Source organism: Gobio gobio (genome assembly GCF_949357685.1).
Source record: "Gobio gobio genome assembly, chromosome: 23".
NCBI classification, from domain to species: Eukaryota; Metazoa; Chordata; class Actinopteri; order Cypriniformes; family Gobionidae; genus Gobio; species Gobio gobio.
Window position 1 is genome coordinate 32556746 of NC_137119.1, and position 142417 is coordinate 32699162.

The window sequence follows — 142417 nt, forward strand, 5'->3', positions numbered from 1 at the left end:
GTTTGGTTGAGGGTTAGTTGCATGTAATTATGCATAATTTACTGTTATTACTAAGGTAAGTACATGTAACATATATAACAAGGACACTAACATTTTTTTTTTTTTTTGTCAAACATAACTACATAGTACATATTAATTAATATTACTTGGTTATTATTTGAGTAATAACAATGTAATCACCTTAAAATAAAGTGTAACCCAATGTTGTTTGCTGCTGATGTTCTTGTTTGTGTTCCATGGTTTGGCTTAATATAGTATTTCAATTAGCTAAAAATCTATACTTAGATTTAAACATGGTCATAAAAGAATGACTTTTGAACTTTTGAAGGTTGACTTTTCTCCAACTTTCGCTGTAAAGTCTTTTATAGGTCACCATAAATCAAAGTGTAAGCATCTTATTGGTGAATCAGAAGTGTTATTGTCTATTTAAAGGTTGAACCACCTGTGGAAACATCTCGCTTCATAGTGATCTCTCTTCATATTTCCTACTATGTGACAGATATGTGCTGGACGGAGCAGATGAAACTCAATAGATGGGAGAGACAGTGATGAGCCACATGAGAGGCAGTCATCAATTCTCAGATAACTGAAAGCTATGACAGCACTGAAGGAAACACGGGCTGCATCTCCTACTGGCTGATGCAGTCATGTGATTGCCTGTCCAAGTCAATTGCAGCACCAGTGAGCTATTGAACTTTATGATAGATTTTAAGATGCTTGGCTGTGCGGAATATCAAATGGTAAACACATACAGCGGATGTGCGCTGTCTGTGAAGGAAGGATATCAAATGGAGGATATCATTTTTAAAGCATGTTTAGGAGGCGCACGACAATTGGTGATATACATTATCTGCTTGTATATATCACCTTGTGTGTGATATTTTTTGCTTGTTTGTTTGTTGTTGACTTGCATGATGATGGTAAGCTGAAGTGATTTTTCGTCACCCTGAAGGCTGTTTAGAATATTTTTTTTACATGAATTACTCTATTCAGTAGTCCATGCAGTCACCTTCAATTTTCTTTTATGCAGACAAGCAGCATTTAGGTTTTCAAATCAGAGACTTGACCTTCCGGTCTGAACTAAGGACTGGACACTTTGAGGTTAAATGGTCAGTGACAGAAAGTTTATCTTCTTTCTCCATCACTGATTTAGATGTGCAGGTGTGAATCAGAGACAAGTCATGGGAATAATATCCACATGCTAATTTCACACATGCAATAAAACATTTGAATCAAGAATTCATTCACTCTAAATAATGCTGGGTTGTTTCAACCCAAATATGGGTCAAATATGGACAAAACCAACCATTGGGTTAAAAATGTAATGTAACCCAATTGCTGGGTTTGTCCGTACTTGACCCAAATTTGGGTTGAAACAACCCGCATTATTTAGTGTGTTGTTTTGTCATCAATTTAGTTTGAGGACAACTAATTGAAAGGACATACAACCTTCTTCCATTTCTGAAATGCAGTTATGCAAAAAAAATCTGTAGACAAATGACTTGACAATAGCAGTGGTCTAATCAACCTGATGTTATAACCACACACACACACACACACACACACACACACACACACACACACACACGCGCATATAGCCTACATATAGCCTAAACAGAGCAACACATAGCCTATATATGTGAGTGATTTAGTACTATCACAATAGTGATGATATTCTGATAATATTACTATTGTAATGATTTACGTTTAATAGGCTATGTGTAGTCCATTTTTTTTCAAGTCGCACCTACGACCATACGCCACATGTTGAATATAATCCCACCTTCCCAAGGCATCTCAACTGTCACGTCCACCTCAGAGAAATAAGGCTTCACCAAAACCTAACACTAAGCCGGAAAAGTGTTTCCCCGCCGTCGCATTTGTTTGCTGAGTTGTTTGACTCGCTGAAGTGCCATTTGTGCCTTCGATTAGACCTCCATTCTCCCGGAGCCGAGGACAGGAGTGGTCGCTTCTGAGTTCAGCTCCGCACCTGCGCGTCTCCAAGATGTCCCGATTGAAAGCCGTCAAATATCGGTGTGCAACATGAGATCTCACCGCACTGTTTGGATTGAAGCTTTTGAGTGAAGGTGAGATCAATGAGGAGTTTTTATCTCAATGCATGCATGGGTAATGGGTGCGTCTCGCCCAAACTTTTGATGAGCGTTAGGTGGTGTTATATATGGGAATATCAGGGCTTGTCGGTGTTCTTAAAACACCATTTAAATGTAACACGCTAATATAATACGAGTCTAATTGTCTACGAAAATGCTTTTTTTCTAAATGGATGGTTTTATTCTGCTTTGCCTGCAGTGCGTAAAATCTACCACGCGCTTTTGCGCACTTGTGTCTCATTTTGTGTATGGCTATAGTGGACCTTGCTTGTGTGAAACTCTTTTTTTTTTGTAAGTTGCTAAATTGCTGTTACCATTCTTTAGATATAAGCCATAGGTTGTAAAGAAAAGCACAACCAATTAGTGTGTAGGATGTCACGCACTGGCAATCATCTAGTTTAGTGGTTCTCCATAAAGGGCTTTCTGACAGCAACTACATAAATGAGCAGAGCTTGAACCCATTGCCTTTTTATGAGATGAATGATTACTAGCTGTTTCTTTTTATCTATAGTCCTCAATGCTCAGTGACCAGTTGACTTGCAACAGTAGTGTATGGAGTATTTTACACACTTTATAAGTTTTAAATGTCATTAGTTAATTGCAAATTGATAGGGTGCTTGAACTTAGCTACTGGCGGAAATTAAGTTGTTGCTTTGAGAGAGAAAAAAAGGCCACTGGCTTTTTACAGCAGTTTGGAGATTGGGACATCATACTGAAAATAATTATATTTTGCAATGCATCGTAGTTCCTTTATCTTCTCCAAATAGTACAAACTTAGCTTTATTGTCTTAATAACTAGGCTAATTAATTTGATTCCTTTTTGGACTTTATTTCTACTTTGCAGACGTTACCCCTGCCTCTTTAACTAAAATACACAACATTTCCAAATCGTTCTCCACTCAGTATAGCCATATGAGTGATTTTTCGTCACATTTATTTCTTGCCTGTCTTAGTTAAAGCAAATTCGTTCATTTGACCCTTTGATTTTTTTTTTTTACTTTTATTTAAAATGTTCAACTTTTCTCTGTAAAGTGAATAGGCTAATGATGTATGAGTAAATTAATTCTATATTAGCCTATATTAGGCCTATTAGTTATATATTAACTAAGTCATTTAATTGAACAATTAATATATTTTAAAAAAGACTATGTGTGAAATTCTGCATCAGTTTTTTTTTTTTTTTTAAATAGAAAAGGTGTCAGTATCATATTTTTGATGAATCTATATTTACTGTGGGCTACTCAATCACCATAAATAGAAGCTCTGGCATAATGTCTTAAATGCTACCTTTAGGACCCTGTGGATGGCATATCCTACTTAGTATTTACAGTGAAGAGATCCTCACATCAGACAAAAATATATAACTATGTGCCACCCATCTCCCTCGCCATTTGTTCGAATAAAACATGGACACTGTTTTCTGTCCCGTTTGTGTCTTTTCTGAAGTCCCATCTGAGTTTTAAACTGCTGTGAGAGAGAGGGAGAGGATGAGCAGAAAACACTGAGGGCTGAGTGGATGTGTTAAAGCAGAGTGTGTGTGGAGTGTCCAAGTGCGTAATCTTCCCCAGCCATCATTTCCCGCCGAACACTCGCGGTATATGCGCGTAAGGGAATGCGCGTGAGGATATTCTCGGCGCGCGCGGGTCTAATTGGTGCGATTCGTGTCTCGTTCACGATTAAAACGTCGAGGAGATAGTGAAAATATCACAAAAAGAACAGTTTTTCGTTATCCCCTCAAACAAGAAGGGAATCTCTCTCTTTTTTTGGGATATAGGGCGGTTAAAAAAAGCCGCAGGAGGAACGGACACTTGGCTATTCAAAGTTTAGTGAGGACGGTGATTGTCATGACGCTCACAACAGAAAACACGACGAAGAAGGAGATATTGTGGGATTTATGAGTTTATATTGTTTGGGAAACACGCAGAGGTTGAATTTATGCTCATTTTGTTGGCACTGAAAACATTTCCTTTGAAGTTTACCTCAGAAATTGATGCTCCACTAACGTCTCGCGCTAGAAAGATGTGGCACGCGACTTAAGGGAAGATTGACGTGCCGCGAGACACCTTTCAGTCGCTGTGTGTTTAGTCAGCCCGTTTAGATAGGGTGGAGGTGGGGGGAGATTCCGTTTTCCCCCGAACTCATCACATTAAGATTAACAAGCCGTCTTTAAGAGGATCCTCTATGGTCTTTCATGAACTTGTTGAACACCCAGAGCCCTCCGCGGGACGCTTCATATCTAGAGTGAACCTCGATGACGTGAGTACTCCCCTTCCTTTTTAAGTTTAGGTTGGTTTTTGTGCGATACGTTAGTTAATAGTTTACTTATGGGATCTAGTAATGTGTGTTCGCGGCAGCTTTAACTTTCCACAGCCTTTATTCAAATTCACTCGGAATAGTTTTTGGTTTATTGTCTACTTTAACCGGATACCCTCTTACAAGCTGTACTGTAACCTTGAAAGCTTTATATTTGTGATATACAAGTAAATGTATGCGAACCGAATATGATTTCAGGACCTTGAACAGCGGACTTTCCATTGAGAGAATGCGAATGGAAGCGCCCCCTTGCGGCCTAAATGCGTTTTATTGACTATGTTTAGGTTGCTTTTACACACGGTTAACTCTTACCTGCTATGCCCTAATTTGTGTTAATTCGTCAAACTAGACCACTTTGTTGAATAGTAAACTTGATCAAAGTCTCTAAAGAAATAATTTACACAGTACTTTTTCGATAGTGGTTAGCAAATTCTGCTGGAGTGCGACTAGTATAATGTCCATTTCTGGTTTATTTTACATGTACTGTATATCTAAACATCACACTGAATTAATCATTATAAACGTCAGTTTTTATTGGTGTTTCCCTCTTTACCAATCCATGTTTGTTCGGTTTTTTATGTTAGTTTCAGTGAACTAGATTTGTTCTGAAGTAGTTGAAATGGAATACTTCACATAATTTGACTGATGTGACATTTAAACAGCATTTTTGTAAACTTGTTATGCATGCGTGCTGCATTTACAGCCTTTATACATTCATTTACATTAAAAACTAAAGTGTTATTGCTATATATATGATAGATAGATGACTAGGTAGATTGTGACATAACACATAATTGATTTTTAAAATAATAGTGCATGTTGTCATTACTATCTACTTTCATTCAGCCTCCATTTAAGTGAAAAGGCATAGGGTAGAGGTTGCGTTTAAGTCATGCTTTGTCGCTAAATATTTGTATGGTGAGTGGGGGAATTGTATCAATCACCATCATCATCATCATCATCATCATCAGACGTTTATGACATATCTCAGATTTAGCAGTATCGCTCATGTACGTATACGGAATGAAGAAATAACAGCACTTGAGCTGTGAGCTTTAGTTCAGTGCAAAATTATTCCCAACATCCCAATATAATGATTTCAAGCTTCGTTCTCCAGTGGGATATTTTGAGCAGTCTGACATATCGTGCCGAAAACTGAATGCCACAGCAGCCTTTTAGGAAAAGTATATTTAATAATGCATAACATGTTCCGATGTCGCAGCAAAGTGTCTGCCTGGCAGTGGAGGGTGATGTTTTGAGCGGAGGGGGGATTTTAGGGGAGAAGGTCTGTGACAACACAAGCCTTATAGGGGCTTTTGTGCGCGGAGATGGAGAAACAAACCCCTGAAGCTAAGCTGCACAACACAAATGGCATTGCAAGAGTCGAGAGTCGCCCTGTCAAGCGTCCTGCGCCTTCACACATGAACAGAAAGTGACAGAACATGCCGAGGAGAGCGAAAGAAAAAGAGAAAATGAAGAGCAAGAGTGGGAGAAGTCAAGCCAGGTTTAGCAGCTGTGCTAAGGGAGATCCCTTTCTTCCGAGGCCAGGGACCTGTCTGCTGCAGACAATCAGATTGCATTATGGGATAGGACGTCTGCCAGGTCCAGTGGCTCTCGTGAAGTGTAGACAAACCTGTGCTTTGATTTTGCCTTCTACTGACAGGCTGAGTCACATGCGGCCATCATCATGCCTTCTGCTTGCGATTGCCACACATTACGATGAAAGAAATATCTCGCACCTGAATATTCGAGGAGGTGACATGGCGGAGTGGATGGTTGTGCCGTGGTTAAGTCTGGATTAGAGTAGAGATCATCAGACTCTGTGGGTGTACGTGTTGGGCTGTCATGTTTAGGGAAAACATACTCACTCCCTGCTGCACCGAATGTTTATTTATGAGACCTGTCATATTGGCAGGCTGTTTATGGCAGAAGCACTGATCCCGTGCAGACGGGCGCAGAAATCCCGAGAGCGCAGATCTCATCGAGCGCTGCACCTCCCTCTCTATCACAGGCTGAGACATGAATGGCAGAGAGAGAAAAGTGGCGGCAAGAGAAAAGGATTTTGGGATGGAAGATGGAGGCTGCCTAATAGAATTTGATGTATAATGAAATTAAAAGCAGACATGAATGTGTTCTGGCAAGACTAGTTTAGCAGGCCGTAGTTTATGAGCACCTCTGAGGTTTAGACATGCAGGCATGCTTCAATAGCCCAGGGAACAAGATCGAAGTGAACACCGAGAAAAGGAGGGGTGTGCTTCACGGCATTACATGGATGAGGAAATCTGAGCCTCTAGTTCTAGTCCTGTCAAGGTCATATGAAATCTGTGAATGATTTATTGGTTTAAATATAATAATAACATGTGGCTTACTGGTGAAACACTCATTCTTAAATACACATTCACCTGCGTAAAGGGATGCGTGTTTGTCATGTGGCTTTTGTTTTTTTTGACTGCACAGAGGTCTTGTCTACCTGTGTGTGTGTGTGTGTGTGTTAATTTATATAGGCGATATAAAGATATATTTTATTTAGCTATTTTTTTAAAGGTCTTTCAAGCCTTGTTGAAAGTTTGGCTAAAGTTTTTTTGCTTTTTTTTACTGTAGACAAAGCAAAAATGCAGACCATTTTTTTTTGCCAACGGAGTGAAGGAAGAAAAAAAAGGGAAGCAATTCAGTGACAAAAGTCTGCATATTTTTAAATAAATAAACCGTAAAGAAATGTGTCTGAAAAAATGTCTGAAAATGACAGTGGAATGCTACATGCACTTAGACTATTTCAAGGTTTGCTAAATAATATGCAATTATTTTATCAACATAAGTGTCACATTCATCCTGTTGGAGCAGCTAAAATCACCAGTAATGTTTAATATTTCTTGCAAAACAACTTTTTCAAATTATAAAATCACTTCTATATTGAATATTGCAATATACTACTATATTGTTGCTGAAATTTTAGCTTCTTTCATTCATTTCACTGGCTGAAAAATCATCCCCCTGCCCCAATCCCCATAAAAATTCACATGTATCTATGGTCACCAGGATTGCCCCCCCCCCCCCCCCATGCTAAACCAGGCCCCCAGCAGATGACGAATATGTCTGCCCTATAATGGTGGGATAAAACGATGAGATTGTTTGTGAATCTCCCCACCAGGGTCCCATGTTAAATACGATAGATGCTAGATGAGGTGACCTGCCTCAAATCACCCCGCTCTGTGTCATAATGCATCCTGCTCTCAGCGCCAGCCACATCACCGGAGGCAGCGCGGAATAATTAAGAGGACTCGTATATGGATCATGGAAAGTGATAACAAGCGGGCTTGTGTGATCTTTAATGTGCCCTAGACACTTATCCTCCCTGTATCTCTAATGGCTCATTACACTGTCCTCTTTTCCTCCCTCGTCTTTCTCCCGCCGTGCCTCGTTCCTGCACGTTTGGATTTTGTGCCTGTCGAGAGCTGCATGCCAGAATGTATTTTTTCCTACATTTTTTGCTCCCCGTCCCCAACATTACAGCTGTTAAAAAGTCTGTCCCACCTACTCTTTCTCACTCTTTGCTGTCTGCTTCTCTCCCCCACTGTCTCCTCGCTCTGTCCTTATTAAATCGGGAGAAATCTAATCACGCCCTCCATCCATAGTTCTGGATAATGGTCATTGTGATGGATGTGATGAGTTTTAATAAGACATGCCCATACTTTAACGGAGCATTTCCAATTCTGTTTGTATTCATTTTGATTAATCCATAGGTTAAATGATGCTCTTTTATTCAGTTATGTTTTTTTTTCTTTTTTCCTCCCTAATGCATATTGGAAGGCATGGTTTTGGTCTGGCTTTCAGAAAAGCTAATCTGTGCTTTTCAAGGTGTAAGTAGATCTCTGATCCCAAAATATTTGTGCAAGTTCAGTTATGATGAACTCTTTGATCCAATGGCACCAAACACCCTTTTATTTAGGCAGCTTTGGTCAACAGTCAGATTGTGTTGTGATTTCATGCTCCATGTTTTTCTAATTGGAGATTAGGCTTTATTACCGACGCCCCACTCAACTCTCTGTTCTGTGATTTTACAGAGACAGCGATTGTGCAAATGATCCGTTCTGCACTAGAATGAGCACGAGCTCTGCTCTGGTGAGAAAAGAGCCCCTGTCTGAGGGTGGTCCACTGCGAGACTGCGCTGTGATCTGACTCACCGCCCCCAACTCGTTTGGGGCTCACAAGGTTAATTGATCACTGTGGGACTGGTGACGGGATGAGTGTGGGGTCAGCATCTGTATTGACTGGACAGACTGATTAACAAGCACTAAAATGCTCCTGGCCCCTGCTTTTAGAACGTTTGGTAAGTCGTCGTCAATTATCCCCCTGCCAGCCTCCATCAGGGGGAACTGGCAACCTTTGCTCTCTTTTCATTTTGTAGCTGTGCTGTGCAGAAACCGCGCTTTTGCGAAACGCACACGGGCGACTCTAACTGCTCCGTATTGATTGCTCTTAGCAAGGGTTCCGAACTGATTGAATCTAACAAACATTTCATATTGGGGGAATGGTTACACACTGCGTGACAGGTATATTGATTGTCTGAAAAATGGACAGTGAGCACATTTACATGCGCATACAACAAAACACTGATAACTAAGGGATTAGATGCAAATCAATAAATAATACATATATTTTTTTCATCAGCACACATATTCTGATTAAATAACTTTCTATGTTTATATATGCTAAGCAAAATCGTATAACAAAATATCTAGGCATCTATTTGGCTGTTTAAATTACCTTAAATTTGGTTAGCTTATTAATCGTAATCAAGATTGTGCATGCATGTAAACATATGCAATGTAATGTAGTACAGTGTTGGGAAGTAGCAGTGGGTTTCAGAACAAAGTACACTCATGATTCGTGTCTCAGAGCAGCTCCATTCACAGTAGGGATGCACCAAATCCAGGATTGGGGTTCGGATTCGGTTGAATATTGGGCTTTTTGACGAGGTTCGGTTTCTGCCAAACCTTAGAATTTTTTTCCACCGACCCTAAGCTTGCACTACGCGCGCTACGCTGGTCAACGTAATGATGCCGCCGTTGATTATGGGAATGTGTTTACTAGGTGGACCGTTCGAATCCAGTCGGCTGTGAGAAAGTGAAAATAGAACTCGTGAAAAAATAGTACTCGCAGTACTTTCAGTCAAAAGAAGGGTATTCAAGTCGAGCTACATGTTCAATTTGCTATGCCGATTTGTCTCGTGGTGGCAAGGACCCTAAACAATAGTCGCTGTTAAAACATTTGCGTATGAAACATCCGAAAGAATATGAATTGAGCATGAGGGAATCTACAGACAGCAGCCAAAAGGCAGCAACTTCAGGTACGGCAAAGGAATGACAGTCATCCTGGAATAATGTTGCATATTCCTAATTAAAATTAAATGAAATTAAAAATACACTGCTCTGCTGTGGACGTTGTTTACTTCATTAATGTGTTTACTGTGATAATGGACTGAGGATAGGAGTAGGATTCGGTATTCGGTTTCGGCAGAATGTTAACCAGTGGATTCGGTATTCAGCCGAACCCCAAAAATCTGGTTTCGGTGCATCCCTAATTCACAGTAAATGCAGCATGTGCTGTGAGGTTAACATGCATTTTTGACTACTCCTTTTAGCCTACATAAAACATTCTTCATTAACAATTATTCAGTTATTTGTAATGTTGTAAACAACAACAACAAATCAAATCAAAGTAGTTTCAATGTAGCTTGCTGGATCTCATGCTAGATCTCATGCAACTAACCGTTGGCATGGCTCATTTTTTTGCTTTGTTTTTCATCCTTCTAGTATTTTGGTTTTATTTCAGTACATTGTTTTACTGTTCTAAAGCACTACAGATAAAAGCTGAATTTTTCTGGAAGTTCCACTACTTGTTGCAGCGTTGTATTTTCAGACTTAACTTTCAAAGGCCCCACACATGCCTGGGAGAATAAGACACTGAATGATTCTGGATGAATAGAGAACTTTGATGAAATATATTCGATGAAATCATTACAGTAGGATCATGAATGAAGATGACAAGAAGATGAGGCAATGTGGGACCATAACCATCCATCTCCACGCTTCTCCGCTAAAAGCTAAATAGTGTACTTTTGTAAAGTTAGAAAGGTACAACTCCCTTGCTGTTGTAAAAATCTTTGGTTCAAACTAATAGGGCTATTTTCATGTTCAGATCAACCCTGCTTCTTCAGCTATTTGAGCAAACAGTCAGTCAAGAATGCATTGGATTCTTCAGGTCCTGGTTTCTATTTGCAATGCATGCTGTTAAATATTTAGATGTTGAGCTTCTTTTCATAATGTCAGGGGAAAGCATTTAATGTTGTGCGATAGAGGTGTTATACATTTGTATCTCCCTAAACAAGCAGTTTACATGCCCCATTTAGGCCCTCCGAAGTGACTTCAGCTTGCTGTTGAGCAGAAGACAACATGTGTTTCTATAGTAACTTTTGTCAGACTAACCTCGTGAGTTTGCCTCCTTTTCACAATTTCATCAATTCCCATACAAAAGGCATCCAAGCAATCAGCAGCTTTGCACTTAGTCTCTGAATTCTGACCTGAACCCTCTACATCCTGTATTTTCATGTAGTGTCACATGTAGCTGTTGGACTATACTCAGTATTATAAGTATAGGCATGGAGGAAGAGAATAGGCCTGCATGGGATTATGACTAATGACGGGAGTGGATGCAAAGCTCTGAAGATCACGTTTTCTTTGATGGCCTTTTAGATATCTGATATTTCTCTGTGATGCACACCAGACACCTGACTGGCACCACCTCAGAGGAGTCAGAGCGCTAATTTCCTCTTGCTGTCAAACTCTATCCCCTAACTGATATTCACCATCACCTCTCTCATTTTTCTTTGCAGAGTGCAGATGCCAAGCTGCAATAGAGGATGATTGACAGAAGGCAAAGCTGAGACGGCTGTCAGTCAACATCTAGCCAGAGAGTCGATTCATCAGAGTGTCAGAAGCCTTGCTCTCCCTCCAACCCTAACCGATCATTTCGTCTTCTCTGCCTCCACTTCTCTTATCTCTGCTGGCACCCCGACCCTGCCTGCCATCCTGCCCCTTCCCAGTGGACACAATAAAGACCAGAGGTGGAGATTGAAGCGTCAGACTTGACGACCTTACAGTGACTGGCATGCTGCTGCAGTTCTTCTGGCCTACGCTCAGCAAAAGTTGGATTATTTTCTAAACCAGATCTAGACCTTTCTCTCCATCCCCTCTCTCTCTCATGCGTCTTTGAGAGGAGGGAGCAGACGGATACTTTACATCACATTGAAGAGTCTATTAGAGGGGCGGCCCGAATAAAGGAAGCAGCCATGCGTTTCCCGCTGCTCTTGACACTGCAGGCATTATGGCTGACTGTGTGTCAGGCCACGCAACACTATCCCACAACCTGGGGACACTATGACTTGTGCAAGTCACATGGCTACACGGACGAAGGCCCGACCTGGTATTACATGGCCTGTCAGCCCGAAGCCGCGGACATGACCAAGTACCTAAAAGTCACTCTTGACCCACCCAACATCACCTGTGGAGACCCACCAGAGACCTACTGCACCCTGGTGAGTGAATGAATCATGATTTCACCTACAGTTTATTTACTACTTATTGTGGCTTCATCTCATTTTATTTCACTTATTTATGTGCTTCACATTTGATATGCATGGTGCCACATGCCGACTGTAATGGAAGTTAAATCGGTTTGAGGATGTGGAATGGATCTGCGTATTCTACAACCATTAGGAACTGAGATGCTCAAAAGTCTTTAGAACTGCTAATAAGAAGTACTGCAGCTGAAATCTCAGTTAACGTCAAATTTGTGTCAATGCTGGTGTCCACTTCCTGTGCCGGGTCATTGACTGTTTCGACTTATATGGTTAATTATCGAGTTTCAGCTTCGGTGGAAGCCTTCATTAGGTGTTTGTGAACAAAATGCTGTCTGTCATTAGCATTGGAAATGAGAATAAGAAAATAATTAGAGATAGGAGAGGAGAGAGACGGCTGAAAGAGGCACTTACAAAATCTGGCTTTCTTTGAGGAGGTGAGCTGTATGCCTTTTAATGGACAGGACTAAGTGTTTAATTAGAAAAATATCATTTTTATATTTACTCATGGTTCTTTGTAACCCACAGCTGGCCGGCACTATTAGAAATGAGTTAATTATTATCAGATTTACTTGAGCTAGTGTCTGCATGTGTGCGTGTGTTTTCAAAGACTCTTTTTAGTTTTACTACAGGTTCAGAGAGAGCGAGCGAGAGGCTGTTTACAGTATTTAAGAGGTGAAAATAACGAGTGGAGTGGGACAGTCCAATGAGAGTCTGCTGAGTGACAGAGGACCTAATATCTGGCGTGCAGGGAATGAAAAGTGAATTATTCAGTATGTTTTGTCGCTAATGTGTTTTATTCATAGGATACATTATTCAGAGCCATATCTGGGAGGCACTTTTGAAAATGCTGACTCCCTCTGATAGATTCCCAAGGTTAGAGCAAGGGCTGTTATCCATTTTGGAGGGTCACTGTCACAATATAGCTCCGCTCTTTGGTTTCCCAAGGGCCCAGAGTAAAAAAAATTGACACAAAATTTCACCCTAGTACACCAGTCAGTTATTATTGCAATAACAGATAACTGACAAACAGCATGCACTGTGGCCATACCTGCCTTCATTCCTGGCCTCGGTATTACTCTCTACTTATAACATGTCTGTGGTGTTTATAATAGAAATATAGTTCCTAGTTGCGACAAACCTAATTTTACAGTTGAGTACACTCATAGGTCATGTTTACATAAAATATTATTGTAAAACTTGGCCATCATGTTGTCAAGCAACATAAATTGCTATTGTCCAGCCTTGAAACCCACTCGGTTTTCTGCCAGTGCATCGAGACAGATCAATTTCTGAGCTGTTAGCCATAAATTGGCAGCAGACATTACATAGATATACTGATTATGCCAATAACAGTTTTTATGATGTCTGTAATCATTCTTTTATTTCCGGCTATTGCCATTAGTGTTCTTTATACAAGAGCTCAATCCTCTGTAATTGATTTCTACTCAGGCTGGCCATGGGCTTCTCTCTCTTCCTCTCTGAGGCTGCTGGGCTGATTAGACCCGTAACAGCCATCAGAGGCAGACAGCAAACCCGCTGCGGGCTGGAGAGAACCAAGCACTGGAGAGACCGCTGCTTTACCCTGAAATCTGAAGTGCAGGAAGCCGGACAGATCCATTTGTGAAAAGCTTTTATACTGCCATGGGTGATGACCTTCTCTATGGCAAAAACTTGACCCTCTGTGGCCTACACCACATAACAACGCCTCTTCAGCCGATCTTTAAGCTGAAGACTGTGCTGTAGAGAGTGCTATTTGTCTCTGAATGGTTTGTGCCTTTGTCGTCCAAAGTTGGGGAATTAATGGCAAACACTTCTACATAACACTTGCACATCATGCCAAGTCAGTTGAAGACATCTACTTTTTCACCCTTTGTGCACTCACTAGTGTGGTGGTAGATGGCCCCTCTTCTCTATTTACACCAAAACACACCGTACTGCTCACAATCTCTATGTATCATTCTCTGTCTCAACATCTGAAATTTTAAAGGAAATCTCTCCTTCTTGGTCCCTTGAGCATATCAAAAAAGTTGCCCTTGTGTTTAGCCTCTGGTAATTCTCTCATATTACACTTCTGCTCTGGTCTCTGCGCTGGCTTCCAGTAATTTCTAGAATTTAGAGCTGCACGATTCTAGATAAATTGAGAATCACAATTTTTTTGTGTGTAAAATGGAGATTGTGATTCTCTAATGATTCTGAAGGCGGAAAAAAGCATTATACTTTTACTTATACTTTTTATTTTTATACTTTTTTTAAAACTAAATAAAATAGCTTGCAAACTAGAGTTTCTGACAAAATGTTCATTGCTTTAGGCTGTTTAAATATATATATATATATATATATATATATATATATATATATATATATATATATATATATATATATATATATATATATATATATATATATATATATATATATATAAAATTACGATTAAACAATTTGAATGGAGTCAACAGCCCCTTTCACACACAGTCTTTAATGGTAAATGACCAGGGCTGGATTTCCCGAAACCTTCTTAACACTACGTCGTTCTTAAGTTATACCTTTAGAGTCTTCATAGCGCGACAAGAGACAACGTTATCGGGAAATGCAGCCCAGTAAGAGATCATGTGTGAACAGGACCTTTTTAAAATACAGGTAAATCAGTTCCGGCAATTTACCAGTAAAGGAAGTTGTAACATTACCAGTAGCTAAATTATCGTTAATGTGCGCTGTGTGAACGCAGAATGAAGATTACTGGTATAATCACGTATGAAATCAGAACGGGCTGACGTAAGACGTCTGCTTTGGGTCAATCATAAGTTCTTATGGAGATGACGTGTTTACGGAAAGCTTTTGAATAGCTTTTCTATTTAAATATGCACAAAATTATCAACTTTGTCCCTTGCGCCACGTCTCGCAGGTTTTTCAACGTGTCGCGTTTGAGACCCAAGCATCAGTATTACGTGTATCTCGTGTTTTTTTAAGTGCAAACGCGCGTTCTGTCTGATCAACCGTTATGCCTGTCACTCAGACGTCGAAATATGTTGTCAAATTGAACAGATAGTGAAACTAAAATGCTTTATACCCATGAGGGTGAATGAAGACAACAGCGCCGCATTTAAAGATAACTTCCAATGACTGACATCACATAATTTACCAGGGTTTTGGTGCTCATGTGTGAACGGGCTCTCACCGGTAAAAAGCCAGAACGCCGTTGCTTGTGTGAACAGCATATTTGTGTATTTACCGGTAAAGTCATTCTGGTATATTTCCGGCAATTTACCGGTGTGAAATGGGCTAATGTCTCATTCATTAAGACTGAATCAGCATTTGTGAATAAATCGTTAAAATTAATAATTCAATGGCGTTTTAAACACGCCACCTCCTGGTGTAATGATAAGCAATACAATAAATACAAATGTCAAAATACTCGACATTTTTTAAAAGATGTTGATCCCCTGTAATTTAAATGTTTGTTTAAATGTTTGTAACATATACATAACGATAATGTGTGCTTGAAAAAAAAGAAATAAAGCTGCTTCATACTGTACATTTACTGTACATGCCAGCTGCTCTCTCTCTGGATCAGCGGCAACGCGACACAGATTTGAATGCTGCAGTGTGATGATCGTACTTTAAAAGCACGATGTGAAACAGGTGTAATAGACATATAGCGGAATCGTTGTCTTTAAGAAAAAGATTGCATGGGTGTTTGAATTGAGATCGCAATCTTTTAGTGATTAACCGTGCAGCTCTACTAGAACAAATTTAAGACAGGCCTAAAACGCTGCTTTGGTCTGTGCCGCCTCTACCTTTAGACTTTAATCAAACGGCTGGTCACTGCTATCAGCCATTTCTGTCACCTGGCTTCTCAATTTCTCCATGTTCACACTCATTATGGTCTGAATTTTTTTTTCTCACACTTGCCCCTCGGTATTGGATTGGATTTAGCTTTCAGTTCGGCCAGTTTTTGTAATAAAATAAAATAAAAAAAAGGCTTACATTTGTAAGATTGACCTCATGCATCTCACAAAAAGATTACTGAAGTGAAATTAGTTTTAATACAGTTAGAAATGATACAATTCAAATGGCTTGTTTGATGTGGCATGACACTAATTCAGAGAGATGCCCTCACTAATCCCACAGCCGTAGAAGACCTTTCCTTTCATCATGTGATATTATGCATCTTAAAAAGAAGAACTGAATGACAAAGAGCTGTTTCTAATAAGGAAAATTGAACAATTACACAGTTGCAGAAAGAAAACTAGATTGTGGTTTAAAAATCACAATGGTTTTTATCTGAAGATTGTCCCATTGCAGCATTACTCAAGCTTTCATTATTCTATAAAGTGACAGCGCTTTATTTTTGTTTTGATATATAATTCTGACCTTTTCCTGCATATTTCTGCGTGATATTACAGAACTCAGGAAGTGATGGAAGACATTTTGGTTCATCAGCCTTCTCTCAGAGCGGTGCCATTCCTCAAGTGGCTTAGCATTGACATTTCAGTGAGATTTGAGTGTGCTGTCAGCTACAATATGCCTCCTCTCATATTTAAATGTGCATCTCGATGAAAGCCGAGGGGAAAAGGCTCCTGCCAATACAGTGTTGTCTCAGACAAATGGTGACATTCGACTTTAATCAAATAGTTTATTCATGCCGAATTCATGCTGAGAGATTGCACAAAACCAGCCACAAAGCAGCTTTTCAAAAGTGCTGACTTTCATGAATGGACTGAGGCAAATATTTGCATTTTAACACTATCGAAAAACTAATTACTTTTCCATAGAGCTGTTAAACATCTGAGGAGTTATATTTATATATTTATTTGTTTTCTTTTTAGCCGAGTCGTAGAGCTGATAGAAATCAAAGGCTACTGTAGCAACTAACTAAAGTGGCTGCTCTGTATCAGAGCCTATAGGTGATGATACACAGGCAACTTTTTTAAGCAATGTTGCCGAGCGGTGTTTCCCAAAAAGTTGTCCGTGTATCATCACCTAAACACACTAAAAATAAACAAATCAGCGTTAGTACAACCCTCTAGAACAAAGGTATAAGACTTAGAGCATGTCTGAAATTTCAAATTCTCAGAGAGAATTCTTCGACAGTTCATCTCTTTGAAAGTCTAGCGGAAACATTTTTCATATTCTTGATTTTAGACTTTTGTTTTGGTTTAGGAGTTTGCTCGCTTCTATCACTACCTATCACATGTGTTAAATCACAGCACCCTATCCACATCTGTACATTGTCAGCTGTTTGGTGGCTTGGCATCATGAATGAAAACAGCTTGGTTCAAATAGTGCTGAAGGGTCACTTAGGTGCCCCGAGTGAGGGGCAGCGGGCAGGGCATTTAACCTCTGCTTGCTCCGGCAGCTTTGCAGAATGACTGTGTGCCTGTGTGTTTTGACCCATCCCTTTGCCTATTGCAGAAAAGAGAAGTCCATAAAAATTCTAGGGTTTTATATTAGAAAATGGATCACAGGGAAACCCACGATCAAGGGTGCTGAAGTGTGGAAATTGCACTTTTGGTCTTGAAACAACTGTTGCAACAAGAAAGATATACTTTCAGAAGGGCATAGTAAATGGCATTATGTTTTATCAGTTGCTCTGCTTTTTGTATGACACTGGCTGTGCTGATGAATAAGGTTTGACAACTGTCTTCTGAATGCAAATTGACTAGCCCCTTTCACACATACAGTCTTTACTGGTAAATTACCCGTAACAGATCATGTGTGAACAGGACCTTTTCAAAAGTACCAGTTAATTTGGTTCCGGCAATTTACCAGTAAGGGAAGTTGTAACATTAACAAGTAAATTACCGGTAATGTGCGTTTTGTGAACATGGAATGAAGATTACCGGTATATTCATGTATGAAATCAGAACGCGCTGTAAGAAGTCTGCTTTGGGTCAATCATAAAGACTTATGAAGATGATGTGATTACTCTGCGCTGTTTACAGAAAGGTATTTAAATATGCACTAAATTAGGGCCCTAGGATTTCCTTGATGCAGAAATTGCGGACGGAATCGTGGAATCAGTCATAAAAACTACATTTATTGTATAATGCGGAATTTCACAGAATTTGTCAAAGTTTTGATGAATAAATAAAAAGCAGGTCAGAACACTTAAATCAAATCGCGATATAGACGTGTCTGTGAATATTAAACCGCAAAAAGACTATTTAAATACGAATCCTGCATGCTCTGCGTGTCAATCACACACACACACACACACTGAAGCAGACGCGCAGTTTCACACACACACACACACACACACACACACACACACACACACACACACACACACACACTGAAGCAGACGCGCAGTTACACACACACACACACACACACACACACACACACACACACACACACACACACACACACACACACACACACACACACACACACACACACACACACACACACACACACACACACACACACACACTAGCACTCGTTGTGTATTCAGTTGCCTTACTATATGAGGACATGAACTTCATCTCCAAAGCCGCTCACTTCATGAGCATTTTGCCGTTTCATTTGAGACAAAAAAACGTATCGTCATATCATAAACACACAAAGACTCAAAGGTGTTCACGGCAACACGTCAAAATAAAAGTTTGGTTTAACTAAATATATTGCTGTGGTACAGTAGAATTTAGATACGAACATTAGAATAGAACATTAGAAACATTAGATATGTTTTTAATTTTAACAGTAAAGTTCATTATGCAGCACGTGACAAAAAAAAGTTTGTTTAATTTCATATGATTAAAAGTTAAATTAAATTAATGTTTTATGTCTTCAGTCTTCATTTGATTACCAGAAAATACACAAAACAGAAACATTTTTTTGAATTATATATATTAAAATAGTTTTTATGAATTGTATGTATTATTTAGGCATGATTTTTGATTATTAAACTTAAACAGAAAACACAGTAGGCTATTTGGTAAAAATAAAACGGAATTGAATGGGGAAAAACGTATTTCATAGGGCCCTAAACATGTCATTTTTTGTTAAAATGTTAATAAATTGTTGTTAAATTGCAAAAGTTTCATAATTTCAATTAATTAGACATGCAATTTACCGGTATTGCTGTGTGAAATGAGCTACTGATCTGTCTAGCTATCATTTATCTACAGTGACACCTGCTAACATTTGTCATGTTATAGGTGTATGTGGCTTTGCACATCAAATTAAAATTTGCTATATCAGCGCAGTCTTTCACATGAAAATGCCATGTCTAAAAACACACTCAAACATGTAATCTATTTACCTTTTTTAATTCATTCAACTCTGTGATATCGTTCCTGCAGTAACAGGAAGTAGTATTTCCTGCAGTAGCTTCTTATTCTATCTTAACTCTATCAGGACATGGATTAAGGCATACTGGCTGCTACAACAAGATAAGAATGTATTTCCCCATTGCTGCTATCCCATAATACACGCTGACAACTTTTCATCACTTTTTTTACCTGCCGAAAAATGAGTAGAATGGAGAGTATAACAGAGAACCAGCCAGTGGAAATTTCCCATTATATTATACAATAAAGTGTTACACATTGCACATACTATTGTTGGGCGATATCCATAGTCATATTGTCAGCTTGGTCGGTGATGCACAATATTCAATATCTGTTAACTCTTTCCCCGCCAAACACAGCATTTTCTGGGTTTCCATCTTCTGAATGAGTACAGTATCTCCTCAAAAAACAAGCGATCGTATGGATCGTATATCGGCATTAAACATCACATAAATCAAAACTGCCTAATGTTACTGAATGAAATGTCTACCCAGAACGAGCTATAGCAGGGGTTTTCAAACTGGGGTCCGGGGACCCCCAGGGGTCCTCCAGAAGGTTCTAGAAGGTCCCCAGAAAATTTCAGAGAATACAAAGACAAAGCAAAAATGGATAAAGTCTACTGAATATTCTAACGGTTTCATTTCTAAACGTAGCTCTCCTTTCTTGCCGTATACATTCCAGAATTGTACATGTTTGCTTTGTATCTTTAGTGAGTTTCTCACTATAGTCCCCTTTATCTTGCTCACTGGGGTTGTAAGGCCGTTTTCTTAACACAGTACATACGCTGCTTACATACATTTATTGTAAAAGTTGCTTATACAAATCATTTTTAATTGAAAATGTTCTTCTTCAGGTTTATACATCCGAAATTAATAGCCAATTTAAGTTGGGAAACAATATGTTGTAGTTATAATGTCACACTATTTTTTCGTACATAAAGATAGATGGATTTTAGGAAGGGGGTCCCTCATAAAGTTTCATCATATTTCGGGGTCCTTGGCATTATAAAGTTTGAAAACCCCTGAGCTATAGGACTGTGAAGCTTTGGGGGTGTTGATGCAGTGGCGTAGGCAGAAAGTGGATGATGGGTGGGCCTCTAAAAGTGTGGGTGGGCCGGAATAATTCGCATTACCCCTTAATTTGGAAGAAAAATAAAAAAATCTGATTGAAACATAGCAACACAGCTAAAAGTATTCTTTATATGTTGGACCTTTTATTGTATATTGTCTTTTAATATAGTCTACTTCTACATTTTGATGCCTTCTCAAGCGCCCGTACGAGCTGTATTTGTGATGTTTGAGCGCGACACGCGGAAGGACCGTTTGCAAGGTTGCTTTATTTTTAAAATTCCGCTAGGTGCTACTAGTGTTGCAGAAACACAATCCTTCACCTGTAAGCACTAAGCTCCGTGCGCTCAGGTGTGAGCGGCTGCAATATCATCATATTCTGTTAGTTCACTTTCAAACGACAAAAGTGTAATGTCGTCCTGACATCTTTCTCAAGATGTTTCTTTCTTAAATGTGTCATAAATGGCAGTTTAGACATTTTTTTATAACAAAAAAGGCGCTACTAGTTGAAATCGAATCCGGATATTGCTGCGACGAAGAACATAACATTACTACTGGACAAATTAGCATATTTTTATTAATATTAGAATAGAGTTCTAATGCATGGCAAAATAAATCACATTTAAAATAATTATTGAAGAATTGTTAAACATTAGAAAATAGTATTATTAAAAAAATGTATTTCCCTGGATCTGACATGATGGGCAAGCTGTCAATGTGGGTGGGCCGCAGCTACGCTAGTGTGTTGATGGTTTTTTATTAAACTTACCCATATTTAAGTGTTGATAAAAAAGGAATGCATAAAGCTAGAATAAAACGTTTATTTTTTTTATTTTATTTAAAGCAGAGGGTCTGCTCTTTCTTTTGTTTTATTGAATGCTTTTGTTATATATGAAAAATATTGGGCCATTACATTTTTGTGAAAATGATCAAAAACCTTGGCGGTGGCTGGCAACTTTTTTTTTTAAAAATGCTAGAGTTAACATTAGGTAATGCACTGTGAACTAACATGAACACACAAATTGTATTAACATTAACAAAGGAGATTGCTCTCTGTTTCTTCATGTTAGTTAATGCATTAACAAATGAGACCTCATAGTATTACCAGAAATTCTATTGCCTAACAAAAAATGTAAATAAAATACCGAAATAATGCAAACGAGTCATTGGACAACATTACTTGGACTACATATAAAGAAACAAAATGCATGTGCCATGCAAGAAATAGCCTCCCCGCGCACAATGTTAGTTCATGTTAGTTCACAATGCATTACCTAATGTTGTATAATTTTAATCAAACAATATCGTTGATGAAAATAATACAAGAACAATAAAAGTGCTAGTAATTAATAATAACGTTTCAGTTTTTTTTCATTAAATATGTTTAATATTACAGTAATAGTAATCATCTTTAATATTAGGCTGTTTCAAATTACATCACTACTTGTACAGACTACTTGTATTTATACTACTGAAAGTGTATGCTGGGGTGCGCTCGGCGGATGTGTTCCACATGTGCGCAGTAGATCGGCGTGTACACTTCCACACTTCCAATTTCCCTCCATATATTATTGCTATATACTGTTTTAATGACGGATTGTAGTGGTGCGGGAAGCGACGGACTTCTTCACACAGCCTCTCTTCAAATTCGACGTCCATGCTGTTTAGAATTAGAAGAATCAATATTTCTTATTAAACAAGTTTTTTGTTTGAAGCATGCCTATGACTGATTTGTGCTGTGTTTTGACCTAAAGACTTATTAAGTCTATATAATTTTAGTGATATATTATTATTATTAATTTGTAATTGTTTTGTTTTTAGTGTTATTAGTGTCATTAAATGTTTTGTTAATGTGCTATGGAAACAAAACAATGCTGACGAACAACAATGCCGTTTTCATCTTAAACAAAAACTTGAAGAATGATGCAGCTTTTTTACAACAGGTAAACAGGTTTGACTCTTGACAATTTGTTAATAGTTCACCTTGCAATTCAATTTTGATGTGGGATGTAGTCGGTTTTAAAAACATTTTCATTGAGGAGTCCTCAATCCTTATGCACGTGTCTGTGTTGCAAGTGTGGTCGTAATGAAATTAGGGAAGGCAAATGAACATTAGGTCCTAATATTAATGTAATAGTAACACTAGCCTTATGCTTATGATAATAATAATAATAATAATCATTTAATACATTAATAGGAAAACGAGCCAATTATCGTCTTGATATTGTTAAAGGCATCAGCCATTGGCAATATCTCTGACTATCGTCGATACACGATACTATCATCTATCGGCAAAACCCTAGCACCTACACTCTCACGCAGTGTCCCATCTTATCTTTCTCTTGTAAAGGTTGGAGGAAGTACAGGTGGCTTGAGCTAAAATGATTTTCATGAACATTTATCCTGACATTTACGCTCACAGAATGCTGCTCAACTTAAAATTATAACCTTAAATTAACGCAAACATTTCTGAGTCACTGTCAAACTGTGCATTAGAATATATTGGAAAATCATTTTGTCTGGTCTGTAATTTGCTCTGTGAATATGTCCCACTGGAGCTCTTGGTTTGCAGATAATGAGAGCGCCGTCATTTGGCTTCTAGTTTTTATTTCTATGACACAGGGAATTTTTTTTAATGTATTCCATTTGACTAAGGGCTTCTTTTCTCTCTCCCTCTCTTAATACAAGACGAGGCTAAATCCCTCTCCTGGTAATGGGGCTTTTGTTGGTTTCCACAGTTCATCACGCATGGAAAATTCTCAGCTCAAACCTTCTCTGAGGACAGCTTCTAAGAATAGGCAGAATTCTGTAGTAGCCTATCTGAAACAGGGCCCTGGGATCCATTTACTTTTAATTGCTGTCTCTGCCTTTAGGCTACAGATCTTTCCTTCCCTTCCTTCCTTCCTTCCTTCCTTCCTCCCTCTCTTTCTTTCGTTCTTTCTTTCTTTCTTTCTCAAATTCTATTTTTTTGTTTGTCTCATTCTCTGTTTTACTAGAATGCTTGTGTTGGCTGAGCAGACATGGTGACTTTCACAATCTGTTTGGCATTCAAAAACGGAAATAAACTACTATCTAAACCCATTAAACATAGACACATGCATCACACACTAACTGCTAAGACACCTACAATATTTTACCCAATTGAATGAATCATCCTGTGTACAGTACGAGGACACGGATTGCTTTTGGCATCGCTGAATTAGATCCATGAAGGCCGTCACAGTGTTGCACTGGGTCACAGGGGTCTACAGGACCTGATCCGCTATTCCGACCACATTAACTGTGTGTGTGTGTGTGTGTGTGTGTGTGTGTGTGTGTGTGTGTGTGTGTGTGTGTGTGTGTGTGTGTGTGTGTGTGTGTGTGTGTGTGTGTGTGTGTGTGTGTGTGTGTGTGTGTGTGTGTGTGTGTGTGTGTGTGTGTGTTTTTTGAAGGGGCAGAGAGATTATCAAAGAATGTGCGGTTTCTAGATGTCAAAGCCAAGCCATTTACTAATTGGAGACTGATAGAAACAGCTGAGTAAAGGAAGGACCTTATCGATAAAAACATTGATCACCTTAAATGGGCAATGGACCACGAACAGCAACGTTTCTTGACCGAGGTGAAGGGGATTGATTAAAAAAAGAAGACGAAAAAAAAAAAGAAACTTCACAAACACACAATTCAAGCCGTCTCTCTCATTTTCTATCTTTTTCAGGATGGTCAGTGGAGGACGGATTAATAGGGCTATTCATTTTCAAGGAGAGGAAAGAAAAGGAAAAAGCTGTCTTTTCAAGGGATAGCGGGCAATGAGAAAAGGGCTGAGGAGGCTCTTTGCAGGCCTCAAGGGCTGGATCTCTCTTTCTGAGAGCCGTGTAAAGACAGAAAGAAAGAGAGAGAGACTGGCTGTCTTCACTGGCCCCCAGACAGAGCACCTCAACTGACTGACAGTTCAAAAATGCAATGATCTGTTATGTCTGTCCCAGGCAGTGCCGAGAAAATTCAAAATCAATGACAATGCAATCAGAAACGAGAATCAAATGCTTAATATTTCCCTAGACATTTACTGCAGAATGACATTTGCTTTTTTGATGAATTGCTAATGTGCTCCTGAGCTTATTGCTAGTAGCCCACAGTCAGGTGTGACACTACTGCTGCAGGAGAGCACAAAATTGCATACGAATATTTATGACACTTGCTTAATTTCATTCACATTTAATGGATGGGTTCTGTCTGTAAGTAAAAACTTCCTGGAGAATGGTTCAGACTCTTTTTGATTTCTGATTGAATTAGCTATATTGATAAATTCTGATTATCATTATTAATAAATTAGTTCTGAACATCACTTATCGTATATAGTCCTGTTACTGTCGATTTTCAAGAGCATTCAGTTCAAGTAAAATCACCCTTTCTTTAATTAAAGAGACAAAACCTTCAGCTCTCATACACGCTTTTTTGATATAATCAGTATTTACAGGGCAAATGAGACTGTCCCAGGACCAAATTAGGAGAGGCCCGAGAGCTTTTATTTAATTAGTGAGACCCTGATTAAAAAACAGGAGCAAATTACAGTTTCTTGGGAGGGCGAGGAGAAGAAGAGAAATGGACGTGCCACTGAGCGGTTACAGAAGTGCTGTCTGTAGTGAGATTGTTAGCTCTTTATTGCTGCTCTTCAATCTGTAAATTGAGTCTGTTGGTGGATGGACTGCAGTGTCTGCAAGTCTGGGTCCCGCAGGCAGTAGCCAGCATATGCCTGGCATTTAAACCTCTCCCTTTCCACTCCCTTCTATTTAGACATATTTTATATCTTAAACTCCTCCCATCTGCCCTATCTACTCTTCTCTTAAAAAAAACATTTGAATGGTTTCTATGGTTTCATGTATGAAAAAAAGTCAACTTAGTTTTTGTATTCATGGCCATTTTTCAAACAGGCTACTGTACCAATATGTAAATTGCCTCTGTTATGACTGGCTAACCTGTGTGTACTGGTGTTTATCAGGGCGGACCAAGATGCTAGGTGTTTCTCAATGTCAAGGATCCTTCCTCTGCAGGACTGGTCCTTCCAAGTCACTTCCTTCAGAGGCTAGGCGAGGCTCCTCTTAAGCATTCGGAGAACACGTAAATGGAATAGGCTAGCAAGTGCACGTCATTGCCTCATTACGTCAGTGAAAAGGTCCGTTAGCCATCAATAACGTAATTTGTATAATATCAATTACGGTTGTAATTTGTACTGGCATTTAAAAGTTAAACCTTACTTATATTTACTACGGTTATAACAAATGTTTGGTAACGTAAATACTTACACTTTAAAGCATATTGCCCCGTTAACCTTCCGACTCCGCCAACGTCCGATATTTTGTATTTTTGGAACAAGATAGCAAAGCTGCGCGCATAGGATTGTGGGTGATTTGAGAACGCTAAGTGCGCGAAGGCTGCTCGTATGCATCCTTTCCTGTATATGGTATATTTTTCGAACGAAGGACTCAGACCTTGGTTGAAATTCTGAGGATCCTCGACATTGGAACAGCCCTTCGACGGACGTCGATGACGTAGCATCCTCGGAATTCTGGCTTCCGAGGATCCTTCCTTGACATTGAGAAACGCCTGCTGAATAGGTGCTGATATGTAAATGTGGTCATATTGTTAATATGCTTGTGGTTGTCATAACCATGTCAGTTTCCCAATTACCCATTTCTGCGGTTTAGTTATCATAAATAGCCTGGATGTACTGGAGAGGGACCCCTCCTCTCCCTGACCTCCATTTCTCTTTTCTTGTCTTAACTGCAAACCACACAGCTTGTCTAACGCAACATTGCTTTTTATTATATGCTTTTCTTTCATTTTAATTATCTCACAGAGTAAAATGAAGCCTTTATTCATCGTTTTCAGTGGCTACCCAAGTTTATATTCTACAGGGAGATGTATCTTTGTCCCTAGTTAGAGAAGACAACGTAATGAGAAACTCTAGTAACTTCAGCGGGTCGCCGTTTTCAAAAGCCTTGGCTTAAAATGTATTGTATCCTCTCGCTGCACATTAGAGAATAGAAATGAAGTGATTTAGTGACACATATTGAGCCTCAGATGTTGCTCTGGGAGTAACGGCTCATCTCGGGGCGTGTTAAGGGGCTCTTTAATGGTGTTTAATGTGTTCGTTCTCTCCCACCCCACCAAACTTCATAGCTCAAAACGACAGCCGCCATACTACGGGCTATTTTCTCTGATGTATGCTGGAATTTGTAGAAATCTCATTAGAGCCTTTTCTTATAGCTCCTATCGTTTCAAGCTGCTCTTTCACAGTGAAGCTGCCTAAAGAGAGAAGAATAAAACCTTGAGAATGTAAATCTGTATTGAGGACTGACTTGCTTAGGAAAAAAACTTCCTTCATTGAGTTTCCCTTATCCAGAAAAGATTATAACAAATGACAGATTTTTTTATTCTGTTTGAATTTATTTGTATTATTATTTATTTTTTGTCTGACATTTAACCCCATGCATGCAAGTAATGATGACTCATGACTCCAATGAATAATACCTCAGAGAATATGAACAGAAATGATGGCTGCATGCAAACCACAGGTCAGCATTTACTGTAAATGTAAATGCTGACCTGTGGTTTGCATGCAGACATCATTTCTGACACAATTAGGGTTGGGTACCATTCACATTTTAATTGGTACTGGTACCGGTACCTTTTTTTCGGTACTTTAGGGGCTGTTTACATCAATAACTGTAAAGAAACTGTAAGTCATTTATAGAAGTGTTATTGACATTATACCACAGCTATCTTGGTCGCTGTCCGCCATTGTCTGTGATGTTTGTATACTGTAATATTTACCAGTAAATTGTAGGCTACTAGCTACTTAATTAATTGAATTAATAAAAACAACCATATTCATTTTTTTTTTTTTTTTATTTCATTTCAATGAAAATATTTGCCACAAATTTTGTGTTGTGTATCTTCTGGTAATCAAATGAAGACATAAAACATTAATTTAATGCATATCTTCATTTAATTAAACAAAGTGCTGCATAAAGCTTTATATTGTTCAAATTTAAACATGAGAGAAAAATTTTGATTTATTACTTAGAAAATAAAGTTTTGATAATGTATTATTATTACATTAGTTTTAGCATTATTATTACAATGAGACGTATCTAAATCTAAAAATATAAATTAAACCAAACTTTTATTTTGACAGGTTGCCGTGAAGACCTTTGAGTTTCTTTTAATGTTCACAGACACTAATCTATATCACCAGATGCGTTCTCAGGTACCGAAATTTGGTACCAATTGATTTAATGTGAATCGGTACTCGGTAGTACCGACGTAATTTGTAAGTCGGTGCCCTTAAAAGTACAGAGTTCGGCACCCAACCGTAGACACAATATCCCTGGACCCTGGTGCATTATCCACTCATTAGGCGGTTTGGTGGTGACACCAGGGCCCTTCATGTCAACAGTTGTAAAATCCCTCTATTCATCATGCCATTAATTTTGTATTCATTTTCGATTTAGCTTAGAAACGCCTCAGCAATTTGTTTTATTCCCTCTTGAGCAAATTACACCCTGCTAATAATCCTAATTACTCCTCCTAATGTATTTCCCCTCAAACATTTCCTCTAGAGTGAGCCATGAGTGCATGGCCCATTATGGTTGCTTAAAGCTGCTGGTGTGGTTTACACTTAACTAAGATCAGCTCTATTAAAAAACTTTACGGCACATATTCTTGCGAAATGTGGCACATATTGTTGGCAAACAAGGTTATGGTAGAAAAACAGGCTTAAATGGTTCTCTGTGCGAACTTTGTAATAGCCTTCTGCCAATTAACAGCACTTTAGCTTGGACGTCAATGTTATCAGAGCATGTTTTTTCCTGCTGCTGAGAGCAAACCTATTTAGAATGTCATAGTATGTGAGAACTAAAGATCTCTAGCGGTGCTTTACACTGGCACTGAATTCTTCTAATGCTTTTGAACTCTGTTCTGCTTTCAGAGAATGGATGAAAGTAGAGGTGTGTGCCAGCGTGCCATGTGTCACGGCGTCGGGGTTTATTCTGCTCGTAGATAAGAACACAACATAAGCCGCTCTTCTCCCCAGTCGACAGGCCTTTCCACGGAATTATCTCTGTCCAAAGTTGCTTCTGCTGTCTATTTTTAAACAGGCAATTTGGAAGGCTAGGCATGTCTTCTGCCATAATCGTTTCATGTCAACTCTTTTCAATAAAGATATTGCTTCTAGGTTATGTGCGGCATAGCTGTCAGTTTGATCTCTACATTAATGAAATCTTAATTTTGGTTCATTTAATTTTATAGTGCTTTTAATGCACTGTTATTATATGAAAATGTGCATTTAGTGGGTTATTTATTTGCTATGAAATAATCCATTCTGTTCTCACCCGTTTTGGAGTTAATGGCTGCTGTGTTTTTAGGATCGGGTTTGAGGGTTTAAAGCCAAAATGTTGAGAATATTATCTCTGTAGGACTGTTTGCTAGAGTTGCTTAACTTGGCTTAAAGTGGAACAGGAATAGCTTTGCTGTTGACACTGGGCATCAGGTCATTTCACTGAGGGTTTCACCTCTCCATTCACCATTCCTCAAGTGTGACCGATTCAGATGTGGGCAGAGGAAACATAAAGGCTGTGATTTCAGGATCTGGATTAAGGTGTGTGACAGCATTTAGGTTGAAGTGGTCTTCTTAGCATGCAGTGGTGATTGCAGTCTGGCTGCTGTCTGGGTGACTGGCTTTGCTCTGCATTTTGTAAGTCCATGTTAGGTTAGATGGTGTACACTAAAGAAAGCACAAGCAAAGCCTTTACCGTCCCATTCCAATCTTGCTTGAAACAGTGTTCTGTCTGCCTTATTTCTTGAAGTCTGTGGCAATTTTACCACTGTTCCTCAAGCCTGTTTTTCAGTGAAATGGAAATGAGCTGTTTAATGCTCAAGTTATTAGAAAGAAATCAACAGATGCAACCTTGTGTAACATGCTCTGATCAATAATTTTATATTTTGGATTTGTACACAAAACCACTGATTGTATAAAGGAGGCGCAGAGTTGATGTATTAATAAATACTGAATATCACAGGGCATGATGTAATGCAGCACTTAGTCAGTTCACGCGCCTTAACTATTTCTGGAACTATTTCTGATATTATATATTTGAATTTATGTATATAATTTAATATGTATAAATAAATATAATTTATTTGTATATATTAAATATACTTTATATAGCTAACTCATTTTCATTTCACTCTCATTTTAGACTCATTTTCACAAATTGGTACTTTTGAACTGTGTATTTAATTTGTGTTCCATGAAATGATATGTGGCAATCATGTTTTTAAAAATATGTAATTGAATAGCACTGCTTATTTTTCAATTAAAATGTTCAATACATTTCATTATGGGCGTCGGAATTGTGGGTGGGTCCTCTCTCAATTTTACTGGAGTAGATGCTATTTACATGAAGTGCAAATATACTGCCTTGTTTGCTAAACGTCTGGTTGGGCGAGACAAAATTACGGAAATCACTATATCATTGAGAGCGGCAATAGTGTAGGGGTAAGACCATAGACTGTAAAAAAATACGGACGTGACGTCACCAATAGGATTCTGATGAGCCGTTCTGAAGCGCAAAGTATGGACGAGATGGCCACGCATCACTCCCGGATAACAGAAAATGGGCAAAGAGGCGGGACATGGGCGGAGCTGAAGTGACGCGATGACTAACAGACAGCAGATAAATGGCTATCCACCTGTCACTCGAAGTGGCCACACCCTTAATTATTTAAAACTTTAATGCTTTATATAATGTGAGCGAATGAGTTGTAAAAAAAATCACCCCCCTCACAGTTGTCGTGGGGCAAAATTAGCTGTATAGACCAAAACCACAATTTGTACCAGGCTGTAAAAATGTTTTAATCTGCTGTAAAGTTGGACATTTTAACATAGGGCTCAATGAGATTCTGCTCCCTTCTGGAGCCTGTCCCTAGTGGCCAGTCGATTGCAGTATATGTCACTTCCGTATTGGCTTCAAGAGATGCCGCTTGGGTAAGACGCATGGCATCAAGTTTTAACGCAAATCGACAAGAGGTTTGAATCCGCCTTTTGCCGAACACACTTTACTCCCTTTCCCATCACATATCAAATCGGAACGGCATTTATTTTCAATAAAAATGAAGAAAATATTATAAAAGTGAAAATAAAGCGTCTTACATGTTTAATAATAAGTGTTTATCGGTTAGGGGTAGGTAAACAGACGTGCTGAATTAGAGACGATAAAAGTGAGTGGGTCCAATATCATTGATCGTAAAAAGTGATCAATGATCACATACAATGGCTCCGACGCCCATACATTTCATATGACTCCATACACGAAAAAACTTTCTGAAACTTGTGAAAAACCGGAAGGAGTATTTTTGGCACAGAAATACGTCATATGTCCAACTAATTTTTTTAAACTTTGGCCATGTTTAGCATGGGAATCCAACTCTTTAACAGTGTAAAAAAAAACTCAGAATACATGAAATAGTACCTTTTAGTAAATGTCTGTGTGTTTGCTCAGAATATCAGAATTTGCCTTTTGTATTTCTGCTGGCATTCATATAACTGTCTGTAATGAAAATGCATAGACATGTTACCAGTATCAAATGAGGTCAGAAAAAGAAGACACACGCTCATTAACTTCCACACATCTAATGTTTCTGCAGCTTTTATTATGAAGCAACCCCAGACATACCTCTTTTTTCATTGAGCTAAACCTAATGAATATTCAGTGGATCATTTTGGAAGGCTGATATGTCTCTGACTGGCAGCACCAAAACATCTTCAATCGTTCCCTTTCGGCCGTGAACCATCCGCTGCATGACAATTACAAACTCACTCAATACTACTGCTGACAGCTGTCACAAACACTGGCAAATTTAGTTTATTTATTTCGGGGGGGGGGGGGGGGGTTTCACAATTAGTGCATTTGAATGTTATGCTTTTTTTTCTTCTCTGTGACCTTTAGGAGTCATCAAAATGTCTTGCTTTCGGTTTCAAGAGCAGATGGGTTTGGGTCCACTGGATTCAAAACTATATATTATGTGCCCCCTGTGGATGCATCGGCCTGAGCAAACCTCTGACATACCCATAATCTGTTGATGTTAAATATTAGTCAGTGCTGTGTTGAATTGTAAACAATTACACATTATCTCAGCAGGGCCATTACCATCATGACATTGCACACAGTTTATAGACAAATATGTCCATGTGCTTGACAGCAATATACTATAATCAGGTGCAATCTGAAAATAAGACTCAATATCCTCAGCCAGGCCAGTGTATCCCAGGGGGTGTGCAGGAGCAGACAGGAGGCTGACTCATGGTGTCAGCGCGTGCCATCCCGGGGTGGGCGAAAAGGACAGCCAGTTAACCACGGTCACAACCTTAGAACATTGGTCCCTCAGAGCTGACAGAGAGCTGAGAGGAGTCTGGCCCACACCTCGACAGCTAAGGGGATAAATGACATCCAACCTGGGAAGTAATCAGCCCTGGGAGACGAGAGAAAGAGAGTGAGAAGGTAAAGGTGTGGGGCTTCATTTAGATAAGGTAGTGGCAGGAACAGGAAGTTGAAATCCAGTTTGAATGATAAGAAGATAAAATGCAGCTCTATATCCGTCTCTCATTTTCTTGCAATTAGTAATTCTGTTTCTTTGTAGTATTTGTAGGCGCTCCCTCTTTTTCCTCAATTGATCTATCTCTTCTAAGCCTTGTTTGTGTTCTACGTAAAAAGGATTTAAAAAGCGGCCAATACAGTGAGCTCTAATACATATCATCTCATTCTATTCGGTTTGATGCTCTTCACTTTTGCGCATTAGGACTATTGATTTCTGTAGATACATTTAGATGATGACAAAGCCGCAACTAGTGCTATTCCATGCAGAATAGTTTTATGTGCTCAGTCACTCAGAACTGTTACAAAACATCAGTAAAAGAAGCAGTAACATGGAAACCAATAAGTGACACAGTTTGAGCTCCTTTTCTGTCTGTGTACTTTGTTTTCTTATACCCCCCCCACACACACACACACACACACATCTTATTAGGATTGATAGTTGCTTCTGTATCAGTGCAAATTTGGAAACAAATATGATCTCCATTCACAAATGTGAAAAGAAATATCTCGCTTGAAACCCTCGAGAGCTAAGGAGCCATGCGTTTACTGGGATGATTTATCTCACATTTACTAACGAACACTCAGGAGATGAACTGAAGTAGCCCAGTGCTGCCTTATCTTGCGGAACCATTCAGTTAAGTGCAACAATTAAAAATTAATAAGCAAACAAACGCTCTTTCCTTTGACTATCACAGTGGCCACATTGCCTTTTAATTTAGCGTGGTTTTGTTTGATAGCTTGATAAAAGGCGGCAGAGTTTCCCAGGGGTGTTTCACTTAACCAGATTATGTAGTTGAATATGTTGCATTTTCTTGCTGTAATTTAAGGAGATGATTGTCACTCTTCAGGGTAGTTGGAGAGGTTATATTTTGACAGGTTGTAAAAATGAATGCGTTACTGCATTTAACATATGCAATTAATTAATGTTGAACAGCATTATTTTTTTAACGCAGTGAAGATATTGGTAACACTTTACATTAAGGTTCCCTTTGTAAAGGGTTCATAAAGTTCATAAAGACTAATAATTAATTTACAACTGCATTATAAATCGTTGATAAGCAGTTATAACTGCGTGAATAAAAAGGGTGACTTTATCGCAATACCTGCCAAATAGTGAGCATTTTAACTTTTAACATTTTAACATGTTATAAATGCTTAATAAATGTATTTATTCACACTTATCTTAGTGAGACTGAAGGGTGTTGTATTTGTGGTTTTCTCATTAATATATCTAATATTGTAATGACTGCCACTTTTCTTAAAATGTTCCTTACCAAAAGTTACTCCCATGATATTCCACAAAAAAAGCTCATTATGCCTATCAACTTCTTGTTTATCAAAATGAAATTATCAAACGTTATTTTGGAGAAAACAAACGAGCACAATAACTTGACAAGATATTAATAATGAATATTTGAATTCCAATATTAGTTACTTGTGAACATTTGTGTAAACATGTGAACCATTTATTAGTGAGTATAACCTGTGAAAGTGAACCTTAATGTAAAGTGAACACGTGAATCATGTAACTCATTAATAAACGGTTCACATGTGTTCACTTTACATTAAGGTTCACTTTCACGTGTTATTAATGTTTGTTACTCATTAATAAATGGTTGAGTTAAATAAGTGTGAATAAATAACATGCGAGTTAAAATGGCTCACTATTTGGCAGGTATTGCGTTAAAGTCACCCTTTTTAGTCATGCAGTTATAACTGCTTATTAACGATTTATAAAGCATTTGTAAATGAGTTATTAGTCATTTAAAAACACCTTTATGAACCCTTTACGAAGGGAACCTTGTTACCAAGATATTTATGTAATTTGATTTGCAATTAGTTTGTGTGCAATTGCTTGTTCACACAATAAATCTTTCTATGCAAATGATCATTTTCCTCTGTTCAGTGTTAGTTTGACAAGACAAACTTAGAATTAGATCGCTCCCATTATGATCAGCACAGCTGTCTAGACTGGAAGCACACAATGTTGCACTTAATATTCAGTTGACAGACAGCCTAATCCTATTTTGGTCATACTGCAAAGCTACTCTTTTTTATTCACAAATACAATAGATTTACATGCATCAAAGGTCAAAAAACATTTGAATTGTCTCATAATATACAGAATAATAGTCAGAAAACGGTTTGTTTGAAGATTCAGTCTCTCTAAACCCATCTTTCCACGTGCATACTCTGCTCTGATTGTTCAGACGGCCCAGTCTGTTGTGCCCAGTTGTGATTGGTCTACTGAATGAAATGTCCATTACTATATCTGAATCTCAGCTCCAGAGGCTTCCTACGCACTTGTATATACAGTGGGTGAGTTTACATGGATCACTGTAATCGGTGTAAAAGTCCAATCTGAATGAAAATGCCCCATATAAACGCCTCAATCGGAATAAAAATGCCCAAACCGAATTATATTGTTATCGGTTTGAGAGGGGTGGGAATAAACCTATTCATGAACAGATCAAACGAAAAATTCCACCATGTAAACGACCTGATCCGATTACTTTGAGTGTCTTTCTGTGACGTGATATACAGCGCGCGCCTCCACAACTGAAGAGCACGCGCCACGCTCACACCAGGCTCATTTTGACAAGAGAGGAAAGTAAATGTATTTCTTTATTTCGTAACAAGTTATGAACATAATGTTGGAATAATGACACAGACATAGCCTGGCTACACCATCTCATCTTGACAGCGTTTGTCCTAGGCTTCAAATGCGCCTGACAGAATAATTTATTTTTCTAAGGTGATTCTTACACTTTACAACAAATAATAGATAGCTTTCAAAACTGTGCCATGGCAACGGGGAACATTCAAGCTGCTGGAGAGGACGTGTCGACATTTCTCTCTGTTTCTCGTAAGTTATATATAAAAAAAGTCAAACAACTGCTTCAAATCGGTTAAGCAACATTACCCACGGTCTACTTTAATTACTTTTGTTAATATTTATACCTCTGTGATTATGGTAATCATCTGAATCATCTGAAATATCTATGCGTTAATGTACTAGTAATAATGCGGAGCACGTCTTTCACCGTATATCCTATGTTTTTATTAATAATTTGGGTGCATTTTATTGTTAATTTTGTGTTTTTCAAAATAAATTAATAGAATCCATTTTGAGTCCGCATCCGTCATTCACAGCTGTTGAAATAGCCATTGTATTTGACATAAATTAGGTTAAACTACTGCATGTCCGCCCACAGAAAAATAAATAAATATAAAAATTACCAACACAGAACTATTGATCCACGAACGTTGCACGAACTGCGGCAGACAAACTGTGTGCACATGTCACAAAATTATTCCGATTCAAAGCATCAGCACATGTAAACACCAAATCGGTTTAGATAACGTATCATGTAAACAGTCCACCGAATCTTTCAATCGGAATGGTTTTAATCGGAATGACAAAAAAGTGCACATGTAAACGTGACTAGTGATACGGACAGTAATAATGCGGTCGTTTTTTCTTTATCAATTCCAGCACGAGTCGCATCCTTTTGAAGTGCATGAAAAATGGGTTTGCAGCGCTGAAAACAGTCGACAACACAAACCAAACTCAATCTGGCATCAGCTACAACTGCAGTGTTTGGGGGCGGGTCAAAATTAGACGCTGTTCACAGGCAGCCAATGAAGACCATAGGCTGCCATAATGCAAATGTGGTACATTGTTACGTAGGTATGTAACAGGAAGTCACACTGGAATTGCTGACAACTGACAACTTTTTTTTTTTTTTTTTGTAGAATGAGTGTGTACTGTAGTAATATAGTTACAGTATTGTCTCCCAAGGCATTGGAAACACAGGCTGGTTTTCACAGACGACCACAGATCCCACCACTAAACACCGACTCCAGCACCAGCACTGTATAAGTGATATGTGTGTACATGCTATCTGCATACATTCTTCCCCTGGATCTGTTTTTGCTTCTTGATAAATATGATATGTAGTGTTGTCTGACAGGGGACAGTTAAAACCACTCTCCAGTCTACATTCAGCCCAAGTGTTCTCACTTCCTCTCTGTCTGCCAGCATCAAATTAAGGATCGCTTTCACAGCATGCCTCAGCTAAACACAGTTTGAGTAAAGAGAACCCTTATGCATGTCCAGACTGCATGATAGAGCCAGATCTCTTGCGTTGAATTGTTGTGCCATTCTATGGCACCAGATATCTTTAAATAATCTTTTATGTTGCAAAATTACTAATGGTCTGTAGATAATGCCGGAAGGTATTCGTTACAAATACGTCAGTAGAACGCCAAATTAAATCCAAACTAATTACAGATCCACAATGTGATTCTTTTGATGTTTCCTTTTCACTGTCATTCTTGTAATTTAGGCAGTTATGCAGCTGAATGGCGCCTGATTTAATTACTTGTAGCGAGCTCCATATTCCCATCAGAGGGCGGAGGGATGGAGGGGGATTGGCAGGGATATCACACCTCTCTGCCAACAGCCAACCTCCCTCTGCCGCTGGCTAGAGCCCCACACACGCTCCGCTGGAGGGAAGTGTTAATATCTCAGTGAAGAAACCTTGATAGACGCTCACATATGCTCTCATCTATCTATCTATCTATCTATCTATCTATCTATCTATCTATCTATCTATCTATCTATCTATCTATCTATCTATCTATCTATCTATCTATCTATCTATCTATCTATCTATCTATCTATCTATCTATCTATCTATCTATCTATCTATCTATCTATCTATCTATCTATCTATCTATCTATCTATCTATCTATCTATCTATCTATCTATCTATCTATCTATCTATCTATCTATCTATCTATCTATCTATCTATCCCATCCATCCATCCACATCCACATCCACATCCCATCCCATCCCATCCCATCCATCCATCCATCCATATCCCATCCCATCCCACCCCACCCCACCCCATCCCATCCCATCCCATCCCATCCCATCCCATCCAAATTATTTAATCGAAAGAACAAATTGAATCCGTTTAATGTAACATGTTATTTGCTAAATTTTACTATTAAAGGGGTCTTATTAAGCTTTTTCAAGTTTCAAGATCTGCGAGGTTACAAAGCTAAAAGTCCACTCTAAAGGGAGTTATTCTCTTTAACAAATCAAGAACAACAATCGGCTTGTCGGGACTACAACACACTTTTTCCTTGGGAATTCACAATGTCACTCATTTAAATAATGCCCGCCCACGGATTACGCAAAAAAAAAGGGGTGGGCGAGACCTGGTTGAGCTATGCTAGAAAAGACGAAGAAGAAGACCTGCTTTAGTACCGTGTTGTTGCCATGTCGAAGAAAGTGTTTTTTCCACCCCGGGTCCACCCCTTTGTTTGGCATTCCTTAGGCGGACAAACTTAGAAAACAGATGTTAAAATTTATTTTTAACACTGTTCCTGAACATTCTAACCCCAACGTTTATCTTTGTGCTGCATATTTTACGGAATACAGCTTACAGAACCTAAGAGAGTACAATGACGGCTACGAACAAAAGCCTCTCCTGAAAGACCCACTTTGTCGGGACAATCAGTTGTTTATGGATCGCAACATGGAAGTATGTTTTATTATTTGTTGCTCTGCTAGCATAGCTAACATTACAGTGTTGATGAAGTGTTTAGCTACGGAGCTCTCGCTCTTAGCTGCGTAAGTTCTCACTCTTGAAAGACTGTTCCCCGATATTTAGGAACTTACCACTCTAAAACGTCCTGTAAAATCAGGCCTGCAATGGTTCTGCACGATCGTCTTGTTCGCCAACATTCTCAGGGTCTGAATCGGGCTCGAATTTGTATGGCAAAATTGACAGCATCATTAATATTTACACCTGAGCAGATGAAACTATTCTAGTACACACCAAAAACTCTCTGCTCTTTACAGAGAGTCATGGGATTGTTTTAAGGATTTTTTGCTAAATGTTTTGTGCTTGTACCTGTCTGAATCTGTCTTTTCCGAGTAAGCTGTTGTTTAGAAAAACCCTCAAATTGATGGCTGATGACGTTTCCACACAAGGGCTTTGTGTGGGGTGTTTAAAACTCTTTCGGACCTCTCCCTGAGTCATGCAAGATGCTGCTGGGTCTGACCTTTTACCTCAGAGAGATGTAATGTCAAGGCTAGCCAGGAGTGATTTTCTAGATTCTTCTATTCCTTGACTTGACTTCCTGGCTTGCTGACAGCACAGGTGTTGAACATAGCATCTAAGTTTTTTGTCTTTAGATATTGTTGTGGGGTCAAAATCAAAAACAGCAGATATTTCTCACATCTCAAAGTTATTATATTGTAAATGGTCACTGCTGGTTTGAAATATTAGCTTTATTGCCCTATTGAAAAGACCAATTTAGATCAGCGTCAATCTGGTGGACCAGCATAAGCTAGCATACTTCTCTGAAGAAATGTTGGCTGCAGTGCTTTTTTCTGTGATTTCTTTCCAGACATTAGGCATTTCTCAATACCAAGTACACCAAGTTCGAATTTGTTTCCTTGGTACACTCTAAAAAATGCTGGGTTAAAAATAACCCAAGTTGGGTTGAAAATGGACTAACCCAGCAATTGGGTTGTTTTAACCCAGCGTTTGGGTTAAATGTTTACGTTTACGCATTTGGCAGGCGCTTTTATCCAAAGCGACTTACATTGGATTCCAGGTACATTTTTTACATTTTTGTCAGTTCTTGCTTTCCCTGGGAATCAAACCCATGACCTTGGCGTTGCTAGTACCATTGCTCTATTGTTTGAGCTACAGGAAAGCTGTTTGCTTAAAACAACCCAATTGCTGGGTTAAAACAACCCAATCACTGGGTTAAAACAACCCAATTGCTGGGTTAGTCCATTTTCAACCCAACTTGGGTTATTTTTAACCCAGCATTTTTTAGAGTGTACCAAGGAAACTAATTCGAACTTGGTGTACTTGGTATTGAGAAATGCCTAATGTCTGGAAAAAAAGAAAAGAAAAAAGCACTGCAGCCAACATTTCTCCAACTTGGGTTATTTTTAATCCAGCATTTTTTAGAGTATAGTTTGTATTTAACATGTTTGACTCAGTAGTAAAAACTCCCGGGGATGCAGTCCGGTCATACTACATTACGTGACACAACAATAGTAGTATTTTAAAAAAGATGTGGGTTTTCTCCTCCTCTATTGCCGCTCGCCAGTTGGTGCGAGATGCATTCGGGGATACTTGGCTGTCTCAAGTCCGCATAAATCACCTCTCAATGCATCCTTGATAAAAAGGCCGGAGTAAGAGCACATCTGGGGAATTGAACTCTACCTGGCTTAATGTGAACTTTGAATTGGAACAGTACTGGGCAGCGAATGATGACGTTTCACAAGAACACAAGTACTGACAAGAATGCGCATTGAGAAATGTCTATTATCTGCATCCTAAATCCAAATCTAAATCGCAAATCTTTGCGGCAACAAACAAAAAATAGAATGTAGTTCTATTAAGTGTTTATTTTTTTTATTTTTGTCAGTTACCAAAAGTCTGCAGTAGAATCTGGGGCAGCTTTGAGATATAAAATACACAGTGGCAGATACTACAGACAGGTGCTACTGTGGTGTACTGAGTGTGGGAAGGAAAGATCGTTCCTCTGCGTATGTGTAAGCATGGGCTTGTGAATAGCTGCATCAGAGCAGTTCTAGCTCACTCACTGCCAGGCCAGCACTATACAAGACACATGTGCATCACTTCTACCTCTGGCCTTATACACTCTGACTCATATCTAATGAAATAATTCAGAAATATATTATTTTCTCTCTCTCTCTTAGAGAAAGTGACATAAAGAGAGAGCCAGAGAGAAAAATACAAGAAAGATGTTTTAGCAGAGGATAGGGAGAGTTTTTTGTGCCGCTCCGCATCTAAAAATCACAAGCCCCCGCGCAGAACTTCAGTCGGAGCTGTCAGCTGCATCGATCTCAAGGAGAGATGTGTCAGACAGAGCCGAGAGAAGTGGCTGAGAGTCGGAGCTAAGGGGCCTGTTGGAGAAACAGATGGAATAGCAGAAAAGGAGATAGGAATAGTTTGACAATAAACATCAATAATGAAAAAAAGTTTGACAATAAACATCAGAGAAAGGAAAGAAGGGTTGAGATAGAAGGAGGAGGATATGGTGGAACGTTCAGCCTGTAACAGAGTTTTTAAACATGGAAATAAATAATTTAATATAAATGTGGGGTGGGTGTGCTTGCAAGGTTACACAGGCTCATACTGTTTTATTTTTTATATATTATAGTTCACAAATAAAAACACAAGTTCTTTCAGGGCTTTAGATTAGCATATGGTACACACCTAACTCGACTCGTTAACTTTAATGGCATAGTTCACCCAAAAGTTGAAATTTACTCACAGAACGCGCAGAAACGAATTTCTTCTTGTGATTGCAAAGCTGAATTTTCAGCAGCTATTACTCCATTTTTTAGTGTCACATGATTGTTCAGAAATCATTATAATATGCTGATTTCAAGAAACATTTAACAGTTCAAAAGAACAGCTTTTATTAAAAAAAAAAAAATTGTAATCATGTAAAAATGTACTCTCGCAATTGATCAATTTAATACAAACATAATCTTACTGAACCCAAATTTTCAACAGTAGTGTGTATTATTTATTGATGCGTGTACGTGTGTTGCGCTTAATCAAGTGTGGTCTCGTATCAGCAGTCACATGTTAATGTCTGTTGCGTATGCTTAAATCTTGTGCGAGTCAGAGTGCACAAGTGGCTATTAACAAAATGTGTGCCTTATCATAGTTCCTTGAGACAGTTGTTTACGAGGTAGTTTTGTTAGTATGCTATCCAAAGTATGACACATATGTTTGTTGTGAACTCACTGTTCCAGAGGTGAGAGAATCGCTTTGCTCTTTTATTTATTTATTTATTGATAAAAAACTATTTTTTTGTTTGTTTGTTTTGTTTCAAACTGAGGAATTCTAGGCTTGTTTTCACACAGAACTTTCATGAATTTCACGGAACTCTTTCATTGTGTTGTGCTATTCAAAACCTGCAAGGATCCACTTTATGTAGAGAAAAACAACATATTTAAAGATATCTGAATTCATCCTTATTGTTTTATGTGAAAAAGTGCTATTTCTGTAAAGTTATAAGATGCTGACTATGACACTTCGAACTCTCCATACTTGATTCCACACACACACACACACACATACACTTGTGGACCCCCACGCTGAGCCCTGCCAAGTGTAGTTTGAGAATTTAGGGCTTTTCAGGCTATTTTCTAGGTTATCTCATTAGATTATTCTCAAGGCTTAATTAGTCACTTTAAGAAAGCTTAGAGTTAATCAGCCAAGTTGGTTACATTTAAAGTTTTTAATAGCAGTTTGTCAGGAAGCAAATGAGTCCGTCTGGACTGAAAAACATCCTGGTTTCATTACACGCGGGAAAGTTTAAAAAAAGCATCTTCATGCTTATAATGCATATTCACCTTCATTCAAAATGTGGTGTTATGTCCTCAGTGGCTGTCTCTCTCACCCCGTCTTTCTTTCTCTGTAAATACAAAAGCTGCTTGTGCTTGTGTGCACACATGAATAAGTCTAGAAGAGTACAGAGGATTGTTCTCTGGTCCCTAGAATCATCTGTCAATCATATTTCACATTCAGCGGTGAAAAAGAGTAAAAGAATCCCCGGCGGATGGTCCAAAGAGGCTTCAATGATCGGCAGGGGTGGTAGGAGCAGAATTTAAAGAGCACTAAAGCAGTCTGCCACACACAGACGACATTCAAAGCCATATTGAATTTAATCATCCCATAGTGCTCCAGTAGCCAGAAATAAAATGAGCAAAATACAGCCTCAAAAAGATGTTACATCCAAGAATGGTGAAATTATCAAATAGGGACATTTGGTTGAATTCTTTTGACACCTTTAGCAGCCAAACACCTTTCGCTTTTCTGAGATTGTCAGAATTGCAATATACCCAGATTAAACACAAAGGGAGATCTCTGAGCCAACAGTAATTAATGTCTGCACAGCGACTCTTAATTAAGCAGACACAAAATATTAAAACTATATTATGGCTGTTCTAAGGGCCTGAGATTTCAAAGGAAGTTTTCTCGTATCAAGGGACAATTTCCCTGTCAAAAAGAAAATCCCAGAAGAGTTGTTATGAAATTATTCTGAATGAAACCCTCAGGCTGCTATTTACAGAGATTCACCAATGACATGGCTGAGAAATTACTTTTAGAATGCAAGTTGTAGCTGGCAGGAACAATATGGGTCCATATCGCAGATCTTTATAAGACATTATGAATTGCAGCAATGTTATTTGCAGATCTCTACAACCAACGCTTGTCTCCTCGCATCCAGCACATTACTATTATCATAAAAATATTAGTCTTTTGGAAATGCTGCAAAATTGAACACCTTTCTTGGTGAAATGAGTTTTCTATCCTGGGCGCCCTCAGAGGAGAGTGCGGTCAGCACTGAAACGCTTGTTCATTCAGCCATAGCGGCGAAGCAAACACGCACAATATGTATGTCAGACTGAAGGTAGAAAACACTGAGGAAGAAGGATTGAAGAAAGAGGAAATATGATCTGTCAGTCAGTTCAAGACTAAGGCGGGATTATCAGGTCTACGACAGCGTGGACAGCCTTATCCTCTGTAAGTTCTGCTGCCATAGTAACCCATACCATGGTGTCCCGGTCATGCACCATGAATGATGATTTGTTAACTGCCGAGAGACTCGTGATGTGGATGAACACAGTGGGTGGCACGATGAAAGAGTGTGTAAATAATTATATAAAAGCCAATGAATTCGCTTTAATAAGTTCTCAACTGTTCCAGTCCATTTGCTTTATTACTGTGTATTTTAGCGTGTTTTTCTCAAACCATCTTATAGTGTTTATAATCAGTGCTGTAAACTATTTGAGTAAATTAGTTACTGCACTTAAGTATCTTTTTGGCTACTTTGTACTTTAACTGAATATCAAAGATATAAGCAACTTGCGCCAATTCTGAATTCTGTATCAAAAACTCTATAAAGCTATAAAACAGGCAATTTTTTGCTATTACACTTCTATGTTTAAATCATCTGCTAACATCTGCTATGACTGGCTAAATGTTTTGAATGTGAATGAGTAATGCATTTTTATGTTTCAAAGATGCTGTTATGTCTAAGGAATTCAATAACAGCCTCTTTGCAAAGCCTACATTGTGAAAGCTTCTCAAAGCAATCCATGCTGAAACATGCAGCACAAACTGTTAGGTCAGAGAGAAATTATCAGGGATGATGGTCAAAAATAAACTTGGGAGAATGTGCAGAGTGGCATACGCTATACAAAGCTAGGAATAGAAGAATGTTTGGCAAACGTCCCGCACAACTAGCTACTAATTGGAAAAGTATTTGTTCTGGTGTTTTTCTGGTGTGTTGGGTACTAATATCTACTTCCTACCTTTTTCTTATTACCTCACCAAGAGTATCATGATTTCGCAGTGTATGAGCCCCTATATTCTAAGTAAAATATTTTGGTAACGCTTTAGATTACAGCCTGGAAAGTACTGCATAAGTAAAACGAATTCACAACGTAACTTTTTTGTAATTATTGTGTAACTAAATAGTACATACGTGTAGGTATAAGGGAACAATATGTCAAATTTGGGGAATAAAGGGGGAACTACCAGGAAAATAAATAAATAATTTATATTGTAAGTGTTTTTTAATTAAGGGGTTATTATTCGTGTTGTTACAGGGTAAGTGGTACTTGTTCCGCTCTTGTTTTATGTAGTTACAGGGTAAGTATGAATCTACGGGCTGTAAATTAAAGTGGTGTTTGTTCCCCTCTTGTTTCATGTAGTTACAGGGTAAGTACAATAAAAACACGTACACAATCTAATATCACTCGAAAATTTGAAAAACAACTTTCAAAACAGATTTACGACACTTCATATTTGTTTCTCTTGCTTGGCTTCATCCTCCTCTTGTTCCTCTTCTTTTTCGTTCTTGCCACAGATGAATCTTGAGCAGGAATAAGCACCACTTTAATTTACAGCCTGTAGATTCATACTTACCCTGTAACTACATGAAACAAGAGGGGAACAAGCACCACTTTAATTTACAGCCTGTAGATTCATACTTACCCTGTAACTACATGAAACAAGAGGGGAACAAGCACCACTTTAGTTTACAGCCCTGTAACTACATGGAATTACAAGCACCACTTACCCTGTAACTACACACTAACCCCTTTAATAAAAAAAAAAACAGTTTAAATAATTTGTTAAATTTCCTGGTAGTTCCCCCTTTATTCCCCAAATATTACATATTGTTCCCTTATACCTACACAAACATACTTTATAATTACACTATAATTACAGAAAGTTACGCTGTAAATTTGTTTTACTTATGCAGTACTTTCCGGGCTGTAATCTAAAGCGTTACCGATATTTTTTGTTTATGTGTAAGACTTCCATTTCATTAGCTGCAGCGTACTTCTCGTCTGGTGTATGAACTTTTGCAAATAACTGTTTGTGCTGTCACTCTTTTTATCATTACAATAAAAAATTTAAATAATGCAGTTCACATTTATTACCACTTTTCACAATACACGTCGATTCAAAGCTGCTTTAAAGAAAATGCATGTGTCTAATTTTCTCATTACAATTTAGAGTGACCTGTTATCAGAGGTGACTGTGTCCAAGTAATGTATTTCAGAAATGTACATATGCACATCGTGCAGTTAGCTAACAATGTATTAATTTCCAACAAAAACAATGACCTCATTGAAGTAATTATTATAGGTTGTGATCACAATAGGTAATGATTACAATATATAGAAAATATGTTGGTAAAAATAATATGATAACAAATACCATTTTGCAACAGAGTTTAAAAAAAAAATGTGTGGGTCTAGTCTTCGCATCTGTTTGTTTCAGGTTTGAAGAGTTCTCCTCTGATTGAGTAAGAGTTGGCAAGGTGGCACTGTCACGATAAAACTAGGGTCCTAGAAATTAGGCTCTGGGACTGTTGTCCTGAATTTATCTTTCTTGTCCATTTATGTAAACATGTCTACACATTCAGCAGCTTGCCTTGTCCAGAATAGGCAATTGTATAATACTATTGCCATGACTGAACAGGGCAATCTGATGAATACTGAATAGGTGTAGTATGGTTTGTAGGGATGTAACGATTCTCTCAACTCGCGATGCGATTCACGATACAAATTTCACAATACGATTTTCTCACAATTTTTTTAAAGGGGTCATAGAATGCCATTTTTCTACAAGTTAATATGATTCTTTAGTGTCTAAATGAAAAGTTTGTAATATACTTTAATTAAAAATTCTCATTAGTATTGTAAGAAAACACTCATTTTACCTGGTCAAAACCAGCTCTGTTTTCAGCAAGTCATTTCAGTGTATGTGACTTTAAATGATAATGAGCTCTGCTCACCCCGCCCTTCTGCTCTGTGGGCGTTCGGTTCGACCCGACACAACAACACAACACACGTGGAGTGTTGCCTTGAAAACAGTTGAGGGTATATTTTCGAGAAATAATGGCAACGGGAGTCTCTGAGGACACATCTGAGCAACCTTATCAATTTGAACCGGACCAGGAACAAGATGACGAACCCAACGAAGTTCGAACAGGACGTTTCTGAATGGTTGTTTAACGTCATGTCTTTGATCTATCTTTGTACTGGCAGAGTAGCATAGTTGCTATGTGTTTACTGATGTATATGTTAGTTCATTGACAGATTGATGTTATGTTATAAGATTTTTTTTTGACATTACTTCTTAATCAGTAACAGACACCGTTATAAACCATGTACAAAAGTAAGCTTAGTGTAGTGTTACCACGTTAACTTTATTACCCGAGTACATAGTTTGTAATAACAACCATAACGCGTTGTTCATTATAAACGTGGGATTATGAATTATATTGAGAACGTCATACACAGAAAGCATGCCGTAATGCAACTTACCCTGTAAACTTTAGCCTCATTCATCGTGAAGCGTGCAAGCGATTTGCAAAGATTAATATAAAGGTTAATAAAACGTTACACTCACTTCTTCCTGAGGTGCAGCAGGAACACGATCCTTTTTTTCAAGAGCAGCTTATTAGCAAAACCTGCTTTATGACGCTCGTTTATAAAGTAGTCTGCTGAGAAATGATTCGCGCAAACATTGACGTTGATCGGGGGGAATATTCCCTTCTAAAACAAAACTCAGCAGCCACTGGGTCTTCAGCGGTTCGGATTTAGGAACATCAAAATGACTGCTGTGTTCGTTATTACACCCAACAACACAACACCACAATCGCTTAGACGCCATTCTGCTCCAGAGTTTCAACAATGGCGGACTGATGACAGCTCGCTCAGGGCGGGTCTGTTTTGAAACGCTGCTGTCAATTAACAATCGTAGGAGGGGCGTACACCGTGTAACGTCACACGGTCAGACGGCTTGATTTGAGACAGGGGAAAACATATAAGGAGATTAAAAAAAAACACTGGATGTATTTTTATCATTATAGGATGGTTGTGTACAGGCACTGCCAACACACATTTCCGTATAATCAACTTGTAAAAGTGCATGTACCATTATATGACCTCTTTAACAAAATGGGATTTGAGACAAATTATAAAATGAAAGTGTCCAAAATTCTGCATATTCCTTTGTACAATTTTAATATTTATTTTTCGAATAATTAACAAAATTGAAATAAATAAAAAAATCCTCAGAAAGGATTTTTCCTTTAAGGAGATCTTTCAATTGGGTTTTCTTGGGAGGAGGTTGTTTCTGCTTGTTCACCCTCATCCTGCAAATATAAAGACATAAAAAGTAAAAAAATAACAATAAAAAGACTAGGTCAAATTTAAGTACAACAGTGACAGGGGTTTCACATTGTTATAAAGGCAAGATTTTAATTATTTGTATCATTACACTTGCAAGAGTTAGAAAAACAGAACACATTTAGATAAATATGCCATAATAATCAACAAATTATTGAAAAAAAATCCATGTACACATTTAGAGAAAAAGATAGTAAAATAAATACAACACCTGCTTCTGCAACAGCACAGCGTTCCCCTTCAGTCTGTGGAATACATCCTCGCGTTGGTCTTTTTCTTGATGAGGAAGAGCCTGAAATCCATTTACTACGGCAGAAAACAGCCTTTTATCTTTCACTGTGTAAACACTGATGCACCTTGTGATCTCCGTGGTAATCGCCCTCGACGCCGCGAGTGGGGCTGCAAATCCGCCGGTCAGTGTGGTTTGGCCTATTATCTTTTTACATGCAGACGGAGGTGACTGGAGGCTCTCACTGTGGTGATTATTAGTCTTCGGAAAGTCAAAATGCCGCCACACCTCCGATTTGAATGAGTCAACGTAAACTGCGCGCTTGCCGTCGCCATGCTTCTGTTTGATGGTGTGTGCACACAGGTGCGCTCGCGCTCAACATCCATGTAAATCAACTGGAACCATTCACTGATTTCACTCTTTTTCGCACCAGTCCGGTGACACTAGCTTCAAGTTGCTCGTTGTTATCATGCCTGTAAAGCAAAGTCACAGTATATGGTTTCAGTGTACCTGCTGTTTAAAACGTGTATCACGATTCGTTTAACATCTCAACCGACTTGAATCGTCACACATTTGTATCGATTTTCGACTGGCTCCAAGTAAATCGTTAAATCCCTAATAGTTTGCATAAATGGATTGGTCAGGGAGTATATCTATGATATATTCTTTCAAAAGAGCTTGAAAATGCTGTTTTTCATGATACTGTATGGTCCCATGATACTGTATGTGTGTGTTTTAGGGATGCACGATATTGGATTTTTGCCGATATCCGATATGCCGATATTTTTCAATTCATTTTGCCGATGCCAATATCGATACCGATTTACGTTTATTTTTTTTCCCATTTTGAGCAAAACTATTTATTTTTCTTTCTGGTTTCAGATTTCTGAGGTCTCCTTACTTAAAGGATACTTGTTAAAGATAAATAAATGTTTATACAGTTCTTTTTATAATAAGATTATATTAAAAGCTCTGAAAATAACAATAATAAAGTCTGTGATTTTTCACCCCAGACAGTTGCAATTGTAACCTAAATATTGTATTTTTGGATTTAATGTTTGTGCACATGAAGTGGGGGTGGCATGACATTAGTTGATGCTGTCTTTAGCTTCAAATAAAAAAATATACAATTATTTTAGAGCTCCTTGGATTATTTTTCATCATCCATTTCATAAAATGTTATTACAGATTAATAAACTGTATATAAAAGTATTTGATTTACAAGTGTCATGCTTGTGATTTATGACATCATTACGGCTTTATTTATTCAGAAAAATAAGTAACTTGAATTTATTTGTGTATTCTACTTTTCACTTAATTACTGTAACAACAGCGCCCCCACTACACACACACATATATATATATATATATATTGTGCTTGTTTTGGGCTAGTTTTGTTGTGAAAACCTGGCAACCCTGCGTTAAACTGTCACGTCCTTCTGTACGTGCACACACAAATTCAAGGCAGCATTTAAAAACTGTCAATATAAATCACCATACATGCAATGTATTTGCTTGTTTTCACTTCAAGAATGAGCACATGAAATTTTTTCATATTTGATGTCGTGCCGATAATATCGTGCATCCCTAGTGTGTTTGGTATGCAAACTACTACTTTTGTTTAGAGTTGAGTATTTTTCCTTTTATGTGTAAGTGCAATGTGTGTGTGTGGTGAGTCTGTGCTCTGTGGTAATATGGCTGATTAGTTCTGGCAGATCAAAAGAAGGAATAACTGAGCGAGACAGGTCATCAGACAACTTTATGTGGTATTTTTGATCTTTTGTGATTTTCTAATGAGATCAGCTATGGGTGCTTCCCTGCATGTAATGGCTGCTTCTTTTATGGAGAAAAGAAATGGACGCTCTTTATGGCATTGAAAAGAAGAAATAATTACTACCACTTGAAGTTCTCTGTACTACTTAGAACATTAGGGGTGGAGCATCTAACTTTGTCCTGACTTTAGTTCATTTGTACTCTCATTTTCGAACAATCAAAGGGGGCTTGAACCGCTGGCCCTGCTAATGCTGACCCAGCACAACAAACAGATAACTGCAGGCTGGAGAGAGTTCTGCTGTCACAACACATCAGCTTGAGATCTGGCATGTAATCTCTCTAAACACTAAATGGCAGAAGAAAGCCATCAGTAGTTAGTGGTGATAAACAATTATAAGAATGAGGCTTCTCATATAAATGCTCTGCTCTAATGCAGTTTTTGCACATGCTTTAACAAGTCCATTTTGTGAAAATGCAGGCAGCTGTTCACTTTTGATCCCTCAAGAAATCACCTTGACATATTGGAAGTCAGGTGTGATCTGCATCTGTGAATACAGCCCCTTAAGTGGTGTCTTTTGAATCGTGATGGTTTTTTTCCCCCTTCTCACCTTGTGTCCATAGGGAAGTCTCCTAGGCCATCTAAAATGATAAGCTGTAGATTTTATATGAAACAGAGGGGAGAGTCTGCAACAGATTGTGCTAAGCCTCCTGTCAAAGACATGATGCTTTGGTGTTGCTAAGGTATTCAGAGCGTTGTTTGATATGGCATTATCTATCTATCTATCTATCTATCTATCTATCTATCTATCTATCTATCTATCTATCTATCTATCTATCTATCTATCTATCTATCTATCTATCTATCTATCTATCTATCTATCTATCTGTCTGTCTGTCTGTCTATCTATCTATCTATCTATCTGTCTGTCTGTCTGTCTGTCTGTCTGTCTGTCTGTCTGTCTGTCTGTCTGTCTGTCTGTCTGTCTGTCTGTCTGTCTGTCTGTCTGTCTGTCTGTCTGTCTGTCTGTCTGTCTGTCTGTCTGTCTGTCTGTCTGTCTGTCTGTCTGTCTGTCTGTCTGTCTGTCTGTCTGTCTATCTATCTATCTATCTATCTATCTATCTATCTATAGATCTATAGGTTTTTATTTGGGGGGGGGGGGGTTGACTGCATGGTTAAAGAAAAATATGCTATATTTGTTAACTCACAACCACTCGTGACTTGCCTACACACAGACATATTTTGCAAAATGAAGCGAGCGAAAAGAAGTAGGCCTACTGTGTGGGACCATTTAGACAGATAGGCCGACGAAGTTACTTGCAATATTTGCTACGCGGTATTAAAATACAGCAGTAGTAAAAGTTTATGACAGGTGGAAAGCAAATGAAAGGCGCTTATTCCCGGGACGTCAGTGCCATCTGAGAAGGTGTTTTCTGCCGCGGGTCTAACAGGCTGCGCTCCAGACTAACCCCATATCACATAGACATGTTACTTAAAAAAAAAATACAAGGTGTGGATTGAGGTAGGCCTGCTATTTTTATTTGACAAAAAACAAAAAGTGTCTTATAGAAAAAACGAAGCTTCTTCAAAGCTTCAAACGGATTCAGTGTATTTTCGTTTTGTCATCTTAAGCCGCGTTTCCACCGAAATTACCCGGAACTATTTGTACCAGGAAATTTTTTCCCAGGAACTTTTTCTCCCCCAGACCTGCTACTTTCTGCGTTTCCACCGCGGTCTAAAGTACCGGGAAGATTAGGCAAATTAGCCCGGTGACGTGAGAATGCGCGCGGCTGCTCCTCCCAGTCACCGACGGACATGAATCACTTTTGCGCGATACTGTCTGCAACAATAACAAGTGGAGAAGATGCAAGCAGCGCTGCTTTTGCTGGTTATGTATACACATTACCAACACTGCTTATTTAAACGTGCACTTTCACCTGGTTTGACCATTTTAATGCAAAATGGGATGATGGGCAATCCAAAATCTGAATGTGTTTTAATAGCTCAATTCCAAAATATTTTCTATAAAAGGATAATGAGGTCAGTCATTCATGACAGATGTGTGAAAAGTTAATTGAATGAAAACAATAGACTGAATTAAGCGGTTGAAAGATTAGGTACTAGACTGCAAGTATTTATTTATCACAATAACATCTCTTAGCATTCACTAAAAAAAAAAAAATCACATGACTAGTATTACAATATGCTTCATTAAATGCATAATTTTAGAGACTTCTTCCTCAAATTTGAAATGAAGCAGGACCACACGTATGGCTTCACTTAAGTTGTGGTTATAAGTTATTATACTACATTCACATAGTTATACATTTAAAAATATAATATTTGGGTTTTCTAGATATGTTTATGTGCATATTCAGAAAGACTTGCGAGCAGCAGCCCTTTTATTTGCTTCCAACACTACAATTAGAAAGTGGTTATACAGTTAGAATGTGGAAATTAAAAAGACACAGTGACATTTTACACATTTGACTTTATTTTAGACAGATTAGTTCTTACAAAATTAAAATAAGTGTGCAAAGACAAATAAATTACTAGAACAATAAAATGAAATTATAAAATGTGAAAACAACAATATAAAAAAGTGTATTTTTCAGTAACCTGTCAAAGAGCTGTGCCAACACGTACAATATATAAAGTACAAATGTGGTAGAGCAAATGCTTCATTCAAGCGGCTGGTCATTGTGGCTACTTCTTGAACGACTGGACAAACTGTCCAAGAACAGACAGAAACCCAGTCTGAAAGTCCCTCTGCTGCCGTCTGCTTTCTTCCGCTTCTGACTGGTGGAATGCCAGCTCTTGCCTCCTCATCTCTCCTTGGCCTGGCTCTCCAGTATCAGCTGAATATATTGGTCTCGCTGTTCTTGTCCATGCTGCAGGACGGCCCGGTTAGCATCCTCCATGTCCCTCAGTGCATCAAGAAAAGTCAGTCCATTTTCCTTTTCCCTAAGTAGAAAAATTGCACAGAAACACATGGAAATTAATACACAAGGCAACCATGAAACAATAGAAACCATCAATTAATTATTTAGTGTTTTCACTACAAATAATGAACAATTGCTTGCCCAGCTTGAACAATGCCCAGTGTGCAATTTCTATCATTGGCAATTTAAGTTTACAATTAAAAACAACAAAACTACTCAAAACCATTATGGATTACACATCAGTTTTTAAATATTTACACATTTTGTCAGCTTTATACCTCTGGCATGTGTGTGTTTCGGCAGGAGACACGGGACGAGGGCTAACGTACTGGTGACCGCGGGGGAAAACACGCTGGTCTCCGTTGCCTGCAATTCATCAGGGCCACCCGTTACGTCTGGAAAAGCACGTTGAAAAAAGTTACTGCAACGTTACACTGCAACGAGTTTAATAGATGATACCACGATGAGATTTACCTTCAACCCACTCGGATTCCGGGATGGTTTCCAACAACGCACTAGCCGAGTCTTTCGTTACCGCTGCCCTAGAAAAGGACGGTCTGTCCCAACAACGCGTCCAGGCGGTCATGCCACTTGTTGATACGCCGGTCGGAACCGCTCCGGTTGTTATGATCCTTTAATTTCTTGTAATCTTGTCTTAATTTCTTTAACTTCTCTCTGCACTGTTTTCCAGTGTGACTGGAACCGAGTCGATATCTTCAGGTAACGTTATACCTTTTTTTTTGCGGGTCGCCGTTTCCAGTTCCCGCTGGATGTCCTCCTCCGCATATATGCTCAAAGCCTGAACCTAGTCGTCGGTCGAATTTTTTTGTTGAACTCCATTGTTGCAAAGAAAATATTTACTGAACGCAGAACCCACCTCGCAAAAAACTTGTAAAAATGGCGGTGGGGAAAAAAAATGCTGCGAGAGCTCAACCAATCAGCATGTTGAGCGCCCAAGTCCCACCCCCGAAAGTTCCCGACTTTTTCAAAAGTCCCACCTCGCAAGCAGGGCCGTTTGGAGGGGGAAATATTTACCCGGAACTTCATTTAGACCCTAGTTCCTGCGGTCGAAACACACCGAGTTCCCCCCCAAAGTTCCTGGTTCCGGGAGAAAGTTCCTGCGGTGGAAACGCGGCTTTTATTTGTTAATTATTTAAGTGAAAATATTTAGAGTAGGCCTATTTGTTTTATGCTATATTATTTTATTCTGCTTTTTTCTGTTGTCAGAAACGCTGCAGGTGCGTGAAAATTTTATAATGTGAATCCAGGTTCTGTTGTTGATCTGTTCTGTATGCTGTTGTTTGCACGGTAAAACAAACCCCTGAAAACCCCTCTTTTTAACGGGTCACAGATACTCGTCAATTGTATTTTTATTTTATGCCAATTCAGGATTATAATCTTATCAGTTAACGGTTAATATTCAGATAATGAGTGGCGGCTGTCGGTCGGGAAAATTAACCCGAAATGAGCATCCAAACTATCCATCATCCATCCATCCAGTCATATGACACATATTCTCTCTTCTGCCGATTCACATCGATTCACAAATTTCAGAAAGTGTTACATTTCTTAAACTTCTATGCATACCCTCTATAGTAAACATAATGAGTGCTATTGTTGTTTTCATTAATGTTCAACTTGTACATTACCATCTCAAAAAATGTGTTTTAGGGTTTCATGACCCTTTAAATCCTCTATTTTAAATTCAGGCAGCATGTTTTTCTGTCAATGCATTTGGCAGGTAGGGATTGAACTGGCTTCACTTTTTGTCTGCTATCTCGTCCCGCTGACCTCTAGTTCAAAAATGCGACTGTAATTCTTGGTGGGATTTATCCTGGGGTCTATTACACACAGTAATCTGTGTTTCCTGTATTCAAGCAGCGTGGCGGTGAAGCCCAAGTGCGTTTGTGGCTATTCTGCAGGACGAGCTCAAAGGTGCTTGCAAGAGCACAGAGGCAGATTGAAAAGGAGTCGGAGCTTCAATCAAACCGAAGGCCTTGGAGAAATCTATTCCTCCACCAAGGTCTCATTTATGCACAAGTGATGGATTTAACCGCAGTCTGGGGGGAGAGAGAGAGAGAGAGAGACAGAAAGAAAAAAAGAGACGAAATTACATGCCCAGACCCTCATGTTTATTTGTAACACCTGCAAGCCGTGCTCATGAAATCAAATTTGCTCCTTTGTAATTTAGTGGCTAATGTTGTGTCATATGAACAACTTTGATTTAAATCATTTCATGTTAGCACCAGAAAAAGAGAAATGCAAACGGACTGACCTGAGCCTTTAGTACGGTCTGGCAAAACGGCCTCTGGCAGATTAGACATTAACATTTGAAACGATTGAGGAGAAATCGCTCTTCACACTGGTCTCCTTTAGCTGAGACAATTACACAGTAGATTTCACAACGTGAGCACTGATCTCAGTGTGGCCGCTGCATAGTAATTTCATTTCCAATGAAACAATATTGATCTATTTGTCATTTCTGAAGAGCTCAAAACAGCCACAATCAAATACGTGAAAAGCATGGCAAGAGAGCGATGGAACAGACAATGCGCTTGCTGATTTAGATGCATGTTGGTGTGTGGGCATGCGTGAGTCTGCTTGTGTGTACGCATATTTGCATATAGGCTATGTGTTTGTTAAAGGACCATAGAGTGGGAAAAGAGAGGGGAATGGACACAGAGAGAGCAAACTTTGATCGGGATTGCATGTCACAAACATCTGTCACACAAAAGGATTTGTTTGATTGGTTGGTCCTATATATCTCAGTCTGCTGTCAGCCACAGTAAATTTATACTCGGTCACATTGGTGATCTGGTCATCTGAAGCCTTGCCTGCCAGTGGGACAGTCGTATCTCATTCACTTCTGCCCTCGACAAGAAATTCCCACCCGAATAATAATTTTTCATGTAGCTTGGTCAGAATAGGTCCTAAACTACTAATATTTGTCTTTACAGTTCATGTTTTTGAGGCTCTTTCAAAGCACCTCTTGTTTTCATACATTCAAGCTTTATACACCACTTTGACCTCCACATGAAAAGTAATGCAGACAATATATTTCTTGTTTTGCTTTAATTCTACGTCCTACATTCAATTTAGAATCGCAGTTCAGGAATTTAAAAGGCATTCTCAATTAAATTCTGAGTGCTGCGCAGCTCTGTTACACCAGCCATGAATTGATACATCATGCAAATTCCCTTGTCATCTCTGGCTGTGGTTCAAACGGTCAGCGGCAAACAAGGTCATAGTTAATACTGTCTGATCTCTGAGAGTCATGCTACAATGCCCTGCATGCTAGGCAGTGGTAATGTTGTTGCTTGACACTCCATAGAGTTCAGCGCACATGACTCATGGGAAAGAGCCTTCAGTTTTGCAGAGCGCTGCAATTTGTGAGATTATCAGCAGGGAAATAATAGGAGTCATTACTGAGTGTAAGCATGCACTGTTTATTGTGGCTATGAAAAGGCAGGCGTTTGACATGTCTTTCATTTGCACTCTTCTGAGACACATTATTTGATTGATAATACGTCTTCATTCCATTGAGATGTGTGATCAGCCATGAGAAAAACACTCAGCCATGCACTGAACAGACAAACGGCGTTTGTAGGACGGGTGGGTTTCTTTAAGGCTGTGTTTGTTAAGCAAGTGAGAGGTGATTCATGACGACTGTGCGTGTTTGTTGGTGTGAAATTACCCAGAACACATTTAATGGGGACAACGGGCTCGGATTAGAACCAGGCAGCTGAGTGTATGTGCAGTACATCTCTCTCTCTATTTTTCTTTTTCTCGTCTTGCTTTCTCTCTATCTCTGGCCCTCTTTCTTGTTCATCAAACTTTATCAAGCTCTTTGTGGATGGGATTAACCTTACACGGTTTGGAGCCTTACACTGTCATTAAGACCAATTCACAAAAAGCTGTCTGCTTTTCCAACTGAGCCCAGCCATCAAAGTCCCCAGCCCTGGTCCAAGTATCCTGGGTGTCCTGATCAGTTTAGGATTAATAGAAATGTTTTTAGTAACTACTAATTTATCCGTATCCGTTTTTCTAATGCGACTCAGTGGCATGAAAGAACTTTTTATGTTTGCTTTTCAGTGGTTCCTTTTAAAGGTGATGTCTCTCTCTCGATAAATGTGAGATTTGCAGTGACTGGGGAAAAACAATTAATCTTTATAAGGCATTACTGTGTGGCCTATTTCCTCACATCAGCTTCTAGTTTTGCAGCTGCAACACTACAGATGTCCTACACTACTACACTACTGTACTGTGGACTAAAAACATAATAACAACACAAGCTCGTAGGGAAGTTAGGGCCCTATGAAATCCGTTTTATTTTTTCCCAAATTCCTTTTGTTTGTTTTTTTATTCCGTTTTTTTTTTTTTTTCGTTTAAATTTTTCTGGATTCTGTATTTTTCTGTTTACATTTTTTTGGACTCCAACATTTTTAGTATTCAAAAAGCATGTCTAATTACTTGAAATAATGCAACGTATACAATTGAACAACAATTTATTAAAAGTTTAACAAAAATTACATGTTTAGGGCCCTAGGAAATTTTTTTTTCTGTTTTATATTTACCATATTCTGTGTTTTCTGTTGTAAGTTTTCTAGATTCCATTTTAATCATTTAATTACATTTTAATAATCAAAAATCATGTTTAATTAATACAATTCTTAAACCACCACTGATAGGTAGGGTTGGGTATCGTTTGGGTTTTTTCCGATACCGGTGCCAAACCGATACTTTTAAAACGGTACCGGTGCCTAAACGGTGCCTGAACCGATACTTTAAAAAAAGAGCCACAAAACGAGGTGGATGAGATTAAAGAATGGCTTTTTATTGATTTTTTTTTTATTATTATTTAAATTGAACAATTTATTACAAGTTTAAAGTATACTTAAATATGTAAATATAAATAAATACAAAACACAATTTACATAACAAATTCACAGTAAAACTAAAGCCACCTAACCCAACTACAATAGGCCTAATTTAACTCTAAATACAGTAATAACAGCAGTAGTCTGTATTCTTGGTATGCTACAAACCAGCTTCAAGCTTTAGCTTTATTTTGCAGAAATATGACCATATTCTCTGGCTAAATATTTTAGAGCGCATCACCTTATTGTTTCCATGGAGACGCGTCATTTTTCTCACATGACACACAGCTGCTACAATAGCGCTGTATGACAGCTCACTCAGCTGTATCGGGTTTATTTCGCTTTTTCTTTTTTAATCAAAATATTCACAAACTTTCTAACTATGTCATGAACTATCTGATATTCTGATTTTCAAATATGTGTGTGAGTAAATGTGTGTTAGTTGATCTATACTGCGCGATGGGCGGCGCCACGTTAGTTTGCGCCTCAGAGAATCGGATCTGTCGGATTTACATCACATACATGTATCTTCATCTTACGAAATACATGAAAGTAAGTGACGTGCTGAACTGGGAGAAGAATAGAGTAAACTGTATAGTCACTATATAATGTGTATCTGATGTGAATAAAACACTTAGTCAAGTTATCTTAACTGTCTGAAAGGATTGTTTTTGCCGCTTCCATAGACATCATTGTGTATTTTTTGCTAGTACTTATGAGCATTTAAATGTCTGAAACCTAAAATAAACATGATGTGGATGAAAACACTGAATAGTTGTGATATGTGACGAGCGCTGAGCGTGTCTGTCTCTGGCTCAGCGCCGGCCAAAGCGCGAAAGCACGTTTGATTTTAAGTGGCACCGAAATGAGGCACCGAAATCTGCGTTCTGATTCGGTCTGGTACATACCGGTCATAAAGGTACCGGTGCCATATGACACCATATGACATAGGGTTTCGGTACCCAACCCTACTGATAGGTGAAGTGATTACACTGATTATCTCTTCGTCATGGCACTTGATAGTGGGCGGGATATATTAGGCAGCAAGTGAACATTTTGTCATCAAAGTTGATGTGTTAGAAGCAGGAAAAATGGGCAAGCGTGAGGATTTGAGCGAGTTTGACAAGGGCCAAATTGTGATGGCTAGATGACTGGGTCAGAGCATCTCCAAAACTGCAGCTCTTGTGGGGTGTTCCCGGTCTACAGTGGTCAGTATCTATCAAAAGTGGTCCAAGGAAGGAACAGTGGTGAACGGGTGACAGGGTCATGGGTGGCCAAGGCTCATTGATGCACAAGGGGAGCGAAGGCTGGCCCGTGTGGTCCGATCAAACAGACGAGCTACTGTAGCTCAAATTTCTCAAGAAGTTAATGCTGGTTCTGATTCTGGTTTGTTGCATATGGGGCTGCATAGACCAGTCAGGGTGCCCATGCTGACCCCTGTCCACCGCTGAAAGCGCCAACAGTGGGCACGTGAGCATCAGAACTGGACCATGGTTCAATGGAAGAAGGTGGCCTGGTCTGATGAAATTTCTTTTTTTTATATCACGTGAATGGCCGGATGTGTGTGCGTCGCTTACCTGGGGAACACATGGCACCAGGATCCACTATGGGAAAAAGGCAAGCCGGCGGAGGAAGTGTGATGCTTTGAGCAATGTTCTGCTGGGAAAACTTGGGTCCTGCCATCCATGTGGATGTTACTTTGACACGTAGCACCTACCTAAGCAATGTTGCAGACCATGTATACCTTTTCATGGAACCTATATTCCCTGGTGGCTGTGGCCTCTTTCAGCAGGATAATGCGCAAAAGCAATTCAGGAATGGTTTGAGGAGCAGAACAACAAGTTTAAGGTGTTGACTTGGCCTCCAAATTCCCCAGATCTTAATCCAATCGAGCATCTGTGGGATGTGCTGAACAAACAAGTCCCCACCTCACAACTTACAGGACTCAAAGGATCTGCTGCTAACATCTTGGTGGCAGATACCATAGCAAACCTTCAGGGGTCTAGTGGAATCCATGCCTTGACGGGTCAGGGCTGTTTTGGCAGCAAAAAGGGGACCAACACAATATTAGGATCATAATGTTATGCCTGATCTGTGTGTTTGTGTGTGTGTGTGTGTGTGTGTGTGTGTGTGTGTATAAAAATCATCATCGATGAAAGGCTATACAATTTGTTTGCCTGTTTTATTGTTTGCCAGGAGTAATTGCATTCCTCCGCTTAACAAGCTGTGCAATATGTGGTATCATTCATGTTCAAAAACTGAACATAATTTGCAGGACAAATAATGCACTAAAGCGTAATTCTTAGGGGGTAGGGGTTTGTTTAAATCACTTAATCGCACATTCCAAGTATAAGCAATAGTAGTTTTGATGCTTGCTAGCTAAACATAGAGTGCTATAGACACCAATTAGTTGTTCTCTTCATAGGAGGGCTCGTGCCTAAAGCACATGCTGAGATTGAACAGCAGGAACAGCTCTGCCTCTTGACGGGATGGTCTAGTGAGAGGCATGTGGACTCCAATGGTGGGTCTGATCATTCTCCAAGCCTACATGCACAGCTGTAGAGGACTGGCTGGAGAGCACATTAATGCCACTTTGTCAAAATTAAGAGGTTAAATGGTTGTCAGGGCTTTGTTGTCACATTGCCTTGGAGGACAAGGCAAGAGGAAAAGCCTATTAACAGAAGCGCTCCTTTTTTTCCCCCTGTGTACCTTTCTGCCACTGTGTCGCTCATTCTCCGCAGTCCCTTTCTCCTCCTATCCTTTATCACTGTGCTCTTCCCTGGTGTCCAGGCCTGCGGATTCCCGCAGAGAGACAGACATCTCCCACTTAATCAGCTGCTGTGTTTCTTGTTCAGATAAATTGGAGCTTGTTCCTCTTGAGAGGTATTTCCTGGAGGACGCCACGGCCACCCGACAGTATCACAGCCCCACGAGCCCCTGCTTAGCACACGGCAGCTTGTGGTGCAGTGGAACATACCAGTATGCTGATTAGTCTGACTGTTTGAGAGGGGGATGATGCAGGGTGAAGAAGGCCAGTTGACATGAGGGCACAAACAGTCTTCACACAAGCCAGCAGCACACTTATTTCAATGCCTTTTTCCTGAATTTTAGATCCGTGGAATATTTTTCAACTGCCAGCTGTGGCTGTGACAAAAGTGCACCTCTGGGTGTCCTTACCTCAAGGTTCAGAACAAGGTAGTCTTTATGCAAAAAGAATGACTTGAGGAGAGTGTATTATTCACAATTTGTCTGTCTGACCTTCATATTTTTCTCTTTTTAATGAGCATTTAAACATGAATCCATGTCCATTTTTAGCTCTTTAGAGACTCCATTCTCTTGTTCTTTATTATCATGGATAGATGGAACTTAAAACAGGGAATAATCTTCTCATAAATTATGTGCTAAACAAGACTGGTTTTACTGGTTGTCTGCACATGAGGGAACTCGACTTTAAATGGCTCTATAAAAGATCTATGAGTCTTTGGGCGTTTAATGGCCAGTCCTTATCTAGATTCAGCCAACAGCTGGAGAATAGATTCGACCACTACTTCATATCCATAATAACGCTGATGTTCAACCCCCAAGGCCAGTGCCTTTGAAATATGAGTACTCTTCATCTCATTTACCTACACCAACCTATACCCCATATCTGCACACATGTGATAAAGCTTATAAGAAAACACTTTTGTCTGGATTCTTGTTTAACTGTTGTCTTCTTTGTTTGCTTTATCTTGTAGGAAAACCCCTATATGTGCAACAACGAGTGCGATGCAGCCACAGACGAGTTGGCCCACCCTCCTGAGCTCATGTTCGACTTTGAGGGCCGCAACCCCACCACCTTCTGGCAGTCCACCTCCTGGAAGAAATACCCTAAACCTCTGGCGGTCAACATAACCCTGTCGTGGAACAAGACCATTGAGCTGACCGATGACATTGTCATCACTTTTGAGTCAGGTCGGCCTGAGCAGATGGTTTTGGAGAAGTCTCTGGACTATGGACGTAGCTGGCAGCCCTACCAGTTCTACGCTACTGACTGCCTTGACGCTTTCACTATGGAGGCCAAGACGGTGAAAGACATTACTCAGCACACATTGCTGGACATTATCTGCACCGAGGAATATTCCAGAGGTTACGTGTGGAAGAACGACAAGACTGTGCGTTTCGAAATCAAAGACCGCTTCGCACTGTTTGCCGGACCCAAGCTGCACAATATGGCCTCGCTGTATGGACAACTGGACACCACCAAGAACCTGAGAGACTTTTTCACCATTACTGACCTGCGCGTACGTCTGCTCAGGCCTGCCACAGGCGCCACCATGGTGGATGAGAACAACCTTTCCAGATACTTCTATGCCATCTCTGACATTAAAGTACATGGCAGGTAAGACATTTGGATTAGTTGTTGTTGCAGTCGAATTTTGGCTGGAGATTGTTGCCTTTGGCTCTTTTTCCTTTTCCTAACAAAATCCGTTTCTCATTATGTAGTTCTGTGTATTTGGAGGCAGGGTATGTTTACTTTGCTTTATATTTTTAGGGGTTTGTTTTATGCATAGGCTTGATTTTTATAAACAGCTAGACAGAACTACAGCCATGTTCCCTTTCAGTCGGTCACGTTCGTTTTCTGTCTTACAATAATGTTTAACAATGCATTAAAAAAGATAACATTTCTGAGGGAAATATTATAGTATAAGTGCAAATATGTACCTTGGGAATCAAGCATTGTTAACTACTATCCTCATTAACTCTTTCATTTCAGTGTGCACGAGAACTCAGAAAGCCTCCTTGGATTGTTCTTTATGTTTTGCTAAACTTGCATCGTCATGATTGCAGCATTCTGAAATATACTTTCTAACTTGACACTCTGTTATCAATCTCAAGACTGTGAAATTCACTGTTCTGACACCCGGGCTATAAACAGAAGTTTATTCTCTAATTATACATGTAGCAGGGGCCATAACCACCTCCATCTCATCTCACCTTTATATGTTTATTTCTTTCGGTCTTAACAAGGAGACTAGTTTATTTTCAGCATCTATCCCTGTTTGACCATTTCATTAGTATCTGAGGTCAACAATAAAAAAAATTAATCTAATGTAGATGAATCTTTCTCAGGGCTCGACATTAAGCCTTTTCATGTGCTTGTCCTTCAGACAAAAAAAAATAAAATTATATACGTGTCATCTTTCATTTTAAATTCTTAAATTTGATCAATAAATTAAATTACAATAATAAGACACTATAGGGCTGTTACCAATCAAATCAATTCATTTACTCTGAAAAATTACAACTGCATTAAAAAATGTTATGCGATTGCTTTGAATATATTTTGAATATACAACAAATAAGAAATGTTTGAAAGAATGATACTTTTAAGCATGAAACTAAACCGCCAGTAGGTGGCGGGAGGTGACCCTCAATGAGTGAGTCATATAGTCAAACGATGAAATTAAATCAGTTTCACATTTTCAATCGTGATGGTATTCAGCACTCTTGGTCGTGTGATGTTGCTTAACTGTATCATATGTAAAAAATATAAAAACTCCACATTTAGAATTTTTACCACAGTAAGTTCTTTGTACGAGCTGCGCTCATTTGTTGCGATTTCTCCTCATGAGGCTGCACGAGCCTCAACAGCGCAATCTTGTTACTGTCAGTACATTATTTATCTATTATTATTATTAACTATCAATCGCTACTTACAATAAATGAATGCAGAATCATTCTCGTGTTTTGGTGACTCCCTACACTCTAAAAAATACTGGCTTAAAAACAACCCAAGTTGGGTTGAAAATGGACAAACCCAGCAATTGGGTTGTTTTAACCCAGTGATTGGGTAGTTTTAACCCAGAGGATGGGTTAAATGTTTGCTTAAAACAACCCAATCGTTGGGTTAAAACAACCCAATTGCTGAGTCAAAACAAACCAATCACTGAGTTAAAACAATCCAATCACTGGGTTAAAACAACCCAATCGCTGAGTTAAAACAATCCAATTGCTGGGTTAAAGCAACCCAATCGTTGGGTTAAAACAACCCAATAGCTGAATTAAAACAACCCAATAGCTGAATTAAAACAACCCAATTGCTAGTTTGTCCATTTTCAACCACACTTGGGTTGTTTTTAAACCAGCACTTTTTAGAGTGTATCAAGGATGCACCAGAAGTAATATCTCCCACAGCAAATTAACTTGAAAATTCTAAATACATATCCATAATATAATTATAATAACAATTAGGCAATATTAATTTAATAATAATAATGATGATGATGATGATGATGATGATGATCTGCTGAACAGTTTTTACTAACGACAAATCAATCAGTATTGTTTTATTATAAGGAAATTAGATCGCATAGCAAAGGAAGGTCTAATCAGCAAACTTGACATCAGAGTGTACAATGCTGTGTGTCGAGTGTGTGGATGTTTCTAAACCTGTTACTGGGTGAAGATGACAGTTGATCACAGAAGGCTGTACATTTTAAATCTCCCTCAAGGCTGTGTTCTCATTAATGGTGCACAGTGATGATCGTCGAGTGTCATCTCTGACAGATATTTATGAGAGCAGTGACTTGTCGTTTTGTTTTTAAAAAGGTAATCCAGAGTTCAGCAGCATGCTCGTTGTAGTGGGTTTTTCTCCGAGCCTCCCTGTCATGGAGAATCATGATTCATCTCCCTCCACAAGCTCACAGGAAGCATACGCTCCTTCATCCCCTGAAATGTGTTTCTGCCTCACAGTGCATGAGCCACTAGAGTCTGGCAGGAGGCGGATGACCCCAAGCACAGAAATTCCTGATCTCAGAAGAGATTCAGTCTATATCGGTATGAAACAAAGGAGCCAAGATGCAGCCCTGGAACAGAGAGCTAAGTAGGTCAGCAAAATGAAAGAGAAAAGAAGAGAATATACACTTTAGACCTTTGAAGCACAGGTCTGTTTGTTGTATAGAGCTCCCGTTATTAATAATAACTATTTAATATATTATTTAGTTATGAAGGTCATGTTTGCAAGTTGTGGATGAGCAGATTGATTTCTAATATTAGAAATAAAAATGGAGACATCTTGTTTGTGCCAGAAAAATGAGGTTGTCCTTTTTACATCTGAAGAGACTTTTTAACATTTGAAAGCCCTGATGTGAACCGTATTAGATTATAGGCTAGATATTCTGACTGGAATACTAGCTTTCTACAGTTCCTTATATTTTAAAATATATGATTATAATCTATATATTAATACATTTAAATATTAATGACATTTTTTTAAAATTATTATTATTTATATTTATTTTCCATTTTCAGTTACATTTTTGTGGCTGATATTACTTCTGGTTCATCCATCACACTGGAAATGGTTCAAATGGTTACGTTATTTCATGTAGTAAGCATTTTGGCAAAAGTAGTAGGTCACATCATTTGCATACTGCATAGTGTATACATACTATATACTGCAGTCTGAAAACTACACACAGCATTTATTTCTCACTTTCTTGACTTCTGTCCTTCCATGTCTTTCTTTTTTTTCCCTTTTACTCCATCCTTCATTCCCCCCTCCATCTGTGTGTGTTTGATCAATAGAGTGTAATTAAAGGAGGGATGAAGCAGGCTCCTGGAGGAACAGCTTGAGTCTGACTCTGTCTCCTCTGACACACTGCTGGCCCTCACTCATTCTGATGTATAATGTATGCATTATACATCAGCCTTCTCTCTCGCTCAACCATAGTCTCCGCAGGAGAACTGAAGACCCCGACTGTTCCTTGTTAGCTTGCAACGAAGACAAAGAGGGGTGTAAATGCCTCATTGAACAGCCATGTCTAAAAGACAACCTTTACATTTTTGAATTTTGAAACACGATAAACAGTCGGGACAGAAATTGAATTAGCTGATCTTACAGTTCAGCATTAACTTTTAATGAAGTGTTTTGAGTAGTTTGCGGTTGGATGGGTCGTTTCCTGCATCGAGCAGGTCTTTGTCAGGGCCACTTTTTTCAGCAGACCAGTACAGGCTTATTACTGGCTGACATTTCCCGATTGACTAAAAGAGGGAGGCTGTATATTTACTCATCTCAGACAAAAAATACCATGGGTACTAAAAGATGAAGGCATTGGTCATGTTAAAGAATGTTAAACTCCATTTCAAATGCCTGTCTGTTATCTGTGCAAAACGTTGCATATTTAGTTAGGCCCGGATACAGTTGTCTCCCCTGGGGATCGATGATACGGTGATTGATCGCTTAATTGCGGTCCTCCTTGGCTGCTCGGATGGGCAGTCGTTTGCTGAGAAGTCAATGTGTTTTTCTCTTTTCCTTTTTTTTCCCAGCCTGCTTGGGCCGTGCTGAGGCCAGGAACCGGAGGACAGATAATCTATTTGTGCTAATTTCGAGATTCACCCCACACCCCCCCGCCCCTTCCAGAATAAGTCATTCCACTCTGTATCTTCCTCTTGCCATCTCATGTGCTGCGCTCGGCACTTCAGCTCTTCCACATCAGCACATTTCATTGGTCCGGTCATCTGATGTTTCAGCAGTCTTCTGTTCCTCATGCTCTTTCACCACAAAACTTAATCTAATCATGTTATAACCTCCCGGCCTCAAATGATTGCAATCCGATTTGCATTTCTGTGATTTTATTTAAAGCGTTTGATTTTGTGCTATTATTACAGAGATGGAAGAATTCCAGTGCGACTTTTATATTGGTTGATATGGACACCGATTTAGATATATTCCATTTGACCTCTTAACACCATTGACAGATCAGGAAGCTGCTGCCCAGGCAGTTAATCTGAGACTTTGCGTGCGTGCGTGTGTGTGTGTTTCTACTGCGAGAGATCCAAATGATGAAGTGTAATTACACACCCAATTGATTCTGGCACCTCATTCATCATCCAGTCATCATGCTATTCACAAACACCGTTTCCAGGCGTCAACTCAGCTAAGAAAACAATTTAATGTGTAAAAATACACACTTGACCCTGCAGATACATAGCTGTTGTCACAGCATCACTTGAGCCAACTCAAGAAATGTGCAGCTCTTGTTCACAGCCTGAATCAGTCGTCTCTCTCTCTCTCGGTTTAACTTGCTTTCTTGTGTTATCTCTCTCTCATAAGAGTGCATTAGCTGACTTCTCCTTTCAACGATTTGAGAATTAAACCAAATGCAGGTGAAGGATTAATTGTCGCAATTCCTCAGAGTAACTCTGCTCTCCCTGTGATTGATGAACGCATTTAGTCTTTCCGTTCTCCGCATCTGATTATCTGTGTCTACATCTTCCTAAATCCTGACCTTGATTCTGGTCCATCTTCTGAAGACCGCTGCCCTTTCTCAGCAGTCCTCTTATACGCTTTCTAAAGAGTTTTAAAGCAGATGCTTGTAAGAACCATTTTAAGAATATATGATTAATATTTATATAAATTGATTGATTGATTTTGAGTTTTCCGGACATTTTTTGTCGTTTAAAATATGGCATTAAAAAAAACTCTTTTAGATTATAATAAACTATTCAATATGCACCATTGTTTTACATTATATATCTTTTGATCATGCTATAATAATATTTTTTATTTATTTATTTATTTGTAGTAGTGGTAGTATTTGTATAGCATGTTTCATAGCAGCTGAAAGTACTTCACATGTCAAAATATAACAATCTAGAAACACAATTGTTTTCTTGCACAAACTTAATAGTATCTTCTCTGTTGTTCTTGAGCAGGCAGTTGTATATCTCAGAATGAATGAACAGCAGACAGGTAGCATCACTCAAGGAAATGGAAGGTGACACCTGGCTTGTCAGCCCTGTTACCATTAGACCTGCAGAAGCTCATTTAAAGCATCTTAACAAGTCGCAAACAGAAACACTGACACTCCTGCAGTCCAGAGAATCTCTCAGTTCATTTGTTTTGCTTTCAGATCTTTTCCCCCTGTCTCTACCTGACCTGTGCACTCTCTTTAACTTATTTACGGATAACAGATCTGCTTGTTGGTGTTTCACAGCCTGTGGTTTTCATACAAAGAGTTTCACATATTGCCCAGCACTTTCTGTCTGAGCACATGGGGCTCACTGTTCTGTCTCTCTCCACCATCGCCTCCCCATAATAAGATACCCACTGCTTTGAGAGTTTCCCAAGCAGTGCACCTGCAGACCGTGGAGGTAGAAAAAATGAGGGAGAAAAGAGGAGAAGGGTTGTGCAGCAAAACAGAAGCAGAATGCGCCGTATCTGGGTAGCCCAGCTGCCAGGTCCCAGATGTGTGTGTGTGTGCATGTGTGTGTGTCGTGCTGGGCTGATGCGTGACTGCCATGCTTGGTCAGAATTGAAAGGGGGCGGGCTAATCTCTCTCTGTTCCATGTGAATCGTTCTGCAGTTCACATGTTTAATTAGCTCCAGTTTTTAAAAAAACGCTGGTGTGCTCATTGTTTGTCGGGCCAATTGATTTTATGAATTATGAAGGTGCAATTTATGATGGCAAACTAAATGCAGGCACCACTTTGGAGGAACTGTCCATCAAATATCAAATTTTGTAGTGATATTTAAGGGCTTAAGAGAGCGGGCATCTGTCATATGTTAATTTTTATATTCAGTGCATGTTATGGACATCACATCACTAAAATTTCAGTAGTTAATACCAATACCAATTAAACTGACCTTTGATATTAGTTTTAATGAAAAGCAACCTAATATTTAATTTGATTTATATGAATCTATTAATACAGTAACAAGGAGCCTGTCAGTCACACAGTATATGGAGTCAGTACTCCTGATACTGGACATATTGTTATATATACTGTATATATAATTTGATTTCAGGGCTCCAAACCTGTTCAAGGAACGAAAACAAAAACAAAATCAAGTTTAATCATTCTGAACAGAGACGCTTATTTAAAATTACCATTAACCGGTTAATAACGTTATTTTATCATTCTATTTAATATTTCAAATTGGCAGTCAAGCAATCAGTTTATGGCCTATATGCAAATGTGACGTTTACGCATTCAATGTGAGTGAAATGCCCATGCTCAGCTGTTAAGTCATCATAGGTAAGCCGCTGGCATTAGCTTTGGATCTCTGGAGTTTTTTCAAGGATATGTCACCTATCGTTAAAGTATCATGAAAATTAATGGCAGGTAATATCCAGCATAGTGTGTGTTTTCGAACCTCGAAAATTGCAGGTTAGTGTAAAGTCGTTACTATGCAAGGCAAAAAAATAATATTTTTAAATAATTAAACACCATGTTGTCAGAGTTAGTACTTTGGCTTTATGTATGTTTAGACACTTGCGTGTATCATTATTATTAGCATTTCACGATTTCAATATATGACTCCTCTCCGAAAAGACCATAAACATTACAGATAACATCTGAAGTAACTATTAATTGACATACATATATCGTAAAACAAATCCTGTGAGACTGATACGCTGCAAATCGTGTGATTTTTGGGCAATGTTTTGGCTGTATGTCTATATAGTCTACATAGTAAGATGGCCGCTCGAATACTGATGGCAGTTTAGAACGCGATGAGAAATCCAGTCATTTATATACAGTAGATCAGTAGTTAGTATTAGTGGATGAAACATCTTAGTTCTGTCCTAAAACCCAGTGAGCTTGCTCGCTTTTAAGGCAGCATCCTAACTGACATATCTCATAAGTAACTGATTTGGAACACTACAAACAAAGTTGTTTATTTAAAAAAGCACACGCACTGTATAATTATATTGGGATATTTAATTTATACTTATAAGTACCGAATTACATATTTATAATCAAAATTCCTCTTATTTTGTTCATTGCGTATGTCACAGTGAATTCTGGTGACTACCATAATTTGAAGTGCTGACTGAATGTTCAGTAAAATCAAGGCATCTTAAAAGAGATGAGAGAGATGTCTTAAAATGCTGCCTTAAACTACTGTATAGGCAAGCAACTCGCTATGTTTTGGTACAGAGCTGATGTAATCAAATGATATGAAAATCACATGTTGCTTTGAGATCTGTAGATTGCTTTTTTGGTTTATTTTAATATTTGTCTGTGTGTTTATTGTAAGTCTGTCAGTGTTGCTTTCTCCTTCACTTGTTTCACAGAAGGTGAAGTTTTAGTTGATGCACGAATAAACACACACACACACACACACACACACACACACACACACACACACTCACTGACTTAAAATATGTATTTGAAAGTCCATCAAAAAGAAACCAAGCTCATGAGACTGAGTGTTCTTCTCATTAAATTTGAAAAAGTAAACAAAATCTACCCAACATTTCAAGATTGCATTTGCCAGACCTGCAACCAGCAAGCCTAGTAAACATGCTGATAATTATTTCACCTGTTTGACATTAAGTAAGAAGAACAGCTGAACCACTCCGACTTATCAATAATGTAGCAGTCATCCAGAGACTGGGAAATGCATTCACTTCTCCGTGAAGAGAATGTTGTTCTTTTGGGACTCTGCTGACTGACTGAGAACTGTGTTAATGATAACATGCTGAATGTTTGGATGCCTCTAGACACCCTTACTGATTACCAGCGACTGCCTGATCCAGCACATTCAGTCAGAGGAGAGACAGACCGTAGCCTAGAGGGTGTTAGCAGACCTGTCTGCCTGTATTATAAACTCTTTGACCCTTCTTAAACATTATAACTCTTTATTTTAAAGAATGCCAAATTGTAGTCAATATTAAGAGCTCCAACCCATGTTTAGTGTGCAAATTGAACAAAGAAAAAGTCTGTGCATTGACTTTTACCTGAACTTTAAAGGGGACTCGTGTGCTTGAGATGTGCGTATGAGCTTTAACGTCACCTGAATCCACTGTTAAAAATAAATCATCCACCCGCCAACCACCCAAACCTGATAATCTCTGATTTAGATATCTGCACCTAATCATCACATTACAATTATTCAAATTCTCAGCATTAAGCATGGTGATATGGTAACATATCACAGTGAAGTAGACTGCTTTTAAATGAACATTTATTTAAAATAAAACTATGCACAAATTCAATTCCTTAATAGCCTAAACACAGGCTTTACACCCTTCAAACTTTCATTACATCGTTGTTGGAAAACACTTTATGTTAAGCTTATGTATATTTTTAGTTAAAGTTGTTCAGTTACAAAGCAATATCTCATGTAGGGTTTTCCATCTTTGTTTTATATAATGACTACTAGGAGGTGTTCTAGGCGTATGTTTTCCTTGATTGGTTTTCCCTGAAGAGATCCTTTGAGTCCTGTAAATTGCGAGGTGGGACCTCCATGGATTAGACTTGTTTGTTCAGCACATCCCACAGATGCTCGATTAGATTGAGATCTGGGGAATTTGGAGGCCAAGTCAACACCTCAAACTCGTTGTTGTGCTCCTCAAACCATTTCTGAACCATTTTTACATTGTGGCAGGGCACATTATCCTGCTGACACTTTTCTATCAGAACCAGCATTAACTTCTTGAGCAATTTGAGCTACAGTAGCTCGTCTGTCAGCCTTCGCTCCCCACGTGCATCAATGAGCATTGGCCGTCCATGACCCTGTCGCCGGTTCACCCCTGTTCCTTCCTTGGACCACTTTTGATAGATACTGACCACTGCAGACCAGGAACACCCCACAAGAGCTTCAGTTTTGGAGAGGTTCTGACCCATTCATCTGGCCATCGCAATTTGGCCCTTGTTAAGCTCGCTCATATCCCACTACATATATATTACCCTGTAATATATATCAATGCCTATTCTATCTAGAAACAAGGTGTTTTTGAAACAGATGCAGTGCATCACAAGCAATTAAAAATATATATCTTAAAATCAAGAGAGGGACATTTAATTGCAGTCGCTTTAAAAATAAAAAACGTCTGCTAATGTTTGATTTAAAAGGGGTTTTTAAAAAGAAGTGTTGACAACATCAAATGTTAAAATGAATTTAAAAGGAGAGAAAGGTGCTGTATATTTCAGCTTTCCCCTGCAATTTGCAGATCAGAGGCCCAGTGTGTTTACAGGCACAAATGTTGCACATATCGACTTTGAAATCAGTAATTTCATGTGCACATTAAATGCAGCCGATGTGACCAGTGATTTGTGCATTTTGTGAAAGTGCCTTGGCAATTAGCGAATATTTCTTGAGTGTCAGTGTGCACGTGTGCCTGAATCACTGTTTGGAAGATGAACATTTCTCTTACACTGTCACAAAGACTCATTCCTCTCTAGCAGAGCTGATTTGCATTCCACTCACTCATACCGTCTCTGTCTGTGTCTCTCTCTTTATCTCTCTCTGACCTGATCACTCACAGATGGCACAGCCCTTATTCTGTTCCTCCTCCTTTTCAGAGCGTTCAGCTAAAGAACGTGTGCAATCTCTACACAAATGGATTAATTATGTGTTTCAGGGTAGAAAACCTCAGTGAATATTGTATACAAACACTGTGTCAAAAATCAACACATGCAGACAGACGTCCCTTGACATGCGCAAATTCACATGCACATAAGCACATACATGCACACACATGTATACACAGCTTAGCACCATAAGCAGGGCTGATACTGAGGTGATGGGAGGATTTTTACAGCACAAAGCCATAGTGTTACCCCGGAAAGGCTGATCCCATTTAGAGGTTCCAACAAAATCCCTATCCCATTCAAAACCATTGACTGGAATAAAGCTATTAGCCTCCCTCCAGATTAGCACTGTAACGCAATAATTATTATGTTAATGCGTCAAAATCAGGGTTAACTTTATGTCATTCTTCTTTCTGAGGAGGAAAGTTTTGGCCATTTTAAGTCACTGTCTTGCTCCATGCAAAGTCCATCCTAAATGTTAAGGCATACGTTTACATACTTTGAGCCTCATTCATGAAACACAAGCAGAATTAATTTTTGTGTAAATCATTCCTAAAGCCGCTCTGAGAACTTCTGACATAATTTTCCAATTCATGCCAGTGTTCGTATTTTCAAAATGTTAGCTGGTACGAAAAACTATTTGTCTGCAAGCTTAACACTTTCATTGAATGATTTTGGTTCCCATTCACGTCGGACGTACCGACGAATTGGGATCACTTCTGGGAGCCCCTATCAGCTTCGAGCTATCTAGAACCGGCCAATGGACAATTGGCGTGCGAGATTTGCATCTCGCGCCCCGCCCCGCGCCGCGGGTATAAACAGGAAGCGAGAGCGAATGCACGCTGTCATTCACTTCGGAGCCACACAGGCATATGAAGAGGACTCACTCATCTTCTGAAGACGAGTATTTTCGCTGCTACAGCAAGACTTCAAGGACCGGAGAGAACCAGAGGAGGACGCGTGTTGGAGAAACGGCACCTTTCAGCGGGACCGCGCTGACTCATCCAGCTGCCTCTGAGATAACAGAGAAAACTGCTGTTATCACAGCAACCCCGTTGGTCTGGGTAGGGCGTTTTCCTGTCTGAGTACAGGCACGGGCTGCACTACAATCCCGTGCGCTGTCGCGGTTCCCCTGAGTGCTTCAGCACAGAGCGTTTTCCTCACAAAAAGAGCTTCACGGGTGGCGTGCCGTCTTTTTCAAGATGTCTTACCACCCGTGCGTTTCTGGATGCGGTCGTTCCCTGTCCCCTGCTGACGGTCACAATCGCTGTCTCACGTGTTTGGGCACACAGCACGCTGAGGCGGCGTTTGTGGATAGTTCATGTTCCCACTGCGGGAACATGACTATCTCAGAGCTAAGATCGAGACTCTCCTACCTCCGGGCTGGGGGAGTCCCCTTACCCATCCCACGAACTAGGTCTGCCCTTAACCCGGGCGGACCTGCTTCTTTGGATGGCCAGGGTGATCTGAGGATCACGTTTAGGGCAAACCCGCCGAGTGAATCTCCGCAGGCCCCTATTCCCTCTGCTCCGCAGCCGGTAGAGCCTCCAAGGGAACCCGCTGGACCCTCCCATGGGAGACCAGTGGTGACTTTTGGAGCTCCAGCGGACGAACAGATGTCAATCGCTGCATCGGAGGGGGAGTTTCAGTCCTCGGGGGATGAAGGGTCAGTTGTACTGCCTCCCTCTGGGAGAGTGGCAACGGCTGCCCCGGACCCTGAGATGGCTGCTATGCTTGCCCGGGCCGCCGAAAGGGTTGGGCTCGAGTGGAACCCTCCACCGTGTCCCGAACCCTCTAGGTTGGACGATTGGTTCCTCGGGGTGGGTCGCGCTGGTTCTCAGCGTCCCGCCCCGACACCTTTCTTCCCGGAGGTGCATGAGGAGCTCACGAGGTCGTGGACGGCACCTTTTTCTGCCAGAAACCGGCCGAGTGACTCCTCCCCCCTCACTACCCTCGACGGCGGGCCAACCAAGGGTTACGTGGGGATCCCGCCAGTGGAGCGCGCCGTCGCGATGCAACTGTGTCCGGCGACCGCCTCTAACTGGCGCGGTGACACATCTATCAATCCTTATCGCGTCGCATGTAATCGATCTATCAGTGTCAGGAAACAGCTTGAGAACAATATGTCACGTAATGTCACATTTAAGATTCAGTGTCCATAAACTCGTTAGTCAGCTAGAAAAAGTCTAGAGATGACCGTTTTGATAAATATATGCACCACATTACATAGGCTATTCATTATATTTTTTTTTATGTTCTTCAATATTAATGCATGTTTGAATAAATCTGTCTATCTGTAATTTGTTTGTATTTAAATCAGTTAATTTAAACCTTCAATATTATAGTAATGTAGAACCAACTGACTACCATGTATAGTTTACAACATTAGTCGAGAATTTTTTTTCTCAAGAAAATGTACTGTATTTGATATATATCCACAATAATCGATGTTAAATCGAATTGAATCGAATCGCAAGCTTGTGAAATTACCCTGCCCTAATGTATAGTTTGTTAGTTGATATTACCCTTGCCAAGCTCAGATTTCTGAGAGACAAACAGAGATGGCAATACGCTATTTGATTTTCACTCAGCTCATTCATAAAGTTTATAGTTTCACTTCACACTCATTATTGCATAGTGATTTTAGAGGTTGCATATTGCGCTTTCCCCTGGCTCACCTGTTATCCAGCAAACACGAGGAGTGACTGTGTCAGCGGAATATTTGTTCTATTATTCGGCAGAATTATTCGTTTTTGAAGCCATTATCTGTGCCTTTCCAAATAAAGGATTCCGCTTTGAGCACATCCCTATTTAATTAGTGGAGGAGGGGGGGGGGGTCACTCATAATACGACTGTTGATGGATATCTGTGAATAATCCCCTCATTGACCTCAACTTCATTCAACATCTCTGCCTTTGATAACCCCACCTTCTCTCCCCAGCCCAAACCTTCTGACACACACCCACCTACACATACACACACAACAAGTATGTCTCTCTGCTTAGATCACTGTGATGTTTCTTTCAATCATTATGGGTGAGAAGCTTTTATGAACATCTTTTATGTCTCAAGGTGCTTTAGCTAAAAATATATGAGGTGCTTACATCTAATATTTCTCTCTCACTCTGGGCTGATGCTTGGTGTATGGGACAGATGAAGACGCAAAGAGCTGTAGGATTCCAATCGCGAACTGCCCTCTGACCCCGGGCACATCTGTGCGGTTCAGGCCGCGTCTGATGATGGATTAAGAGTCTTTAATCAGAGCGTCTGGGGAGAACTTGGCAATCTGAGCCAGGCCAATTCACCAGCCCCATATAGCCATGCATCATTACAACACAGATATCCTCCGACCTCCCCTTGCCCGCCTCCCTCAGACACGACACATTAAGATTTAAATACATCCCTCATCCGCCACACTACACATTCAGCAATCGAAGAAGGTCACGAACCCTTGTTTTTTTCCGGAATGATAATACCGAAACACAAGCTGTTTGCTGCAGTGGTTTGAAAGGGACAGGGAACCAGACAACAGATTGGCTTTGTAAAGCCAGATTCGTGAGTTTTGTTTAAAACGAATTCCCGCAGCGACATTCCATCAGAGAGAGCCATGTCATCTGTATGGTCATGGCAGGCGTATGGTGAGCTCGGCTGTCAGGCTTATAAGGGCTTGCGCTGTGAGATTCTTTGTAAACCAGAGTGGGGCTCTATAGATGAATAGGAATTTCTTTCTCTTTTTCTTTGCATTATACAACCATTTCAATGTCCTTTTTCAGTTTAACCCTTCGTACACCACAGAATTGAATTGAGAATGACTTTTAGACTTTAATTCTATTCCTGAAGTTGAATTGTGGTAGCAAAATACATTCAAATTTGAATATAAGATAGATAGATACTACATTTAAGCTTTTCAATCTTATTCTAGGATTGAAGGTGCTAGAATGAAATGAAACACACTTAGGTGCCTGTAAAGGTACACTCAAGGAGAAAGAAAGGAATATTCTTGCTTCATTTTAGCAGAATCTCCTTGACATTTATCTCACAACCCTCCCCAGACTGTGCCTTTATTATCACCAGTTTAATACACACGTTTCATACAGCCTATTGATCTATCATTTTTATTAAGCTTGTCTCTTTAGATCAAGCTTCTTCATACTTTTATTTGTTAAAATATACTTTTATGCATGTTTTACATGAGAAATATTTGAACAGAAAACCTCCCTGTGTCTTTAAATGTTTGCAAAGTTTTATAATGTAACGTTGCATCTTTGATTTACTCATTTTTGCATCTAAGCTCATAAACAGTGTCCCTTAGTTGTCTTTTTTGCATGACGTCATACACCTGCAAGTAGGATTTTTAAAATTCAGACTTTTCAAGTTAAATTGAATGCAGCATTAGCCCAGAATAGATTTAGCCTCTCTAGTTTCTCCAGCTTTTCTTTATCTTGTGATTAGTTCACTGACCCCTGAATAATATGAATGTCTTGGGGCTTACATTAACAATCTGTAATAGCTTGTGGCTGCTGCACAAAACAAAAGTAGGACGACTGAATGTTCTTTAAATTGTTAAATGAATTGTGGGTACAGTGTTGTAATTTCAATGGCAATGTTTGGCTTTAGGGTCATTCCGATTTATTCCAATTTAGCTCCTCACTGCATCCTGCTAACATTGTTATTTAGCAAATGTGAAGCCGTCAGATAATTGTGAGCCCTAGAGCCTTAGACAACATCCACGTTCCTCTTTTCAAAGTACAGAATATCCGTTGAATATCCACCATGGCCACTTGAATTGTCATGTTTGTCACTCATTAGCAGTTGAGTGAGAGGATTAATGTGGCGCAAGTTGTTTTTAATAAGTATTGTTACATCTAGTTGAACCCAGAGGAATCTGTTCGTTTTTCAGATGGTCATTTTCGGCTCTCCAAAGCATTAAGCTGTCCCTGAATCTAACTTCTCTTGCTGTCAAGTCCATGCAGTTTAGCAAAAAGCAATAGTTGCAGAGATCTGTCTCGGATAGATTGCACCCACTTCTCACTTCGTGTGCTGTGCTGCGGAGCAGTTGTCTGTGTTTGTCAGGAGGCAATTAGAGTCAGCACACAAGATGCCCTGTTTCATTTATCTCAGATTCAGAGTGAGGTGCAGTACTCAGGCCTCACCTTGTCAGCCTATGACATGCTACTGCTCACAGCCAATCACAAAGTCAGAACTGGCTGAAGTAATCACTTTACAGTGCATGGAGAAGTAAACACTTTACAGAGAAGGGAAAATTTGTCTCTACCTTGATGGGAGGAAAGGCTGATACTCGGCTGATAACTAGTGATACTCGCTGTGCCGAGACATTTTAAAAATAAAATAACACATAGCAGAAGGGAAGTGAAGTATATAGAAAAGGGAAAAGGGTGATGCAGTTCCATAAGAAAATGGGAAGCAATGTCTTTGTTAAAGTAAAGTAAACCGAATCTGGAGGATTCTTCTAGCTAGATGGATGGATGGATGGATGGATGGATGGATGGATGGATGGATGGATGGATGGATGGATGGATGGATGGATGGATGGATGGATGGATGGATAGATAGATAGATAGATAGATAGATAGATAGATAGATAGATAGATAGATAGATAGATAGATAGATAGATAGATAGATAGATAGATAGATAGATAGATAGATAGATAGATAGATAGATAGATAGATAGATAGATAGATAGATAGATAGATAGATAGATAGATAGATAGATAGATAGATAGAAGATGGATGGATGGATGGATGGATGGATGGATGGATGGATGTCTAAGAACTTGGCATCCTAGACAGTGGAATCAGAACAGGGTTCTTTTTAATATTTGGGGAAACAATTTTGATTGCATAAACTACAAATACGAGAAACAGTCGGGCCTTACTCAAAACCACAAACCACCCTACATCAACCAAACCCATCGTAAAAAAATTCTGCCACCAATTTCCAAAACAAAACAAGTTCAGATGCTCCTGAACAAAATTACTGTAGGATGTTAAAAGATAAAGGATAGAAATGTAACACTGTGCTGGCCAAGATGTGTTAGTTTGAATGTTTTCAAAGTAACTGGATGTTTGAAAGCAGCACAGCACTGCAGTTTTCCCATCTGCTTCAAAAGCGCAGCCATTGTTCCTCAAAAAGCCCAAGATACCACACCTGAATGGCTATAGATCTGAGTTCTGCATTTAGAGATTTGGGGACTCAAGTCCACTTCAGAACCATAGCCTTTTGCCTTCAGTGCTAACTGTCTAACCATTGCCCCCTCAGTTTCAATCTGTTCCCCCTCCACTCCTGAAACGCAATCGATTTTTAACCCTTTGACGCGTGCAGTCACACCAGTGTGATTAGAAAGTTCAGTGCGTGACGTGATAAACTTATAAACTCAAATGTGCTTTTGCTCTTCGGCTAGTGCTGAGACAAAGAAGGACGCTCAGTGCTGTTCATATATTACACTTATTCAGTGTTTTCGACCACATAATGTTTATTTTAAGTTTCAGACAAGTAGGCAATAGCAAAACAAAAAAAAAGTTTGTTAAATGCACAGTGATGTCTATGGAAGCAGCAATTATTTTCAATCCTTTCAATGATAATTTGACATTGTGTTTTATTCAAATCAGATATCAGCCTATACACATTGTGTACACAGTTACTATAAAGTTCTCTATTCCTCTAATTTAAGTGAAAAATCCAACTGATCCGATTCTCTGAAGTGCGGTGCAAACTAACATGGCGGCACCCATTGCGCGTTATATATCAACAAACGTGATCATTATAAAGGTGTTTAAATGACAAAACACATTCACTTCCACATATTTGACAATCGGAATATATAAGATAGTCCATATAGTTAACAAGTCTGTGAATAGAAAAAAGGAAAAACAAAAGAATATCAATATGTTTGTCTTATAGCGCTATTGTGGCTGTATAATTGTCTCGTGAGAAGCTTGACGTGTCGCCAAAATAATAACACCAGCCCACCTCCACACACACAGTTTGTGTGTACTGGCATCGGTCTAACATACCCCAGACCTCTCTCTCACGCTGGGTCTCTCTTTCGCACATAGTTTAATATATTTAGATGTAAAGACCAATTTAGTGCAAAATTATTACATTGCTCAATGTGCCAGTATTTATCCGTCCCCCGCTCCCCAGCTCTGTTCAAGACCAGCATGTTTTTTAGAGCCGGAGTTGAAATGATCCCTCCGGCCCGGAACTCCCTTTTTTGCTGTGGAAATGTGCGGAACGGTTCGAGAACAGACAAAAGCTGGGACCTTACAACGGAACCATGTCGGTGGAAAAGGGGTATGTTGTTCCAAACCAATTCTATATCTTCTGTGGAAAACAAAAGGTAATTAAAAAAGTTAAATGAATCCATACGACTTGTGCGCTATATTCCAAGTCTTCTGAAGCTGTGCGATACCCCAGTCACTCAGCAACACTCTTATTATTGATTTAAAGTTTATTTGCCTCCTCATATCTTAATAATTTGCACAATGGTTTTTATACACTGACATGAGCAAACAATAATTTTAGTGAGAGTTTTGACCTTGTTCTCTGTATTACAATAACACCTGCACATTTAATTGAACATTATTGCTTCACTTACTTCGCTCACTCACAGGCCATTTTGTCTTTGCTCAGCCTGTTTTGGTTGGATCAGCATGCTTAGCCGTGCATGTGTAAGCTTCATTTGGAGATAATTGCTAATAATTATCCACTGATAAGTCAGTGCGCTGCAAGGCGGCTAGAGAACGGGGGCTGTTTTGCTGTCGGTTTTCTGAACTGGTGCAAGAGCTGATAAGATATGAATTGATGAAGATGAGCTCCTTTTTTCAAGAGGTCAGTTTAAGGGGGACCATTTAAAGAGCGACTACGGTGTTGTTTGTGCTTTCATTGTCAATCAAGCTTCTATTATTTTGGAGGTCACAGACTCGTACGCTTCAGGCTAGTATTTCCAAAAAAGATAAATAAATAAATCACTATAAGCATGTGCTGCCTCCTGCCTTTCAAGAAAGACATTCAGCCTTAAAACTTTTTTGATAGACTCAAAGTCGACCGAACAAAAGCTCCTTCATATTCTTCTTTGTAGCGTGTTAGCCATCTGTACAATTTGACGCAAGCGAAAAATGGAAATTCTGTCATCATTTACTCACCCTCATGTTGTACTTCATTCACTAGAACACTTTATCAAAACATCTACAGAATAACGATTGTCATTCAGGTTTGGGACGACACGAGTGTGAGTAGATAATAACAGACGGGGCGACAGTGGCTCAGTGGTTTATGTAGGTTGTCTACTAAACAGAAGGTTGGTGGTTCAATCCCCAGTTGCACCTGACCATGCGCCTTGCATGGCTGACACCACCGTCAGTGTATGAATGAGTGGATGGCCATGAGTCTGTTGAAAGCGCTATATAAATGCAGTCCATTTACCAGATACATTTTTTTTTTAAAGCTACACTGTGTGATATTTTCCCCCATCTAGTGGTTAAAAGGTATATGACCATCCAGTGAATATTAGTTTCTCTTCCTCTCAATTCCGATTTCATTTTAACTCCTACGGTGGCCGATTTAGTCCAAGATTAATATGGCTTCCAGTTCGACCTCGTCCACATTCGACACGGTGCCATCGAGTGTTAAAACACGAAAGGCGAAGCTTGAATTCACGGGTATGTCCCTCTTTGGCTGATGTACTTTCAACATAGCGACCCGCATTCGAACCCATTACCGTATGTATTTTCAATGGCATATTATAAACTTACGAGAATACTTTATTACTTGAAAGAAGTAAATATACATTAATGAGCACATATATTTTTGAAAGAACTAAGTGTTTTTAGCTAAGAATAAACTAAAAAAGTTACACAGTGTAGCTTTAAATTGTGTGAGCTGTGCCTTAAAGGGGCTGTATGTATGTATGTTTTTGACTGTACTGAAGCATACAAATACCATAAAATGTTTGCAGATATTTAGGAAACATGCTGAGTTCACATACTCATTTTTCTGAAAAACAATGCAGCCAGTTATTTACTTTGAAATGTGCGTTCCATGTCGGAATGTCTGTTTTATGTTTTGGTCTGTGCGATAACGCACGTTGCCAATTTACCCAATAGTATTTTGGCACCACTGGTTGCCAGTTAGCGGAAAACACAGCGCATTGCTGCCATGGAAGCCAGCAAACAAACTGGGTCAGAGATCACAGATTCTACCCGACCTAAAAAACCTCTGCATCCATCCAAAGATCTAAAAAATCACATTGAAACGCAGATAAATCAACTCATCAACTTGCAGTGTGCAAGTCTCCTCGCCATCCATTGTTAATTGCGCTCGTTCCTGTTGTGTGTCCTCAAAATGGCAACCCGCGTGAGTGTCGAGTCTGAGGAGGAGGGGCGGGGCTACCAATATTTTGAATTTGGACTGCAGTATCCATTTCAACCACTAACTGCCATTCTTACATACAGCACCTTTAACACATATCGAGGTTTCGAGTTTGAATATACACAGATGTGGATGAAATTTAAGAGCTATGGTGGAGGGAAAGATTTCCAGTAAATAAAAAAATGTGTTTTTGTTCTTCACACAAAGCTATTTTTACGACTTCAGAAGACTTGTAGTATAGTGCACAAGTCATGTGGACTACATCTGTGGTGCTCTTTTGTGTCAATTTGCTTGACTGGATGGAAAAGAATCGGTTGGACAATCAGCAAAACGTCAAATTCCACAAAAGTCAGAAAGTCATACAGGTTTGGAACGACATGAAGGTGAGCACAATGACAGAATTAAAACTTTTGGTTCAACATGTCAGACTGTTGTAGAAACTCACACAAACAAAATGCACATGCAGTACTTTTTGTGAATATGGCAAAGCACTGGCTAAATTAAGACAGACAGTTTCTATGGTGGAACCCTGGAGAGCCGCTTTGGCATTAAAGTCTAATTAAATATATTTTTTTACTGCGCTTCTCCTTGAGGCAGCTATTGCACCTCATCTCCCCTGGTGACCAGACTGGAACGAGAATGTTTCGTCTCTGTTAGCGATGCTACCATGCCGACGGCAAAGAGACCCGGCAGGCCCTTGCTGTGTCCCCTTCATTACATCAGCAGCACAGCTCTACCTCGTATCAACACCGTGATTAAAATGTTACTGGTGATAAGAGGATATGAAGGTCAAACTGCAAGAAATGCGGCGTGGAATCTGAGACCTCCACCTGAACTGAACAAGGAGGCCTAATCAGAATGCCAGGCATACCTTTAACTCCTTGCAGCTCGATGGCTTTGTTTTGTCTTGCTAGTTAAGGCTAGCGAGCCATTCATTGCCCACTGGAAATATTGCATGCTCCTATAAAACAGCCCGTTTTTTACGGTTTTTACTCCTGTGTAGTTTTAATATGTCTCAGAAGTCTATTACTCACTGTTTATCTGCAGTTTAATGACCCACCATAATATCAGCGACTAATTTGCATCATATGTCATTATTTGGTGGGAGATTTTATGTGTGCTAGCTTGCTGACATTTCACAGAAGCAACAGATTCATGCTTGGTTGACAGGTGCCAGTTTTAAAGAGGCTGTCCTAGGATCTTGAGATTTGACATGCCCTTCTGTTAAATTAAATAAAAAAAACACTATAGATAATGAGATGCAAATCAGGGTGTCTGGAGAATAATGTCCCCTCATTTATTCTGCCCGTGCTTACCTGCAGGGACTGAACAGTCATTTGTCACTTCCAAACGTGATTCGGTGCATCACATTTATCAGCCCCTGCACGCACATCTCTTCGGACACAGCGGTTTTAATGGTTTTAATAATGCTCCTCTGTACCCACACTTGGCAGACCGTACACCTGTGTGAGAAAGAGAGACGGCAGACATCAAGAGCCTGGTTATGCCCATAATCCGTGAGGAGCCTCAGTCTGGAAAAAGTTAGATCAAAGACTAGTGACTGATCAGCTTTTGAAATTTTTTTTTTTTTTTTTTTTTTTACAGTGTTACTTTAATCTGTTGGAATCATGCTGAGCAACTTTAAAGGAAGTCAGGTTATTTTCCAACGTAATATCATTGGACAGGACATGTGACTTGCTACATATTACCACAAGGAATAGTTTCAGCTATAATAATTACATAAAATGTTTTCATTAATACATTTACATCAGCAGGCAAGTGGGCCAGAGCGGTTCAGAAAGTTTTTATTTTTGTAGTAGTTTTAATTTATTTTGCTCTCTGAATATTTCCAGCTATTACTGCCGACGTATATAACTTCTGAGTACTTCCACCTCTGGGTGGAGTTTGCTTCATATAACTCAAACTTTATGAATAGTCAAATCTGAAATAATCTATTTCCATTTTACTATTTTTGGAGTCACATAAGCACAAATCTAATCATGTTGGATGGAACACTGGTTTATAGTATTCAAATATTAAATTGTAGTTTAATCTTGTTATTCACACTTTATATTCGGTGTATTTAACAACTATGTACTTACATCAAAAAAATAAGTACAGTGTACTAATTGTGTTGATGTTGTATTGCAAAACACGGGTGGACTGGTTTAGTGGTATGGGTTGGTTTAAGGGTGGGTTAAAAGGGAAGGGTCAACAGTGTAATTATAGCTATAATAACAGAAATCAATTACAGATGTAATTACATGCTGGTAATTATAATAATATAAGTACAATGTAAAAATATGTGTGTACATTAGGGCTGCACGATTAATCGAACCGCAATCGCGGTTTGGCTTATGTGCGATTATGAAAGCTCAAAGGCTGCGATTTTAATGAAATAAATAAATGCCCAGCGTGTCAGTGAAGAGCGACTCTGTGATCAGTAAGCGCTGCTCCGTCTGAAAGCACTGAGTTTGAGTCGCTTATAACGTGCGCTTGAAAAAGCAACATGTGTCAAACATCTTCACAAACTAGTAATGTGACGCGTCCATAAACCTGTTGTCCAACAAAATACAACGTTTAATAACAGGTTTTAACTCACTTCATATTGTCAGTCGAACTGATGTGGCTTCTTATCACAGAATGTCAATCAGCACTGCACACTTTATTATTATGAAAATTTCCGAGAAGGCTTAAAGAACTCAAATACACCATATCTTGTTGCAGAAGTATTATCTTCATGTTTAATCAGTCAAATCGTTTCTATCTTTGTTTTATTCAGCCTACAGCGCGAGCTTCACATTAGGGATTTCCTGAAACCGATTACTTCTCTGAGGAAAATGAAGAGTTTCTGCTCGAGGGCGCCCTCTGGCCTACAGTATGAATGAAACTCTTGGGTAGAAAATAAGAAAAATAATACTTCTAAATCTCCAAATAAATGTATATGACAATCCATATGTTTTTCTTCAATGTACAGGAGATTTTATCCCCACAGTAGATGTATAAGAGGCTCATATTTCATATTAAAGACATAGACTTTGAAATAGAAATTGATATCACATATAAAAAGCACAGATTTTTTATAATAATAATTGTTTTTTACAATAAATCCTTAGACCTTTCTAATGATTTTTAGTCATAGGCTGTCTGCATATTAAAAGGTAACGCATCATTTTTTAGTTTTCTGAAAAAAATAAATATTATTATTATTATTATTATTATTATTATACTGTCAAATTGATTCTTAAATGCTCTATTTTAATTTTTTAATAATTAATGTCATTGTAATAGTAATATTTCTTATTTGTATTTAGCAATAATAATAATCATAATTATTATTAGTCATATTAATATATAAACACAAAATGTTATATACACACTTTTCATTTGTAAAAAAAATTAAATATTAATAATCACATTTTAAATCGCAATTTTAACCAGAGTAATCGCAATTAGATATTTTCCCCAAATCGTGCAGCCCTAGTGTACATAATAAGTGCATTGTATCAAATTATTAATTTAAATGTTAGAACATAGTAGTTATAGACACCTAATATAAAGTGGGACCATATTGTTTATTCATATAATCAAAAATTATGATTATGATACAGATAAAGATTAAAACAATTGTTGTTCAGTTTATGAGTTCAAAAAATATTTGTGCAAGTGATGGTCAATTTTATTTTCAGAATTGCAGGCGAATGGAAAAACACAGATGCACACATGTAAACAAGTTAAGCTACTCTATTCTAGCTGCAGAACAGTTTCACTTAACTGCATCACATTTCTTTACGTCAGTACTGCATGAGTGTCACAGAAATATCCATCTTTTGCCTTTCTGCATACAAAATCAATTTGCGTGCTTAGAGAGGAAACTGGGGAGAGCAAACCTCCCTGCAAAGTGTGTATGTGAGACAAATACTTGCATGGGGGTTGTCCTCAGTGGCCATAGTGAATGTATAACCAACATTTAAAACATGACTTCCTCTGAGGATTAAAAACATTCACATGAGCTTCAGCATTTATTGATATTATACATCATATATATAGTAAAACATCTGTAGATGTTAAGAACTGTGAATATGTTAAGTGTGCAACATATACTTAAAATACATGTACAACATTATTTAATGTTTTTTTAGATTATTTTCTTTCTCTCATTGAAAGTGTGACCTGTCTGTAATTATTTATTTTCCTGTGGGATAATTATAAATAACCTATCTATCGAGAGGGAAAAAAACAGAAAAATAATGATGTGGATTTTGCAGAATCCTTGACACTGTGTGCATGGTTTTGAAGTCACTCTCTGGAAGCTTCAGAATACCTCCACATGCAGATACACGTTTACTTGAAATGCAAATGATTTTCAAGGTCACTCTGGTCTCTAAGTGCTGGTTCCATTTTTTCCCCGCCTCTCGGGTGTAATTGAACTCCACAATTGAAAATCCACAAGGGCATATGTTTTATTTCCTTTTTTTTTTCACTGTGACAGGTGCAAGTGCAACCTTCATGCCAACAGCTGCATCTTTGACAAAGAGAAACTGACTTGCGAGTGTGAGCACAACACCACGGGCCCTGACTGTGGCCGCTGTAAGAGGAATTATCAGGCCAGAGCTTGGAGCGCTGGATCCTATCTACCCATCCCCAAGGGCACAGCAAATATCTGTGAGTATACACACACACACACACACACACACACATTGCCATTCCACTTACTGGAAAGAACAATATGGGCTCTATGTTTTTGGATAACAAGGCTCACATGTCCTTTTACTCTGACCATAAACCATCTTTCTTACTGCTGTCCTACCTTTCACAATGCGCTCATGGTGTCTCCCCAGAAGCCATTACCCTACTTCCAATTTAAAACCAGGTCCTCACAGGAACTCTGACACATCACAGCCACTTATCAACTTTAAGAAGGGCTATCAGACATATTTCATATTTGATTTACTTCTGCTGAGTTCCAAACTAAATGCTCAATATTGTTTACTACAGATGCAGTGAGCAAGTCCAAAATTGGTGGTAACATGGTATTGTTATCCATAGTAATGTGATAGTACTGAAAGTGGTTTGCAAAGTCTCAGACCAAAAAAAATACTTCTATTTTGCATTTTTCTAATTTAACACAATAGTTTTTTTTTATATATATATATAAATTATATTATCAGACTCAGAGTAACCATTTCAGTGAGAAGTTAATATGGATTTCTATCTACTATGTCCTTCTTTAGCGTTAATGGCAGAAGCACTTGAGCTTCATGAACTCCACAGATTTGTGTAATAGCATCTTAAAAATTTCTACTATTTTTGATTTGCATCACTTTTTGCTGTATTACATTATTCAAAATCATAAACTTTGTGTTTCCATCTGATTTCCAGTTTTAAATGAAACTTTTAACGCACTGTATGTATGATTACCATATGCCATATGAATATATTCTATTTACATTAAGAGAATACCTTGGTATTACCATCATGGAAGTGCCTAAGCAACCATGCTATTGATTATAGGGATAGTTCACCTAAAAAAATAATAATAATAATAAAAAAGCTGTCATCATTTACTCACCATCATGTCATTCCAAACCTGTAATTACTTTCTTCTGCAAGACACAAAAGTTGGTTTTGTCTATTGAAATAAAAAAAAAAATGAGTAAAATCACTTTTGGGTGCACTATCCCTTTAAGGATTGTTTACCCTTCAGAAAGATGCAGAACACTTGTAGGACCTTTCTTTCACAGAACACTGCGCATGTCAAATGTTAGAACTATAACAGAAGGACAGTTAGCCTTTAGAAAACCAGTGCTGTCTGTAAGCCTGGGGACTACACCACCACTGCAGTTTATTTCAAATGGCAGGAGACAGAGCCTTAAATCCAACACACAGAATCTTTTCCCAGAAATAAACTGGCACTCACCATATGCTTATGGGACAAAAGCAGCAGCACATATCACAGATATGACCTTAGAATGCACAGAAACTGTGTGCATGCCAAAACTTTCTCTTCAGCAGGTTAGAAGGTGTGTGTGTCAGTGTGTGTGTGTGTGTGCATGTTTTTCTATCCCAGTGGAGACTTCAACCAGAATGCACACAGACTCATGGGGACCTAAATTGGGGTCCCCATGAGAACCAGTTTATAAATCATTCAGGATCATTTTTTTGGAAAAAAATAGAATGGAATATATGGTCTGTGTCCAGTATAAAAACCCTTACGTCTATGGAGAGTCCCCACAAAGATTGTTAACCAGACGTGTGTGTGTGTGTGTGTGTGTGTGTGTGTGTGTGTGTGTGTGTGTGTGTGTGTGTGTGTGTGTGTGTGTGTGTGTGTGTGTGTGTGTGTGTGTGTGTGTGTGTGTGTGTGTGTGTGTGTGTGTGTGTGTGTGTGTGTGTGTGTGTGTGTGTGTTAGTGCGCATGCATGTGTATGAGTGGAGCGATGTGTGCCTCCTGGCAGCTGTTGTACCTCATGACTCTCTAGGAGCCGGTGGAGTGTTTTGAAGGACTGAGATTGACAGGACTTTATTAAAAAAAGCCAGCACAAACTCGTCTGAACCCACTATAAAACACAGCCTCACCTTAAACCCCTTATTATGGCCCTGTGTGAGGAGAGTGAGAAATCCATAACATAATAAAGCTGTAAAAGACAGGCTCTTAGATCATTCCTTTTGAATTCAAAATAATTAGATTAAACAATAATAATATTTCAGACAGAAAAAAGGCCGTTTGTCATTTTAAAGTCAATTGCAGCTGATTTTACAACGGTGCTCGACACCATGCGGTCGGGCAATGGAGACAAACAGAGTTACCAATTAAAACTAGCAGCTTTTTTCTACGAGTTGCATTATAGTGCTTTTTTTTTTACTCAGATTATTTGCATATGCAACAGAGTGAGAAAAGGCAATAATCCAAACCACTGCGAACAGTGTGTTGCTCTCTCGCTTCATAGAATATGTCTTCTTTTTATTGAAGCAAAAATATTTAGTTAAATAATTGCTACTGTTCATCGCAATGCTTTCAACAGTGATTTTTTTTTAATTGGCACTTTTAAAAAATTGCATTTTTCTTTTATATATTAAATACATTGTTTTTAAATAGATACAGGTATCTTGACTGCAGTTTTACAAAATTGTTTGTTATTTGTAGTTTGGTCATTTATAGTATATAGTGTTAGCTCTCCTTTTTTGTGTCGGTGGAGGGCAGGGTAGTTCCTCTTAGTCCGAGTGGGTCAGACAATTTAAGAAAAGAGCTTGAGATTGAGGAAAGAGTGTTGGATATCAGTCTTCGCCAAAGCGTGCTCAGACTTCTGGGAAGCGGCTAGGTTCTCGCTTCACATCGGAACGGCGAGTCGGAGAGCGATCAGTTCGAGAATTAGCCATGACAGAACATTTCTGCTCTCGAAGAGAGGGGAAGTGATGAGGGCGCCCCCATTTTCTCCCTCCTGGAAAAGGCGGCAACGCGACTCACACACAATGTTCTGGTCCGTGCTGATCTGAATCTAAAATGCCTTCTTAAACCTGACTAATGTTTGTGTGTTTTATGGGTTGTCAGATTGATGTAGGGTTTCATGACGCGAGTCAAAATAAGGTCTGATCTGCACTGTGCCTGCTGTTTCTCAAGCGAAGCAATGGCATTTGGTATGGTTCACACACATTAGATTAGCAAGCCCCTGTTAGCGTTTAAAAATGGGAGGATTAGCAAGCAATGCTAATTGTTTTCCACGTCTCTGCTGAGTAATACTCTGTGGTTTAAGACAGCACTTCTGTACAGAGAACTGACTAATTCCTCTTGTCCTGGCAGGATTAAACTGTGCAAATGAAACTTCAAATCAAACCGGTCTGGCCTTGTAAATTACTCTCGATCAAAGCACTTAAAGAAAGAGATGTGTCCCGACACAGTTTCAGTAACGCTTTTTATCGCTCCTCATTGACCTCAGCTCCAGTCCGCGAGGATAAAAGCTGAACATGATATACGCTTTTATGCGACTTATTGATTTTACAGCTTTTTAACATTTAATTATTTGGATACAAAATTCCACTCAGCATACAACAGGAGCCATGGAAATCATGCTTGAGCGAGATCCACCGAGGGAGGAGATTCATAATACCTCATTTACTTCTGTTCAGCCCAGCTAGCGAAGACAGCCCAACACATCTGGAGATGACAGTCGCAATGAGAGTAAATTATTATCAGCGGTGCCGTAGTGTACGACTGATGGCTGGTTTTGTTTTTTAATTAGTGTACATAAGTAAAGGGCTGCCAGATGTCAGCGTGTTCGTCTGCCGTTGTTCGGCGTCCTTGAATCAAATGGTTCGTTCCTGGGCTGAAACTATAACAGCTGTACCCTTCCTCCCCCACCTGCCAGCCTCTGCAAACTTTCTTATAGGAAGAACATACAGTCAAGGAGGAAGTGAGGAAGACGCGTTCAGTCCTGTAGAAGATGTTTGAGCTTCTTGTTTCGTAACATGAACGATCTTGAAGTGTAATTAAGCGTGTCCTCGATCCTCATTCCACTGTCGTACGGATGCTCTAATTAGTGTTATCTCAAGGGCCAGGTGGCCATCTTGTCTTCTCCCAGAAGAGGAGAGTTATTTTGTACCATTTGTGTTATCTAATTATTCATTTTAACATCTCCACCCTGGCTGCATATCCTCCACAACCACCACGGTTACCATTTCCATCTTGACTCTTGTAGTGTCAACTCCGAAAGCATATTACACTCCCTCTCTCTTTCTATCTTTTTCTTTTTCTCTTTCTTTGTTTTGTGTTATGTTCTCCTTATTCCCCCATGAGACCTGGTTTGTTTACTCTGCCTTTTCCACATCTTTCTCTTTGCTGCCGCAACGGTAATCTCTCTTTCAAATATTTGTTTCTTCCATCACAGGATTTTCCGCCGTGTGTCGCATTCCCAGAATCTTAACTGTGACTGTGACTCATCGGAGGCACTTTTTCATACTTGCCATCTCCCATTCAAATCTGTTCACTCTGCCCTGTAAGACATTCAGATGGAGGCGCCGTTACTGTAGCAGAGGTTGGCCGACAAGTTCCACCGGTGTGGATTGTCACATTTCCTTCCGTTTTGAGCCACAACGGTTGCTTGTGCATGTCACGGCTCACATCCGTGTAGAAAACGGATGATGGATGGCCAGGAGATGCAAGTGGCCAGGGAAAGTAATTACAAACTTTGCCTAGGGTAGAAATTGTGTAGATAAGCTTTGCCGGAATGTCCAGGTGAATGGAAAAAGCAAACAGATGAGACTCTGTGAAGGTCAGGATTTTGTTCTACTAGAACAACAATAATGAGGCCACCAGCAATTCAACTAGCTCAGTTTCCAGCATGAAACATGAAATAAAGCATCATAGAGGGTTTTGTCCTTTCGCTGGCGACGGAAGTGGACAGTTAAGGAACAGATTGGCTTTCAAATGAGAAAAAAGGCAAGTCAAAATTTTCATGCTGTCCAGCGGGAATCCCTCAAGCTGGATGACTTGGCAGGCGAGTGAGTGTGTTATGTAGGGCAGGACAGATCTGGTATCTTGCCCAGGTTGGGTTAATTACGTCCCGTCAACCTCTGGGAGGAAGCCTGAAAAATTAACTGTCAGTGTAACATGTGTTTAGGTGTGTGTGGGTGGATTTTCCCCCCAGAGACTGTCTATTCTTTATCATTCTGTGCAGGTTCATTCAACATTGTAGGTGTATTTTGACAGCATAATTGCTTGATTGTGAGAAAAGGGTCTTATTAATATATGGAAAGGTGGATTTGCACAAAATCAAGTAAGTATTTGTTTAAAATATGAATAGAAGGAATGTCGAATAAGTCCCACACACTGCTATATATATGTATATGTGTGTGTGTGTGTGTGTGTGTGTGTGTGTGTGTGTGTGTGTGTGTGTGTGTGTGTGTGTGTGTGTGTGTGTGTGTGTGTGTGTGTGTGTGTGTGTGTGTGTGTGTGTGTGTGTGTGTGTGTGTGTGTGTGTGTGTGTGTGTGTGTGTGTGTGTGTGTGTGTGTGTGTGTGTGTGTGTGTGTGTGTGTGTGTGTGTGTCAAGCGATCAAAACTGTTAATCTATTAATCAAATTAATTTGAATTAATCAAATTAATTGCAAATTAATCACACAGCAATTTGGCTGAGAAATTAACCACCAAAAATTAATTTAATGTCATTATTGTGTTAAATGAGAAAAGCCTCAAATAGACATTAGTTTTAGAAATAAACAAAACATTTTTCCAAAATATCTTCTTAAAATATCTCAAAAGAAAGAAAGTCATACAGGTTTGAAATGACAAGAGGGTGAGTAAATGTAAATAAAAATAATTAAAAAACTATCCCAAAAATTTGAAGCAATTTTTTTAACGAAATGATAGCCTACTCTAAAAAACTAAAACTATCAGTTGCTGGCTGTAAATATTTAAATGAGTTAGTCATTGAGTCATTAATTAATTCGTTCAAATGGCTAATTAATTCAGAAATTTAAATAGTACAGTAAATAGGTGTGTTCGACTTGAAGCAGCGCTGCACAGACCGATCGGTAGGGGTTGCACAGACTAGTGGACTTTAATGTTCTTAGCCTGGTTAGAACCAGACCATTCTTAGTAGTAACTGAGCAATGCTTCATAGACAAATCATTTCCAAAGGGGCGTCTCCAACGGGCGTCGCTCAAATGCCTCTGGCGCAATTGGATAGACCTAAAACCAATCAGAGCGACGAAGGAGATGACGTATGCAGAGCAACGGAGAAACATCTGAGAATCTGGCCATTTTTCAATATACGCATCTTGTCTGTACTTGTGTTCTCAAATAGGAAATGTCCCCGGTTTCCATTTCAGAAATCTGGTCACCTTACCTAAACCACATATTAATGTTTAATATATTATTTTTAAGATGTAAATGAAAAGAGGCAGGGTGTTTTATACTTTGTTTTATTATAAATATATAAGATAATCAATGTAGGCCTAGCTACGTGTTGCCTGAACCACATTTGTGTGGCTAATATGTTTTTTTTAAATTAAATGAGGCAGTGGTGTTTTATGACATATTTCATACGCAAACTTCTGACTTCCGTCCGTGACTTATTAAGTTTGACTCCGGTGAACGAACTCCCGAGGACGGGAGGATACTTGTCCGCCTACTCTGCTAATGGACAAGCAGCGTTCTTGACAGTATCACTCAGTATATATTTGTATATTTTAGGCTACAATAAAACAAAATATATGATATTTTAAATATTAAACATATTATAGCCACACAAATGTAGTGCAGGCAATGCATATTATCTTCAATGCATGTATATAATAAAACGAAATATAAAAAAACCCGGCCTCTTTTCGTTTACATTAAAAAAATAAAATAAAAATATATGTGTGCATATATAGATTATGATTATCACTGTAATAAAATGAAATATGACATAAAACACAACCCAGTCTCTTTTTGTTAAATGTTAGTTTATGTGTGATCAATAGCCATTATAAAAGTATAAGTAAAAGGTATAAGAAGCTATACAATAAATAAAGCAATTCAGTCAAACAAAGTCAGCGCTAGGAGACTACAACGGTAAAGTTTAATAGCTTAAAAATATAAAGTTATGAAACTTCCCTTTGCCCTCAGACAAAACGATTTGTCAGGGAACAAATTATAGATTAATGAGAGCAAAGATCAGCCGTTAGATCTATACAAGATGAATCATATCTTATGTTTAACCACTACAGAGACATCAGAGCCAGCGACAGACGGCAGAAGGACTGGCCGAGGAAAGGCGCCTCTCGGTGGGATTAATGAGTGCTAAGCGCCGCTGATCCACTGAAGCTCACAACTCCGAAAACGGCAGATAAAATTTTCAAAAAGGCGCTCTCTTTATAAATAAACCACAGATTTGAGCTTTAAACAACTACATTCTCGAATGAAAAGGACTTAAAACTATATTTTGTGAAACATTAACACTACCAGAGGGCTCTCGCTAAGATCCATTCGTTTAGCCACCAAAGGGCCAAGCTGGTATCAGACTTTTGCCAGCCGGTAATACAGCGATAACATCTTTTTTAGATATGAAGGCTTCGATTTTTGTTCTTTGCTCGGGTTTTAACGAAAAGGAAAAGTTTAAATCGCTAAAAAACAGCCGCGATAGCTGATTCGAACGAGTGATGTTCCACGGCTGCATCCATCTTTGTAATGTACAGAATCTGCTTCACCGTCGCTGCGCTGTTGTCATCGTGTGTAACGCCCGCCCCAACTGGCCCAAAGACAAAATAACTGATAAAAATAAGCTGTTATGTAGGAGCAATAGCCTCGTGGGCTGCACTGTCATATTCCATAGCTGTGTACAGGGCAACCCGCATTCGAGTCTCAGCTCGAGGTTCAGGCTTGTTTGTTCGGTAATGACGTCATCAGTGACTAGTCGACTTGACTTTAATCACATAAATGTTGACTTTCAAAAAAGTCATTCAACCTCTACCTATCAGTGTAGGACATCAAAGTACCGCTAGAGTGATTAGAAATATTCAGTATATATGCATATCAGTGGCATGCAGTGGTGTTTTGAAATGAGGAGGCAAAATCTTCACAATTCTTTGTTTTATTTTTTATTAATCAATTGTAAATTCATGTTCCTGTCATGGCCCCGGGAACTAGGGGTGCTGAGGGTGCTGCAGCCCCTGCCGACAGCTGTTTCACTACATTGTTTCACTACATCTTTCTTTTATCATTTATTGATAATAACAAACTTCATTCGAAATGCTGTCTATTGGCAACATCACATGCAATATAATAGGCTATAATATAGGTTAATATAATCATTTCTTAATTCTGCCCGTTTTTTGTAATTTTTAATTAAAAATTAATATTTTTATAGGCTTATCCATTTCTGATAATTCCAGGTTGCTATGGTCACGCAGGTTGTTTATGCATTTAACTTGTGGCCATGACAAATAGATATCTTTCCCTTAACATTAAGAAAAATATGTTGTTACAATTATTGTCACATTCCCCAGAGTTAATGTGACGTTCCCACAAATTAATATCTCGTGGCCACGACATATTGTCACGTTTCCACAAGTTAATATGCCATGGCCACGGCAAGTGAACCGGACATGTCCTCTCCCGATCACCGTACAGTATATCACATTTTGTAATATTTGTATTGTTTTATTTTTGTAATATGGATTATTTTCTCATACACACACACATGAATAATTATTCAATAAGAAACACTTAACACTATAAGCCAGTAAGCTATTAAAGGTACAATTATTGAAACATTTTTGGTAACACTTTACAATAAGGTAGTTAACATTAGTTAATGCATTAGTTAACATGAACTAACCATTAACAACACCTCTGTTCAGCATTAGTTAATCTTTGTTAACGTTAGTTAATAAAAATACAGCTGTTCATGGTTTGTTCATGTTAGTTCACAGTTCATTAACTAATGTTAACAAGATTTTAATAATGCATTAGTAAATGTTGAAATTAACATTAACAAAGATAAATAAATGCTTTATAAGTGCAGTTCATTATTAGTTAATGTTAACTAATGTAGTTAACTAATGTTAACAAATGAACCTTATTGTGAAGTATTACCATCTTTTTTTCTGACAGTGTAGAAAAAGGTCATTTAGTAATTTCAGGTGTGTTAAACAGACGATAGCATAAAAGATGACAACCTAACATGTAAAATCAGATACAGGAAAAATGGACAAATCCTCCTGGATATATATTCATTTAGCACACACACTCCGGCCCATCATCAGTTGATCCTGGAGACTCGAGTGACCCCAGAGTGCAGAAGTTCAGATGGTAAAAATCAATGGAGTGTGCAATAAACATAAGCAGCCTAATGTGTTTCTGCATCAGGCTTCACAATTTGATTCCTGCTCTCTGACATAATGGAGAGTTCCAGCAGGTCAGGGGGGCTCAAAACCACTGTGATTGAAAGGTAATCTAATGATATGACACATGATATTTTGCGTCCGTCTCAGGCGGACGACTGTCCAACTCAAAAGAGGAGAGGTGAATAAATAAATAAATTAAAAATGAGGTTGTATAGCACTTACATGAATCGTGAGGATGAATGTGAACCATGACTAAAAGCCTGACTGTATTTAAAGCAAAGAGAGCGGACAATGTGCTATGAGAGGTGCTGTGTTACACTGTTGATGCTGTTTAGAGTATATAGAGACGTCTCTATCTGTTTCTGTGGTGTCAGATGCAGCATCAATATAAGCCGTAATTTTTCCATGATGACGTTCAAGTAAGAAAACATCTCATAGACTTGCATTGAAAGCCAATCCTTACTGTATCTCAGGACCAGATTATCATAAAGATTTATTTATGTATAATATTTGAAAGAATTTACTGCTATTGCATTGTTGCAATATATATAAAAATAGTAAATCTTTGCTCTAAAGCAGGGGTTTTCGAACTGCGCTGTTGGGACCCCCAGGAGGCCACATGGGGGTATGGAAGCTTTCCACCACAGAATAAAACAATTTAAAATATAATTGTGATATTATATTATATTATGATATTATATAGTCTTTTTTTTCCAGAATTGCGAGATATAAACTATATAAAATAAAGTCAGAATTGCAAGATATAAAGTCCAATTCTGAGGGGAAAAAAGAATCGCGAGTTTATATCACAATTCAGACTTTATAATTCGAAATTGCAATATAAACTTGCAATTGCGAGAAAAAAAAGCCAGAATTGTGAGATAAAAACTCACAATTAACTTTTTAATTGTGAGCTTCCAGTAGGGGTTGCTATAGGGGCCAATTAATAACTTTGGGGGACAAAAAAGGAAAATGAAACAAAGCAGTAAGTAAAACTCCCATGTGCTTTAGTTTGCACATACAGTTGAGTATGCATGAAGTCTTCTGTGAAGTGAGAAATATTTCTATCTTGATTTCATTAATGAAAGGGGACTCTCTTTGGTATTGGCAGAATAGATGTGAATACCAAAGCATGATGTTAGAGTTTATGTTTCCCTATGCAAGTTGTCCGCTCTACTCCTTTCCCTCTTTCTGTCTCAGTCTTCACACATATTCGTTGGAGGTGCCTGGAGGTGCCTATTTTCCTAGTGATTTCTCAACCCTCTTTCCAAAGGTCATAAATTTGACTCTTAACTGTCCCTATGAAGCAGAGATCAGGGAGAGAGATTAGATGCCACACACTAGATCGATGGCACATGGCAGGGGTGTAAGTTCAGCTCTCTTTCTGCCACCAGAGCGTTGTCTCCAAGAGTTCTCCATCGCTCAAAGAAAATCCTCCTTTCACTGGCCTCCAAATGGTCTGTCTGCAGCACCAATTCTGATACCTCACCCTTTTGTGGTTTATTTTTATTCATTAGGAACGCAGCTATAATTCATTAACATCCTTCCTACTTTTGTATTTGCCCTGTGTTTTTTATGAATTATCCTAGAGATGTTCTCTGCCGTCATCAATTTCACTCAAAGAAATTACTTGTTGAATTTACTCAAAAAAGTAATTTTTTACAAATAACAATTTAGTTATATGAACAAAAGAAAGTCAAGTTAAGCTGACAAGCACATACCAACCATTTGAATTTGTCACTGTTACATAATTTTTATATGTGCAGTTTCCTTAATAATGTTATGTTAAATAAAAGTTTATGTTAGGTGAACACATTTATCAATTTAATTTACCTTATTAAATTAGCTACTTGCTCTCCAAGTGTACGTGGAAAACTATTAAATAACAACAAGCATGTTTTTTAGAAACAAAATGCAAAAAATAACTTAATTGAGGGCAGGAAGTCCATCCAATAAATGTGTGTATATGAGTGCCCACAGCCTAAACACAGGCACCACTCTTCTGCATAATGGTAACCACAAAATTACAGAAACTCATCTAAATGTCCAACATGACTGAACATTAAACACTAACATAAACTAACAACATATTTCCCTTTACTGAAAAACATAAAGTAACACTTTAATCCCCAAATACTCTCCTAATGCAGTCCCTTGCAAAGCATGCTGGGAACTACAGATCCACTGGCCAGTTTGTTCGTTTCACTCAGCAATGTTAAGTTGATCGAACAAACACTTATTAAATAAAGCTGACAATACTCATTTTTAGTAGAAACAACTCAGTAAATTTAAGTTCATTTAGTTACATTAGTTTTTTAAGTAATGTGAACAAGGATTATTTAAGTGCAACTAACAACAGTGAAAGTTAATTTTGGAGTGTGTTTGAAATGGTAATCAAGGTTGTTTATTTGTTCACTTCAAGTGAGAGATAGTCCAGCAGTACAATACAAACAATTTTTAACATAAAAACAAGATTACGTGTTATTTGCATTGTGTGTTTTTATACCTATTTATTTCTATATATTATTGATATTTAATTTGTTATGATTTATTCATTTATGTATATTTTTATGGAAAAAATATTAAATGTAATTATTGCTTTTCATTTCTTTACAAAAATACATTGCACTTTTTATTACATTTTAACATTTCTATTTGATTTTGTTCTTTACTGTTACTAATATGATCTCTTCTCTCATCTCTCTTCTAGGTCTGCCAAATAGCGTTGGTCCAGTTAGTAAGTAAACAAACTCATAGATCTAAATCAACAGGAAGTGCGAGATAAACAGCTTTGCTTCTCACTTTACCTCAAGTCCACTTCTGGTTCAACGTCAATTTCTGATTTGCGCTGGATCTATTGAATATAAACTGTGCAACCTATTGTGATTGGTTTGGAAGTCAATTAGAACAGGGTTAAGGTTAAACTGTTTGTAGAAAACGGCAGTTTTGCCACAGCGGCTTAGAAGCAGTTCAGGATCTCTTCCAAAGTAGAAATGGAGAAATGCAGGTAATATCTGGTATTAGCTGGTCCTGCCAGGGGCCTCATAAGCCAGCAGACAGATAGAGTTACAGGTGCAGGGAGGATGAATGTGAAAACTAGAGCCACAGAGATATTGAACAAGTCAGAATGCACGTAGAGCCCTGAATATTTCCTCACGCTTCACTTCTCTTGGGTCCAGGACAAATATACACATTTCCTCTTTGGATAGATTGGTGTAGCATATCACAGGTGTATGGAATAACATAGCACAAATCAAATATTCAATAATGAACATTGGAATGATAACCGGAGTTGATAAGGATTTATACATAGCTGATTTATACATACATTATAGTGTTACCAATGGACATTTGAACAAAAAACTTGCACTATAAGTTGCACTTTTAATCAGAAATGTACGTCAAACCAAGTGGACACTCCCCTCTCCTCCTCTCCTCCTCTCCTCCTCTCCTCCTCTCCTCAAGTGTGTTTTGCGTTTGGCTGTGAAGCATGGCCTGTGCCGTGCCATTTCTGCATGGGCTCACTCCATTATTTCTTATTCAATCGTCAGACCACCCTCAAACATGCTACTGTACCATGAACATCCACTCACTTCCTCATGGTGAATTTACACACCTCCATCCAGAAAGACACAAAGATGAGACACTCACAGTACAACTAGGGTCCCGAACAGTTTGATCATACATTAGCACCAAAACAGAGCTGAAGCCATAAAAACTGTCCCCTGACCATCACTATAACTATTATAAACACCATCCTCTCCCTTTCACAAAAACTATAGAGAGAGAGCTTGTAAAAAGTGTCCTTGAGGACAGATGTTTTGCCCGAGACCGAAAAAGAAAACACTGCAGTTTCCTCAGAGTTGCTTGAGGGTAATTGAATTCTTTATTGACTTTTCCCAATTCTATTTCAAGTTCATTAAGCCTGCCAGAATTGCCCGATGCAGGCATTAGAGCAAAATTAATATTTTAACATGAGATTTTGGCTGTACAGGAATGCATTTCATTACTGGGATGGCATTGATTAAAAGCTGCCACTTTTTATTTATCCAATTTTTATCCAAATTTTTACTAACAAAAACATTAATGAAGAGCAGATGTGATGAGCATCACTCCTAATCACTTGGTAATATGGAACACATTTATATCAATAATAAAGTGCTCAACGTTGTCCCATGGGTATCATGACACTGGCTTCTGCATGTGTGAGTGTCATGTAATGTAATGAAAGAGTACAGCTGGATTCATCCGTCATTCTGAGGGCAGATCAATTCCAAACTGTTAGCAACTCCAATGGTTGTTCACTGCTGTGCGCTCACTCTTTGTGTCTGACTGGATTACAAAAAAGACAGAAAACGTCCATGAAAGAAGTGTTTCTCCAAATATTAGATTAGTTTGATGGATCCAAATCGTTTTTTCCTTTAGTTTACAGCGTTTTGAAATAATTGTAAAAACATTCCTTTTTTCCCCTTGTTTGTTTTAATGAGTATCAAAAAAATTATAATATTCTTCAACTGACGAGGCGATGCTGAAAAGCCAAACACTAATCTAAGTAATGAGAAACACTTTACAATGTTGACACACCCTCAGCTCACATTATCTTTTTAATCTTACAAGAATAACTATTTGTTTTTCATCTTTAATTTCTATCATAAAATATTACTGGAGCTTGAACTGAAAACTCATAGTTATTTTCACGGAATTCCCCGAATCACATGGAAAAAAAAGAGTCATTTCTCCCAATGTGATTGGACATAGAGGCCATTTCATAATGGGTCTTCAAGATTGGTTTCCTCTGTCAGTAACCTTGCGTCTGCATGCATTCCGAGTCCCCAACCACCATGCTATGTCCCTGGTGGAAAAGGAAATCGAATTTCCTCACTGGAATTCCTGCACCCTGTCCTCGTTTTACACACTTTGCCCACACAGAGGTCAACCATGAAGCAGCACATAAGGGACTCAACCATGTTTGTGTTGGATGGAAGGAACGTTTGGTTTGGTCCTTTCGCTTTAGTGCTGCCTCTGAGATTGACTGAGAGACTGCCCCATTCCCAGTCTTAATATTTCCTCATCTAAGGAAATGAATTGTATGTAATTATGAGGATATTCCCATCAAATCATCATTTCAATTGTCAGCTTTTTTCATCCAGAAGCACAATTCAAATGAATCAATTTGATGAGTTAAACAAGTATCTCAAGCAACCATGATTACACATCCGAAAGACTGACACAATTCCCCTTCATCTCTGTCAGCCGTCGTTCCCATGTGTTAATATAGAGTAAGCCACAAAACACAGCTCAATTACATACAATCTCTAGAGATGACCTGCGATCGGTCTATCGGTTGCTTGTTCTCATCGAGCCAACTTTATGAATGACCCATCTGGAGATGTGTGTAGCTGTTTATGTGTACATGAGTCAAAAATTGACCCGTTCTAGTGCATCTGACATCCGACAGCCAGTGCATTAAATTAACACCTGATTTCTCCTGCTTGCATGCAGTTCGGCAGAACATTTCATCCCTAGGTGTCGCTAACAGAAATCAAGGTAGGGTATATTTTTCAACTTGGATAAAACTTCCTTTAATCTGAATCAAAGAACAATTTTTAGACTGCTATAAGAGTGAAACAGATCCAGCAGAAGTTTGCTGACAGCTAGTCTTTTTTGTATATTTGTTGTATATTGACTCATTCCAGATGGACAAACATGTTCTTTTTGCGTTTTCTCTTTCACGTACGAGTTTCTGACATATCTGAAAGCTGTGAGATTTCTGAGCAATCAGCATTTCTAAGAAACAAGCTGAGCAGCTATAAAGACAAACACAAAGATGATTTAAAGCATTATGCCCTCAATTTTAATTAGGAATGGCGCACTCTCTTGGGCCCTCTCAATCTTTTCTCAGCCCTGCTGGGGAGTTTTCATGGCTGTTGTAGTTATACTGATTCAAGTGAATACATTGTGCAGAAAGAGAAGCATCATGCAAACAGCAGGCCTGAATAAACAGTGGTTTTGATTGAATTGGGGGCTGGAGGTTAGTAAAGGACATAGTGCTTATTGCAACTTGGGTTGACTTGTGAATGCATGATGAGCTGATAACTTTGGGATTGTTCTGAGCCCCGTTGTTCTGCTGTTGTGTCGGACTGGCAGCGGGACGTAGGGATCTAAGCCTTGCGTGCTCTCACACAAGAAGCCTGGGAAGCTCAACCACGCTAATGCCAGCTGAGCAGTTTCTGCCAGCAACGCAGGCTTTTTCTTTTCCAGAGCCGTTGAAAACTTCCAAACTACAACAGCTGCAAGGAATGAAATGTGCGCCGTGCAAATTTGTTCTTTTTTTTGTCTATTTTTATCATTTATTGTATGACAGAAAAACAGGATTTAAATAGTCTGCATTCTTGTTTTATTGTCAACTTCACTCTTCATTTGGTACAAACATTAGGTAATGTTAATATTATAATTTAGGGTTTCTGTTGATTTAATATGTTTTTATTTGATTCATTTTGTCTTTATTTTGTCCAGTAGCTCCTCAAGTTGCTTTGTCAACCGTTCCTTCTGTACAAGTTGCAAACAGTAAGAGAGGTAGGAGGACTCGATTCATATCCTCTCACTACTCTGTGTCAGTGTATGTCGTTCGAATTACCCCCCACCACCATCCCTTGAATGAATCCAGAGTGAGTCCTGTACTTTCTGTACTTGCAGAACACCTATCCCTTACCTTACTTTTCCCACTTTTGCAAAGTATCAAGATGTACCAGTAAAAATTGATTTTATCGTATTTACTTTGTTTAATTTAATTATTATATTTGTTTGTATTATAATTTGATAATTAACTCCATCCTGAATCAGCATGGAAACTCTGTCCCGAATGCTTTTGGGGCACGAGTCTTTGAAATTCGAGGAGACAAAGATTTTACTTGATGAATCAGAAGGGGAAGCATCTCTGTTGGATTAATGTGTTGTATACAGTCAATGTTGCTGATCCGGGTTTGGATGAGCACATTGAATCTGATATAATTCCGCTGTGGCTCACAGACGAGAAGCCTGTCAATTTTTTTGCTAAAGTGGGCCCTCTAAAACATTTTTCAGACAAAATGATTGACATATCCAGGCAGCTTTAGAGATCGCTTTACAGGAGATATGTCTGTCTCGACTCCAGTCGGGGGACGGGGGAAAAGGCTGCTGAGGAGGCCTGACCTCAATCCAGATGTTGATAATGAGAATCCCTCCATTTCTCCTGAAAGCCCTGGAATCATCTCCGGAGGGAAGGACGCGGAGGCTTTATGAACGAGAAAATTTGTCAGACCCGTTGGACTGAGGGTGCTGGCCAGTTGGTTGACCAAGTGTCCCTGGCAGGTCAGGGCGCCACTTTGTTATGTTATGCCAAGAGCAGCATCCGAGCATTGAGATTCAACTTCACTTTGAAACTAGGACAGACTCCTTGTGGGTCCTGGATAAACGTTGGTTGGTTTCTTTGGAGGCTGTGGGGAAATAGATAGGAAGTTATTTCTGATTTGGTTGTGCTATTTCTCATTTTGGAGCTGACAGAATCAATACTGAAAAAAGTGCTTTGTCTTTCATTTTTATGGCAGTAGTTCTGTGGAGAGGATACAGTTTGTGTACCTGTTTTCGACCTGAGAGGCTTTATTTCGGGGCGTAGAAAATAGAAGCCATTGTTTTATTCTCATGTTTGAAAGTTCCAGCTCCTTCACTAAACCCTTCCATCATTTATTTGTGACAACTCTCCATGAGCAATAGAATATAAATACTGTGGATGTAAATTTCAAATCACATGTGCAATCGCATTCTGCCGAGTTTGAAACTTACATCTGCTCTTGTTTGATTTCCATGTAACATTCCTGTTCTTATTTTCCTCTCCATTGCTGTGGTGTGCTCGAGGCAAACGCTCTAATAACAACAACGCTTCTCCATTCATCTTAAGGTGATCGTACATCTAACACCGCTGGCTGCATCCATGGCAGTGCCTGCCACCCTTCCGCTGTTTCAGACCATCCAAACCTCGCATGCCATGGTGCCCCCCTTCTGCAGCGCCGCCGCAACTCGCACACACTTACCCTAAACATAGCCACATCTCTCTCCCCTTTTTGCAAGACTGTGAATGCTTCAGTCACTCCAATCGCTGCAGTTACCTCGAGGTGCTAAACACCGTCATTTGCGTGAGCTGTAAGCACAACACTAGAGGGCAACACTGCCAGCTGTGCAAGCTTGGATACTACCGCAATGCCTCAGCAGAGCTGGACGATGAGAATGTTTGCATAGGTCAGTCCTCCAGCACTCCCATCCACCAACACGGTTTATCGCACATCACACACCCCCCGAAAATATCTGCCATCTGGCCTTCCCTTTCTATTGCTCCATCATCCTTCATCCCTTCACTTTCTTATCTGTGTCTGTGCATCTCTCTGTCATCACCCGAGTCTCTTCACGCATGCTTGTGTGAGTCAGCAACGTCACATTGAACCGCATCCCTCCGGTATTTGATCACAAAACCAGCAAGTATATGACGAAATTATACACAAACTGGCATGTTTATTGGTGTCATTTTTAATGTGTATTAAACAGCTCAGAAAGGAAAAGGTATCATGAAACAGAGAACAAGAAAAGACGGAAAGAAAAAACAAAAGATAATAAAGCCAGAAAGGTGTCATTTTGAGACAGATGTGATGTCTGCCATCACACTTCCCCAGTGAGGTGTCTGGGAGGGCTCGCACCCACAGAAAAAGGTGCTGCGTGCTGCATATGTCACTCTGGGAACGAAGCAAGAGAAAGAAGAGAGCGAGAGAGGTGTCTGGGAGCAGGTCACGGCTGTGTGACTTACACTCACATCTTTAGGTGTTACAGGTCACAGACTCTGACCTCCACCTCAGCCCAGCAAAATCTGTACTCACTGGAGGGCCACAGAGCTGTCAAAATATGTGCAAAGTGCATCTTGGGAGAGCTTTGTGTTAGTGTTTTAGCAAAGCATTAATAATTAATAAGCATTAATGTCTCCTACTTACTGTAGAAATGAAACAAGTGTCTGCTCTGTAGCAAAACCTTAAGGCTATATTCACACGTATAGAGAGTTCTGTTGTGCTGGTGAATTTATACTAAAAAGAAGTATAAAAAGTTCGGGGAAAAAAAAACATTGCAGTTGTGAGTTGTGAAATGCCATTATATACGTATGAGTTTCAGGCTACACATCTACACTGAACAAAATTATAATCGCAACACTTTTGTTTTTGCCCCCATTTTTCATGAGCTGAACTCAAAGATTTAAGACTTTTTCAATGTACATAAAGGCCTATTTCTCTCAAATAATGTTCAGAAATCTGTCTAAATCTGTGTTAGTGAGCACTTCTCCTTTGCCGAAATAATCCATCCACCTCACAGGTGTGGAATATAAAGATGCTGATTAGACAGCATGATTATTTCTTGAGTTCAGCTCATGAAAAATGGGGGCAAAAACAAAAGTGTTGCGTTTATAATTTTGTTCAGCGTTGTTCTTCAGATTATGCACAAAATAATTAATCAGATTCACATTTGCATTTTTAAAACCCTTCAGTAGCTCTACACCTGCTCAAAATATTTATCTTCTCCATAGACGTCCCAGAGATGTAGGTTATGAATGGCCCTTCATCACCAAGAAAGTAATCAGACCCTGCGTAGTTGGCTGTCTTTAGGTCAAATGTTAGTAGGGGTGATCCATGACCTAGAGTTACTGACATTCCCAAACACTTACTTGGATAAAATCAAGTCACCCTTTTTTTTCTGTTCAGTATCTGAAAACAGTATAGAAAAATAAACACAATTCAAAATATGCAAGTGAAATGTGTTGCAAATGCTGTTTCATGTTAACTTTAATAAAATAGTCACCTTCAAGGATTTGGGGAGATATTTTTGAGGAGAAATGACCAGTATTTGACTTGTGGTCAGCAAACAAATTGGCTAATCAGGAACCCTCCACCACGTGTCTCTTGTCTTTCGTTTTCTCTTTTGTATGTTCCTTCCCTTCATGCCACTCATTTTTGGTGCTAAACTAAATCTAGTTTCGTAAAAGTATGCAGAATGCACAGTGCAGTTATTCTGTAAGAATGCATCACCCTACACGTTTGCAAAATGGGACTTCCAAGACATTAAACATTCACAAACATACGTTTTCCTCACTCAACTAAATGCCATTGTTTCCATTTTTCCACCCTCACTCACCTTCCACAGCTGATGCTTCTCATTTTATTCCTTTGAAATGGAAGATGTAAGGTACATTTTCAGATATATACGGGTTATAAATCTGTCCTTTGTAGACTAGCAATGTGCATGAAGGAGGCAGCAGAAGCCCATTTTGAGCGAAAATGCTTTTTGTGTAGAAAACAGGGACTTTATTCATGAGCTGATCTGAGAGACTGAAGACCACAGATCTCTCCACTGTGTGTATGTGTGTGTCTTGTTTCTACAGACTGTAATTGTAATCCCTTTGGCTCAGAAAGTGATCACTGTAATGGCACAGGATATTGTAGATGTAAGGAGGGAACGACAGGGGCTAAGTGCCATGAGTGTCTACAAGGATATTTGTGGGACAATGGCTGCAAATGTAAGTAGAACCTCCAACCAACCTGCAGCTTCAGTCCCCTGCTCTCTTTTCCCTCTCTCTCACCCCTTCCCTTCTTCCTTCCCTCCCTCTATTTTCTCTGTTTGCTGCTGCTTTTTGGCTTACCCGGGAATGAGCAGCTTGGTTTGCTTACAGCTCTTGGGAACAAAAAAAACTTGGACTGACTTCCATCCGAGGCTCAGTCACACCTGTTATACTGCCTTGTTAGTGGTTTAACTGCAGATTTAAATCTGAGGGAATCATTATCATCATTTATTAGAATTGTTTTTATTAATAGTATTACTGTAGAATTTTTCTCGAGCACAGAGATAAATCATGCAAACAAATCTCGGCAGAATCCCATGCATGTGCATTTGTGCAGATGAACGCAGACAGCTGAGCTAATATTTGAAGTGAGCAGAACATTTGATGCCTGCGCTGTGTTCTCTGGCTGTTTGCTGTTATGGCCACATTGTGATGGCTGGATTTCTCTATTGGCTCCAAGTGTTGCGGTTGAAACGATCCGTAGGTCAAGCATTGATTTGTATTCTTCAATGGCTTCCAGCATCAAAGGTCAACGTTTACCAAAGCCTCAGATAACACAAAGGGATTTTGGCTGTAATAATGTGAGTCGGGCAGTCCAGTAAATGTGTATATTGAGTTCAGAGCGGCTTTGAATGTAACAGTACAAGGCTGGTTTACTGTGAGAAGCAGAAATTCACACCATCACATGTCACAAGATTAAAGTACACCAGAGAGTTTGGGTACAAATGGTGACATGTGGCAAATGCACTCCCATTACTGTCTGTTCTGGAAGATGTACTCGAAGAGAAATAAAGAGACATGTTCTTTATACACATCCATCTCCCACCAGCATGAAGATGCATTACCATGTGACTCTTTCAGACAATGGTATGCACTACGGTAACGCACCATCACCATTTTAATTTGATGTTGTCATCAACACCGTTTTATTGTTAGATGTCCTAGATAAGAGATTCAAGTCCGTTGCATTTGTCTTATTAAAAGTCCCAAAGTCCAAAATGTGTGTGATAAATGTAATTTAATGCCGTTTTCCTGATCCCATCCATCTGTATGCAGATTTCGGTATGCAATTAAAGCTCAAATCTTTCTTCAAATAAGCTTTTTCTTCCCAGCGCACCATGCAATCTACTGCTGTTCTCAATAAATATTATCCCTCTTATCAAAAGCAAACCCAATAAATGGCTCAATTTATTTTCTTATTATGGTTTATTTACATGCAGGCAAATTATGAATGCAGAATTGGAGGCTGAGCACATTTTTCCTTGTGAGTGCACATGCTTCAAACATATACAGACCTTCTGTTGCTCTCAAAATAGGTACTCATATTTATTAGATAAAAACGTCTTCATTCTCTCTAGAGAGAATGGGCTCGGATATATAGGTTAAACTGTTTGTAGGATATGAGCGATACATTCTCAACCAGCAGCAGAGTAGAGAGTAAATAGTTTCCATTCCCCCCTCTTTTGGAAGGTAAAGGTGTTTGTTAGCACTCATACCAGCTATAATTCACTGACGGGGCTTTTCTTGCCTCAGCAACTTTTTCTGGTCATCAGGGGATATCAAACTGAGGAGACAGAAAGAGTTGAACTCACAGGGTGAACCAAAAAGATCCAAACTCTTTGAGAGATGCATTACCTACAAAACTGTGCCTCTTTTAAGTCTGTCTTCAGATGAAGCACAAGAACACTCTTGCCAAAGGCCACAATTGTGGAAAAGGTAATCGATCAATTCGCTCTGCAAAGAGGAGTTGTTCTAAAACTCTTTCCAAAGACACAATCAACTCATTATCGCTTACCTCTTTCTGTACAATCTCCTTCTCATGGACAGTTTGGTAAGAGGCAATATTGATGTCTCAATTTCAAATGGTCAATATGTCCTACACATCTTTTAAAAATAAGATCCATTTATAATAGGAAACAACTTGTCTATAAAAGAGCATTGGGTAACTTGAAGATTTAAAAAGATAAAACGCTCATATCCAGAATCAATAAAGCCTCTTTTATAAACGTTTTTTTTTTTTCATCTTTTGATTCACCATTTCTTTATCATTTCTTAAGGGCAGGCTAAAAATGTAAAATGACAAGTTAAAAATGTGCTCAGAAAAGGACAGTTGATAAACATTTCATGACTAAACCAAAGCCCCAGAAGTAAAACACACTGGTCTAAAGGAATTCTTTGATTATTTTATGAAAAAAACCTAGATAAACTAATTGACCTCACTAAACTATTATGATCTGAAGAGAGAGCGGTAGAACAAAAGAAGCACGTCACATTTTCCATTCCCTTTAACTGAACAGGGAATGTTTGAAATACATTCGAACCTTTGAAAATAATCTCAATAGTATTCTGAGGTAATACGTTTGTTCTAACACCCATACATTGCTTTAAATCTGGACACTGATTCCAACAAGTCTTTAAGATCAAACAGAAACACTATTGCAGTGTCTAATTAGGAAAATGCATTAATTTAGCACAATTTAATTTATTGTAATAATAATTTCTTAACATTTGGATACACACCGATAATTTTTTATTGTTAAAGTCCCCGTGAACCGGAAGTTGCAACCGATTTTAGTGCACCTCCCCTCCATGGTTAAGAATTTTCAACCCAAGCCATCAAACTGACATCATCAGAGAAGAAATGCCATTCCAGAGCGGAAGCAAATGTTCAGATTTTGATTAAAGGGTACATAACACACACAGTTTCTGCTAGTCTCATGTTAATCTTGAGTACCGATAGAGTAGCATCCTTCATTTCTCCGAAGAGTCTTTAGTTTTATCATATATATATATATATATATATATTAGACAGATACGCTGTACCGATTCTTTCCAAAAACAGATGGGTTCGTGCAGGCGTGCAGTGGGTGGAGCTAAAGAGTCACGAGCACACACATACACATTACATCATGTCATTATCCCTGGATAACTTTTGATTCACTATACGTTCGTGTTGTTTACATTATATGCAATTACGCGCCTATTGCCAACAAAACAGACATTTGATGCAGTTTCACTCACCACTGGTGGTTTTGACTCATGACCGGGAACGAACAAACAAACACACTTGCAGAACTCCGTTGCTGCTCTGGGAAAACAAACTGCATCCACTGTTTCCTTAACGCTGGGTTATTTGGGAAGCTAAATAAGGTTAACTTTCCCTCCACCAGAAACACACTTCTTTAGTGACAAAAGAAAATGACAGCGCTGCCGATGGCTTCCGTAACCCGAAAAAAGCACGTTGATGGCGCTCTTGCTCTGGTTGATGTGCGCACAAGCTCATCCGGGAGAAGTGCCCATAAAAGGAATTCCGCCCTTTATGACGTCATACTGGAAAAAAAAACTTTCCGAAATGTATTCGAATCCTGAAGGAATGTATTTGACACAGAAATACTCCAACTCGTTTTTTGAAATTTTGGCCATGTTTAGCATGAAAACCCAACTCTTAACAGTGTAAATAAGTCAGAATGCATGAAATAGCATTAGACCCCCCCCCCCCCCCCTCCCCTTTAAAGATTACCACGACATAATTTTTTCCTAGCACAAGATTAGTAATGTGTGCTAACAGAAGTAAATAGGGTCAATTTTGATTTCATGACGACTTTAATTGTAATTATTATTATAATTAAATTGTATCAGTGTGTATCCAAATGTTAAGAAATGTTTGGTTTGCATGTCTGTACTAATTAATACTAATATTAATTGAACAAATTCAATCTATATGTGTTCATCACTGATAATTAAAATAGCTTGTTCATCTTGCAGGTTCAATGTCTGAGTCTTGTTTTGTGGTACGCGTGTGGGTTTTCACGAGGGAACGATTGATCTGCATCGTAAAAAGACTCGGCAGTGATGAACAGGGGGAATTATGGACACAAACAGGGGCTCATTTTTCCCTGACTCAACCATAAAGCCCGTATCCACACAGGAGATGGAGAGAGAGAATCTGGAGACCATGTAGTTCTGCCAGCTCCCTAATCAGCCTGTTATGACTGGGAGAGTTACACCTCCTCTCTCTATCATCCAGCTCTTCCTGTCAGCTCAGACCATCCCAAAATAGCTCAGTAACAGCCATTAAACAGATGCTGCAACGCACAAGGCCTCTCAGAACCATTCCTCGCAAGCTGATAGAGGTCAATGTTTGCGTGTTGGATGATTACTTTCCAATCAGCAGGTTTACAGTGCTTTTCTAGCTTTGATGAAGATGCGAGAGGCATGGCTTGTTCATCGGTTTTTATTTGTCTCTGTTGGTTTTGCTAGTTTGCCTGAAGCTTGCTCAACAGCTTGCATCCGAAGGGAGAAGGCCTGGCCTTGGTGTCCCTGTTGTTAAATATACTGATGCACCTGAGGGGTGCAGTGCCGCCACATAATGGAGAATGCAATTCATTGTCAGGGATTTGTAGAAACCTATGCCATGTTAATGGCAGTGCTGAGGTCTCTTGAGTGGCATTTTCTTGAATGTTTCAAATGAAATCAGAGTAAATATAGTATTTTTATTTTTTTTAATAATTTTGAGGTGGCCGATGAGCAGGGATGCCAAGTAAACTTTTTGGGGGGGAAATAATAATCAAAGCTAAAGTAAAAAAAATTTGTAAAAAAAAAAAAAAAAAAAAAAAAAAAAAAAAAGGTCTGTCAATATTTTTCACTTATGATTTTCTATTCATAATGATATTAAGTTTTCTACTTGTGATTCATTTCAATCAATACTTTGCCTGCACTTTGTATTGACTATTTCTGTCTATTTTCAGCAATAGATGAATATATGATATCTCAGGATAGAGCTCTATGTAATCATAGAAGTGTTCATACTTGTTTGGGTGTAGCCTGTGTGTGTGTTCGTCTTCTGCTTACCCTTTTCCTCTCAATGCCACAGCCCGGGTGTGCGACAATGAACTTCTGCGTTGCCAAAACGGTGGTGAGTGTGTGAACAACATCCGTTGTCTGTGTCCTCTGGCGTACACCGGCCTGCTGTGTGAGAAGTCGCGGTGCGAGACCTATCCGGGCGCCTGCGAAGATTCGAACTCGGGCCTGGCTTCCCTCCGCCCCCCTGTGCCGATCCTGCTGTTCGTCCTGGGTGCCGTTCTCCTCATGGAGATCTGCTGGGTCGCAGTCCTTTGAGAGGCAGATCTCCGACTATCCAGCTTCTTCTGTATGAGCAGCGCACCAGACCCACCGACACTCGGCCGGCCATGTGGAATGTGCCCAAATATCAAAGCGAAATTCCAGAGGATGACAGACAAAATATAATAAATAAATACATAAATAAAAATAGCATTTATAAAGATTGATTCAATATAAAAATGTAAAGGTAAAAAAAAAAAAAAATCAAGGTGTTATTTATAGAGTTTATCTGAGCATATGCTTTATGAAGCAAATAAGAGGAAGTAGAGATGTGAACCAAGCCATAATAGATACTCACTCCCCTAACAAAACGAGAGAGCGACAGGGATCGGAGCGGACAATACTCATCCCTTTCCTCCCTTTATCACCACGGCAACGGGAGCTGCGTTCAGTCAGCGGCATGTACAAGTAAAGCCAGCTGCCGCCCCTCACCTGAGCCATTCTGGGTATCATGTTGGCTGTAAGACTGCTTTCGGCTATTGCGACACAGAGCGATGGAAAACTGTCCGGATTGTGTGAAAAAAATCAAGATGAAGCAGTAATAATATGGAGAAAGACTAAATAAAAGAAACAAGCATTCTTTGCTGTCAGTGCATTGTGGATATAAGGAAATCTATTCAGACTGTCACATTTGATCTGCTTTCAAACCGAGCTCGTCCCGCCAACACCCCCGACCCCACCCTCAAAAATAAACTTTAGAGTGTCCTTTGTGTCAAGAGCCCGTCCTTCCTCCACCATGTGCTTTTGTGAATGTTATTCTGTAACCCTTGATACAGTATATATTTATTTTTTCGTATATTTTTTGGGTTTCCTTTCAGTCTGTGTGATGTTAGTCACACTCATGTGGCACAACCCCTATCCTCCAAAAAATATGATTAAAAACTCATGACTTTGAAATGTGACGGACTGTTTGCTGAGGCCACGGTCAAAGATGTATGTTTTCACCCAAACAGATGAAGTGCTTAGACAGTCATCAGTGTATTTAATTTTTGTATTAATACAGAAGTTATTTTCTTGACAGAGTAAAGATAATGTAGAGCATAAACTTTTTGTATTATTGCTGAAATGTGTTTAAGGGCAACATTTTAGTGCGTTCAATCAAGGTGCAAACAGATTTAAATATTCGATTACGTTTGTCTGAAATTTTATTTCATTTACGCTTTTTTTTTCCATTTAGTTTGATTGTGAAGTTTTCCTAAAGTATATTGGCAACGTGCTGGCATCAAAGAATATCAGTTTACATACAGTATATATACTGACATGTAAAAAAAGAAAATCACACCAAAGGACATTCTAAATGTTTTCTTGTTGCTTTAACACTGAAAAGTTTAAGTGAATAAAACTATAAAAGGACCCTATGTCGCTGTGTTGTACTGTTTTGTGTGTGTTTTATTGCGAAATGAACAATCTAAATTGTCCCTGAAATGAAAGCGTAATAAATAAGCGCATATGTCTTTATATAACACATGCATATAAATTGCATACTTTGCAGAACAGTGGAAAATGCTTTAAGCCTCAGAATTTTCTGCACACCATTTATCTCAAATTCAATACAGTAATGATTTGTTTCAGTGAAACGCATTATCGGATGGGCAAAATTAAATATTAACAGCTATTGATGTCTCTTTGAGAGCCTGTTTTATGGAGTTGGTTTTGCCTGTGACTAAACTGCCCATCTATTGCACGGGTTTGTTTTAAACAGAAAGTTTTACAGCCATTTTCACGATTATAGAGTGCGTGACAACAACTCAGGACTGCTAAATGATTCATTCTGAAGGAGATGCTTCAGAAACATTTGTCTTTATCTGCAATGATTCTTTAGAAACTGGATACCGATTTATGAATCTTCACGTGTCATGTATTTGTGTGTCTGCTTAGAAAAACAAACAAATGTTGTTTAAGTGATATTCACATTTACATAGTAACAAAATTGTTGTTTTAAAAGATTTCATTGTTCACCCAGACAGCAACATAGTGCCGGCCCTGATCCAGGGCACACACACACATATATGTGTGATCCTGCACCACAAAACCAGTCATAAGTTGCACGGGTATATTTGTGGCAATAGCCAACAATACATTGTATTGGTCAAAATTATCGATGTTTCTTTTATGCCAAAAATCCTTAGGATATTAAAGGATTAGTTCACCTCAAAATGAAAATTTCCTGATAATTTACTCACCCCAATGCCATCCAAGATGTCCAAGTCTTTCTTTCTTCAGTGGAAAAGAAATTAAGTTTTTTAAGGATTTCAGGATTTTTCTCCACACAATGGACTTCAATTGCAACCAAAATGTTGAAACGTCCACATCAATGCAGTTTCAAAGGGAAGTGCTTCAAATGGTACTGCGCGATCCCAGCTGAGGAATAGGATCTTATTTAGCGAAACGATTGGTCATTTTCAAAATAACATTAAAATATATACTTTTTAACCACAATTGATCATCTTGTGCGGGTCTGCAACGAGCCAGGCATTACGTAACGTATGTTGAAAAGGTCGCACGGAACGTGGGCGGAAGTACCGCCCCATTGTTTCCAAAGCGAACGTTCAAAGACTAATACAAACGCTTTTTTAACAAAACAGGTAAAACAATGTTAAATTAAATAATAAATATGTCATTCAACAAACGATAAAATTTGAACGATCCTCCTTTTCCACACTATTAAACAATGGGGCGGTACTTTTGCCCATGTTCGGCGTGACCTTTTCAACGTACGTTATGTAATGCCTGGCTCGTTGCACAAGATGCACAAGATGATCAATTGTGGTTAAAATGTATATTAGATTTTTTTTTTTAAAATGTCAGATGGTTTCGCTAGATAAGACCCTATTCCTCAGCAGGGATCGCGCAGTACCATTTAAAGCACTTCAAAGGCCTTTGAAACTGCATTGATGTGAACGTTCAACATTTTGGTTGCAATTGAAGTCCATTGTGTGGAGAAAAATCCTGAAATGTTTTCCTTAAAAATCCTAATTTGGTCCCACTTTATATTAGGTGGCCTTAAGTACTATGTACTTAAAAAATAAGTACAATGTACTTACTGTGTTCAAATTGTATTGCAAAACACCTTTGCTGATATTGAGGTGGGATACGGGTAGAGTTAGGGACAGGTGTGGTGGTATGGGTAAGTTTAAGGGTAGGGTTAGGTGTAAGGGAAGTGTCAACTGTAATTACAAATGTAACTACAGAAATTAATTACAGATGTAATTTACATGCAAGTATTTTTTCAATTTAAGTACAATGTAAAAACATGTATGTACACAATAAGTGCATTGTATCAAATGATTAATTAAAATGTTAGTACATAGTAGTTAAGGCCACCTAATATAAAGTGGGTTCCTTAATTTCTTTTCCACTAAAGAAAGAAAGACATGGACATCTTGGGTGGCCTAGGGGTGAGTAAACCATCAGGAAATTTTCATTTTGAGGTGAACTAATCCTCCATTCCATGGCATGGATTTTTTATTTTATTTTATAATGTATTCTGAGGTGTACTTATATTGTTAGTATGATTTTTACATCATAAATCCATCTTCTTCCGCTTGATGGATTTATGATGTAAAAAAAATATATATATATATATATTTTTTTTTTGTTTGTTTGTTTTTTTGTTACATCATAAAATGTCATAATTTAGAAATAAAAGGCATTTTTTCTATACTGATGTTTGCCCTCTGGCTGAATGCCCTGTTTCAAGAGGTGTGTCTGCTGTGAGACTTCAGTAAAAACGCCCACTTTTGGGATTGGCTGACATCTTTGCATTTGAAATGAGCGGAGGGGGCGTGGTTTAACGAGGTCTACGAGGCACAAGCCTGTCAGAGAGACAGATCTCACTTCTCATCAGTTCTCTCAGCACGTCTCAGTTCAGTGAACTGTTGTAGTTACTAGCATATACTTCAGGTCCCTCTTCTAGTCGGAGGGACTGTCACTCATGTCAGAAAGTCAGAATCAGCGCTGACTCGAGACGCGAACCGTTTAGAACGATTAGTCCGATTTGGTGAACTGGTTCGACGGTTCACTAAAAAGAACCGGTTCAAAAGAAGATTTGTTCGCGAACCGGACATCAATGGACCAGAGATGGAGCGATTGCTAACAAAGGGATATTGTAACTACTGAGTTGTGAGAGCGCTGTCAGCACAAGTTTATTTTGTTTGTATCTGAGAGCTCTGAATAAACACGAGTCCCAGTCACGCCGAGCACGTCTTCATCCTTATTCTACCAACTTTGTAACACATGTAATGTACCATACAGCTGTCGAGATGAACGAGTTACGAGTAAGTGTTGATTATAGCATTATTTTTAGATATTTTCCTATCATATGAAAAGCGTCAGTGACATGCATTGAGTACACAGCACAAACAAATACACAACAGCAGTAATCTAATGTAATCCAGTTTATTGTGGTGATAGCTGGCTAGCCTAGCCCGGAGACACTCACGCTCCCCCCCCTTCTGCTTAATCTCGTGCCGCGTATCATGGCGCCTCCACTGTGGGCCAGATGCAGTACTGGGGGTCGGTGATGTTGAAGGCCGACCGGTCAGTGCAGTCCGAGCTTCGGCGTGCGTGAGGTTTATCTCTAAAGATGTGGCTCTGCCGATGTTGAGCAGAAACTCATGACTGTATGCACATTTAAGAACAGATAGACGCGACGAGGACGTACAAAAACACTGACTCACAAGATAGAAAACACGAAAACATGTTCTGTCTGGAGAGAGAGAAGCCGCAGCACGAATAATAAAGTTCTGTGTGAACTTGAATAATTAGCAACACATCAGAAATCACTGATCACAGATCAGAAGGAACTGAAAAAAGACTTCTGTTTTCATTTGTACATCCAAACACTGAGAAACTGCCAGCATTCACTCGTTCACAAGCCATGATCTCTCGAGGACAAACAAATATGGCGCTCGCATGGGCGTGCCAAATTCTCTGGGCGGAGGAAAGGGAGGTAACCGCTCCTGTTATGATGTCATAACAGGACAATTCAGGATCAGCTCGTCTGAGCTGTCATTTTCTCAAAGGCAGAGAAAGCCAGAAGTCGGTTTACACCAATCAAAAATTCTAGCCACTTGGGGACAATATTCAGGCCAGGGGAACTCATATTAATGTTGAAAAACCTCATAAAATGAAAAGTTCATGCCATGGGAACTTTAAGTAAAGATTCATGTTCCAAAAAGAGATTTTGTAAATTTCCTACCTATATATATATATATATATATATATATATATATATATATATATATATATATAAATGCACATTTATAATTTATATAAGTGTTGACAACGTTATTTTTAACTGTACTCCCTAACACAGATCAACTGGTCCAGAGACGCTCTTGTATTTCTTCCCTGGCTGAGAAAACTGAGTGTATTTGTGGTATATTGGTTCAGAAATGCAACATTCCCTTTATCACGGCAGACATATGCAACACTGACAAAGAGAATAAACAATTCAGTGCATCTATATACTCAGCAGATCCACTGTGTATTCAACAAATTCTTTGAACCAAGCCAACAAACAGGCTCAGCCAACATCTGCATCGTTCCCATTGTTCACTCCTATTTATAGGAGGAAAGATATTGCTGATTATTTTCTAAAAAGATCTAATAAGTGTTTTTATTTTTGCATTTTTTTCTTAAAGCTATGTGTCAATTGTACTTGCATCTGAAGTTAATCTGCCCTTGAATAAGGAAGTCTATTGATTTTGAAATCAGCTTCAGTAAACATGATGATTTTTTACTTCAGGCACATCCAACTTTTTCATTGATAACAGGATGAGGATTCATTTAACATTGAACATTCCAGGGTTTTGACTTGTGGTTTCCTACTCAGGGTGAGACTTTCAAAGTTACACACACTTTTACTTTTATCAGCTAATATCATAATAATGCTCATGGAAGTACTCAGACATTCATGTTGCTAACCACGGCAGACTGTGTTTCTGGAAGACCCATCAGAAGTTGATAACATCACAGCAACACAAAAAGAACTGCAGACTGAAGTCAGACAGCCAACAGGCTTCGGTAAGATCATTATCCACCATTCAGCATCTCGCTTTTCTTCCTAGAACAAAAGCCCAACTTTGGCTCGGCATCTAAGGCCTTCTCCTGGAGGAGTAGTGGTGATATTGTTCACTCTGCCACTAATGGGAAAACACTGGCAACGTGCGCTTTAAAAATGGAGAACACGCTGCATTTGGTATTTGGCTGCATGCATGAGGACAATCATTTGTCAGATTTGAAGGAATAGAGAATCTTAGCCTATTCTATGAAGAGCTGCTGAGCAAAACAAAGTGCATGGGTTCATGTTTGCACGCATATGCTAGAACACCTGAATGAAGTATAGTGCTGGAAAACATGCGTGAGCGCTGGAGAATCCTGAAGGTCAAACCATTGTGGAAAAGGTATTCAAAATTGTTTGGCATGAAATTCATTTCAACAACAAGAAAAAGCCACGGGAATGTGTGTGAGTGGTAGCACCGACACAAATAGTATTAAAACAAAGAACATTTTAATAGAATTCAAAACATTTCAAGAATCCCAGACCACAAGCAGGCACTGAATATGTATAAAGGAAACTTCACAACTCGTAAACTTTAACGTTTTAAACATTAGAGGCGATAAAAGGTGAGTAAAATGAAATGGGAATCCTATCAGAAATAATTTACAGTCTGTAACATTCATTTCTTAGCCTAGAAATCTGGACGCACTCTAGCAGCAGCAAATCAAATTTGCAGCCAGGGTAGTCTAGCAACTCTCCATTGGTGTGCGAGCTGGAAAAACCAAACTCTGGTCAGGCCAATCACATCGTGTATAGAGTCGGTGGGCGGGTTTAACATAATGACGGCAGAGGGGTTCCGTGTTTTACCCGTAAACAAAGAAGCGTTGGCCGCGACTCTGGAAGACTTGGAGTTAAGCTTTTCTTTGAGAAAAAAGAAAAAAGAACGGCACTGAAGTCATTCTTAAGAAAGGAAGATGTGTTCTGAGTTTTGCCAAAAGTTTAATCTATCAACTAGCTCCGCTTCACCTTCTTAGTTGCTCTGGTTGGTTGTAGCGCTATCCTATTACGTGCAGAGGGAATTTGAAAGACAACCGTTTATCCCACCCCTCGGATTGAGCCCTGCCAATGGTGAGTTCCCAACATCTCTATGTGGGTCTGGCTTGTCAGGCAGGCTATTCATTTCTCACAATAATAAGAAATCTGTATAGTGACAATTTACATCAAACTCCAAAAGCTCTACAATTATTCAGTCAGGACAGTGGTGCAGGTATGACGTCTGAACCCGGAAGTCTAATTAGAGTTTCCAATGGGGTTTTATAATAGGGTTTTCAATTTATTTGTAAAATAAATCTTGTGGTAAACAGAACTTACTTTGACTTTTTGGGTAACACTTTACAATAAGGTGTCATTAGTTTACATTAGTTAATGTATTCATGAACTAACCATGAGCAGTACAAATGTATTTGTTCATCTTTGTTAACGTTAGTTAATAAAAATACAGCTGTTCATGGTTTGTTCATGTTAGTTCATGCATTAACTAATGCTAACAAGATTTTAATAAAGTATTAGTAAATGTTGAAATTAACATTAACAAAGCTTTATTTGTGCGGCTCATTATTAGTTCATGTTAAAGTTCATTGTAAAGTGTTACCCTTTTTGTTCTACAACGTAAACTACACACACAAGCAGTTACATTTATTTTTGAAAACGTATGTTTTTAAATAAGTTACTAGATAAGGCAGATTGGGGTGTGCAGTTCACAGTTCTTAAAATAACCTTTTTCGATAACACCATTCTGCCATTAATGAATAACTACACAGGAATGCACTATTAACATTCTAGTAACTGCTATAAACTAATAAGAAACTCTGATTAACAAATTAGTAAGTAATAGCGCTCAGTTGAATGTGGTAGTTCACTATTATTTTTTTCATACCTCCTAGAGGACGACTAAGACTAACTGTACATGTACATAATTAATGTGAATAATGCATCATGTATAATTTAAGGTAATGGTAACCCACTACTAGTAATGACTCAAGTGTTACTACATCCTTCTAATACTAATAATTTGGATCAGTATTCTAAAGTGAAAAGCATGATAACTCCCTAATATTGACTGAAGTCATTGTAAGCCTTTGAAGTTTTTGTAAGGTTTTGGATAGCAGTGCATCAAGTGTTACTTCATCCTTCTAAAGGAATGACTAATTATGTGGATCAGTATTCTAAAGTAAAGATCATGGTAACACACTAGTAATGACTCAAGTGTTACCAAATCCATTGGAAGGAATTACAATCCAAAAAAACCTTACAAAAACCTCAAAACTTACTCCAGTCATCACTAGAGAGTTATCATGCTTTTCACTTTAGAATACTGATCCAAATAATAAGTAATTCCTTTAAAAGGATATATTAACACTTGAGACATTTTCTAGTGTTACCATAACCTTATATTATACATTATGCATTATTCATGATCATTATGAACATGTACAGTAGTTCTTAGTAGTCCTCTGGGAGGTATGACAAAAATAGTAGTTATTGATTTGCTAATAGTGAACTACCACATTCAAATGAGCGCTATTACACACAAATACTGGTACTTGAGACACAATGACCACAACATGTAACTCATGCACCAACCCCCTGAACCAATTCTGCTAAACTACAAGCACAATTCCTGCGTTAGACTCAAATTGCAGTTGTAAAACACACTTTTTTCAAAACACTACACACAATTCTGTGCATTTGGCACAAATTTCATTGTCAAACACCTGTCACACAGTTTTACAATTAGCAAAGCTTTAGCATAAAAGGGCAACGGGTGAGCTCTTCTGTTTTGGAGCGGCATAGTGTTTTGTTTGTTTTTTAACTGTATACACAGTAAATTCTTCTGTTGGTTTGATGTAGACCACTGTATGTGCGACTTTGTGTTGGTTGGGATGTACACTGTGTACATTGTTTGTGTGGGGAAAAATAAAATACATTTCTTACCGTGTATTTGTGTATTCTGAGTATAAAAACAATATTCTCAAATATTTTACAACCCACTTATGTATGTACTGTCTGTAGTAAGTGAGCCAAAAAAGACCCAAGTCATTATAATGAATGGAGAAGTGTTTTCCATTCATCATAGTGTTTTACATTGAGCACATCCGTGTTCAACTGGTTCTTATACATATCTATTCATATGATGGTTTGTGTGTGTCATTGAAAACAAAATACCATTTTGAGAAGAAATAACATTGTGTTGAATGTAAAGTTTCATTTTGCAGGACAATTGAGGGGTTTTGCCCATTGTGTGTGTGTTTTTTGATTTGTGTGAAGGGTTCTGAGAGCATGTGGCATGTTTTCAGAAAATGTGTGTAAACAATTGAGAAAAACTGTAATTACTAGAGTGTTAGCAATGCGTTACTCATTAGTTATTTATTAATGACGGAACATTATTTTAAAAATGTTACCCCTTTTACTTTAGTGTAAAGAACATTTAAATTATCTAAAGAACCCTTTTTTTAACTAAAGAACCTTTTGTGCAATTGATGTTAAAGGTTCTTCATGGAACCATCGATGCCAATAAAGAATCTTATTTTTTTTTAAGTGAAGGTCATTTTCACAATAATGAATAATGGTGCAGGATGGCTTCAATAGTGTTTGAATTAAACAAGACAGCATGAGTCCAGTGTGATACCAGACCATTTTACTAGTGCTGGTTAGTTACTGATATACAGCCTAGCCATGGACAATAGCAAATATTGGGAAATATCTAATCACTGCAACTGACCAATAACAATCAAGAAATCCACTTTTTCAATTAAAGGTACACTAAGTAACTTTTTCCTTACTATGATTTAATGCAAATTTAAAGGTGCTTTCATTAGAGAAGAACTGTGGGAAAAATAGTTTCTACACTAGATCAACTAATATAGTCCAGATTACCCCAGCACAACTTCATTACGCCACCGAACCCGATGTGACGAATACATACAAATAAAAATAATAATATTTCCTGGCACGGACGAGTCCCTGGGGCAGAGGCAGGTGTATGACTGAAGATTATTCTTGCCATTTTCCAAGTTAGTTTTTCACACCTCTCCAGAATACAAAACTCAGAGATCCAAATATACAAGAAGTATATTGCTGTGTATCGCTCTCTCCCTCTCTGTGTCTCAGAGGTACACGCACACCTTAGCAGCACTGCAAGCATATTTTCTCCGGCAGTGGGGAAATAGACTTCTTTTGCAGTATGGCCAAGATAAACTAAAGATGTAATGCATTATTTAGACCTACGGCGTGCCCTTTCCAGCAGTAGATAAGCAAGAAGTGTGAACACCAGACATTGTGGATGTAATTTCAATGGATGGATGTGTGCACACACACACACACACACACACACACACACACACACACACGCACACACACACACAATGCAGCTTAGAGTTGGAACTGAACGGTTTAATACTCTTCTCATTAAAGTGACTATTTCCTGTTTCATAATCTGGCAGCGATATTGATAGAACAAGTTGTGCGAAAACAATGGCTCCATTGTGTATTATTCTAAAAAATAAATAAATAAATATTAATAAAAACATTAATAATTTAGGACATTTGGGTATATGGGGGAGTGTTATTTTATTAGTATTTATATAGTAGTTATTCATATTTTGAATTAGCTTTAGTAATTTTGTTTGTGCTTTTGCTTTTTATATGCTTTATTAAAATCTATTTAGCTTTAATTTAATTTATTCCTTATTTAGTTTTAATGCTTTTAATATATGCCTATATAGCATGTTTCGTGTGCTGCTACGGCCAAATTTTCATTTTTTATGTTTTCTATTGTATTTTTTTAATTCAGCTTTATTTCAAACAATTATTATTTTTTTAAGTTAAGGATAACAACACTGGATGAATAAAAAAAAAGATGAGCTCTGTTTAAAGCAGATACATGCCATGCCTAGCTGCTGATGGTGACCGACATTCATAATTGCAATCCTTATTTTTCAGTTCCTTCATGTCTTTCAACTTTGCTGTAAAAAATGATAAAGATACACCAGTGTGAGTGTCTTTTAACACTCAATTCTTGATTGCAATGCTTGTATCGTCTATTTGTTCATATAAATTAGTCAGACAGATTTTGAGCACACTCAAGGCTAAAGAAAACCTGCACTAAAGAATGCGCCGCCACAAAACTCTCCTTTATTGTACTAAGCTGCAAAAAAAGCAATGTGGGTTTTTTGAGTTCATAATAATTATAAGTGTTGTTTGCTAAAGAAAAGCATCACTATTGGTCCAGACTCTAATACCCACTCAAAGTATGGAATCAACCACTTCATCAGCAACAACCTAGCAATGCATTAAAACCACTAAGAACTGTATATAGCAACACTGGGTTTTGTACAGATGAGTGATTGGTCACTCCAGAGAACACGTCTCCACCGCTCTAGAGTCCAGTGGCGGCGTGCTTTACACCACTGCATCTGACACTTTGCATTGCACTTGGTGATGTAAGGCTTGGATGCAGTTGCTCGGCCATGGAAACCCATTCCATGAAGCTCTCTACGCTCTGTTCTTGAGCTAATCTGAAGGCCACACAAGGTTTGGAGGTCTGTAGCTATTGACTCTGCAGAAAGTTGGCGACTTCTGCACACTGTGAGCCTCAGCATGCGCTGACCCACTCTGAGATTTTACGTGGCCTACCACTTTGTGGCTGAGTTGCTGTTGTTCCCAATTGCTTCCACTTTGTGTAATATTTAGTAGAGAGGAAATTTCACGAATGGACTTGTTACACAGGTGGCAACCTATCACGGTACCACGCTTGAATCCACTAAGCTCCTGAGAGCGACCCATTCTTTCACAAATGTTTGTAGAAGCATCTGCATGCCTAGATGCTTGATTTTATACACATTTGGCCATGGAAGTGATTGGAACACCTGCATTCAATTATTTGGAGGGGTGTCCCAATTGACCTTTCAACAGGTTTAGGTAGGAATTGATTGTCTTAAGAGTGGTAAATCAAAATGTAAAGATCCGGTGTTGCACAAGCACACAAATCCCCTCATTTAATCAGAGGTCATCTGAGAACAAAGCCTCTCATCCTCCCACCTGCCCATCCCTCTGATCACTAGTTCTTAGACGTCCCACGACAGGCATCCACTCAGCTGATGAACGTCTCAACACTGCCCCTCTGCCCTCCCTTTAAAGCTTCTTTGCTCTCCACCATCTCTTTTGTTGATTTGAGCAAAGTTGAATCTCTACAAAGTGAGAAATTACATTCCAGGTCATCCACATCAAGGATGGTCAAGTTAATGAATGGCCACCAGATGTCTGTTATTAGGTAAATGTAGTCCTCCCTGCTTCTACCCCCTTATTCCTCCTACCGGCAGCTCTCACTGGTGCAGCACGATCAGAGATGGGACTGAAACTATGAGCTTCTGCCGTCGACCTGTGAAAACCTCTGGCCCCATTTAGCTAACCACACTGCATGCACATCACCGTTCGAGGGTTTGGAGTTGATAAGGTTTGTAAATGTTTTTGAAGGTCCCTATACTCACTAAGGCTGCTTTTTTTAAGTTCACTTGTAGAATTTTAAATTACTGATTTTAGTTTTGTTTAAAACAATGTGTAAATACTACCATTCACTACCACCAGTTTGTGGTCGGTAAGATTTAAAAAAAATTGTATGCTCTTATGCTCACCAAGGCCGCATTTATTTGATAAAAAATATAGTAAAATCAATAATATTGTGAAATATTATTACAATTGAAAGTAACTTTCTAAAAATATATTTTACTCCATTACTCCAATCTTCAGTGTTACATGATCCCTCAAAAATAATTTTAAGCTCTAATATTTGGTGCACAAGAAACATTTCTTATTAATAATGTTGGGAACAGTTTTTGCTGCTTAATATATTTGTGGAAATATTTTTTGATAATGAGCAAGTTCTAAACAACATTCATTTGAAAAAAAAAAAGGACACCGAAAAATATTTACTGTCACTTGATCAATACAGTTGCTGAATATAAGTATTAATTTCTATAAAAAATAAAAAAAAGATAAAATATCATAAAAATATCATTTGATCTACTTACTGACACTGTTTTTAAAAGTGTGTGTGTTTGTGCGTGCGTGCGTGCGTGTGCTTTGAAAAATATTTTCTAAAGGGAAATTACAAATTGTTGAAAAAGTAATAGGGCAGAAAAATTATGACTGAGGATGGCATAGCTGAAATGATTTGGTCTTGGAATCATTTGCGGCGATATGTTTGTTCAAATTAAAAACTCTCAATTTTCTTTGCTGACTTTGGTATCCTATCAGGTCATAGTTTGAGACATTGATGAGATCACTTTTGGGTCAGCAAAAATCTCTATTTGTTTTCCATTTAATCACTGCTGACTAGGATAAAAAATACAAAATAAGAAAAACTTTCTAGGAATAAAACAAAAACAAAAACAACAAGCACCAAGGCTAGAGTTGGCAAGAAACTGGTGTATGCCATCAGAAACTGGAAAGAAAACTGGCATCAGCCTTCAGAAAAAGTTGGAAAGATCTTACTTACCTTTAGTCACGATTGGCAATGTGAGGTTTTTGGCTAATAAAATAGCTATTGGCGCTGAATACGAGCCATGGGGAATACAAACACTGTAATTTCATGTGCTTCTTGTCTGACTGCCAACAGCCCCAACTGTGCAGTTGTTCTCGATGGATTTTGAATTATGCACACAGACAAATATTCAAAAGTGTAAAGAAAAAAAAGAAAGAGGGTTTAGAATTTTTTGTGAAGAACATATGGTGCAACACGGGACATTATTATAAAAGCACATTCTTTTCACACAAATGCTGCTACTCAGCGCAACAAAGAAGAATGCAAAGGTCACAGATTCAGAACTGCACACTTTAGTATAATCTTGTGAGTGTGAATATTAGATTTAAAATTCATAGTTCCATGCCAAGACATTTTGAGAAGACTGCATGAACCCAACTGTGTTATGGACCCTTTTCACAGACTGTGATGACGCGGTTTAATGGTCATCAATATGTAAATTCGTAAATTCTGCTACGTTTTTTGTACATGTACATGTATAACACTAGAATAGAACAACTATATTACTTTTGCATCAAAGTTACCACTGCTGTGAGGGTGTTTCTAATACAGCGTCTATGGGAGTGATGGTAAAATTAACAACATTTTTTTCACTGCCGTTATCAATTTCACTCAATTTTTTCATAGTTTTTCTTTTGCTATTTAAGCAAATGGGGCCACAAAAAAAATATTTAATTTATACTCTCATTCACCGCTATAAAAGTTAACCCAACTATGACGACTTCCGCTCTGAGAAACCCGGAAATGTGAAAAGGGTCTATTGCAGCTGTGTTGTAAAGTGAAAAAAAGAGGAAAATTTCACCCAAAATTACAAAATTCATTGTTTACTCACCCACACGTCATTCCAATGTTGTTTCTTTTGTATCTGGAAAAAAAAGATGTTTTTCAATGTAATCAAAGTGAATGAGAACTGAAGCTGTCAAGCTACAAAATAATAACAAAAAAGAACCATACAACTTTGACCTCTTGAAAAATATACAGAGTAAAAGAATAAAAAGAGATCAAAACAAAATAAAGACTATGACAGGAGAAAGTGGATGTGTAACCTGTGTTTTGCATTGGTCATTTTAGTCTTGCCTTTTTTAAACCAAGTACAATATAATCTAAGAATGTGGATTTTTGGAAAAATCAGGCTCTGAATTTTGAACTACTCCTCATGTGGGATTCATGTGATTTACTCCAAACTTTGTCAACAAGACATTGAGGACACTAAATTGTTTGATATCTGTAAGGGTGTTGCCATGGTGAGGGATTAAAATAATGACAAAATAGTGAAACAGGAAAATCTAATCTTTTAAACAATACATTATGTTTTTTATTTCTATGTTTGTGCAGTTTTTGCCATTTCCAGGCATCATACTTTAACTCCTCCTAGAGTTTTCATCAGATTTTAATATGATTCAATTTTATGGACAGTCTCATCTAAAGGCCTTTGTGATGCTAAATTGGGAAGATCTTGAGTTTTCATTGAAGGGCGTATCTTAAATTGTTTGGCCGTGGCGAGGCAATTATTTTTTGGTTGTAAAATAGGAGTGTGTTATAACGTCCACATAGATTGACTGATTGTGTTGAAACTTCAGCTGGATGTTCGTTGTAGGAGGCCGATCGCATGGACGTGACTGTTGCGAGTTAAAGTTATAGAGCCACCAACTGACAGAAGGAAGTGTGTCACTTTCAAAATGCTTTGAAATCGGCCTCTTTTATTTTCCCAATTCACTTCAAAGACATGGCAGATGTAAAACTGCAAAGGGATTCTTGATATCTTAAATACTGCTGTTACCAATTTATAATGGATTGATGCACTTTTGGGGGCTTCACATTTTGGGCTGCCATTCACTGCCAATATAATGCTTGGATTAGCCAGGACATTTTTAAATATATTTCTGTATTCGTCTGAAAAGAAGAATGTCATATACACCTAGATGGCTTGAGGGTGAGTAAATCATGGGGTAATTTTCATGTTGGGGTGAACTAATGTACCTGAATGTAAACCAGCTAAACATGAGATTTTATATTGAACCGAGTATTTCATTTAAAACATCCAGATGTAAATCTGCTTACCTAAGCCACAATGACTTAACCCGTCTCCAGAAGTGATTGGTGGATTTTTTATTGTCAATGTCTTGCAGCAGTGTTATGAAAAACTCTCTCTGTGGAGTTGAAGAGAATAGCTGATGCCATCATATTTCTGGATGACAAATGAAAGTGGAATATACCTGGAGGCATTCTGGAAGAGCGCAAGGGATTTGACACTGCCAGAGCGGGTGGTTCTTCAGGAACCAAATAGAAACAAGCATCTCTCCCATCTTGTAATTCTCCTGCCGCGTATAGAACAACCTGCTAGATCGCAGTGCTTAGGCCGACAACCTCGGATTTAAAGCATTTATATCACTACTTATAGATCCATAACGTTTAATGGCTAACGAACAGAGCTGTCAAATACAGTTATGTATGCACATTTAGTATTTAAACCCTTTGCAACCCACTTTCACAATGTGAGGCTTTCTGAGTGAAACAGGATATTGAAAAAGAAAAAAATATATACATATTTTAACCTGACTCTATATGCCTGTAAATGTTACGTCATTTTTGCTGATCCAATATCCATGTATTGAATCGGATTTCCTGGACTCTGCAAAGCAACACATGTCAGGATCCGGTAGCAGAAGAGACCGAAAGCTTCTCTTTTCTCACCCGCTGATACATGAAAACTAGACATTGTAAGAGGCAGGGTGAGAGATGCCACATCCCTCCACTGAGAGCTTCAGCAGATCACTGGCAAGATTCTGCTCGCTGCAGACAGCAGTTTCCTTTTAAAAAAACTGCAGAGATGGTCTTATCTTATCAGGTTCAAGTGCCGGATAGACGCGAGACTGTTGTCGGGTGTGTGATACGCACCGAGAGAGATCTGCTGTTGATGGATTCTGATGAATTCTATCGTGCTGTAACTCCACGTGTATTCGTTGCTCAGCTCAGAGGATGCGGTATTAAATGCGCCTCGTGGACCTTAGGGTTTTATTACAGTCCCGTTCAGTTTTATGCTCAGGTCATGTAGACATACAGTAACTCTTTGAGACATACTGCAAAGCATTAACCCTGTAAATCCAGACATACACTCAGGGCTGGGTAAATATAGGACAGAACACATGTTGGGCTAATTTTACCCAGCAAATTGGGTTGTTTATTTAACCCAGCATAATGGATTAATTAGTTTCTTTTTACTACAATAGCTTTTTTTTTTGTTACTTCATACAAGAATTAATGTTATAGGCCTATGTATTAACTTAAATTCTCTTAACTTTTAAAACACTCCACACAACCACTGGTTTGCATGATAATTCCTTTATTTTCAATTTTACAGTATAGTACACTCTAAAAAATGCTGGGTTAAAAATAACTCAAGTTGGGTTGAAAATGGACTAACCCAGCAATTGGGTTGTTTTAACCCAGCGATTGGGTTGTTTTAAGCAAATATTTAACCCAACCGCTGGGTTAAAACGACCCAATCACTGGGTTAGTCCATTTTCAACCCAACTTCGGTTGTTTTTAACCCAGCATTTTTTAGAGTGTATATTTAATATCGTTTTAATACATATTGCCTACATTCAAGCTCGTTTAACAAATATTAGAAGAAAAAAATAAACATTTAGAAGTAATTCAAGTGTAATCGACTCGTCTCTGTTGTCCCGTTTCCACCGTAACGGCGCTGGATCTCATGCCGGAACTTGTATTATGTTCAGCGGGGGAACTTTTAAATTTAGACCGCCGCCCTGCATTTCCCTCGTAGCCGAAATATGCGGTGACTGGCTCCATAACCTGTACATAAACAATCAGTGTACAGTTCTGAGAACACAGTTTGACATCCTACGTATTTAACATACTGAGTATTTATATTCTGTATGTTTTTGAACAAAAAACAGGGCAAGGCATCATGCGTTATCATGCGAAAAGACAGATGTGACACTTGTTTAGGTGACTCATTGCATTATGTGCTTTGCATCAAATTAAATAATATACAGCAAAATAACGAATTTATAGATGAAATAAAATGTACACAAACCTGTATTTTACTAGCCTGACAAGCCAGACCCACATCAAGATATTGGGTCTGGAAACTCACCATTGACAGGGCTCAATAAACGGTTGTCTTTCCCTCTGCACGCAATTGGACAGCGCCATGAGTGCCAACCAGAGCAAAGAAGGTGAAGCCGAGCAAACATTAGTTGATAGACTTTCGCCGTATCCGGTCGGCAAAACTTCGAACATTTCTTCTTTTCTTAAGAATAACTACAGTGCCGTTCTTTGTTCTTTTCTCAAAGAAAAGCTTAAATCCAAGTCTTCCAGAGTCGCAAAAGACCGCTGTTCGTCAGCTTCTTTGTTTACGGGTAGAACACAGAACCTCTGCAACTCTGCTGTGACGTGCCGTCATTATGTTAAGCCCGCCACCGACTCTACACACGCTGTAATTGGCCTGACCAAAGTTTGGTTTTTCCAGCTGTCAGCTCTACCGAGAGTTGAAATCGCTGCAAAATACATTTTCTGCCGCTAGGGTGCGTCTAGATTTCTAGGCTAGTATTTTTCCGAAGACATGCACAAATGTAATGAAGATGCTTGTCTCTGTCCTGAAGAGGTTGCTAAAAGCCCGCGATAAATAACCCCAGGGTTTTTACGTCTGGTATGACCCAAAAAGGCTCAACCCAGGATCTGGGTAGAAAACAATAACCCCAAGATTTTTTTTAGTGTAGGGTTGTCATACTTTTTTGTTTGAGCATCAGTAACTCAGTGGTTGTTTGTTCTATGATGTCTCAAATGTTGATGGTAGCCACATTTTTCCGCTACAAATATAACTCAATTATTTGAGTGAGTTAATGTCAAATACAAAGAGTTCCGTTGTTACAATCTAACCCACTACTGGGGTGAATTGTAACACGGATAAATGTACATTTACATTTACATTTAGTCATTTAGCAGACGCTTTTATCCAAAGCGACTTGCAAATGAGGGAAATAGAAGCAGCTAGAGCAGTCTAAGGGCAACAATATTAACAATATGCAAGTGCTGTAACAATTCTCAATTAATCTAGCACAGAACAGATTTTTTTATTTTTTTTTTATTTTTTTATTTATTTAATAAATAAATTAGACAGACAGACAATGAATAGAATGATAAGTGCTATTCTCGATGAAATGTAACACTAAGAGGTAAATTTGCTGAAATAACATACATACTACTATCCAATTTTTTATTAAACATCATTGAAGAACAAAGAAAAAACAGTTTTGAACAACGCAAACAATTTAAACTTTTATTGTTTTTTATTAATATATATATAACTTTATTAATAGTGCAAGACAATTGCTGATATTGCATAAAAAGCGCTGGATGGAAACATCAAGATGCGCATAAATTCGAATAATATGCTCAAAAACGTTCAGCTTTCAATTGACCTATCGGTAAGCCCCGCCCCCCCCTTAGTTACTTTTGCTAACTTGGACAAACACACGGAGTTGCTAACTGTCGTACAATGACAGCTGTCAGTGTGAAACCCTTATCCCAAGATGTTTTTGGACCCCCTCCGATTGATGGCCAAACTTAACTGATGGTTTATGAAGTTTATACATCGTTTTTCACAGCATAAGCGTTAATGTCTCATTCACAAACTCTCTCTCTCTCTGTTGCATTATCATTAACATACATAGAAAATTATACAAAAACACTCACAGTAAACAAACATGCAGTCCGTATGCCTTTTCAGGGGTGCTAATAAACTGTAAACTTTGTATCTGCAAAACAACTCTGATAAACTATTAACATTAGCTCTCCCTTTCACTATCCGTAGACTATAATCAAAATAGGAGTCCCTCCTTAGTAAGACAGATAATGCACACCTTAAACATATCTAACAAATATATACAAAAACAAGTTAGACGATAAATCACAAAAAAATCTGACATGTAGACCTTCGTTTGTGTTTTTGACCAACACTGTTAACGTTATACATCACGTGAGAACAGTTAGATATTTTGGTTTGTATGTTAGCAGAGACTCACTAACTTAATGAGAATATAACAACCATAAAATCCTCTCAGGATACCTGGAATCAGTGTTACAGTATCCCAGGCACATCGTTTTACCATTTTTGTAGCATAAACACCATCAAACCAATGAGATCTTTGGATTTTCCAATGTTTCTCTATGGCGCTGAAACCTAAAGATGTCCGAGTTCCTGTCGCCGAGCAACTGATACTCAACTGCCATTGGCTCATCTGCATTCAGCTTACCGATATGTCAGTTGGGGCAGATAATGTTAGAAGACATGCGCATAAACTATGATGGAAACACATTTACTGAATAAATCCCTCGATACGCAACAAAAAAACTCACGTGACTTCGTCTCAACAGAAGATGTGATTGATAACAAATCTATGTAAACACAACAAATCGAACTGTTTTAGCATGTGGGTTTGAAGCATAAATACAAAGCATCAAATTAAACTAGAGCTACTTTAGGTCATGCAAGTTAAATAATTGTACAATTCAATGATTGCTTGGCAAAAAATAATCTTGGTGAAAATGTTTATATTTTCTCACCTGAAAATCTGTTTTTTGGTCATAAAACCTACACATTTGCTCACAGTCACATGCAATTTATCCTGTGAGCTCAAAAAGAATAAGTGTATGATATTGATGATGTTACCACAGCTCTTTTCTGGCCTGTCAAACAGTGTTACATCTAACCCTGTGTACAACACAGTGTATGAAACAGTTTATTGAACCTTTAGACAAATTATAAAAACACTTAAAGTTTACATACCCTCAATTTCATTCAGAGGCCCAAACTGAGCAAAATAATGTCTTAGTAAGATGATATTTAAATGCTTCGTTTTATGATTTAAGCTCTGTATTTTTAATGGAATATAATGATGCTGAGAGCAAAATATCCAATTTGATACTCAGATTTTAACATGATTTTTCTAAAACACGATGTATGGATAATCAAATAAACCTAAGTTGCTTGAGTCCAGTTAGTGTTCATATAACAACATAAAGGTGTATCTTACATTTGCTTCATAAAAATCAGTAAAGATTTTACAGCAAAAGGGGACATTTTTAGAATTATACTTGCTAAAAAAGAGTAAACTTTTAATCAGATGACAGAAGGCATGAAGTCGTCTCGGTTACGTATGTAACCCTCGTTCCCTTAAGGAGGGAACGGAGACGTACGTCGGAACTGACCGACGAATTGGGATCTGTTTCAGAGACCAATCTACTTCGAGTGTATTAAAAACGAGCCAATGGACATTGGCATGCGGTGCACGCATTCCACGCGCCGCCCCGCATTGCGGGTATAAATACGGAAGTGGAAGTACCGCATATTGTTTTCAACTGAGGAGCCGAGAAGAGTGGCTCGGGCCTTCAGCTGAAGCACAGCACCTGGCGACGGGACGTACGTCTCCGTTCCCTCCTTAAGGGAACGAGGGTTACATACGTAACCGAGACGTTCCCTTTCAGTCGGTCACGTTCGACGTACGTCGGAACTGACCGACGAATTGGGATCCCTACCAAAACGCCAGGGATGCTGGCCCTTCCAGCGCCCTGCCTGAGCTCGCTGGACCACTCCTAAGTTGGAGTGGGAGTCAGGGCTCCCGGCAGGGAAGGACAGTCACTGCTGTTCCTGCAAGACCCACTCAGCGTGACTATAGGATAACGCTGGGAAAGCGTGCCCGTCTCGGGAGATGGCACGCTGCGGAGCCACATCCTTCAATGGAAGGAGAGGTGGAAATACGCATCAGGACTAACCTAACCTAGGGTAGTGCAACTATGGAAAATCTCTGGGGTGGACCCAACCTGATCCCAGGGGGGGAAGAACACATCCCAGAGATGACAGAGCGGGCTCTGTCGAGGGAAGACACGGGGCTAACCGAGCAGGGTAGCAGATACCGTGGAGAATACACATATGGGGTAGCCGTGAGGGGACCGCAACATATGGAACCCAGCCTACACACACGTTCCACAAGCATACGGGTGCAGGCCTGGCGCCAGACGGCCGCGACGTCTGGCACTGCAGGGGTGACGGAGGAGCTCGACAGGGTTAGCCGTTTCCGGGGAACACAACTGGAGAAGATAGACGCACGTATCCGGCCCAGAGGGCGGGAGTGGCGTTGCAAGCCGACACTTAGAACGGGCACTTAGCGCTACTGGCCACTGGGGGCGAGGATGCCGGAAGATACCGGCTCTACACGGAGGCTATAGATTCTAGCGAACGTGTTAGGTGTCGCCCAGCCCGCAGCTCTACAAATGTCTGTCAGCGAGGCACCTTGAGCCAGCGGCCAGGATGAAGCAACACTCCTTGTTGAGTGTGCTCGCACCCCGAACGGGCAAGGTACGTCTTGGGACTGGTAAGCCAAGACAATGGCATCCACTATCCAGTGGGCCAACCTCTGCTTGGAGACAGCCTTTCCCTTCTGCTGACCTCCGTAACAGACGAAGAGCTGCTGTGAGGATCTGAAGCTTTGAGTCCGGTCAACGTAAGCGCGAAGAGCGCGGACGGGACATAAAGCTAGGGCTGGGTCTGCCTCCTCCGAAGGCAGCGCTTGCAGGTTCACTACCTGGTCCCGGAAGGGAGTGGTAGGAACCTTGGGCACATATCCAGGCCGGGGTCTCAGGACAACGTGAGAGTTGGCCGGCCCGAATTCTAGGCACGATTCGTCGACCGAGAGTGCATGCAGGTCCCCTACCCTCTTGAAGCCAATGCAATCAGGAGAACTGTCTTCATGGACAGGATTTTTATCTCAACAGACTGCAAAGGCTCAAATGGGGGACCCTGAAGTGCTCTGAGCACCAGGGCTAAGTCCCAAGAGGGTATCGAGGTAGAACGAGGAGGATTTAGTCTCCTCGCACCTCTGAGGAACCAGACGATTAAGTCGTGCTTACCTAAGGATTTACCGTCTACTGCATCATGATACGCCGCTATTGCTGCGACGTACACTTTGAGGGTGGAGGGAGACAGCCTTCGATCCAACCCATCCTGCAGGAAGGAAAGCACAACGTTAATCGAACACTTTCGGGGGTCTTCCCGGCGGGAAGAGCACCACTCGACGAACAGGTTCCACTTCAGAGAGTAGAGGCGCCTCGTAGAGGGGGCTCTAGCTGAAGCGATGGTGTCTACCACTGCTTGTGGTAGGCCACCTAGAACCTCCGCGTCCCGTCCAGGGACCAGACATGGAGATTCCAGAGGTCTGGACGCGGGTGCCATAGAGTGCCCCGCCCCTGAGAAAGCAGGTCCTTCCTCAGGGGGATCGGCCAGGGAGGGGCTGTCGTGAGGAGTGTGAGTTCTGGGAACCAGGTCCGGTTGGGCCAGTAGGGCGCAACTAACAAGACCTGCTCCTCGTCCTCCCTGACCTTGCACAGTGTCTGTGCGAGAAGGCTCACTGGGGGGAACGCATACTTGCGTAGGTCCCGGGGCCAGCTGTGCGCCAGTGCATCTATGCCTAAGGTACCTCCGGTCAGGGAGTAGTACCACTGGCAATGGGTCGAGTCCGGAGAAGCGAACAGGTCTACCTGTGCAACTCCGAAGTGGTCCCATATCAGCTGGACGCTCCGGGGGTGGAGTCGCCATTCGCCCGGAGGTGTCGACTGGCGAGAGAGCTCGTCGGCTGTCTGGTTCAGCGCACCTGGGATGTGAATGGCACGAAGTGACCTCACAAACTTCTGACTCCACAGGAGGAGATGGCGGGCGAGCCGGAGCATGCAACGGGAGCGTAGACCACCCTGACGGTTGATGTACGCAACGGCCGCAGTGCTGTCCGAACGGACCAGTACGTGCTTGCCCCGAAGCGGTTTCTTGAACCGGGCCAGGGCAAGACGTACCGCCAGTAACTCTAGGCAATTGATATGCCAACGCAGTTGGGGCCCCGTCCACAGACCCGAAACTGCGTGCCCGTTGTACGTGGCCCCCCAGCCCGTGGATGAGGCATCCGTGAAGGCCACAGCATGCCTCGACACCTGTTCTAGGGACACTCCGGCCCGGAGAAACGAGGGGTCTGACCACGGACTGAAGGTTTGGCGACAGTAAGGAGTAACTAGGACCCGGTACTGACCGCTCTGCCACGCCCATCTCGGGACTCGGTCGTGCAACCAGCGTTGAAGCGGTCTCATATGAAGCAATCCGAGCGGCGTTACCGCGGCTGCAGATGCCATATGCCCCAGGAGCCTCTGAAATAATTTCAGTGGGACCGCTGTCCTGCCTTTGAACGTATTCAAGCAGTTCAACACTGACCGGACGCGCTCCGGAGTGAGGCGCGCCGTCCGGCTGACCGAATCCAGCTCCATACCGAGACAAGAGATCCTCTGCGTGGGACAGAGTTTGCTCTTCTCTCGGTTGACCCGAAGTCCCAACAGGCTGAGGTGACTGAGCACCATGTCCCTGTGTTCGCACAACTGCTCCCGAGACTGGGCGAGAATAAGCCAGTCGTCAAGATAGTTGAGTAAGCGAACGCCGCGTTCTCTGAGCGGAACAATGGCTGCCTCTACGCCTTTCGTGGAGACGCGAGGCGACAGGGACAGCCCGAAGGGCTTCAGGTCGATCGCTGCGAACCAATCTTGGGGACGGATGCACTGAAAATTGCGTTTCTGCATTAACATCTTGAACGGGAGCTTGTGCAGGGCCCGATTCAAAATGCGCAGGTCCAAGATTGGCCTTAACCCACCCCCTTTCTTGGGTACAATGAAGTAGGGGCTGTAGAACCCCGACCTCATATCGGCAGGAGGAACCGGCTCGACCGCGCCCTTCGCCAGCAGGACATCGATCTCGGACCGCAAGACATGGGCATCGCTGCTCCGCACGGAGGTGAAGAGGATGCCCCTGTACTTGGGAGGCCGGCGTGCGAATTGAATCGCATAGCCGAGTCTGATGGTACGGATGAGCCAGCGAGACGGCCTGGGGAGACCTAGCCAGGCCCCCAGAGACCGAACTAGCGGGATCAACGGCACCACAGACGTACCCGGGGTGAGGCAGCGAGGTGGAGTATTCAGACCCGACTCGGGAGGCCCGGAGGCGGCCCGGAGTGTTGCCTGAATACTCCAGGTGGGGCAGAGAGTGGGTGAGAAGGCCCGGGGGCGTCCTCGGTGCCCAATCTGCTGCCCCCTGGCGAGGGGTGAGAGGGGAGGAAAGGAGTGGCAAGGCCCGGGGGCGTCGCACACTGCCAACCTGTCCCTCTCTGGGCTCAGGGAGGGAAGAACTGCTCTGAGAATGTGGGTACCGCTGGACTCCGGGGAGCCAGCGGCAGGACCGAAACCAAAAAAAAATATTCTCCCCCCCGGTCCTCCTCCGGGGGAGGGAGGGGTGCGGACACCGTCTCCCCGAGCAATTCCTCTCTCGCTGGGCTGCCCGTTTCAGGGTCGCTTGCCCTTGTGCTTGCTAGCAGGCTCGCGGGACCCTGGACGGGTTGGGCACCTCCCTTGCGCCCGGCCACCTGCTGCCTGGGTGGAGGCGGACGCAGGGTGGCGCCCTCGGCGACAAGCAGATGGAGGTGCTGCGGCCGACGACTGGGTGTAGGCAGCAGCTGGTCGTCGGGGCAGATTTTTTTTATTTTTTTTTTTATTATTATTATTATTATTATTATTTTTTTAGCCACCTCTGTCTGCTTCTGGGCCACCAAGAACTGCTGGGCGAAGTTCTCGTTGGCGTCGCCGAAGAGGCCAGCCTGACAGACAGGGGCAATGAGGAACCGAACTTCGTCGGGCTCACGCATATCTGCCAGGTTTAGCCCCAGCTTCCTGGACCACTGGTGTGGACATCGCTTGACCCAGGGAGCGTGCAGTGACTTTCGTCACTCCGGAGAGCGAGGTCCATCACCGCACGCAGTTCCTGCATAACCCCTGGGTCGGGACTACCCTCATGCATGCAGGACAGAGGGCAGTGAGAGAGGGAAAAACTTATACAGGTTATGGCCCTTTTGGTGTTCCATATTTTGACACCAAATAGTTCCATGCTGTTAAATTTTTCCAATGCACATCCGGGCAGCCACCCCGGAAAGCATTGCTGTCAACTCTGAATCTGATTCAGCATGAGCACACACCATTATAGTGGGAAACTCAGCATTATCATTTCCAGCGCATAACAGCCCTCTCTCCGATGCAGCAATTGACATCTGTCCTCCGCCAGAGCGCCAAATGAAACGCTAGATCCCCTTTTTTTTTTTTTTTTTTTTTTTTTTTTTTTTTTTTTTTTTTTAAAGGACCAGCAATCCCATCTGTAAGCTACCAGCAGGCATGTGAGACAATGAGCGTGGCCGTCAGACTTGACGGCACACGGCGCGCTGAACAATCCAGCCCATATGAAAGAGCAAGGTGAACAACGCGCCGACGTGGTCATGTTCTCGTGAGAGAACATGAACCACCCACAAACAAAGTCTCAGCACGCTCGTGATGCGATAGAGGAGTGGGGGCCCGAAGAGATGTACTCGGCGGGGAAGCCCCACTGTAATCCTCAGGTCACCAGCGCTTATTAGCCAAAGTAATCCTTTTCTGGAGCCCCAGAAAAGAAACTAGATCGGGGAATAAGTGAAGGGACTCAACCCCGTTTGAGGTTTCATAGTCTCGACCGCGCATCAGAGCGCCGAGTGACGCGCTGGGTTGCCGTGACAACCCCCGCTATCAGCCGGCGCGAGACGGCACACGGCGCGCTGAACGCTCAACCCTTACGAGAAAGGTGAGACGAACAACGCGCCGACGTGACCATGCTCTCCTGAGAGAGCATGGATCACCCACGAACGCAATCACACATGTTTATATGTGAGAGAGATCGTGGCCGTCAAATGAGGACAGGAAACAACCGCATCCAGAAACACACGGTTTGAATGACATCTTGAAAAAGACGCAGGGTCAAACCGTGTTGCTCTTTTAGTGACAGAGAGAAGAGAAAACCGCTCCGAACGTGCCGAGGCACACAGGGGAATAGCCGCGGCTTACAGCGGTTTAAAGGTGCAAGCCCGCTGTAAGCACTCAGAGGGAAACGCCCAGCGAACCAACAGTTTCACTTCTGGTCGCGACCACCGCTGTACAGCACCGTCACACCGACACAGGAACAGGTAAGCTGATCTTCTCTCGTAATGTCTTGAAACTCGTTCGTAGAACACACTCTTCGCAGGAAGCATGAAAGCTCGGCTCCGAAGTTGAAAGCAATATGCGGTACTTCCACTTCCGTATTTATACCCGCAATGCGGGGCGGCGCGTGGAATGCGTGCACCGCATGCCAATGTCCATTGGCTCGTTTTTAATACACTCGAAGTAGATTGGTCTCTGAAACAGATCCCAATTCGTCGGTCAGTTCCGACGTACGTCGAACGTGACCGACTGAAAGGGAAAGTTTTATTTCAGATTTATATAATTTTTTTCTGATGAATAACGACAAAATAAAACTGAATAAATGTTCTGTAAGTGAGCCTACATTGTTCATGTCCCTCCATTGTGTGACTTTTTCACATATTCAAAATGTGCGCACACAAGATGATTGTTGCAGCTCAGTCTGTGCACAACACACCATATAAGGAGAAAAGGCGGAGCTTAAACAACTGCACACAAACCTCATTGGTTCTCTCAGCTATTGTTGACACGTGAATGTCAAAAGTGCACAATGATAGTTCCCTAACCATACTATGAGAAAAGAGCGTTTGTAAAATGTCAAAAGAAGAGCTGCTGTTGTTGTAGTAGAGTTGGCTACAGTACAGTAGTGAACGCAAATGGGGAACTTAGTATTTTTCTTAAATGGCTCACAGGATGGAAGATAGGAAAGATCGGTGACGTTGCTATTAATACATTAGGAGACTGCATGCGGGCATGTGAATGTGGGCCGCAGGACTTGATATTTACACGTCGGCTACTGCCTTTTCCACTGACATCTCCCAGATGGCCACTGCAGCAAATGCTGCCCAACACAGATCTTTACAGAGACGTCTACCAGACACTGTCTGTGGGCAAAAAGCAAATACTCTGAGCTTTTACTTGTGCTCCATTATTAAAAACAATATCCTCAGCAGATCTTTGTATAATAATCAAAATACCAAAGAGGGCAAAGGTACGGGCTCACTCGATATGAGAAAAACACAAAAACCGAGCGTGTTTTGTTAAATGTCAAAGATGGTTTCATCAGGATAGAGGTGGGTATATAAAAGCAGTTTGTTTTGCGGATAGATGTCACTTTTGATGTGGTTTAACACGTCTTGCTTTAGTTCCAGGCTTTCAGGGATGAGTTTTCTGTCTGATTTCTCTGCATTTATACCAGCAAATGAGTGTTTACCTCAGGAGCCGGGAGAAGGGATAAAGGGGCTCGAGACTTCTGCCGCAGTCATGACTTTTCTGTAAATCAATCCTCATCTGCGCAAGCTTTCTTCTGCTGGTGGGACGGGCAGACATTGCTTTGAGGCGATAGATTGAGTCTCGGCAGACACCGCGAGCGCCTCATCACCAACCGAATGACCCCGTGGTTTTCCTCAGAACGTGTTCTCCGCATACGCTCAAACAGATGGTGACTGGCATCGTTTTAATCTTTCTTTTACATGCACACTTTTCTACATGACTACAAAATTTGACAGCCGCCTAGTTCTCTTCCTAGCCGCATACATGAATGCGTAAAGCTGCCAACCTTGAGGAATGACATATTTTTTTGGGCTAACTGAAATGCAAAAGTCTGTTGTTGCACTACTTACTTACTCCAATGCAGGATTATCATTTACTAAAACTAGTAAAAACATGTTTTTCCATTGAAATAAAGCTGAAATTAAATATAAATATTAGATGAAAAAACTAAACTTAAACGGAAATTTTAATTGTTGAATGTTGAAACTATAGGAGCCACACATTACAAGATAATTGGGCTGCATGGTTTTGGGCCCAGTTCTCCCCATCGGATAGTCCTATGTAAAGTCCCGAATCTTGTTGGTCCTATAGATTATCTCATCATAATTTCCTGTGGTGTGATGTGTGTTAAGAGTGATTGAATCTGCTAGGAAAAACACCAGGGCCGCACCGATCTCAAATTGTACATATTCAGCATGTTCTACTACTATAATCGCTATTTCTTCTTGCCCGTCGTCCGCCATGTTTGTTTACTCTAGAGTCACGTTTGACTAGGAGAGATTTTGTGAGATTTTCAGTGTTCTCAGTCGGGACTCAGTCGGCTGTTTGGGAATGGAATCTGTTAGTTAGTCTTGGTCACATGTGGCACTCCACACACCACAAGAACTCATATTTTGAAAATTTTATTTGATTTTAAAAATCTTTTAGCCTGGATGCCAGCCGAACTTATCCCTGCCCACAACATTTGAGGTCGGGAAGTTCTGACTAGAATCTGAGGCTAAAAATCTTTTAGTGTGGGCCAGCCTTAACCATAAATAGCAGTTTAAGCACTAAAATTGTTACTGCAAGTAAAAGAAACCTAATGACAATGTAAAACACTAATTAAAATGACAAAAGCACATAACAAAATTACTGAAAATGAAAATGAAAAATGAAAATATAAATATAATAGCTAATTCAAACTATCAATAGAATCAGGGGAGCTAAAGCGGGGTTAGTTGTAACACGCATGGTTTAAAACTTTCCACACATGCCAGGATGACGCAACTTAGTGTATTTACTAGTTGCTATATCAACATTATATCGAGAAAAAATTGCCACAAAATGTAAAAAATCTTTTGAGGATATCACTGAACATTTATTTAACCATAGCAAAAGTACATTTCTTACGTTTATTTTTCATCTCTGTTTTTTGTGTTTATTTAAAATAAGACAAATCTGATATTATTTTAATCTTATATCTGTTATTTAACAGTTGAGATCGTTCTTTAATGCTTATCTAACAGCAGAAGACACTTGAACAAAGCGTTACAATGAGCCCCTATTAGAACTACGCTATTATATTCTATACTTTTATTAATTCTTTTGAGAAAAACCATGAGAAAAGGGTGAATAATGACTGAGAGTCAATGTTCAGAAATTTATTATTATTATTATGTTTTTAACTGTGCTGCATAGCTGTATTTAGCGATGTGTTTGTTGTCAAACTCAAAAATTAGTATATTTTTAATGATTAATGATTAATGATATTTTAAAAAGATAATAATTGTATTTTATTGACACAATATTTTAGTTTGTCATGGATATTTTTTTGATTATATCAAAGATTATATACATTTCACTTCCATTCTTTCGTGGTATCAAGAAAAAAGTATACACTGTATTAATGAAACAAAACCACATAATTGTACTAGACATGTGGGAAATTAATGTGGGAAAAAATAAATACTCTCAGCCACAAGTGAATTTACACAAACTGAGACAGTCAAAAAGCGTTAGGTTGTGCCTCGCTCTCCCCTAGAGTTTATAAATAATACAAAAAAACACTTCTGCTATGTGGAGATTCAGTATAAGATAAAAAATATAGATTTTAATTGTTTTAGAAAATAATTTGGTCACACTTTAGTTTAGGGTCCAACTTTCACTATTAACCGACTATTAACAATGACTTTTGCCTCAATAAACTCCTAATTACTGCTTATAAATAGTTAGTAAGGTAGTTGTTACATTTAGATATTGGGTAGGATTAAGGGATGAAGAATATAATCAAGCAAAATAAGGTATTAATATGTGCTTTATGAGTACTACTAAACAGCCAATATCCTAGTAATATGCATGCTAATAAGCAACTGGTTCATAGTGAGAATTGGACCCTAAACTAAAGTGCAACCAATCATTTATTAGTATAGGCTACTGCTCTGTACATTAGTAGAACAAATATTTAAATATTTAATTTAATATTTACTGTTCATCCCATATTCTTTCTCCAGTTCCTTCTATTTTTGAGTTAATTGATTTCTTTGTATGATTTAATTAGTACTCCAACAATTTGCACTGGCTTCTCATTCCATTGAACAGTTTTTTCCACACAAAACCAGACACAAAAGACTGCAATGCAGTTTGCAAAAAGAAGCATATACATTTTTATTGCAACTTTATCAACATATATACAGTTCAAGTGTGATACAGCAGCTAGGTGGCGCTGCAGGACACTCGGATTGCACTGCTACAGGTTAGGCCACTGCGGCGCTTTGCATGGCGGCCAGGCTTGTGTATGTCTTTGGCTTCAGTGGACAGCAGATCATTAACCATGAGCCCCTCAGAGTACCGCCACTGTTACTCAAGGTTGCTTATGTAAATATGGCTTTTTGCTTGTTTAATAGCCCCAAAAATTGTTGCAAAATGCCACAATAGCAATTATTACGCACACGGAAGCATGAGACGAACCAGCTTTAAATTTTGCGTTCACTTAATTTTTTTTATGCCTGTAGGATGCCCTTAGAATTATATAAAGTTTGAAGGACATCTAGATAAAGAGTGGAGAATATGATGATGAAGGTGTGAGTGGAGAAAACATCGGGAGATACCGCAAAACTGGAAATAGAGACAGAAATCCCTTTCCTTCGAGGTTAGAGATCGCTGGGTGATTAGTGGCCCACAACTCCGTGTTGAAACAGACTGCCGTATATAAATATATAACGATGTGTGGAAGCCTGTTAAATCCGTCCTGTCAGGGTTCATCTCTGGGGAGAGAGGAGTGGGAACAGATTACCGGTGAGAAAGCTTAGAAAACCAATTCTACCGCTCGCAGTTAGAGTGTAGGGAACAGCGAACCCAGGAGAAGACCATAATCTGCCTCGGGCACGGATTTCGCCCCAGATTTCGGTGCCAGACCAAAAATCCTCTTTCAGTCGAAGCTCGAAAAGAAAAAAAATAACAAAACAGCAATGCTAAAACCGACCTTTAACCTTTAGAAAGAAAGGGCGGGAGAGGTATGGCCATGCCCTAAACAGCTGGTAAATGTGATTTTCCTAATGAGAAGTTAATCTACTCCAATCCTCTGTGACATAACACTCTCAGTGAGGAGAGAACTGATACAGCATCACAAAAATATTGAATCTTTAAATGTCATTGGGCCTTATGCTGCCTTTAAATTCTGATTAGGTTTGAAACTTTGAGCCTAGAGTGTCCGGATGTCAGTAAATGGATCATGGCGGAAGCAAATTAGTATAGATCTTTGTTGGGAAGTAAAAAAAAAAAAAAAAAACGTGTCTGTATTTTATTCAGCAAAGCACAGGCTTTCTTGGTCTTCAAGGAAGCATTATGGTGATTGGGAAAATTCAAGGAAAGAACCAAAGAGGAGGAAGTTGAAACGATCCGCTCATCAGATGAGAGTGAGAACGAGAGAGACGCACCTGGTAATGATGCTGCCACTTAGTGGTGTTACATTGTGCTACATTGAGACAAAGATCACACAATGAGACGACTGATCATTGCCTTATTCACATTATACATTTAACACAAATAAAGATATATAAATCAATAAATATTTATCTTCTCATTTAACAGGAATGAAAAAAATACATAATTCTTGCTCACATGACAATTTTTTTTCTTTTCTTTTTTACATACATTATGTAGCTCTTTGGGAAGACAAACAGTAAAATTATAAAAGATCTGTCCTTGTGTTTAATCAAAGAGTAACGTGAAGAAAGAACAGCCAGTTATAAATGGAGACGCTTTACATCGGACTTCTTTATAGGCACATAGGAGTGTATTTCTGTTTATGCTTTTAGTTTTTCTCTACTGGCTTTTTATCGGGTGAAGCTTTTCAGTCATTTGTCGGTATTCCTTTGAATGTCTTTTCCTGTCAAAGTCTCTTCTTAGATCACAAATAAATAAATAATCCTTTGTGAGTGCACTTTTATCTAACCATTTGAGACAAACCAGCGGTTTGAGCGTTTCCTGATATGACCTTTCTCCTATTATAGTCTGTCACCTCAACACAGTCTTAACACT

General features: G+C 39.4%; 1 protein-coding gene across 5 annotated transcripts; it reads left to right on the forward strand.

Annotated features, from left to right (window-relative positions):
- The first annotated feature begins 1820 nt into the window (after positions 1-1820).
- Positions 1821-110455, forward strand: ntng1a (netrin g1a). 5 transcript variants are annotated; one of them, XM_079806066.1, is made up of 8 exons: positions 1821-2087; positions 11317-12018; positions 60405-61048; positions 84860-85032; positions 96900-96926; positions 99692-99736; positions 100709-100765; positions 109690-110455. In XM_079806066.1, the coding sequence occupies exons 2-8, from the start codon at positions 11773-11775 to the stop codon at positions 109932-109934; spliced, it is 1437 nt and encodes a 478-aa protein (XP_079662192.1). In that variant the 5' UTR covers positions 1821-2087; positions 11317-11772; the 3' UTR covers positions 109935-110455. The 5 variants fall into 5 exon arrangements, with proteins under 5 accessions (XP_079662192.1, XP_079662190.1, XP_079662193.1 ...); XM_079806064.1 differs by having other exon boundaries at positions 100706-100765; positions 109690-110054; XM_079806063.1 differs by lacking the exon at positions 1821-2087 and adding an exon at positions 3695-4367 and having other exon boundaries at positions 100706-100765; positions 109690-110126.
- The last annotated feature ends 31962 nt before the right edge of the window (positions 110456-142417 follow it).

Coding starts and splice junctions, on each gene's coding strand:
- ntng1a (XM_079806064.1), top strand. CDS start 11,773: ATGCGTTTCCCGCTGCTCTTGACACTGCAGGCATTATGGCTGACTGTG. Junction 12,019..60,404: donor CAGAGACCTACTGCACCCTG/GTGAGTGAATGA, acceptor TTTATCTTGTAG/GAAAACCCCTATATGTGCAA. Junction 96,927..99,691: donor AAATAGCGTTGGTCCAGTTA/GTAAGTAAACAA, acceptor GCTTGCATGCAG/TTCGGCAGAACATTTCATCC.